The following is a 144,179-nucleotide window of genomic DNA, read 5'->3' as shown; positions in this document are numbered from 1 at the left end:
AGCAAGTGTGTGGATGCTCCATCAGGAGAGCTCTGCGGCACCTCTGCCCTATCCAGGATCTGCATTGTCCAATATCCAACAAGCTCTTAAGTGCAACATGACCAGAAGCCAGGTGTAAGGAACACCATTTTCACTGAAGGGCATTTCTTTCCACCTCTTGCACCTGTTTTGTTTGGTTTGGTTTGTTTTTGCACAGCAGTTTTCATTTGTTGTAAGCAAAACAATTTTTTCCAGGCCATAAGCATCTGCAGAAGATTCAAGTTCAGGATGTACTAAGTTCTTTAGTGCTGGTACAACAAAAAAGAGGAAGAATTGAAGAAGTGGAATAGCAGAGTCAAAAGCTACACAGGAAACTCATCATCCTCCCTTTGGCATTTCTCCTCAGAACTCTGAAAAGTGCTTGGGGGAAGAAAAAAAAAAGCAGCACAGAGAAGCAACAGGTACATTGTTAATCAATCCATATAGACTTCCGGTCCTAAACAACAGAGAAAAAAAAATCCTCAGAGATGAGTGAAATTAAAAGCCCAATAAAATGGAGAAACATTGTAGGGGCAAAAAATGAACTGAAGAAAACAAGAATCTTATGAGCACAGAAATATTTATAAAAGGAAAGGGTTAAAAATGAAGGGGTAAATGACTACCCCACAGAAAAGATGAAGGCTTATTTTAACATGACTGAAAATGCAGTTTAGTTATGGTATCCTTCTCTCATTTTTTACAGGTTATCTCAAAAAAACACTTCTCTAATGCCACTTCTATAACCTTTGGATATATTTGCCTCCTACATCCCTCCAAGGCAGGGTCAAAGCAGTCTTGGGAAAGAATAAACAAAAATATACAGAAGGTGAAAGAGCACAGACTGATTCTGAGCATCTAATTCCTACACATTTAAATGCTTTTCAGAAGAGTTCAGGACATCATTTTCTTCTTCTGTTCTTGATTTTCAAACATCTAAGACACTAAACACTTTGGCAAACATCAATTAATCAGAAGTCTATGAGCACTTTTGGGGAATTTATTACCTCAATAAATAATACCATGTACTTATTTGTACAAAGTATACAACAGAAATGTAAATAATTTTATAATGTCCCAGAATTCTTTGCAATCTAAAAGTAAATGCCTGCTTGCCTCCAGCTGAACTATTAAAGTTCATTTGAACATCTCAATGTTTCTTCTTTCACAATGCTAATGGTTTATAATATGGAAAAATAAATCCACATTCCTCAATAAGTGAATGTGCATTTAGCCTTGTTCCAAACTGAAATGACCATACATAATTTCCATTATTATGTGATACTCTGGTTATGATTATCATAAGTTTCTGCTTTGAAATACATCAAATTCATTTCATGATTCTGTGTTTGGAAAGAAGGAAAAAAAGGGGAACAAGTCTTGTCTGGAACAAGTTCTTGTCTGGAACAAGTTAAGAAACCCAGCTGGGTCTTCCACTTGATGCTCCCCTCACAAGCCAGCATCCCTACCCTATCCCAGAACGGCACCAACCAACCAAATGTCTAAAGCCTCAGACATATACCCAGGTGTGCTGACCACATACGTGAACAAAGGTATGCAAAGGCAGTTTCATTTCAAGGGTGGCAAAGAGACCGTAAGTGGCCACCAAACACATGATCAGATTACTTAAATTTAAAGCATGTAACAGAAATTCAGGTATGAAATCTTAGGGGTGACACTTTGGAAATTGTAGTTCTAGCCAGATTCCTTGCATGATGGCACATGAAAGGGTTCAGTGTTTTTCCTTCAATTCAGCAGGTGAACAGATTATGCCTTAGTTCATTGTACTGAGCTGTAATGGCCCATACCAGTGTTTCATAAAATGGGTGCTGAGCTCATCCCTGAGTGGAAAAGCATTATTTGCAGTCATAAATCTCTAACTACTTATTGATGGAATCAGCACAGTCGTTGTGAACTCCTTACAACTTTATATGGTATGGTGTTAACTTATATTTTATTATACCCTTTCAAGAAAATCTATTTTCTTCTTGGGCTCACTGATGATAAAACTCCTGCTAAAAGTAGAGGGGTAGTAGCTCTGTCTTTGCTTCACCATCAGCTCTGCAAAATTAATTAACATTTTTATTTGCTCTTTTCACTCCATACTGTGGCAATTTTGAGCAAGCAGATCCGTACATGTGGTTTTAATGCATGTGTTATGGAAAGAATAAGGAGGCAACTCAGTCATAACTCAAGGGAATGTTTGTCACCTATAAAATTGATGTCAGAAAATAAATATAGAAAGAGTGATAAAATAAATGAAATATGTAATAATGGGTGTCAGCGTCGCAGACAAAGCAATGAAAGCACTGCTTTGCCATAACTCTGATGTGAAGCAAAATCATGGAGGTTGGCTGTGGATTTTGAACAGCACCCTAAGTAAGAGGCATAAGCAAGTGACTGAATAGGTTAGCATTAAAGTCAACAATATCTTAGTTTTTCCTTGATTGTTCAAGCAAATGAAGCATTAGATAATTATTTGTGATATTTGCACAGCCCCAAAGCCTTTTGTAGTGTCACCATCTGCTTTTTTTTTTTTTAAATCTCAAGTTTATGGATCGTGTCACCTAGCAAGAGTGCAACAATATCTGTAACAATGACTGATTTTTCCCTTTCCATATTCCCTGCATAGCAAATGGAACAATAAATACAGAGAAGCTCAGGTGATGATTGATTTGTCATCAAAATATGCCACTAGCTATTTGGGGGCTCAGGAAGGATTTTTGCTTTACATCCTGAAGTCTGTGATGCTATCTGATTTTAGAAGGCATTTTAGAGACTACTTACTTAGAGGGAACACTGTCTTTACGAGGGAAATGCAGCAGGAATCAGCTTGCAACCTGCTCAAGAGTGAGCTGGCTTGCTGAAATCCCCTGCCAGCTCAGAGTGTGACAGCACAGGTAGATCCCTGCATGCGCCTTCCCCTGTGTAGACGTGTGTGTGCATGAGATGTGCTCATAAATGTGTTCTAACTGTTAGAGAAAACAAAATTATAGCAGCTGGTAGAAGACAGCGCTTTTATAACCGCTTGCTAATGTTTCCATAGCTTATCACCAAGCATTTTAGAACAGTGGTCTTGCCAGTAAGTGTTAGTTCTTCTTGTTCAGTTCAGTTTAATAGCTTAATAATGCATAATTGGAGTTCTTGGGTACTGGTAGTGAAAGGACACTACAGTCCATTAAGTCCAGGATATTTATGTTGAGAAAAATGAATGAGTGCACAATTTTCTGGGAGCACTAATAGACTTAAATGGATTTAAAAAGCCTTTTACCATTACAGAATAAAACTCAGCTATGGGTCACATGCTCAGCTCCCAGGATGCATCCAGAATGCAGCCTGTCACTCTCTTGTTCTGCACTAAAGAAATTCTGTGGATCTTGCTGGGAGTGTCCTTGATTCATTGAACTATGAATGGGATCAGAGTCAACCCTCTTATTTTTAGAACAGGCAGCACTCTTTATATAAAGATATATGGTTTTGAAGCAAGTTAATTCAGCATTATATTTATGATTTGGAAGGTTACCTGCTAGACGTACCCCACTAGAAATTCTGTTATTGACTGATTCATCCACACAGAGGGATGTTGGTCTTAGGATGGTTTTAAAGCTCTTTCATTGACTGGTGGGTTTTGTGTTCAGACTTTCTACACCCTCTCTTCCAGAGCTCATGTGTGACGGACTGTAAAATAATGTAACACCCTCCCTGCTGCTTCCTCTGGCCTCAGCACCACCGATTAGGCAGCTACTGAGCTATAGAGGTACTTCTGTGGAGTGATGGACATTTGGAGCTTGTTCAGCATTTTCATGTCTGTGGAACACCACACCCTTCCCACTTTTGTTCAGACTTCTTAGCTCCTGAGTTTTCAACACAAATATCCATTCAGCAATGTACAGTACAGGAGGTGTCATTTTCTAGTATCTGATGAACATTTCTTTTGTGGCTGTAAGCATCTTAATCCTCTCAGACTAACATTCTACTTTGGTAGAATGTTAGAACAAAATTGCTAAGAATAGAAAGCGGAAAACTGATCAGAGATTTGACACACACAATGCATCCAGTGTGGCAATGCACAAGGCTTGTCTGTGTTTCTTTCATGTCACTGGAGGGAAAAGGAAGTTGGGATATTTTCTGTTGCTCAAGCATGGGAACTTTATTCCCTTCTGATCAGGCTGGTTTATCACTTCTCTCCCCATCCCTCAGTCTGATACTTTGATCATCTCTGGTTCACCTTCCCACTTGCTAAACATAATGTATTCTATTGAGGAGATGAGATCTTTTTTCTCCAGAATGCCTGGTATAAATGCCTAAATGAATTCCTGACTGAGCCTAGCTTCACTTTGAGCTTGTTTCTCCATTGCTATCAGTGTTAGTAAAAGTTACTTGGAAAATCTACCCATTTTGTGCCCATGTCACACATTTCATCTCATGTCTAAATAAGAAACAGATAAAATTCATGAGCCCATATGCTGAGCCAGTGCTTGGCATATAAACAATAAAACATTAAAACATATAAAAAATAGCAAAAAAACCTAAAAGATTCCACATTTCACTTTTTATCACATCTCATTTTCACTTGTCACATGCTTTTGGAAAACTGTCCTGCAGCAATATTTTTGTTTTCAATTTAATTTTCATTGACTGCTTTTCTTTTTTCAATCCCACTCGCATAAATATGACAATATGAGTTATCTATGGATGATTCATTTATCTTGCTGACAGCTAGCCTGTCCAATGAATTAGAAACATTTACAGTTCCATGACATCTATTTATACTTCCCCTCTGGTTTTGCTATATTTAAGAAGAAAATACAATCTTTATCAGCAAGGATGCACACACACACACACACATATATATATATATAAACACACACATACTTTTTTTTTCGAGGGCTTTCATTTGAGTTAAAATATTTTCTCTTTTCATTTTGTAACCATGCTGAAGATATATGATTTTCTGCAAGGGGTTGTAATATTCAATTGAATGTCACAGTTATGACATAGTATAATTATTATATTTCTAATTTCTGGTTATTTATGTTTCTAGACGCAGTTTTTTTCATATGTGATGATGCTTGTATTTGAGCATCACAGACTATTTCACCCAGAAGAACTTTTTTCCCATACAACTACTTTTCCCTTTACAGAGTGTGGTTTACATTGTTCTGCACAGAGGAGTCTTGAGCCCCCTCAGCTCTTGGGACTATTGACCTGGAGTCAACCTCTGTCATACCCATCTCTGATGATTTTAAAGGCAGTGATGCTAAAGACAGTTTCCTAAGCACAGTTCCCAAGGTCAGATGGAGAGCAGAATTTTAATCCCTATTCCGTAACACTTCCAACTGCAGGGAAAGTCTTAAATATCTTCTTTCATCACCAGCCACACTGGGGACAAGGATGTGACTTCATGTTCACAAGAATGCTTCTGTTGTGAGAACCCTTCCATATTCAAAGACTACCTCTGAGAAACAGGATTTACAAGTTTGGATCTGCAGTTTCTATATGAAGATGATCACTAGAAACAAGATACATCGCTGAACTTGAGTGTGAACAGGAGGGTCTGCTCCTCACTATTTCACCAAGAGGTGATCCACACAAAGCAACATTTCTCTCTACTTTGAGAAGTACTTGCTAAATAAGAGGGTTCTGACATGCCCAGGAACTTTGCTGCTTTTACCTCCTACTGCCACTTTGTGCATTGATCACACTGATCACATATTGTCTCTGCTCTAGCTGAGCCCCAGGATGGCAATCATTTTGCTGTGTTTAGTTCCACATTCATACATATGGAGCTAGTCCTACAAAAGCTTACATTTGCAGCTGGCAAAAAGCCACAGAATTTATTGTTTTGCTATGCCTCCTGTCTTTGGTGAATGATACCATTGACACCAAGGTCATTGTGCCCTTGTAGGTACCACTGTCATTTTTGCTAGCAGGACTGATGAGCTGTAGGGGAGCCTTAGAGCCACCCTTTGCAAATAGGTGGTGTGGATCCAAATCAGGATTTTGAAGTGGAAAAAAGCAGTAGGCAGGCAACAATGCTAAGTCCTGCTCACTCTAAGCAAAAGGTATTGAGCTTTGGAAGAGGTGTAAAAATTATTAGTAAGGCACTTATTGGTAAGCTCCTGCTCTTTTTCTTGTGTGGAGTTGTTTTTCTCAATGCCAACTTCATGGAGAATTCTCTGAGGCTCATTCAGGTCACCAGCACAAAAAAATTCACCCACTGCTGGGTAAAGTAATGCAAACCGTACAACGCTACAATTGAAGGAAATCAGGAGGAAAATCAGAAGATTGTCCCAAATCTGCATATGCTTTAAACTTAATAAAGCTCTAAGTGTCAACTAAATGCCTTGTGGTTACAAGGAGCTCAGAAGTTGAAGGCTAGGAGACATGAAATTATCAAGGTACACAGATATGTTTTGCATGGCTTCTAAACCTCAAAATAATTAGTATTGAATATGTCTGCTAATAATCTAAAGCAGATGTTGGAAATGAGAGGCCAAATCATGTAATCCTGGATGCCAAAAGTTTATCCAAAAGTCCTATTTATGGCACACATTGTTTCTTTGTTTTTTATTTCAGTAATAATTGAAACGTGGTTTAGAACCATAACTGACAAAACCTCCCATTTTAATAACTGTTCTGTATTTATGTCAATGTACATATGAGCATGCCTATTTGGAAGATTCCTGGCTCTCATACCCATTTTATAACTGTTGCCAATTTTGGCAAAGAACCATTTAAAAGCAAATATAAAATTTAAAGACAAGTTTCTCATAATTAGTCACGTTGTAATTTGCATTGCAACATGCTCTGGGAGCTTGTTTGTTTGGGGGGTTGTGGGATGCAGTCACAGAATGAGCCCTAAAAGGGATTTGATTAGGGGAGAACAGGCCTAGCTCTGGGAAAACATTTGTTCACTTGCTTGTGATTCTTTAGTCATGATGGTCCTTATATATATTCTTAGAGGATCATTTCCAAAATTTGGGCTGAACGAGTTGAAGAATTTCAATGGTTTTGCTAAGTTTTGAAACTCAACATGGCTTTTAAAAACAGCTGCAGCCCAATTAAAAGAATTATTTCTTTGAGGTCTGAGTACAATGTCATTTAAATGGGACTTGTAAATAGTACCTGCAAAAACACCATCTGGCAACTTTCACAGTGTTAAAGTGTCTAAGCCTTTGAGAAACTTGGAAGAAAAAGTTGGAAACTAATTTCTAGCATAATGCAAATAGTATAGAAATATATAGAAAATTACATTTCTTCATTAAGTTCAATTAAGGAAAAAATAGGCTTCATTGTAACAATTGTATTAATTTAATTAATAACTTAATAGCCTCTTAAAAGTAATGGAAATTTTTTTAATGTTCATTAGCAATAATAAGTAAATCTCAGGCCCATCTATCTGTCTATCTGTCTTACAAATCAGGACCACATTTGAGAGGACAAGGCTTGAAATATTGACCTAAATTATTTGTTTGTGCTGAAATTTCTGGAGCCTGAAATACAGGTCCTGCATTGTTGTCAAAGCTGATCTCCATGATTTGTTCAACTTAAACATAAAGGAAAATACACAGAGGGATAAATCCAGTAGTCTCTTTTCTGTTTGATGTGGGATTCTTTTTAAAAACCCAGTTACCTGGGGTGAGTTTCTTGAAGTCTTAGAGAAAAATGGCACAGAGAAAATGTTGTCCTGTCTTCCCACACATCAGGCTTCCTGCATTCACAAACCTTCGTGTAGACAGGAGCCATGTCCTCCTTTTGCCTCAATTTTTTGGTCTCCTCAGCCTGGGAGACCCAGCCTAACCCCTGTGCCTCCAAGCTGCACCCCAGCTCCATGCCATTGGGGAAAAAATGGCAATGTTTGTGCACAGGGAGCCCAAAACTGCTTCCAGGGGAGGCAGCAGTGCCCAGACCTTGACACTGCTCTCTTTATTCCTGTCCCCATTTCTCTTTGTGGTGGGCTGCTGCCATGCTCCAGCCAGCTCCAGTCCAAAAGTCTTGGGAACTTATACTGTCAGGAAATGTATGTAGCTTTCCTCTTCAGCATTGAAACTGACCCACATATTAACCTCGTTATTTCTACATTTGCATGACAACATGCAGTTTGCTAAAAAAAAAAAATTAAAAAAAAAATTTAAAAAAAAAAGAGTGAGCCAACAATAAATCTGTGTAAAAAGCTGAGAAAGGATAACTGTAAGTCTGATGGCTACAGTATGACTTCTCTCCTGTAAGGCTGCACCACAGAAACAGCTGAGAAACAGAGGAGGTAGGGAGAAATTGCAAGCATTACGAAAATTTTGAAAATTTTGGTTGAATGATCCCAGCACAGATACAATAGAATTTAGAGATTTTTTTTTTCCCCTGTTCAAAAGCAAGAAACTGCTCCATTTTTTCAGCACATTCACCACTTTTTATACTAAACTGCAATTCCAAAACTTTGCAGGCTGTATGCACTGGCTAATTCAGGTCCTGGATAACTGTTTGCTTAAAAATATTTTTCCAAAGTTAATTATTTCATGAGGATTTTTTTTAAAGTTATAAATACATTAATTGAACATGAAACTTTCAGAATTGCACTTTCACATAAATCATTTAACTTTGTAGGCTAAATCAGCAGAGTGTCAGAAGGAGCTGTTATGCAAGTATTAACAGGACAGCTGCAGGTTGTCCTTTCATTGTACTATTCAGATAACCTCATTTGTTGTCCAGAAATCACTCAGAGCCCAAGCACTAATAAAAATCTTCCAAAATCTGTGTCCAAAACAAGTCCAGCAGTATTCTGTGACAGAATCAGCTCCACAACAGAGCAAGTAGTTCCAAATACCTCTTGGAAGATCCCTTTAAGAATAGAGTTTCCCACAACAGTATTGCTGACTGAGTTTACAGAGTTTGATTGAGCTTTTAGTTTAACTGCAAATAATTCCAGCCCCATCTACTGAGTTATTCTAAATTTGCAACAGATCATATATTTAGAGAAAATACAGAGAAAATGTGCAACACTTGTCTTTTTCACCAATTTGAACTTTAAGTTGTTCAGAGAAGAGAAGTTTTCTTCATGACTTTGTAATAAAAAGTGCTCTACTAGCAGTTAGAGTCTTAAAACTATAAGCAGAAATAAGTAATGAGGAAATGTCAAAAAGTTCTGAGGCTCACTGAGCCAAAAGTCTTTTATGTTTAAGAACAGAATTTCAATAAATTTACTTTACTTTAGACTGTTGTAACAGACATCTGCAGCGACAGGAACAAAATCAGTCTGCCTTATCCAGAGCTCACTACAGAAATTTCAGTTAGGGCAAATTCTGGATTTCTATTAAGAAGTTCACACATCTTGTCAGAGTACCTTTGTGATCGCCTGTCTTTGAGGAATGCTTCAGAACACTAAAAGGGACAGGTTAAGGACAGAATATGCTATCCATTCGCTAGGGAAACATTGCATATTACACCTGGACAAGCCAACAGAAAGAGTTAGATTTCATCTGCCAGCAAGGCTTTCCTCTGCTCCCTTCATCAACACAAGGTTGCCATAAAGACTTCACAGGTCACCTTATCTCGGCACTGCAGAGCTCATCTCACAGCTTGGGATGGCAGACAGTTCCTGCTCCACTCCACTGCTGCCTGGAGATGGGGGAATGGTACCAGATACCTATCACCAAAACCTTTCCTGATAGTCAGAATAGCTTTTGTCACATCTGCTGCCAGAAACCGCATCTGTGTTGGTTCAGTGTTGATGACCCAAGGCAGGGGAGCAGCTCCAAGGAGATATTAGATTGGACCAAGTCCTCCTGGCCACTGCTACAGCTAATTAGATTGACTAACTTGATTCTTCTGCCCTGAGAGGTGGGTGAGGTACTAAGAACACTCTTGCTGTATCAGGAGAGCCCAGATACCTCCCACAGCACAGGGCCCAAGTTGGAGTGTTCCTGTATACTTGGGCAGTCCCATGTGTAGCTACACCTGACCACATGCTGTTGAGGTGATGGTGATGAGTATTTAATCATTTCTCTACCAAGTCATGTTTCTGATAGTTGGAGTGTGCTATGAGAGCTAACACTCCTTAGAGTGCAGAAAGTGTGGTGGCAACTTTCTCCTCAAACTGTGGCAGGCGAGTTCCTGGTGTCTCAATAAGAGCCCTTCCTACCTGTGAGCAGAAACTGAGCTTCCCAAAAGTACCACACAGAGCTTTAAGCTGAAATATGACATGGCAGTCACAGGCTGCTCACTAATGAGAACAGCTGGGAGATTCAATATGTGACTTTCCAACAGATCCTAGGGCATCCTTAGGGAAGGGAGCATAGTACACCAGGTTAGAGTAATCCTTCTGTCACACCTGAATAATAAGTACCTTCAAAACATTTTCTAACAGTTTGAAGAAACTTATGCAACCACTCACATCTCAACACATTATCGCACTGCAAGTTAGTCATACAGAGCTCTTCCTGATATTGTGTGAGACAATGTCAGGAAAAGGCTGCCTTTTTTCAGAAAGGAGAAATATTTCCTCAATTTCTCTGATTGCAGATAGCTTTCCAATCACACGCTCGCAGACTGGCTCTGCGACGTTCTTCCAAACTCCTTCTTGTACTCCCTGTGTGCCTTCACACAATTCCCATGCAGACTGCTGGACTAATGAGATAAACTGGAGCTTGTCACAGTTTATGTAACACTGGTGCTACACAGCTACTGAAACTGAACAGTGAGGGGCTCTAACTAAAGAAGGTAACATTCACTAATGATGGGATTAGAATCCATTTATAAAATGTGATTCAGGCACCTAAATTTAGGTGTGAACAGTGTAGTTGTCTATGATGAGGCAGCTGTCTGTGGCACCATTATATATTAAGGAGGTTGAAGGGTCAGCTCAGCTTCCTAAATCATAGGTGTCCTGTGCTATTTGAAGGGGAGCTGTTGCAGAAAGCTGACAGGGAATTTGTGTCTTGCTGCAGCGGAAAGAACCTGCTAGAGAACAGGCAGGATGACCTTGGGCTAGGGGCTCTGTTTACTTGCTCACACATGGGCATCCATTGCCATTGAGATGCTCCAGGAAATCCAAGGTGTGCACAAAGCTAGAAGACAGGGCAGAGGATATCTGTGGGACATGTGCCCAGCTGAATTGACTGATAAATATGCTTTATTAGACAAGAAAGCAAGACAAGTCTTGTACAGGCAAGACACCCTGGCCACCTCAGCTGGCACAAGATATTTGAGGGTGACCAAATGATGATATACATGCCATTGTCCAGGAAAATGGGCCACATCTCTAGTCAATGCAGTTGGGAATGCAGATGCTGACATCCATTCAAGATCCATCTAGATCCATCCACTGCAAGGGCAGCTTCCCCGGGAGACATGGGGAGGATTCACAGAAACTGGTCTAGTATTGGCACTAGATCAGTCATGCCTGGTGTCCTGCTGCTGTTCCACAAGATTAAATATCTCCTGAGGGTTCTGTGTCATACACACAACTGCATGGATGTTCCAGAGACAAGGAGACATCTTGAACAGCACCAGGAGCCCATTTTTAGGCAACTGAATCCTGCAGCAATTCACAATGGTTATAATGGCACCCTCACCACCTAACTCACCTCTTGATACTCACACTGCAGACAAATTCTTGTACAAACCTGAACTGGGATCTTCACCTCCAGCTCTGCCCAGATCCTGATGCTATAACACTTCAGACTACAGGCTGTTCCCTTACTTTGTGTCTACCTCTGTGGCACCCTGATCTCAGCTCCTTTCCCCAGCTATGCTGAAATAGAACCATTGAATCACAGAATCAAATCACTGAACATACAGAGTTAGAAGAGATCCATGGTATCATTGAATCCAACTACTGACTCCACACAGGGCAACCCAGAAGTTAACCATATATCTAAGAGTGTTGTCCAAACATTTCTCAAACACCAAGTTTGGGGCCATGACCTCTTCCCTGGGGCACCTGTTCCAGTGACTGACCCCTCCCCCACGGAAGAACTAGGATCCAATCTGAACTTCCCCTGATATAGCTTTAAGTCATTTCCATGCATCCTATCAGCAGAGACCAGAGAGAAGAGATCAGCACCTCCCTCTCATTGTAAAGGAAGTTGCAAACAAACCTGTGCTGGCTGGGCCTGATGCCCTGGCTGTCCTGCATGTGCTGCATGATGGCACTCAGGATGATGTGCTCCGTGACCTTCCCTGGCATGGAGGTCACACTGACAGGACTGCAGTTCTCTGGATCCTCCTTCCAGCCTTTCTGGTAGATGGGCATCCCGTTTGCTCACCTCCAACAGTCAACTGGGACCTCCCTGGTAAGCCAGGACTGCTGGTAAATGACAGAAAGTGGCTCAGTGAACACTTCCACCAGCTCCCTCAGCACCCTTGGGTGGATCCCATCCAGATCCACAAGTTACAGGTAGTAAGTAAAACATATCTCACTATTGAGAGAATAACAAGCTTCTTTTTTCCTTTTTTTTTTTCTTTTTTCTTTTTTTTTTTTTTTTGTGGCTGAGCAAATCTACCATCAGAGAAACTGCCAATGAGAAAATTCCTATTTCCTGTGTCAGGTTCCCTGCAATACCCAGGATCACAGTGACACAGAGAACAGAGACCTTATTTTTTTTCCCCCACTCACATCTCTTTAATAACTTCCAAATCTCTTCAAGAACCCATTTAACCCTTTATAGCTGCTGAATTCCCAAGTTTTCCCTGACTTACTGATTCAACTAAATCTGCCTGAAAATGGATAAAAGCTGGTGAATACCTGGTCCACCGGGTACAGGTTTCAGAGTGTTCTCTGGTCTGGAGAGAGTATCCTCAGATGGAGCCCTCTGAGTGTCATTAATTCTGCACCTGCTCAGTGTGCCCATGGTATCATCTGATTTTTTATTTTTGTATTATTTCTAACATTTCTTATTATTACCTTGGCACCTGGGGACTCTGATTTGCAGGAAGGGTTCTTTTCCAGGCCACACAGAATTATATTACAGTTCCAAGGCATGTTTGGCAACTGCTAATAGTGGCTGGCTATTTTTAGATTTTTTTTCTCTTCTCACAGTTCAGATCTGTCCTATTTAATTCTCCCTTTCTTTTTTTTTTTTCAAAAAACAGATATTTTAGACCTGTTATAATTTTCACTGAAATTTTGGAATATATTTTTACTACTTTTAAAAAGATTTTCCATTAGATTTCTCCCACTTTGATTTTTCTAAAATGGTGGTATAATTATTTTGGACCTAAATCTGTATCTCTTCCATGATGTAACAGCATCTCTCAGAATAAGGTCTGAATTCCCATCTAAACCATTTTTTACTCAGGGGAATTTTTTTAATATATCCAGTAATACCTGGTTTTGTCATCTGAATATGAGGTTTAAATCTTTTTGAGAGTCCCACCCCTCAGTCTTTGCTATTTATTTGCATGCCTTCAGATTTGCACTGTTCTAATAAACAAAGTCAAATTTAGTGACCCTCCTCAGTGTCTGAAAACGTCTGGGGACACTTGCTGAACTAAGAGTAGCAGAGGAAGCAAAATTTGGCACCTTCAGTACCAGTAGAAATAAGCAGAAAAAACCTGCTTTCTCAGGTTTATTTATTATTATTTCACCTGAACCCACACACACTATTGCCCTATGTGCAGCTAATTTTGTCTGAAACCCATGGTTTTAAAAAATAAGAGGGGAGGGAAAAGATAATTTGGAGGGAAAATGTACAGTAGATTTTCCAAGGCAGCTGCCAAAGTTTTCACACATGCATACACAGAGAGGAAAAAATAGTGCAGTAGTGATGCTAGATCCTCTCTCAAGACATTTTTAGCATCTTGCTAAACGATGATATTCCCAAAGGAAGGGGATGTACTCTTGAGCATACATTAAGTGTACCAACAGAGTACAAATTATATTAATGTGCCATGAAAATTTGACTTGGCAAAGCCAAAAACAAAGATCTTGTTTACTTTCCATTTCACAGGTATTTCTGGTTTTTTATTACTGTCTACAAGTTGATTATAACACTGGAGACATGTAGAAAGGCATCTCACGATGTGATAAATAAAAAAAGATCCACCTGCGACCTGCCGTGTATTACACATATCAGAGTAATGTCTCCACAGAATATTTTCTCCGGAATATTTTTAAATCTACCTGGCTTTTGACTGTCTGAAATATTCATTTTTGGCTGCTAAAATTCTCTGTAGAGTTGCTGTGCAAGGCAGCACAGCAGATGATGAAAAAATCTGACCTGCTTAATGGAAAGGTTACAGGTTGCACATTACAAAATGCAACGTTATTTTCTTTTTCTTGGTAGCTCACTATTGAAAGCTTCCTCAAGGCTATGCAAACATTTATAAGGACTAATATTGCAACTGCTGCACGTAAATTTACAGACAGAGAATGAGAAAGCTAGAATGACTTTAACAAAAAGGCCTCCAGCTGGAAATGTGTGGCTTAGTTCTTGTCTCTGCTATTCTTGTATAAATCAGGATTAACTTACATTTTAAAAGACCTTACCCTGTTTTAAAAATGTGAGATCAGTCTGTGGCTTCTGATCTGGATGGATGAGAAAGATCTAGTCAAAAAGGAACAGCTATTATAAGTCTGCATTTACTTAAAATATTTATAAAGTGCACAAGTACATTAGTTTGAGTACACTTGCCTTGCAATAAAACCAGAAATTCCATACAACAGAAAGGATTGTCTTTGAAATTGTGCTCCATATCCCTGGCAAATCAAGCAGCCCCCTTGTCTGTTCTGCATGGGAGTGTCCATGCAGGGCATAAAAGCCTGTGTAGGTAACATTGAGCATTTGGAGAGGACAAATGCTGTCAATGCATTTGAAGGACAATATGAGAGGAAATCCCCCTCCCAGCTTTGGCTTTATCTGCTAATCTTGCTTTCCAGCCATGTGTCATACTGTTTCTTGTAAGATACCTCTCTGGCAAGACAGGCATTGTATTTCTGCTGAGTTTTCAAGTAAGTGGGAACAAGCCAGGCGGTAGCTTGCAGACAGGTAAACAACTAGCCCTGCTGCTTCATGTTTCAAATATTAGACTGTACTGATGCAGAAACTTTGCAGATGCTGCAACTCCAATATTTGTTGGTTTTCCAGGCTCATTTCCTACTTGGTTGAGAAGAGTTTCTGTGAAATTTTGGCTATCTAGAGGGGCTTGGAAATTTTGCCATGAAATAGGATGTGTTTGTGCCCTGATGGTGTTTTGCTAGTAAAAGAAAATAAAAATGGAAAATTTATTTATGTAGCTGACACACCACAGACAGTTGCAACCATTTCCCAACTCTATGTTTGATTTACTTTCTCCAAAATTAGCACTAATCATAACTCAGTCTAGTGAAAATTGCCTCAAGAGTACTGTAAGAATTGTTATCTAATGGCCTGGAGAGAAAGAGCTCAAATGCTAGAAACTCAAAACAAAGTGCCACTCAGAGCTACAACAGCCAGATTCAAAGGGATTGAAACAGCTAAAAAAGCATATCCATTGACAAAAAGCATCTAAGTTCTTTGCTACCATACCAAGGCTAATGTAAGAAAAATATCATCCTTTTTCCATTTTTCCTTTTCTTTTTTTAGTTAGTCTCTCTTCTTAGAGAGACTATTAATGGATTTATGTTGGAGTATAATGATGCTTCCTGTTTTGCTAGTTCTTCCTTCCATAATAAGTTCTGTCATTAGATTTGCCTTTCGCTTTCCACTAATGTTTTCAAAACATTAAATGCAGAGACTGCAGGATATCTTTCCCGGATGGTAATAGATAATCAAAAACCTATCATTGTATAAGCATAGGTAGGATTCTTTTTCTCCAAAGCATTAGTTTGCTTTCCCTAATTTAATCTAATTTGAACTCATTATGGATCTTCTTTCTCAGCTCATGGCTCCTGCTTCTTATGTGCATATCTGTCTTTCTCTCCTTTTCCAGACACAACTGGGTATAATCATGTTGGCTTTGACACAACTTCCTAGCATGGATATTTAAAATACAGGCTTCTTTCCAGCAAAGCCAAGGCTTCAGCTGCCACAAATTTCATTGCCAGACTTCTGCCCTGTGCTCCTGGCAATAGTTTAAAGGACTGGAGTGAGATCTCTGTGGAGACTGCCGTCATGAGCAGGGTCTTTTTTTGTCCCGGCTTGCACCAGGTGACCAGGCACAGATGTACATACAGCGTAGCTCAGGCAACAACCAGGGGTGAGCAGCTCTGGAGCCATGGAAAGCAATGCCCTTGACAAGGCTTCTCAAAGTTTTCCCACACCGTCCTTTCCACAGCATCCTGGTCCCAGGACACACATTACACTGTATCAGGGCTGGCCTTCAACACACAGGCCACTAAATCCCTGGAGTGGCGAGGGAAGAGGCTGCAGAGCATCTTAAAGCAGTCAGGACCATGAGATTTGTATCTTTTTCCTTTACTTCCAAAGGAGGCCTAAGATCACCTGTGCTCCAAAAGTGGCACTTGAATGTAAAATTGCTAATGGACGATGGGAGTGCTTCGAAGGGTCATCATGTTAGCACTGGAATGAGTGCCACCAGGTGCCTGGGAGAGCATAGTCCTTGAATCCTCTGTGTGTCCTCAGAGCCACTGTACATCATTTATTGGTTCAGACAATTGTAATGGATTTCTCATTCCCTTCTGAAGACAGTATAAAAGGGATTATTGGTGTCTGGCCAATATTTTAGTCATTACCAGAAGTAATGGAAAAACCTGTGTTCCTCTTTGAGTGATCATAAACTGGTCATTTTAGGAGATAATCTAAGGTAGAAATGCATTTTAAGGGTCATAGAAATAAAACTCTATGTTTTTTCATTTGTCAATTACTTAAACACAAAATACAAAAAATAAAGAATTTTCATGCTTTATTAGCAAAGATACATTCATTTAGTATAATTTCCTAAACAGAAGGCACTGAGTTTGCACACAGAAGGAGCAGAGTAACAGCTGTAGGAGCAAACCACTGTTTGAACCAAGCAGTTCACTGGGAATGAGGTGCTTTATATTCATTGAACCAGATGCTTGGATTACATATTTTGTATCAATTTGGTACATTCTCTGTATTTTAGATGCAATTCCTTTTTAATGACACAAACAAGGCTCTCGAAGCAAGTGTGAAAAAGCAAGCTAACCCCATCTCAGAGAGGGAGCTCCTTGGAAGGCTAGATCATTATTTTTATGGTAATGGCTTAATTCTTAATAGCTTAACTCCCAAGCAGAGTTCAGAGAGGGCTTAACTCAGTATGCATAGAAGTAATTTAACTACTTACATGGAAGTTAACCTATTAGAGCTCCCTCAATACCTTTAAAATGGCTAAATTATGCATGGTGCTGGGATGGGCTGTGCTGACTGAAAATCAACAGTGGCATTCCAGTGGAAAATAAAAATTATTCTACTGAGTTTATATGTTGGCCCTGCTCTCACAGTGAGAAAGAATGTATGTGCTCCTTGTGAAAGTGTATGGAAGGAATGCAGATGCAGGCTGTTGCAGTTTTTTCTGCCAAACTTGTGTCGTTTCATTTTAAATTCCAAAATAAGGTCACAGTAAATTTTCTGCATCCAGGTGAGAGCTCCTTTTTTTTCTGGTGCTTCAGTTTGCCAGAAATGCGAGCAGTTGTAAATTTCCACACAAAGTTGAATCCAAAAAGGACAGTGCAGATTTTCCACTGCACCTGTCAGGCGAGCAGTCACATCCACTGACTTCAAGAGACAAAAAGCTGTAACACTGAGTGCTTTGGCTATTGACTCTGGTGAGAGCAGCAATAAGCCAAGTTTGAGAATTTTTGACAGTCTCATCTAGAAAGGATAAAAATACCAATGAAAGAAGAGCTGTTTGGAAAGTACGTAAAAAGACACTGTGGAATAAAAATTTAAACTGTACAGAAGGAAAAATATCCATTCTTATCACTCAAGAATTGCAAATCAACAGTACATTCCGTGAAAGTGTTCTGGGTATGGTGAAATCCCATCACATGAGATGCTTAAGGTGACAATGGACAAGGGAAGAGCTACAGATGTCACCTACCCAGACTGCTGTAAGACCTTTGATATGGTCCTCCCCAAAATTCTTATCCCTAAATTGCAGAGCTCGGGTTTGATGCATGGAGTGTTAGATGGACAAGGATCTGGCTGGATGGTTGAGTCCCAGATCCGATCCAGAAAATGCCTGAATGTTCAAGTGAAAACCACAATAAGTGGTGCTCCTCTGGGTCCACACTGGGACCAGTTCTATTTAATCTCTTCACGAATGACATAGACAGTGACACTGAGTGCACCCTCAGCTAATCTGCAGACAGCACCAGGTTGAGTGGTAACAATGATGCACTTTAGGAAAGGGATGCCATCCAGAGAGATCTTGACAGGCTCGAGGAGTGACCCAACTTTTTACCAAGGCCTGTGTGACAAGACAAAGGGAAATGGTTTTAAAGTGAAAGAGGGTAGATTTAAATTAGTTATAAGGAAAAAATTCTTTACTTTAAGGGTTTGTAAGACACTGGAACATGTTGCCCAGAGAAGCTATGGCTACCCCATCCATGTAAGGGTTCAAGACCAGGCTAGACACGATTTTGAGCAACCTGATCTAGTGAATGGCATCCTTGCCCATGGCAGGTAGGTTGGAAATAGATGACATTTACAGATCCCTTCCTGCCAAAGTCATTCTATAATTCTGTGAAATAAGTAGTTTGTCAGACATCTCATGTCTGGGATTAGCATAATTGACCAAGGGTTTAGCTGGCTATCTATCCTGTGGATTAATAGCTCAAGGGGAAGGAGCTATTACAGCTCCTATCCTGTCTTTAGGATGACATTTCAGCTTTTACCTTGCACATTAGTCTTAATTGTTCCGATAGAAGGAATAATCAGTTCTTATGTTCCCTGCATGCTGGCAGCCTGAAATGTAATCTGCTGCCCAAGGGTAAAGATCTCATCTGAGTCACCTTTGTTCAAGATGAAAATCTAGCGAATTTTGTTTTAAAATCTTCTAGGTGAGTTAAGCTAATACCTGCAGGACAGCATGACTGTTCAAACATTTTTGCTAATTTCTCAGCTCTAACAACTATATCAAATACATGTTCCACATTAAAACCACAGTTGAGGGGGAGGATTAGGATCCCAATTTTCACCCCCAAATAATTACAGCTTCCCTCTTCCTCCTCTGCCATGTCTCTCATTCTCAATTTGGTGTCACGTTGTGATGATGGTTATTCAGGCTGCAAGACCATAATCTCTGCACTGCAGCAGTGTTTACAGCTACATTTGCTAGTCACTCAGGGACCAGTTCTGTCCCTGCTTCAAGCTGTGCAGAAGGCAGGCTTCTCTCTTTCTGGGTCACATATGATAAACAAGGATGGCCACCTCTTCTCCAGGGAACTCAGGATACTTCTGCTTATGTCTGCATATGCTCTCACTCTGTGGAAAGAATAAAACATCTGTGGAGTGATGAGCACCTGAATGCATTTTAAAAAACACCAGTGACTTTCTGGGAAAGAAAAAGACAACAAAAACACCAAACCAACGAGATTTAATTAACAGTTGTTATAATCAACAGTGTTAAGTAGGGGCTTCAAAATGTCAGTGACACTCTAAGCAGTGACTAAAAAGAGGAGATTGATGCTCTGCACACTAGCTACTCTTCAATAAGTTCTACATTTACTCTGATTTACAAAGCAAAATAAGATTACTCTCCCTCCATTTCCCCAAGTGTTAGCTGTTAATCTCAGTATTTCAGAGGTTATTAAAGCAGGCAGGTTTGCAGCCTTTACAAGGTACTGCTTATTTACTAATACCACTCATAGTTATATGAGCTGAACAAACATTAAAAGGGATACTGATCCACCTCTCCAGCCCACCAGCTTTTCCCACTCTGCATTTCCTACATCTTCTAAGCAATTGTGGATTGTGTCAGTTGAATGAAAATTGTCCCAGTGGTTAAAAACCTTACCTGACCAGCCTGTAGTTTCTTAGCAAAAATGCACTCTATGACCTTCCACAAATCCCAGGCCAGGACCTTCAGGTATTCATTGGATGGTAGCACTTTAGGAGGTTGTGGCTGCACCCTTAAGCATCATGTCTGGTTCTGGGAGCAGCCTCCACAGTCTGAATGTGGATGTTTCTCTCTCCCTCCTTCCCCTGTACTTGTGTACATCCCAACCATTATGAAGCTTAGTCTACCTTCCTAGACCAGGCTGAGAAAAATGCAGGAGCACTGTTTCTGAGATGTGACTTGGAAGAAGGAAGGCAGTTGGCTGGACAAACCCTCCACAAGCCAGGATTTGCAAGGAAGATGGAAAATAATTAATAAGACCTAAGATGTGGAATCATTTGTAGTGAGGTGAAATAAGAAGGGGAAGGGGTTGGATTAAAAAATAAGGTCAATAATAGATGTTTGAGATGGAAAGAGTCAACCATTATTCTGCTGCAAGAGAGGAAAGCCAGACAGGCAATAAGCAGGGAGAAGAGTAAGAAAGTCTGAGTTCAGGTGGAAATCAGTCAAAACCAGAGAGCTATCTGCTTTTCACAAAGCAGATAAGGGTAAGAAAAATACCCTATGAAAATATCATTCTAGAGACATGATGTACACACTGCACAACATAGATTAATCCTACTCCAAGCATTGTTCTCTTTTGTTTTCATTTGCCAAAGCTAGTTTGGTCATTAGGTTAACAAATCTGTGGGCTTTCCTCAGTTTTACCCTAAACTAAGCAAAGTGATGTCTGTTTCTGAAACTGAATTCTTTCTCCTCAAAGGAAGCCAGTATCTGCTACTAAACTCAAAAGCCAGATGGTGCATTTGGATGTATTTAGACATGACCCACTACACAGGAGGGAGTGTTGCCAATATATGATGATACCTTTACTTTGTGGATTTGCAAGAGGGACCAAACTTCACTGGGCTGATGAGGCAGAATGCAGAGTGATGCTGAGCCCAGCACTGTTTACTGCAGGAGATGGATTGCATTAGCAGCTCAGCTGCATGCATCAGGAATTTAATGCCTTCCAAGTGGCAGCTTTTTTCCACCTTAGGTACTAATAGCTCTTACAAACGAATAAACTGTAACAGCATCTTCTTGGACTGGCTTAGAGAAGAAGGGCAAACAGAGCTAGAGTGGATGAAAGAAGCCTGTCTTTCTTTTCACCCACATTCCTAGCTTCGACCTTTCAGAGGGATTCTGGTACTCCGTTTGGCTCTCCAGCCATATGAAAACATCTGCTATGAGTCTCTCAAAAGGAACTTGCTAATCTGTAATGTTTCATGCACGCAACAAAACAAAACCTGGAATCCATCCTACGTATCATATGTAGCTGTGTGGAAAGATGTCTGTGGAATGAAGCTGAGCAAGAGGAATGCATTTATTTATTCACAGCAATAAAAAACAAATAATGACTCAAAATGTCTGTAAGTGCCTTCACATTTCTCAAGCAATGCAAATTACTGGAGTCTGCTCACTTATAGGTGTTCACTAAGGTGACAGTGTCTCAGAATCACAGAATGGGTAGAAGGGACCTTCAAAGGTCATCTAGTCCAATTCCCCTGCAATGAGCAGGGACATCTTCAACTAGATTAAACTGCCCAGGACCTTGAACATTTTCAGGCATGAGGCATCTGCCACTTCTCTGGGCAATCTCTTCCAGGATTTTACCACCCCAGTGGTAAAAAAAATTTAAAATCCTTATATCTACTTGTTTCTACCCTCTTTCAGTGTAAAACCATTACCCCTTTCCCTGTCACTACAGACCCTGCAAAAAAGTCTGTCCCCATCTTTCTTACAATCCCCTTTAATTTTGAAAGCCCACAATGATGCCTCACCAGAGCCTTTTCTTCTCTCTTCATTTGTTTTAAACCTGACACCACATGATTTCACTAAGTATTCTGCAGCTTTTATACTGCAAGAAACAGTGAACAGCTATTCTGCAACTCCCTTCTCTGTACCACTCATGGTATTATAAAATTTATCACATCTCTCCCCCTTCCCACCCACAGTGTGTTTTCCAAGTTGATGGTCTTGAGATTGCTTACTCTTTTTCTGTGGGAGTAGCTGCATTTTGCAGATCAATGTTGCTATTCTTATCAGCACACTTCCCAGCTCAAGTAAAACCCCTTCTAGATCAATGGTAAGAATTTAATTACATGTGAAATATATTTGTGAAAACAGAATGTTAACTCCTACATTTGTTTCCTGTTTTTCAACGTGATATTCATCCCTAAAAGATCTTCTGGTTTAGCTCATGATAGCTTTACATGCCTTTGGTACGGAATCTTTTTGAAATACTTTTGAAAATCCCCATGTATGAACAACTGTAATCATCTGCTCATTGACACCTTCAAAAGACTTTAGTTACAATAAACTTGCAACTAAAAAGAAATCTGAGCTGTTTTTTCCCCTATATCTCATATTTACACTTTGCCCACTGTCTGATTTTATTCTTTTTCATAGTTTCTACAAATTTGCTTGATACAAAAGTCAGATTTGCTGCCCTCAGAACAAATTCTCTAGCTTTTTTAAAGATCGATGCAGCATCTGTTTTTATTTTTAATGGAAAAAAGAAAGGCCTTCAGTATTCTGGCTGCAACTCTCTCACCTTTTTTATTCATTTAAATAAATGTTTAGGATTAAGGATATAAATTATTAATTAATCAGTAATATATACTTCATGACTGGAAAATAGTCTCAAGTAGACACTTTACAAGCAATCATTTCAATAATCTGTCAGTCTGAGGAGACCTTATAGTGCCTTCCAGTACGTGAATGGAACCTACAAGAAAGATGGAGAAGGACTTTTTCCAAGGGCACAGAGGGATAGGTTGAGGGAATAAGGCTTTAAAATGAAAGAGGGAAGGTTTAGATATTAGGAAGAAATCCTTTACTGTGAGAGGGATGAGACACTGGAAAGCCCCAACCCTGGAAGTGTTCAAGGGCAGGCTGGAGGGAGCTTTGATCAACCTGGTCTGGTGGAAGGTGTCCCTGTCCATGGTGGGGGGCTTGAAATTAGATAATCTTTAAGGTCCCTTCCAACCCAAACCCTTCTATGACTCTTCTACTTTGCCTTCTCTTTCTTTTAGATCTCAAATCTTGTATGTGGTAGATAAATACTTTCTCAATAAAGTCTGCATATGAAGATTTTTTTTTCCCTTTAGCAATTTTTTTTCCCCTTTAGCAGTCTTGGATGGAGGGTTGCAAACCTTTCTTTCCACCAGAATCTGAAGCCAAATGCCATTTTTGTCTCACAGAAATTGACAGGAATAAAGTGCAGTACAGTCTTAATGTCAACATACTGGGGAGCCCACGTCTTCATTACTGCATTTACAAAGTCCTGGCAACAAAATTCATTATATAAAGTTTAAAACCAAACATACACTAAAATCTGATCTAAAAGTAAAGGATCTGGTGAGTTACTGATTGAGAAATTAAGAGATGTTTCCAGGATGCTTGTAGGGATGCACAAATTATGTATGGCTACTCTGTAGCGCTTATTCAGAGGAGTGTCTAAGCTTGAAAGCACTAAATGGAAAACTGAGAAACCAGGGAGCAATTTTCCTGCTTGCAAGCCCCCATAAAAATCTCTTACAATCTACATCTGTGAGTTCCCTGACAGAGGAAAAGAGGTGAATAGTGTGTCAGTCTGGAAAAAGAAAGGCTATTTATCTTGGCTGAGCCAATATACACCCATGTATGTCACATGTAGCAATGCCACGCTTTGCAGAAATATTTCAGAGGCTGGCAAGAAAGATCCTCAATTTTACAAGATCTTTTAGTTAACATTGTCCTCACTCTCAAGAATAGAGAGAGAATGAAGACACGGAAGATGAAAGGTGCACCTCTGGTTATAGGACTCACGTAAGCATAAATAAAACCCACTTCCATTTTTATAGAATATTCTACCATCTGACTGATTGGAATAAAAATATCATAGTAGTCCCTGAGATCATCATCTGCAGACTTATGTAACAGCAGAAACTGTTTTTCAGGGAAAATATTAATTGCAGCCTATTATTAGCCATGAAAACATTCTTCAGTGCTATGAGTCATGGTTCTTGTTATCAAGCTAAATGCTGTAAAATGTATTTCCTAAGAGCAATACCCTTAACTCTACGCAACGCAGGATTGTGTTGTATGGTTAAATGCTGGCTTTCCAATGTTTTATTATGAAATAAAATGGGTACATGTGGAAGGACTTCAATGGTATCACATATATTTGGACTTCCAAAGTGGAGTGCTGATGCTGCCATAGCAACAAAATCTCAGGACTGTTTAAATTTGAAACCACTGCAGTTAAACTCCCTGTTGTGATAGAAAACAGCTGTATTGGTGGCCTGTGGCGACCCTGATTTTTGCAAGTACATTAGTTTGCAGTATGGTCAATATTTATGTAATTAGGGGCTGCATTTCTCAAGGATTTTACAGGCAGACTGATGCTTCTGTTGTCCTTCCTCCCATCTGAACAAGAATTTTGTCAACACCAGATTTTCAGAAGATAAAGCTCCATGCACATGTCCTTATTTACATAACTAGATACCAAAGCTGTGACTAAAGTTGGATGTTTCAACTGTAACATTGTCTTGATGTTGCTATTATTTGATTGAAAAGTAAAATCCCTGGACTTGTAAATAACTTGTATATATTATATATATATATATATTTGCATCTTATTTTATGTATTTATGTGTATATATGGTATCCTCAATCACAAACTAGAGGCAGTAAAATAAAACTTTAGCCAGACACATTATTCTGATACTTCTGCTCTTTTCTTTCTGAACTTGGCAGAAGTCTGGTTTAGAAGATTGCCTCCCTGCTTAAAAATTGTGATGTTTGAAAGTTTGTTAATGAAATATTTTAAATTTCTCTCTTTTCTGGCATTAAACTATATAATGCTTCAGATTCTCAGGAGTTTTTCACAATTCTTGAAGCAGTAATTATACTTATCAAATACTGATCTTTTTTCATATGCTCAATTGTTACGTCTATTACAGTTATCTACCCCATGGACAAATAGCATTACAGCAATGTGAAGAGTATATATCAATTTTTAATCCTTTTAATGTGTTGAGTTCAGCTCCTGGGTTACATCTTTTCATTTCTCAACTGTTAGTACTTTCCCAAGTAATTCCATATTTTTTCTATACACAGCCGTTGCTACTCTGAACTTGGCTCTCCCTGCTCTCAGGCTGCTTATGTCACTCTGGTGGAGTAAAGGCTCTATCAAAAGGTAGATTATATTTTAATCTCCCAATTTTCAGGTCTTTTTATGTATGGTAATTGCATTGGGTATCTTCAAACTGAAAAAGAATCAGTTGTTCTGGTGTATTATCCAGCCCCGCTGTAATTTGCAATTGTTCACAGTCAGAAATGGTGTATTATGAAAGAGCTGCTACCTATTAAAATATTTTTGGTGGGAATCCATTAGTGAAAATTTATGTTCCATTAGTGAAATTAGCTATGTAGCCAACATGGCTTTCTACTAAGTGCTGGATGAACACTCCTCTCCCTCCCCACTTTGTAACTGACTCACAAGTCATAGCAGAGCTTCTGACCACTGCTACCCCAGGGAAATAAAATGAGAGTATTTTGGGAGATAGAATCACTGCTACAAAGCAGAAACTTGCCTGTAAAGTGAAATTATCCATATAGCTATAGGAATACAGTTACAGTTATGCTGATACTATTGATATGGTGCAACAGCTTCTGTAGGTAGTTTCTCTCATGATTTGGAATATCTCTTTTCAGCTCAATATATGTCTCTTCAAAAGCACTTTAAGGCAAAATGAAAACAAGTGTAAAAGCACATAAAGGTCCACAAGAGGACTAAAACTGATTTATTCTCAGGGATAAAATTAAACTAATAGAGATTACAAACTTCCTCAGTGGAAAAAATCCTTAAATAGATTTATTAATGTGAAAAAAGTGTGTAAAACACAAACTCACTATCACATAAGCTGTTATACCTCTTGGTACCCCAGGGAATGAGCTAGGCAGACAGCGGGTATGGCATCCACCTGTGCTATCATGACAATCCTGAATATAGGCGTCTCAGAGGAACAATTACTCACTGGCTCACCTTACTGGGGATTTTTGTTTCAGGTCTGGCTCTGAGACTCTGCTGGTGTTCAGGGAGCACTGGCCATCCAGACTGCCACATTTTCCCTGTGAAACACCAAAGGTTCCTCGACCTCAGTGCAATAGCGTGGAAAATGGATTATGACGCTCAATCCTCACTTGCGTTTTTAAAAATAAGCACCTTTTTATCTTGTGACCAGAGGCTAGTACAGGCTGTTCTACTGCTCTCAATAAATTTCCATTGCCTCTAAAAATTAACCAATTTGGGAGCTCCTAATATATCATCATCATCATTACATTTGCCTTTGGTAAATTTACCTAAAATGTCTTTCCAGAGGACTAAATTGCAGCATAGCAGGGGAGATGAGAAATTGCTATTCACAAGCTACTGCCTTGCAAAGGTTAGCTTGTAAAAATGTGTGCTGACTTAGGCAGTGTTCTTCATTGCAATTTTGGGGATGAAGATTTGGTTACATTAAGATTTCTTACATATCATGGGGTGTCCTCACACACATATAAATAAGAGGAGTTGCTGAGCTCTGAAAATAAATCACTTAGCTTTGCTTGGAGATTTTTAGGAAACTCTAAGGGTTGTGAAGGTAGAAAAATTGCTTAAAATACTTCCATTTTTCATACCAAAATCAGTTTTCAATACTTCCACCAAGGCATATTCCAAGGATAGTCAGGACACAACACTGAAGAAATTAGTCAAGTGCCAGTTCTTGGTTGACAGGGTAATTTGGAAAAATCAGATACTTGACATCTATGTAGAGATCTTGTCCTGCAACTGGCTATTCTTCCATGGGCTACACAGGCTTACCCATAATGTTAATAATAAAAAAAATGCTTAATAAAGGATTGTGGTAGCAGGGAACCAGAGTTTCATGAGCCTGGCAAGTAAAAGCAGCACTGGAGTTCACGACTTCACTTGTAAAGTTATGTATCCATTTGTTTACCTACAGAACAAAAGGAAGAAAAGCAAGCTGAGAAGATCTAACACTGAGGTCCTTACTTGGCCAGGTTTTCCAGTTTTCTGACAACACTTTATTTTTCAAAATATTAAAATCAAGTAGAAAAGAATCTTTATAAACTTAAAAATTATTAAGTTGTCCAAAGTTGTACGGATGAATTCAGAGGTTATGGAAGTCACTAGCATGTTACAATGATGAAAGAAATGTCTAGGAGTTACTCTGTGATGTGGGACTTACACATGATGGCAATATGTTCCTATTATTTAGTCTGATACAAAATTTTATTATGAGAAGCTGTGTATCCCTAGAATTTTACATGCAAATCACTGCCTCTTAATTCTTCTTCCCATATGAACCAGAGCATTAACTGGGACACATTTTCAATAGGTGGAGCTCCATATGTGTACATCTGTGTTTACATGTGCAAATCCCAAAGCTGTCCTTGCAGCTGAATGTTTTGGTATCTGTTATTTGCATGGAAATTGTTGTTACTAAGGATAAAAATGTAAGCATGCTTTGTATCAAATTATAGGCCTCAGTTTCCTGGAAAGACTTGTGCACATGAATTATTATAATATGAATAACATATTGCCTGATCTGTTATCTTCTTTAGACTCATAAAATTGGGAGAAATTTACTCCATATCTGGGAAACTAAGACACCCAAACATCATATGCTGGCCCAAAACATTGCTGTGTCATTGCAGTCCCTGAGCCACCAAAGGCATGTTGGATTGTTCAGGTGGCTAAAGTGGAATTGTCCCATAAAATCTCAGACTGTCCTTGTGTTGGCTAAGCAGTGTGAAGAATGTTCTTCCCAAAGAACTGCTGTAAATTATCTTCCTGGTCACAAGGCAACAAAAGCAAACGAACTTGCTTTGCAAACAGGCATGTATTTGAGGCACAGCACTTCCTTAAGCAGACAAATTTATGTAAGAGCTTACACTTTGCTCTACACTCTTCTTGAGCATAAAATCTCATGTCAGAGCTTTGCAGGGTCAGAGCAACATGCACACATTTTTCTTTAAAGTTATGAATTTGGTCATAACAGTCTGTGACATTCTTAGCTCTTTCCTAGAGCTCTAATTTCCAAGGGCTTTTTTTGTATTCACTTCCTTTACACAATATTTCAGCTGTTGTGGATTGTATAAAAAGTGATCTCATTCCACTGGATATAGGATAAGCAAAAGGAGGCTAATTTCAATGGCTACATTTAACCTGTGTGAATAGCACTTAATTTTTCTGTAGTTGTTTTGGGATTTTTTTTCACACTTCCATTAAAGGAACCATTTTAAATAATGCAAATTATTCTGACAAAGGGAACCACAGGATCAAGCACAGAGTGTCTGGTATCTGTTCCACTTTATCTTGCATGATGACATCAGAGGATAATTTTATAAACAAAGATTTTCCAGGATGTATTCCAGATTTGCAAAGAACAACATTATCCCCTCAGCCTCCATCCTTCCTCTGTGTCATATGTTCTGTAGCTTGGGAGTACTGTACATTGTCTACTGCAAGCATGTGTTTTGCATGTTAGGACATGATCTAAAATCTATGTAAGTGGATTTTTGCATTGTGACAATTCTCACCTTTTACCAGTCTTTCCTACGTGCAGAGGAATGGACAGAAAGAACGGGAGTCCTACTCCAAACTTCACTTCAAGTGGCAGAGAACAGAGCCATCTGTTGATAGGGGGGAAGAGTAATGTCTCCCTTCTGACATTCACAATGCTTTGGGAGTTTATGTGTCATCTTCTGAACACCAGCATTGTTCACAAGTTTTTATTTTGGTAAGTGCCATGCTTCACTGATACATCCTTGAGAAGGAAAAGACCTAGACCCCAGAGCTCCCAAGTGTGATCTAGAAAGGCTGTTCAGGACTTTTTTCCAAATGTTAGGTAATGACTAAGGCCCTCCTTGGTATTTAATTTAGTAGTACCTCATGAAAATGTAGAGGTATGTAATAAATTGCATAATACACAACAGAACTGTCTGCTTCAACATACTTTATTTATTAAAAATATACAAAGAAAATCTCTTACACATGCCTGGAGACTTTATGCTACCATGGCTAAAGTAGAAATACTTTATTACCAATAGTTTTAAAAGGCTGTATACAAAGCCCTGGTGAACCCAAAACCAGAAATCACTGGAGAAAATCACAGATGCAAAACTGAATCTTTGCACAGTACTAGCTACCAGACACTCTACTAGATATATGTCATGTGAAAATAAGTAATCCTCAGTTGCTTAACTAACAAAAAAAAAAAAAAGAAAAAACGGAAGAAATGCTCTCCCAACGCAGCATGCTTTGATCCTGCAGGTATCTCTATATTCCCAGCTCCATCCCCGGATGAAGCAGCCGGAGCAGCCGCCAGCCCCCACTGGGTGGCACTCACTAACCAGGCGTGGAGCGAGCGCTGTGTCCGTGCCCCGCTCCGTGTCCTCCCGAAGGCTACGGGGTGCTGCCGGCAGAGCTGCCCCACTCCTCGCAATATTCTGAACCACAGCTGGATGTTTCCATCAGCTTGGCCTTCACAATTGGTAAGTGCGGCACTGTAGTTCTTCTGGTGCAATTGAATTGAAGGAGGGAGACAGCAGCCGCGACAGAACAAGGCACTGCCCCGGACAGCAATCAGCACTTTGCTCATGACTGTCCAGCTCTCATATCAAAGCCTGACCTTTACTTCATTCTTTTGTTTCGTGATAACAAGTCAGACTAAACTGACCTGCCAAACCTTTGCAAAGAAGCTCTAATGCAGTTGTTGACCAAACCTAGTTTAAAATAAAGTTCTCGCTGTAAAAAAATGAAGAAAGGCAAACCTTGTATCTGTTAGCATGTAATAATGCAGCCTCACAAATGCCAGCCTTTCAAGCCTATATGCATTCTTCAGGACTCAAACCTAGTCTTTCAACAAACAGTAACCTTAAAAAAAAAACTCTTTCTTTAAAAGTTTCTCGCTTTTTTGTGAACTTGTTTGAAGTGAACAGAGAATCTGCAAAAACCCTCACTGGGACTTAGTGCTTATAATTTTGCCTGCTAAAACAAGGTGTCAGCATAGGCCTTTTTTCCACTTGTATGCTGAAAAACATAGTATGTGAACATGGAATTGGCTGCAGGAGGTCACACTGAAGACCCATCTAGTCCTGCAGTACAACCCATTTTAATGCAGCAACCAAACACTGATGGCAAATTTTTGCAGTTCCTAGCAGCATGGAGCTCAGGCACTCACACAGAGGTGATGTTTGTGCTTAGAAGCCTTTGATGGGTTTTTGTTTATTTGGTGAGGATAAAAATAATGAATTTGTTTTATTTCCATTTTCTCATAATGCAGACAATTTGCCTTTGGACATGCTGCATGGAAATATGTTCCACATTTAAGAGCACATTGCTTGAGAAGGAGTTATTTCTGTTTGTTTTGAGCAAAAGAAGCATTCCTGGATGTAAGTATGACACTGCAGTGTTACACACAAGGGGAGAAGTTTGACAGTTTTAAATCAGATGGGAGAGCTACCTAACCAAGCAGACTTACACATGCTATTTTCATCATGTATGATAAAAGGAGTCACAATTATTTTTATATCTTCTCAGAAGTCAGGTGATTTCAGCATCTATAAAGCTCAGCTACAAAGGCTATGACCTTCAGAACCAAACTAGCATAATGTTTATCCAGGCATAAAGATGCTGTGAGGATAAATCTCATTATTTCAGGCCTTTCCAGACTGAGGGAGAAGTGTTATATTCATAATGACATGTGGGAAGTACAGTGATACAAAGCACTGAGGTGAGAATCTGTGCCATGCTTGAGTCATCTTACAAGATCTTTAAATGCGCAGATAGTTTTGCACCTACCCAGTTCTGAGGGTGTCTGTGCCTGAGGAGCTCTGCCTGTTAACTTAGGCTGTTTAAATCTCTCTGAGGCACTCACAGGGTCACAACACTGCCTTGTATCATCCCCTCCTTCTAAAACTTTTTCTATGATACAAATACATGTTGTATATTTAAAGTCAGCAAAAGGTTCAGTCTCTTTAAACTGACTCTAGACTAAATCCATCAAGAAGCTCTGTGGTTCCTCCTTTTGACAGCTTAGATCTGAGTGTTTTTCTTCCTCTAAAAGTCAGGCCAGGGAAATTATGAGTAAACCTGCTCTCTTAAAAGGATGGGGAAATAACTTTTCTTTGGAAAACAGTTTAAGACTGGTGGTTGAAGGTTTTTTTAATAGAAAATACAATTAAAATCTAATGATAAAGGTCTGGATGTTTCCTACATTTATTCATAAGTGTCATTTTTAACAAGTGAAAAATGGGTCTTGGCACTTTCCCATCCTAAGGTCAGCCAGAAAGCTAGGTGCAGACCTAGACTTTAAAATTAATTTTGAATAAATCTGTAAACAAAACTAACTGGACCAAATTCCTTCCAGCTGAACCTATGTGAATTCTGTCGAATTATGTCAATAAGGAAAAGAATTGACCTATCTTGTTTGTAAAATGTTGCGCAAATACAACAAATACATTAAGTAAACAGTTCCAGAAAGAGTGCAGCATCATCATCCAAAATATGTTCTAGGAAACATAAGGGTAGATAGCGAGCTGGAGATTTGCATCATGGAAAAAAAGCTAAATAAGGATTGAAATATGTTCTAACATATTTAGCCTTGCTGCTCTTATTTTTTTCTCTATTTATGACAGAAGAAAAATCTACTTGCCAATCAAACACAATCAAATTCACCTCTGGTTTAACTTAGCTAGATTTAAGACCAAGACTGACTCAGTATTTTGATTGCCAGAGGATGACAGACAGTGGGCATGGGTAAAGCGCAGAGTACAATTCTATCCACATACACTGAATATCCAAAACCAGCAAGAATACTTGGTGTTCAATGCATGGATTGAAAACCCTCCAGTATCTACTTGCACAGGAGACCTGGTCTACTGGACTTACAGATATCCTGTTCCTGTCCTCAGTTCCTGTGTGGTGTTACATCCCCCAGCAGGAGCTTCTTTTCAAGTCCTGAAAAGCCTGGTAAACTGGTGTGGGCACCAGAATCTGCTTTTTGCCCACTTTGCAGCTAAGCCCCAGGGACCAGTGTAATGGAAGAGTTCTGAGAGAATGAGCCAGTCAATAATTCAAGAAACCATCTATTTATGCTCAGCTTTTAGGCAAACCTCCTGTTAGCAAACAAAAATAAAGCAATGTTTAAACATACAGACCTAAACATGAATCCTTAGATCTACATACTGTGACACTGCTGCTGCTTTGTGGTTTCTGACAGCTGCATCATTTGACAATTCCACCACTGCCTCCAAGGCAGTGGTGGCTGAGTTTGGCAACTCTCCAACTTCTCCATGGGAAGCCAGAACTAATGGGGGCATATTCTCCCTTCCCTAAACTCCTCTGTGTATCACTGGTGTTTACACATAGCTTTCCTGTGGACCAAGACCAGTCTGGTCCAAAGGTTTGCTTCCCCTTTCCCTAGGTCAGAGCCAGTCTGCTCTGTCCGCCAGACAGATTTTACACCCTTCTGTGTGCAGGTCCAGTCCAGCCTCTCCAGGTGGGTGTTTTGCAGACTGCATGTTGACCATCTGATTCAGGTCTTTGCAGTCTGGGTATGATTATCTCAACTCTACTATTTTTGTGTAACTATGCCAAGCAAACAGGTATTACACAATATTTCACTTCCTAAGTCAAACAGTCTTGTGATATGTCTGGGTACAAGGCAAACAGGATGCCTCACATTTCTGCTTTAACTCAAGCAGACTAGTGGTATATTTGGGTACAATGCAACATATATTTCTCAAAAATGTCTTCTCACTGCAAAGCTATCCCTCCTGAGTCTTGCTCCCTGACATTCTGGAGGGTAAACTAGGTGATCCTTCAATGGAGTACAGCATGACTTTCCTTTTTTTGTCAAATCACCTTTTACTCAGCAGGGCACTAGTCACTGACTCATCTGAGAACAGCCTCTACTCCTCCTCTACCTGAGTCACTGTAAGCTGCCTTCTCCTATCAGACAACAGATAAATGTGTATGTAAATGTTGGGTTTTCTAAAAAAAAAAAAAAGGAATAGGTCATTCATGTGCTTAAATGTTAATATGATGATTGTACACTTCTCTGACTTACAACTTGGTAGCAGTAATGATTACTTGTTTAATGAGGGCTAGATATAAATACTAGAGGGAATTTATAATCTCCTGCTCTTCAACTGTGAATCACAGCAGATGGTTTCAGTCTATGCAGATTAAGAGCAAAGTAACACATTTTGTATTTCCATAATAAATAAGAATAACTTAACACCAATTACAGTTAGATTGTGCAAAATAGGAAAGACAGCAGTCCAAGCACTGAACATCTAGTGATTTGAGCAGATTTTGAGATAATAAATATTACATTTGGCAGTTTAGAATCATCCACACCACAAATGGATGAGAAACTGTGAGAGAGAAGAATGAATCTGCCAAAACTGGGATTTGGTTCTCCTTTCCTGTACATCACTCTTCCACTCAAGTCTTTACAGTAATTTACAATATAGCTTTTTTATGTTAGAACTAGTTTGGTCACTGGAACAGTTCCTCTGAGTAAAGCCTGTCTTACATCCTATGTTGTCTCCAGGAGGTTAAATGAAAACATTAAACAGGAGAGCACAGATGGGGAAGTGCAAGAAAACAACACATCAGTACCCATCAGTGTGTCTGGTATCAGTTCCAGTAGTCTTAAGTGTTGTCATCAGAGAAAAGAAGAACTTTAACAAGGAATTTAAAGGTTGTATTAGATATTCATACACATAGAAAATTTCTCCCTAGTGAGGAGCACAGGGGAAACATGAAACAATTGGGCAATGCATGTTGTAAGAGGAGATTTTCCACAGAATCCACGTCCACCAGACCTGCACAAGGGCCTGCCCCGGAGTTCCCATGCATGTGGTTTTTGTTCATGGCTCACCATTCTGCAGCCCAGGTGGCTCAACTGACGCCAAACATGAGCTGGCGATTCCAAGCCACATGATCTCTTGTCACTGTACAAGGACAGTGTCCAAGATGGAGAAAGAGCATTCTCTGTATGACAGCACCTGCAGTGCAGACAGGCATTTCTGTTGATGAGTTAGTGCCAAGGTAGGTCCTTGTTTGCCTTTGGGGAGTGATTGACAGTCAGCAAGTGTAGTGCAGATTGGATCATGGATTTTGTCAGGCAGGGTCCAGGATGCAAAATGATTCCTAGTGTCTTTGCTGGTCCCATAGCTCATGATGTCATCCAGTTTCTGACACAAAATAGCTGTTGTACAATTGGATCAAAATAATTACAGCAGTTAAACAGAAGAAAATGTTACAAATGCAGTTTGCCTTGAAAGCAGAAACAATCTTTTGGAGAATAAAGGAAAGTCAGAACTTTGCTGTATTTTGTAGCCAAATCTGGGGAAACAGTGTTTGCAGCAATATTCAGAGTGGCTGTGAATGGGGAAAGATTGAAATCACTAGGGCGTTTGCTCAGGAGAGAGAAAAGAATGTGACAGTGACAGAAATAAATAATAGACTTAGATGACAGCAAAGTACAAGGCCAGAAGATGAATTAAAGTGGGGGTTTTCTTGATGAAACCCCAGATAGGAATTGTATGCTGAGAGATGTAAAGAGAAAGGATGATAAGGCAATAAACAGGAAAGGCAGGTGAGTTCAAGGCCACTATTTTAAGATGGGAGGGGTTAAATCATGCCTGGATCTGTGAAGAAGACAACCCAAAGAAGAGTGACTAGAAGGCTGACGATGAGTAAAGATCGTTTGATGAGTGGGCAACAGAAACTAAAAGAGAGGATGAAATTAAGTTCTTAGGAACATGGTCAGAAGAGGAGGACAAATGGGAAATTTGAAATCTCACCCTCTACTGTGGCAGGAATAGCAAGCTGCAGATGGGTAAGGGCATATTGGTTTTGGGTCTGGAACATGCCTCCTCTGTCTCCTCTCATGCTCTGCAGTGTGAGCATGAATCCCTGTGTCAGCTTTCATGAGGAAAGAAGGACCCAGGCTCTGGCAGTCACACTGCTGGCACCAGGCCTTGGTGCTGGGTCCCAGAAAGGTGTGAGTGTGCAGGGCACACAGCTGCTGGAGGTTCTCCTGTTGTAAGCAGAACCTGTGCACCAGGATGCTCCTGTCAACTTGGCAGCAATTCGTTTCACCACAGGTATCAGAAGTGGAACTACTGGATTCTAACAATCCACTAAGGTATCAAATTAGCATGACTGTTCCCAACACACTTAATTACTCTCAAGGCTTTGGATAAGACAAACATAATTCCTGTGCTTGTAATTATTATCCATAGAGATGTGAAGGTAGCTCTAAGTAGGAATGCATGTTTTGGTTTACATCAGGAAAAACAGATTCCTTCCTTGAGGATCCACTTTGACGCAAGGGAAAGGCTGATCTGACCTGGTGATAGCAAGAGTTATGCCAACAGAATCATTAAGTCCTGCAAGGACCATCCAAGGTGAACAGATCAAAGATTAAAGAACAAATGAAAAACAGCTTCTGGTCATCTAGGATGGTGTATATGTAATGCTCAGGAGAAAAAGAAAAAGTTACTGAAATGCAGTATAATTATTATAACAGACAGAATAGCAGATAAGGATGGCAGAAACTTACTGTGCCCTAGGATACCTGACAGAACGAGCAGCATTTGTTTTTAGACAAGATACTAATGCATTAGAAAGTCAATGCCTTAAAAGTCTTACTAGGCGAAGTAAAAACAGCCCTTTAAACTGCATAATAATAACTGCATAATAATAATTTGACCAGAAGTCAAATTAATTCCTGATAGAATTTTGCTGCCTCTAGGGACAAAATGAAGATGTTGTCTCCTTTCATGCACACATTCATTGTGTTGCACTTTTTTTGTTACTATTTTTTGTAACCTCAACCCCAAGAGGTGTAATGCATTTTAATTTCTCGTTAAGTAGGTCACTGGTTTTCCTTTTCTGCACTGCCCTCTTTCAAAACCAACTTGTAGTCTAAATCTTTATTTATTCTCTTTAAAATGGATGGAAATAAAGCTCTGCAGAAATTTCAAATCTATTTTGGCAATGCTACTGTATTCCACTTTAACCTCACACACTCAATACCCACCCGGCTGTTCTCAAGTTCTTGCCTTTCCATCTGCTAGTCCTTCACAGAGAAGGATTTGGGGAAGAAGGCATCCCAGAAAGATTAATCTGCACTCTGCAGAAGAGATGAAACTTGTTCTTAAAGACCATGACAAAGCAATGCAACTTGTTACTAAAGCTGTCACCATTCTGGTCATGCAGGATCTTTGTAAAAAGACAGTGTGTTACTGACCATCAGGAGCTTAAAAGAAAACAGCCTAAAACTCCACCCAATTATGGTCTTCCTGTATTTGTCTCCACTGAAAATTTCAGTTACCTCTCCTCCCACCTCCAGAAAGACTTTCAGTACTTGGTGATACAATAACTCACAGAACGTGAAAACAATAATTTACCCAGCATGAGGTGGGGAGAGAACTCAGCGAGGGATTGACAAGAATTACAGTACAGGCAGGCAATAGCTGTGTGCTGGGGGTAGTAATCTCTGATTGCTGCCTGAAAGGTGGAGAGAGAGAGTGCCTCGGTAAATTTTGAGCGTGGGATGCTACAGGCTGTAACATCACTAGTTGCATTAGGTCAGCACCCTAAAGCCCAGATTACAAATCAAGGGCCATGCCACAGGGACTATTGTGTTACTTGGAGCTTGTGAAAGCAACATTCAGACTCCAATCTCTGCCAACACAAGATGTGAGGTTCACAGGCACTGTGGGAGGAAGATATAAATAATAAATGAGCTAAATAATGACGGCTAGCTGTACCTAATTATAGTTCTAGATGCCCTTTTGAATAAAGAAAGTTCAAAGCTGCTGCAAAAAGAGGCTGATTCCTTTTCTGAATGGTGTTTGAAATTCACAAATTGTTAGCATGAGAAAGTGAGGAGACGCCAATGGAAGTCACACCAGCCTGTCACAGTCTAGTTGAAGAGGGGAAGCAGTGTCTCTAACAGCAATTTATTTACACATCAAAACATCCTTCAGCTTAAATTAATATTTAGCCTGAATACAGAAGCAATGTAAGAATTAAAATTAAATTGTGTAAATTATTTGGAAGATGTTCTTCCTTACAGCTTTTGCTACCTGACTTGGGAGACTCATTTAGGAAAGTAGCTCTTCAGGCTCTGTACATAGGGAGTGCAAGGGTCAGTTAGCTTCAGAAGGAGTGCATGATCCTAACCTGGGCATTTAAGTGTCTAATGCCAAGTGTATGAAAGTATTTACCTCCTCATCCCTCTCTATTCACTGAGAATAATTTTCTCCTATGATGCAAATCAGACATTACGAATGCCTGATCACCATGAACTGAATTTCTCTCAGATTAGGAGAAAAACATGGCCCATGGAATAGGAAGCCAGGTTGGTAGATTTGTATTCTTTTCCACCTCTTGGTGATTTCCTGTGGTTAATTGGGGTACACATTTTCCTCACATTTTTCTATCATCTGTAAAATAAACTAAATAATTCCTAATCACATTCTAAAAGAAATCTTAATCTTTGGGTAAAAAAGTCTTAATTATATACTAAATATGATTATTTCATTCCCAGCACAATTACCTATCTGTATGGGCACATTTAAGTTATCATTACATATTTCTAAATAATCTGAGTAGTATCTTAAATTAGGATTCTTTTTAAACTTTAAGTGTATTTACAGTTTCATACATAACATGAAATGTACTTCCACATAAAACAGAAATTTAAATTGCTACAGCATATTGAAACAACTGCATTTGTAGAAAGTCCAAACACAATCAAGTGAACAAAAGTGTACAATACCTTTGGGCAAATAGTAAATAAAAGTGTGGGTTGTTTTTATTCTATGTTCCATGTACCTTCTCATTTTCTTTTCAGTCTCTGTCCTCTTGCAGTTATTTCTCTGAAGACAAATGTTGTGAGGAAGTGGTTCCATGTACAATCTCTACACTACCCATACAGTCATCTTTTGTTGGAAGAGTTCCTTCTGTGATACCAATAAATATCCATTCTAATTTTTACAGTTCTCCAAGTGGGGGTGTTAAACAAGCAGGCACTTCATTGCCTGCTTTGTCTCTGCTTACAGAAAGGGGTTTCATGTTCTATTTTACACTAGTTTTGCTCTTATTACATATCATTTTTTGATAAATTAAATCTAATCTATCAAAAGGATAACAACAGTTTTTCATCTGAAACACTCCTGGGTATAGAGGTCAGTTTTCTGTACAGTGTTGCAACATGAAGATTGCAACTGAGAATATTTTGTTTTCCAATGTTTTAAGGTTTTAATTAATTAATATGATCTCTTGTGTTTGTCCTCTGTGTTTTCACACTTCTTGAAATTGAAGTGTGTTAAATACACTGTACTGTTTAAATACAAACATACTATTGTATAAAATAAAAAAAAATATTAAGACCCACCAGAGAGATCTAATAGCCTTTAATTTTTCTCTTTTACATAGTTGACAGCAGAGCTGATTGAAGGTGTTTTAATGGGATTAAAAACCTGTGATACCATTTTATAGTTTTTAGGTTCTCCCCAGATGACTTGCTTTCAAAAGAATCTCATCAAATGGCTTGCCAACATTCACAGTCCCCACGCTGCAAATTGCTTACTATTTATATTAATGTTAGAGTATGTGTTTGAGGATGCCCCATCCCTGGAGGTGTTCCTGGCCTAGTGAAAGGCGTGCCTGCTCATTGAAGGGGGGTTAGAATAAGATGATCTTTAAGGTCCCTTCTAACCCAGTCTATGCTATGAACCTATGATTCTAAAATAATAAAAATCTAATGTTTTCAAGTATGATTGGTTAATATTATTTGTACTGCCATGGCTGGAAGTACTACTTTTGAATGTCAGGAAATATACAGCAAATATAGGATTAAATATTAATGAAAGCTGATTTGCTTATTTTTGTATTTCAAAATTGAGAGTACTGCAACAATCATTAAATATCCCTAGTATTATTTCCATTTAAATCAAAAGCCTGAAAGCCATTATTTGGTATAATGCATACTAATAAAGAAATCCAATGGCACAGGAAATAATTATTTGATTGCAAGAATAATTGTCTAGCCTACACTTGCAGAAAATAATAGAATTCCCTATAGATCCCTTACTTGCCTGTGGAACTGGAGCTTATGTGGCTCCTGGGGACAGGGTGCAAGGTTTCAGAAATAGGTGGTTTGGCAATTTCTCACCTGTCTTTGCACACCTTCCCCACACAAGTGTATCACCCGCTGCATTTTCAGACACTCGTCAAAAGAGTAAACACGGGGAGCCTTTTTTTTCCTTACTGAAGCTTCCCTGTCTGATGGGTCACACTAGAAAAAGAGCTGTCTGAAATCGCTGGGGTGCATAAAAGACCTCTTAGGTATCACTGGTGGGTTGAGCAGCTGAATGCACACATTTTATGGTGCTACACCAGGCCCTGCGTGGGCAGGGCTTTGGCACTCCTGTGCATGGAGTAGGCAGCAGCCAAAAAATCAATGGGCCACCCTGCAGATCACTGCAGGTACTGGACTTCCATCAAAGGCCACACTGTTTTCTCAGTATTGTCATCACATAAATAGACTGATTTCAAATTACAAAATTATTCCAATTTTTTTTCCTTCTCTAGTAACACATTTATGAAATGCAACTGAAAAACTTATATTGGGCTAACATGTAATTAATAAATTACAGTGATTACACATTTTATGGTCTAAAAATGAATGTTTATTAATTTATCTGCACAGGAGCAGTCCCTGAATCTAATCATACATGGCCCCTGCTATTCTTAGATTGTATGCCTAGGGCAGATTCTCATCAGGATGTAAAAATTTAGCTTAGCAACAGAATTTGTAATCTGTGCTTGAACATTGCTGCACCGTTATACTTGCTCTTCTTTAGGCAGTCTTTTAAGTGCTTTAAGAATTCACCTCAAGGAAGCATACAAGTAGAGAAATGAGGTTTATAAGCAAGTAAACAGTTAGTGAAAACAAATCAATGAAAATATAAAATACTGGCAGCAGCACTTAAATTACAAATGCCGATAGTGTCTCTCAGCATTGAGGAAATTTAGAACAAGGAGCAGGAAGACAACCCCTGACTACAGTGAAGCCCAAAGTTAAGGGCAGTAATCTAATCAGAGCTACTACATCCTGCCTGATCCTCAGTACAAATGCAATGTATTCTGTTAAAAGGACATTAATTACAGTAACACTTGCCAAATATATATGTGCACATATATACGTATCCCTGTATGTACATATGCAATTATCTGAAAGAGTAAGAAGTATCCTAAAATATCCTGAAGTATCCTAATACGTGCATTGCTTGGTTTTTGGGTTTTTTCTAGAGCTATCTGGCACTTGTCTCATCATACACACAGGTTTCTTTGGAGGAGCCCTCCAGGTGCACTTACATAGGCATGGCCACTGTAGTTCTCTCCAACCCAGCCTTTTGTCCCAACAAGTGCCCTCATGGATCATTTAAACAGTAGAAATTCGTAACATAATCATGAAAACTTTTAAATGAAATTCAGTTTGCTGTAGTGTAGTTAATTCCGCCTTTTTGAATGTTTATATGGAATAAAAAAGGGTCTCTCAACATAAGTAAGCAGATGAAAAGAAAGTTGATATTGTGGGTGAAGAAAAACACTGTAAGGAAAGCTGAATTTTTGTTCTACTGTGTATTTACTAAAAGTACTTGTTCCAGTGTCAGCTGGCAAATCATCAGAGTTTTTGTGGAAGTGAAATATACATGGATCGATTTTCACGGTGAAATTAATAAAAGCGTAAGGCTGCCCCACTGAAAGCCAGGGTAGGTGAGAGAGTGGGGAGTGCAGGGAAGATTCCTCCTCAGAGGGAAGGAGGCTATGGTAAGAGATATCAGAACATCAGGTAATGCTTCGCCAGTCTGCAATGCTGAGTACTCACTGGAATATGAGTCTTCCTTCTTAGCTGTTCTGCGAAAAATGTAAATTTGTTTTACAGTGCAAAAGGTACATTTGCACCCCTCAACAAAAACCTGAACGGCCAAGGCTCTGCACAAGGATGGACCTGTGAACCACATTCCTAACAACCTGCTGCACCTAAGGAAGAGCCTGTTACCTCTCAGCCAGAGAAGCTGTGGATGCCCCATCCCTGGGAGCGTTCCAGACCAGGCTGGATGGGGCTCCAAGCAGCCTGGGCTAGTGGAAGGTGGCCCTGCCCATGCCGGGAGTTGGATCCAGATGATGTTTAAGCTCCCTTCCAACACAAACTGTTGGAGTTCCCTTGCCGCACAGGGCCGCTCTGAGGCACAGCCGCGGGAGCTCCTGCTGCCACAGCGGGCAGGCGCGCTGGCAGTGCGGCGCATGCGCGCTGCGGGTCTCCTTGGCGCTACGCTGAGGAGGACGGGCGGCAGGCCTCAAGGAGAGGCGTCGGGAGAGGGAAGAGCCCCGGGAGCGGGATCGGCGCTGCTGCCGCCGCCATGCTCCTGTGCGCTGCCCTGCGCGCCGCGGCAGAACGCTCGGTAAGGGAGGAGCCCCTGCCCCCGCCAGCCGGGAGCGGAGAGGCCGCGGGAGAGCGGGGAGGCCGCGGCGGGGCGTAGGGCAGGGGAGGCTGGGGGAGGTGAGTGCCTGGAATCCAAGCCGGAGTACCGCGGAGCCACAGTCCCGGCTCTTCTGAAAGCCAGCCCGGTCAGCTCCGTCTGTCTAGCAGCGGATCACGCAGTTGTACCTGCAGGGTAGTGTCACAGGATGGCTGCAGCCTCTCGCTGTCATGTGATGTGTCCCTTCCCTGGCAGTGTTCGCGGCCAGGCTGGATGGGACTCTGAGAGCCTGGTTCAGTGGGAGGTGTCTCCGCCCATGGCAGGGCTTGGGACGACATGGTCTTTAGTGTCCTTTCCAACCCAAACTATTCTGTGATTTTACTTTAAGAAATCTCTAATTCGCTCGAGAATCAAGTATAAAAATAAACGTAATTGAATATAAAACTGATTTCTAATGGAATCAATACGGTAAAATTGTCGAATCTTAGTAATACCGGCCAGAATCTAGTAATCTTGATCTGTTCTGGCATGCCAGAGAGTACAGAGAATAGTTGAACAGAACTTGCATATAGATCTGTGTTCTGTTGATACTTCTGCACGTTTGTGTTTACATTTGTGCTCTTATGGGAGTCTCAGGTTGAATAAAAGCTGAAGAAGTATGTAAATGCTTACTGGAGAAGAACTTCAGTAGTAATGGTGGTTTCTGCAAACTTTAAAGCATACCGGATATAAAGTCTCAAATTGGGAAATGCTTAATGAAATGTTGGATGAGAATTTATGTCCAAGGCACTTAAATTAAGCATAGTGGAGTTTAATCCTTTTGATTTCTACATTGTTTGAATTGGTCAAGGTGAGAGTCAAGAGATCTGCTTTCCTAATATTAGAGAGCCCTTAACAGCTTCTTCTTGACTTACTTTAAATTATTAGTGATGGCAGTAGAATTAATAGTTTACAGTTAGAATGGAAATCAGACTGATTGTGAAAAAGGCCTCTAGCAGTATGTGAATTATTAACACTATATTTTGTTCACAGGTAAGACAGATCCGATACTTGCATGGAACAGCAGAACGCAATGCCACTGGAGCCTTATTTGTGGTAGGTAAACTGCTTTACTGGAGGGGGGATGGGTCAGAGGAGTTTGGCATGTGCTTTTTCAAATCTGCCCAAAAGCTCCTGATGGGCAGAACTATTTCTTTTATTTATTTTAGTTGAGTTTGTAATTGAAGCCCATTACACTTTCTGCAGGTGCATTTTCTTGATTTCTGAATTTTGCTGCAGAGTTACCTGTGGGCTCAGGTCCTAGCTGTGTTTACAGGAGTTGAAAAGTACAGTTCTTGTTAATGTTCTATTTTATACAGCATGTTGCACAATGACTAGTAATTGAGGCCATTAGGCATTATCATGGTAGGCATAAATAGTAGTAGTGATTGCAAAAAATAGAAAGCCCTTGAATTTAAGTGTGTAAAGCAGCTGTGTTGTCTGTCTGCCTCAGAAGAGAACCTGAAGCATCTCAAGAGACGTGTATTTTGTCCCGTTCTGCTCCATTCAGAGCTTTAGCTGGTCTGCAGTTTAACAGCTGAATAATTTGGCATTTTCCCAACACTTGCTAAAAATCAGCCCTTTACAAGAGAGTTGACCACTGTTGAAAACAAGTGCTCAGGATTTTTGGACAAGTTGTTGTTGTCCTTGCCTTTCTGCAGCTGTCTCTACAGCTTTAATCATAAAATTAATTTATTGGGATCACAGTGTATGCTTCGTGTACTTTTCCAGAAATCTGAGCAGGAATTGGTGATTTACAGAGTGAGAGTTGGTATTCAAGGAATAGAGGAAATGGTGTAGTCTGGCAATTTAGGAAACTTCAAGGGTAGTTGGAGGTTATTGAAGACAGGCAAAAGATGTCTTTGGCAATGTAATGGCTGTTGATGCCTGACATATGAAGCTAGATAGCTTTGTAAAGTCTACAGGCATTTTTCAAGGTTTATGTAATTGTTTAAATTATTTGCTGCAGGGAGGAGCCTGATAACAGAGAAAGGGAAGTAGAAAGCCAAGTGTTTTGCAGATGTTTATTTAATAGCATCATTGATTATTATTATTATTCTGCATCAGAATTTTTGCTAGAGGAGCATAAGAACTTGATTCTGTGGTCTTGTTAGTTTTGATTTTGGTTTGGTTGTGGTTTTGTTTGTTTTTTTGTTTTTTCCCCTCATTGTTTTTTATTAGGGTAATATTTGTTCTTCTGTGAAGTAAAATGTAATGGGAAGAAGACAGTTGGATGTCACTGTATGTGTGTGTAATTGTTTGCCCTAACGACATTTCAGATGTTACTTAAAATGACAATTTTCAAGGGAAACTTGTCCTGCTGGTTTGAGACAAAGGCATTATTTTAATCAAGACCAAGTGTTTATATGCAGTCAGAAAATGGGACTCCCCTTGGATTTCTCTAGAGGAAAAAGAAATTCAAAAGTTTTTTTGGTTTTTAGTGTTTTGGTTTTTTTTTAATATTACAAGCAGAAGAAGTTTCAAAAGTTTGTTTAAAAACTACTTGTGGAGGAATAATGGACTTACCTGGGAGTAACTCAGGTTACCACCACCTGTTGTGGCAGTCCTCTTTCTATGTTAGTCCACACATAAATGTCTTGTGTTTGTTTTACAAAGCTTATTGCTACTGCTTCTTGCACTTTTCGTGTATAAAGCTGTGAGAAAGGGAAGTGCATGCAGTGTATTTGTTTTGTTACAGCAGGCTAGCAAGTGACCTAGTTGTCATAAAATCTAGTACTAAAAGGCATTTCTGATTTGCATGCCTCTGCTTCCCTTTGCAAAAATGCTACATGTTAGCAGAAACACACAGAAATAAGAGAACTTCTATTGAAATGCCTTTGTATTCTCAAACACCCAGAACGAGCCTTTCTCTCAACCATTAAATTCAACCAGGTGCCATCAGAGGCAGCTACATCACACTTCCAGTGAGAGGATATCAAGTACAAAATTAGGTAGATTGTTTGCCCCTAGCAATGTAAGAGCTGTGCTTCAAATCTGTAATTTCTGGTGACTAGGGAAGGCCTGATTTTAGAGACATTTACTATGATTACCTTTCTTCATTGAAACCTGCATTCTCTCTACTTGACTTTTACATGGTTTTAGCCTTAACAGCTAAATTTTAGCTCTTCCACTTTGTTCTTTCCAATACATGGACTGAGTTTCCTTAACACGTCAACAGCCCTGATGTGGACTTTGTCATAGGGCTGCATAGGGGCTTCAGCACAAATAGTTAAAGAATTGCTGTATTCAAGTTTTAGTTACTTCTGAAGTTGGTCAGTGAAATAATTGGGTTTGAGAGCACTTCCACCATTCTTATAGTAAGGGGATTTATATCTTGAGTTCTGTTGAGGTAGTAAATGTAAGGTACTTTACCTTTAGAGGAGGAGTAATAAGTTTTTTTTTCAGTGCTGATTTTATATGAATTCTGAACAAGGTGTTGCCCTAAATATCTCCCCTGCACACCACACATTTGTCTCGTTTTGGTTTACAGTGCTTTGGACTGGTGTTTACCATAGGGCAAAGGTCAAGTTTCAGGCCAACCTTTTTGCAGTGTACATGGACACTAAGAGATTCTATTTTTTCTGTTGAAATTCCTCAGTTCTCTTTAATAATTTTCTCTGTCAAGACAGATGATTAGATCACTGGGAAAAAAAGAATAATAATAAAATGGCCCAGGTTGGTGTAGCAAGAAGAATGTGAGGAGACCATTCAGCAGCCTTAGTGCCTTCCATGAGAGTGCACTGGCATCTGCAGCTTGGGTAGCCTTTGCAGTAAAGGTGTTCCCACTTAAATAGGCTCTAATCTGCAATAGAGATGTGATACACTCAACATGTGAACGGAATGAAAACTTCATGTAAGACTTTGGGAAATGGGGGAGCATGAGAAGAGACTTGGAAAAATGCGTGGATAGTGTTTGACCTTCCTTTTCAACAAGTAACTGCAGTTGGTAAAGACCTAATTGTTGTACTTAGTTTGTGTATGGAGGAAGCCTTAATATAGTGGTTTCTTTTCATGAGCATAGGAGAAAAGAATGGGACTGTTAGAGAAGAGAAGGCTTGGGGAGGGATCTTATCAATGTCTACAAATACCTGAAGGGATTTGCAAAAGAGAACAGTGCCTGCCTTGTTTCAGTGGTGCCCAGCGACAGGTCCAGAGGCAATGGCCTCAGAGAACATCAGGAAACACTTTTTCACTGTGAGGGTGACAGAGCACTGGCACAGGTTGCCCAAAGAGGTTTTGAAGTTTCCATTATTGGATATATTCAGAAAAAGCCATCTGGACTCAGTCCTGGGCAAGCAGCTCTGGGTGGCCTTGCTTGAGAAGGGGAGTTTGACCTAGATGACTTCCAGAGGTCACTTCCAAATTCAACCAGTCTGATTTAATAGTACTACTCTTTACAATGCTGTGTCCTTATTTCTGATCTTGCTCTCCAGAATCTGTATCCTAAAAAAATGTGGAAATGCACCTGTATCATTTAGGAGCACATCAGTGCATGCAAGTCTCAGATAAATGGCACATTGTCAGACAAATGTAATACTAGGGAACATGTGATAAATTCCTAAGTGCTCAGGAGTCCTAGAACTGTGTAAGCTCTTGATGAAAACTGTTAAATTCTCCATGGCACAGAATTAGATGAAGCCCATTCAGGAAAACAGAAAACATTAAAGGTGCATGATCTTATTTAGTGCTCACCTCTGCTATAAGCCTTTACAATATATTGTGAAACATTGCTGTAGCTGCATTTGCAGCTTCCCATATAGTCTTTATTATTCCTCTTCATGTGTGGAGCATTTAAGAGTATCAGTTTAGAGATGATACACTGAAAAGAACAGCTGCCCTAGACAGAGAGGGAGACTTTAATAAATCAAATGCATTTATTTGCAAAAGAAATTTAGATGAAGTACAGTTGTTAACTATCAAATAGCTACAGAAGGCAAAATAAGCCTGCAGATTTGAGAAGGAAAAGCTAAGTTATGGAAATTGTGGAATTGATCTGTGCAGCTAAGACATGGAAAGGTCTGTAAGGGGAAAAAATAATAAAAGTTGTACAGTGTTTCCAATCAGTTTTTCCTCCATCAGCTTCTTTTTGAGAGCTTCCATTAAAACTGGTAGAAAACCCTCACCAGCACTACATGGGAGTCATCAAATCCTTTTTCTGGGTCAGTCTAAAATAATGGGAATCATGTTCCTAAAAGCTCTTTTGCGTTATTTTGTAAACCACACAATAAGCAATAAATTAATACTTAATAAAACATTAGCGTGTTCAGTCAGTCATCGTTCTGTAATTCCTGTTCTTATAGGAGAGTCATCCTTGGTGGAGCAGTATTTATCCACTGTAGTTTTATACTGGATTTGAAACTGTGGTGAGGGCACATGCTTTCAAATTGATGGTGGCAGTCATATTGTCTGCTTTGGGATATAGACAGGATAAGCAAAGGTGATCCCTGGACAGACCAACAGATGTAATTGAAGTATTTATCCTTGCAATATTTCCATCTTAAAATTTCTAAATCCAAGAATAGCTATGGACCAGACATGTTCGGAGTCCTTCACTGATGATATATACTTCACTTCAGTATGCAAGTGTCTTGCAATGTTAAGGTTTTTCATTAAATCCTTTGCTACTTAATAAGAGTGTAGTGTGGCAACTGCAAAGTCACTCTCAGTTACTGGAGGAAATTATCAAAGTGGAAGTCAGCGGAGGCAGCTTCTTTGTTCTAAATACACTTTTAAAGCTTTTATTATTAGCTAGCTGTGTATTACTTTTAACATCAAACCTCAAGTATAGCATGTATCTTCCCACAAACTTGCCATTTAATTAGAAACATTCTCAGTTTGAAAACTGTATAAAATTTGGAATTAAACTTAACTATAGGTATTTAAAGGAAACCCTAATGAGCTGCTTAGAGACAACTAAAAATCTTGTGCAGGAACATTTTCTGGTGGAAAAGGATTTTCATTAGAAGTGAGATTTTATTATAGGAAAATGTTACTTTTTTCAAAACCTCCAAATTTTTATTTCCTGAAAATAGAAGAACTAATTCAAATTTGATGTTTACCTAGAAGATCACCTTAAAAATACCTTGATAGAATACCTTATTTTGGAAATACTAATTCAAAATTCTCTTTCTTCCATTTTGATTCAGAATTGTATATAAAATGAAAACATGGAAATCCAGTACAAATCAAAATAATGTTAAAATGGATTAATAATGTGTTTTAATGTGCAAATGTTTTAATTCTACAGCAAGCTTCTTGATGAGTTTTGAAGTTTTTAAAATTAATGTTTCATGGTAAAAGGAAAAACAGACTGTTGTTTTAGTCTCTTGTTTATTAAGGTATTAACCAGAGTGTTCTTACTCTACCTATTGTAAATTTGAACATAATTGTCAAACTGTATTAACAGTGTTAAAAATACGGATTTTGATAACAACACCATACATTTTCTCAAGATATAATTTCACGTATTTCTCAGTAAATAATTTTTAATAGGAAATAACAGGAATACATAATGATTTTTAAAAGTGATTAAATTATTATCAATATTTTTGATAACTTTCCCAAATATATTTAATAACTTTAGTACTATGAAATTTTCATCTGGAATATATAGTTTTTATTCAAGCAGCTCAACTGTAACTGTCAAATGAGAAGGTATTTTACAGTGGTAAATATGTCCTGAATAATTTCCTAACAACCCATTTTTACATGTTTTTCTTCTTCTTTTCCTGAAGCATAGAGATAGTCCTGAAAACAATCCAGATACTCCATTTGAGTTCACACCGGAAAACCTAAAGGTATGCAGACAAAGAAAAGGTTCAATACACAGACTTTGTCTTTAGATCAGTACTGATTTGTTTCCTTCTTGCCCTTTAAAAAGCGAATAGAAGCAATCATAAACAACTACCCAGAGGGACACAAGTCTGCAGCTGTCATGGCAGTGCTGGATTTGGCCCAAAGACAGCATGGATGGCTGCCCATCTCAGCCATGAACAAGGTATTTAGTGCTTAATTATTTTTCAAGCATAATTTTACTGTTTTCTTTCAATATCTTACTAGAATATTAACATTAATTAATCAAAGCTTACTAATGTGGGAATTTGCATGCGGCACAGAATTGTGAGATTTCCCTATGAGACTACATTTTTAAAAACAAAAGGGAAAACTAATGCAGAAAACTCAGGGCTTCAGTTTACATATTAGCCCATTGCTAGAAACTACAGACAGAACAAAATAAAAATTAGATAAAACCTATTCAGATAGGCTCTTCCAGAATGATCCTAGAATTAGGAACAGAAACTTGATTTTGTTAACTGTTGAATTTGGGGAAAGATAAAAAAGGTCATGTCAGTTGAGTTTTCTTCCTTCCAGATTAATGGCATTTCACACATTGCCTGGATTACACTTAATCTCCAGGCCTCTAAAGATTCTTCAGAGCAGTGTTACTGTAGTAGATGTCAGGAGTGTTGGGTAACACAGCAAATGCCCAGAAGACTTGTCAGGTTAATTATTAAAATTGTTTCAAAATAAGCAGGCAAACAACTACACTGCTCCAGAGTGAGAGGCTGCATGATACTAACCAAATACCAAGAAATAAAAAACTCTGGTTTATATTCACAGGAATAAATCTACTGTACTTTGGGTTACAATCTGGCATATCATCAGTTTTAAATACAATTTAAGGTGAGGATTGTGAGCATTAGAGAAATTACTGAAGGAGTTAAATGAGTATTTAAAGAAAGGCAGCTTACGTCTGCTGCAGTTTCTACAGCAAAACATAAAGCCTCAAAGCTCCATTAATGCTGTCAGTATATTTTTGTTTACTTAAGTTTCAGGTTGATATTATGTTTAAAATGATCTTAAGGCTTTTAAGTGAACAAATATTTTCCATGATTTGTTATTTGCCTGCTATAGAAACTGGAACATAGAACAGTTACACTATTGAAACCAGAGCCAGTTATCAACTTGAGCAGTTTGCCAGGGTTCCAGGTTAATGAGGTCAGGGATACTTGCACCAGAACTGGCTCCAGGGATATCATGCTTCACTCCCTACTTATTAGCTGTGACAGGAATCTGCAGATGTAGCCCTGGTGTGTCACAGAACCTGAGGGAGACCTGCTCTATATAAATTAGGTGAGCATAGTACCAGTTTACAAGTATTCCTTACCAAAAGGCTTAGATGGATTAGTGTGGCATGCTTGTACAGGTTTGTTCATTCACACAGCACAAGTGCCCTGTGAGCTGGAGTTGACAGTGAAAGCCCAAACCCAGCTGACTCCTCGCATCCACTTTCTGACAATAGATGCTGGAGGGGAGCTGACTTGAGCTCCTCACTGTGCTCGTCCATGGCTCAGTGGAGTTAGTGCTCAAGCAGGGTGATGCCAGTCAGTCAGAGTAACTCAGTTATCTGGTCTTGGCAGGCAGAATACTTTTGTGCTCTTATACCCACACCCACCCCCTTACCTGTTACTGCAAACAGGACAGGTGACTTTACTGAAATGGTTTGCTAAATGCTTTTACTGCTGCCCTCTGAGAATTCAATATAGTATGTTTCCCCCGCCACAGGTTGCTGAAGTTTTAGACATGCCTCCCATGAGAGTCTATGAAGTAGCAACCTTCTACACCATGTACAATCGCAAACCTGTTGGGAAATACCACATTCAGGTCTGCACCACCACGCCATGCATGCTGCGAGACTCTGACAGCATTCTAGAAGCCATTAAGAAGAAACTCGGTATGACGCAAATTTGTAATATGCTTTTTGTATTTTCTTTTACTTCAGTATATTAAAGGTAAATTCTTCATATAGTGGAAGAAAAAACTGGCTTTGTTTGACTTCATAAGGTTCACATGGGCCCACCTCTTTAGCCTGTCAAGGTCCCTCTTGATGATAACATGATGTTAACATAATTTATAAATTCTCCATTGAAAAAGGCAGTTGAGAAGGATGCATCATACGGGATGTAAGGAGTACTTGTGTGTGGGTTGGGGTTTTTTTCCTTCTTTTTGGGTGGTTATGAGGAGAAGAGAGGGTAAGATCAGCAACTAACAACTCTTCCCCTGCTGTGAAAAGCTGTGTTAACTTTTTCTAAAAACCAGTGATAAGAGCTGCAGAACAGCTGCCTATTACCTGTCATTTCATATCCTCTGTTGTATGAAAAAGGTGTATTTAGATGAAATGTCTTGTTACTGCAAATTCAGCTTAATTTCAACTGAAACTCTCTGCTTGAGAAATGAAAGCAGTAATGATGATTCTGTAGTTTTTACCGAGAAAGGCCTTACAACTTTTATTATTTCCCACCCTTTCCTACTAATAAATGGAGGAAAACTGCTTTTCAGCATTCTTCCCTCCATGGAGTATTTTGTAGAGATCACTCTTGAGATAGGACTTGGACTAACTTGCCTCTGGGGAAGGTCTGTATCTGTAGCAGAACAATAACATGCCATGGATGCTAAGTATGTATACAGTTCAGTAAATCATCTTTTGTGTATAAACTTGGAATTTGTTTATGAATTTGTAGCTTACAATGCTTGGATCTTGGTTAGTTTGGGAATATTCAACGCTATATTAATGCATTTCGTATCAGCACATAAAAGCTATGTTTCCCTATTTTTCCATTTTATTACATTATTAAAAATGTTGAGTAGATCTGCTGTGTTTCTTAGAATTGTCATTTCCTGGTTATTTTTCAGTAAATCATACCTGTAAACAAGGTGTCACAAATGTATCTGAAAACTAACTTCATGGTTTATTACAAACTTCTGTCTAATGGAAACATTTTGGACTCATTTAAGGGGGTTTAACTTTGCAAATGCTTTTAAGGCCAGAATACAAGAAATGCAGTGTCCATGGAATAATTAGATTCATGTTTTATTACTCTTGTTTATAGCCATTGCTGAAGCTAATTAATTTATTGGTTTAGGTATTAAAGTTGGGGAAACAACACCTGATAAGCTCTTCACACTGATCGAAGTGGAATGCTTAGGTGCTTGTGTAAACGCACCAATGGTACAAATAAATGACAATTACTACGTAAGTACTACATTCCTTTTTAAAAGATTAAGCCTCTTTGCTGGCTTACCTGTATTTTCCAGTTATTCCAGATTCTGCATTTTTCTAATTCCCGTTGGCAGGGATAATTCATTACCTACAGAATATTTTAGTTTCTTCGCCTCTTCCTAGAACACTTAATCTTTATCAGGTGTATCAGTGTATTTTTCATTTCAGTTATTGTCTTGATTATACAAGAGGAGTGATGCATTTTTTTTGATTGTGGTCTGCCCATATATTTGGAATTTTTAAATAGGTATTTGTTATGCTTTTGAAAGCACTTTAAAGAAGTCTGTTGGAAAATATGGACTAGTTGAGGAAGTGTTGTCTTGGAATTTTTTTATTGCAGCTGACACCATTCTGCAGTATGTGTCATGTCATGTGTGTAGTGGGTAGGCAGAGATCCAACTCCCTAATACCAGGAAGCTGAAAACACAAACCCTTGTGCATGGCCTGCATCTACATTGTTTAACGTAATTTCTGCAACTACACATGAAACAAAAATCTCAACGTTAAAATGACAGTAGACTTTTCAATTTACTTAATTCTTTAAGCCAGGATGTGTGTTAATGGATAGGATCAAAATTACCTGCGCTAGGGTCACACAGAATAGTCACTGATCTGATAAATTTGAAGTGCTGCAGTTAGCATAACTGATGACTGTCAGCTTTTTCAATGATTTAACTTTTTTTTTACAGGAAGATTTGACACCCAAAGATATTGAAGACATAATTGATGAGCTAAAGGCTGGCAAAGTTCCCAAACCAGGCCCAAGGTATGCTGTATTTATAGTAAACTATAACATATAATATCCTGTATTTATGTATTTGTTACATTGGTCACCCACATGAAGGATGATCCTTCTGAGAAACTAAGTTACTCTTCTAGTGATTTGAGATCACAGCTTCCATCTAAAAAATATTAATTTACTGAACAGAAGTGCATGCATTCAAAGCCAAAACAAACCAGAATGAACTGAGAATTTGCATCTTCATGCTCCTCTGGTCAGTCATCAAGAAATGTGAAAACATGAATTCTGATTTGTCTTAGTACTTAAAAGGTGAATGGTGTCACCTGTTGGAAATTTATGTCTAGATCATTTAAACCAACAAATGCCTGTTGGTTGGTTGTGTTGTTTTTTTCTGATTTCTCACAAAAGCCAAAGATTGTAAATTTTTGAGAAGGTTATTATTGCTGAACTTTTCTTACCTGTTATTTCCAGCTGTTCTTTGTTAGCACACCCACGTTTGTGTCAATGGGGAAATTAATTTGACTTGTTACCTATTCCCCTTGTTTCAATAAAAATGTTTTGAATACAAGAACAATTATCTTAAAACTGTTGTAGTTTAAAAAAACCACAGGGAAGCATCTGTAACAAAACCATTGATTGATATTTGTTGCTGCCTAGCCAACCTATAAATGAATATAAAAGAAAACAAGTGGTTCTAGCTTGCATGTCAGTTATGAAATTATTTGTGAAATCCTTTGACTTTAACCAGCTACATCACACTTTTTTTTAAGGTTTAAATGGGAAGAATAAAAAAAATAGTCGCTTCAGCCTTAAGTCACATTTGTGACTGTGGTTCTATCCAACAGTTAAACAGAATCTCAGTTTTTATCAATACCAGTAATGAATAAAACTGCTTTTATTTTTCAGGAGTGGACGTTTTTCTTGTGAGCCAGCTGGTGGCCTTACTTCTCTTACTGAACCACCCAAAGGACCAGGTTTTGGAGTTCGAGATGACCTCTAAGGATTTTTGTAATATAAGATGAACTGTCTGAAAAGAATAAAGTATCTTCAATCTCAGTAAAATTACATACATTCTAATATTTTTGTTTAACAAAAAAAAACCCACTAGCAATTACACTAACTTAATATGGTTTTAACTACAGCACAATTTAATCATAATTTTCAAACTGTAAGTGGTTCTGTAGACTGTGTAAAGTGACTCACTGAAAGAGTCTACTTAACAATCAACGAGAGGTGAAAAGTTGCATCTTTTGATCCATCATTGAAAATTCTTTCAGCTTTTTCTGAACCTCTTTGTAGAAGCAACAAAACTCACTAAGTTACAAATCTGGCAGATGCACAAGGAATCAAACTGAAAGGAGATTACGTGACAAAACTTCATCACGTTACTTTTATTTGCAGTTTATAAACACTCACGAACAGGAAAGGTTATCTGAGCTGTGTTGTGTACAAAAATCTTGTAGGTTCAGTAAGAAGTGGTCCTTAAGCTTAATTCTTCTCATCATTCAGTAATCAGGAAAAATGTCAATCTCCAAACAGTAGTAGTGCTCTACTAAAAGAATGAATAGCAACAAAACCCAACATCTTGTGCAAGTTTATTTAGTACAAATACGGTATGGATTTGGGGGAAGACAAAATATACTAGAACAGTTCAACATGTGTCTAAGGGTAATAATATCCGATACTGGATCTTTGATTCACACATCCTTCTTTGACCTTACCTACTGTGTACCAGCTACCTTCAAGAACTAATCTGTGTGAAATGGAGGAATTTCTTTCAATACAAAAAAAGATTTTTTTTTTTAATTGATGGCATATTGACACTTAATAGCTATGCTTATAAAATTGGGCAAATGCTTTAGCTGTACAGACATACATTTTCACCTAAATTAGGAAATGTGGACACATCAGTTACCTGAGACCATATTGTGTCTGTCTCTTCTAAAATCTGCTATGGAACTTCTGTTCTTATTACAATTGATGAGATCTATGGATCTTAATTGTATTATTTGTAATTTTATTCTGTATTATATTTAGTTTGGTTTGATAGTCCGATTAATAGTATTTTGCCAAACTATTCTCCTGAGTTAAATTTTGTTTTTACAGATTACCTGCATAATCTCATGTAGTCTGTTCATGCACCACCTTTATTTCAATAGGCTCTGTGAAGTTCATTCACACAGTTAAAAAAGCATTATTACTGTCGATAGTTCTGGGAACGAAATATATCTGTGAATCATTTATACAGAAAACTAGGTATCTCTTGCATATTCCTGTGTTAATAATATGAAATAATTGAATTGCATACAAATGGAAAAGTAAATTCAATAAATACATACAACTCGTTAAGTGAAGCAGCTTCCAAACAAGCATGAAAAAAGTCTTGTGTAAAAGGAGTACAGAACATAGTGCATAGCAGAAAATAGTACATGGATTGAAATCTTATCTGTCATTTAAAGTTCCTGAATGCTCTTCTGAAAGGTCATTCCATGTTTGTAATAGCCACAGGCCTTGTAGCAGGCCAGGCATCTGGCACTATGTGGCACTGTCTCTGGAGACATGAAGTAAGGCAGACGGCATATTAAATCTTGATGCAGAGACACACTCATTTTAGTATCCTGGTCTGACTCAGCCGTTTGTTCAATTTTAACAACAAAGCTGTATTCTGGTTTGTACAGCCTTACCTTATTCTAAGCTAGTGTGAAAGAAGGCAACTGTTTTTGAAGTGTATGTTGAATACAAGTGATGATGTTGCATGCATTGTGGAACTATCCTGTGCTACAGTTATTCATGGTTTTGTATGTAACAGTGCAATCCCATGGGATTCCATAATCCTATCAAAGGGAAACAGTTTCAGAAGCTTGAAACTTCCAAGTATACAAAAACAAAGCTCTAGAATGCCAGACTCTGCCCATTTGTAAAGCCAGACAATTTGTGGCCTTATCCCACTTTTCTCCCCAGTTCATTCCATCTGCACGTGACAGTTTTGATGTCTGTCTCATGAGCAGAACATGGACCTCAACAGTTCCCCATTTATTGGAGATTGTTCATGATGTTCCATAGACAAGTTGTCACTCATTTTGATGCAACATGTAAGAGTTTGCCAATTACTTGACTAGAATAGGATAATTTATATTATCCCTACTGCATGGCACAAATCTGATACATCACTCTTCAAACTGAGTATTGTAAGGCAGCTGCAGGACTGTGAAATAATTGAAAAGAAATAAGAAGATAACCATTAACTCTTCTTTCTCATCTCTACCCACTTCCTTCATCAGTTATAAGAGGCTTTATGGTCCTGGTTTCTCCTCAAAAAAAGTTTGGCAATTTTGTATTAGGATAAATGGTTAAAATCACATCTTGTGTTATTTTAGATTTTATTGAAATTTGAACATTTCAAACATCTCAACTAGAAATACATATTCTGCATTATTTGTTACATACAGATGTTCACTACATACAATAAATTTTTTTCACAATGGTAATTTATACAGGATTGTAATGAGAATTAACAAGGTGATCTTTATGGAGGAGTTCCAGAATAGTGCAAAAATTGATATATCCAAGTTCTTTTTTTTTGTTTTTGGATAGCTGCAGATAATACCTTGTGCTTGCTTCCACTAGTAGGGGAAAAAAAAAGTGTACTTTACTAGTAGTAGAACATTGTAGGTAACAAGTATTAATTAACAGGACATAATTTTCATTCTCCTCAGTACTGGAGGGTTACTAATATTGATTCTAGGCAGTAGCACTAACCTGTCAAATACTTACACACTTGTAATTCTGCAGTTTCAGTCTACCAGTTAATATCCTTGGTCATAAGAGTACTGGGTGGTGAGTTAAGCAAAAAATGAATCAACTAGAGCAACAGTCAACACATTCCTGAAACTGGTACTGCAGTACCAACAGAACTGATTCTGTATTTGCCTCTCCTTGAATGACAGAAAAATTAAAAGAACTCACATACTATATTCTCTAAAGGTGGATGAAAAAGAAGTGAAAGAAATGGGAGGAAAACAAAGACTACCTTGAGAAGATTTTAAATAGGTACTCTTGAGAAAGGAAATGTGATTTAGGACACAGAAGCAGAAGGCACCTGAAGAATCCCCTGGAGTGCAAGAGTGGGAGGTGATGGTTCTTTCCTTTGGTGAAGACAGAAGAAGTGTGGAGTAATAGGAAATTCTAGATACGCAATGATGCATTTGATGTTGGATAACAGAAAGGATTTCCACAACCACCACACACTACTAGAAAAATGTTATCTGGAACAGTGTTCTGTCATTAAGTAGGAAGAAGCGGTGAAATCCCATTTCACCTTTGTAGGATGTTTGCTGGCCCTACAGGCTGACCTGCCAGTTACCTCCTAGAGCCTGGTGCACACACCTTCACCAGCGTGACATCCTGCAAGTTCTTATGTTAGATTATTGTACTGCAGTCTGAAATTCTCAGTCCTTCAGTCACTAGACTGAATTCAGTGTTGACACAGTTCAACCCCACGCTGGACCTGTTTGTCTTAAGACCAGCAGTTCACAGGGCTGGTAACAGGATGTTCCCCTGGGGAGAGTAGACCAAGGGAAGTACTGTGCACACCAACACTGTGCAGCTACAAAAGCATCTTGCAGTTGTGCTAGATGTAAATGGGTGGGGCTGCTGGAAACAAGGAGCAGAAACAAATGTAGGGGTAGCAGTCAACTGACTGATGCTTTTCATTAATTCAAACAGTAGTTCCTATAAAAGGCTTAAGGAAATGTATTTTTTTAGTATCTGATAGATGTTATCAGATCTTAACATCTGCTGCTGCAGATGTCGCTCATGAAACTCCTTCCCTGTTTGCTGGTTGTGAACGCTTCCTAACACACACCAAACTCCTGGAACTGTACACCACTCATGCACCAGGCTCAAAATGCAGTATCACAATGCAGGCCACACCTGTAGCATGTCATATCTTACAGTGTGAATCCCAGCATAATATCATGAGAATAAAGATTATCCTGCCTTTGGAAACTCCTCTTACTCCACCTATGCTGACATTTCAGATGCTGGCTGCTCTTCAACAAGCTTGCCACTTCTAGTGACAGCCTCTGCCATCAACCTAACACAAAAGAATATGAAGGCAACTCCCTTTGTTACATGGTCACTGATGCTGGCAGAGCTGTTCCTGGCCACTGGACAGTACTCACTGTACACTAACAGACTCAAATGAAAGGGGAGGCAGTTGCTTTACAACACAAATGACCTGTACCAATATTTGTACGGAAGATTGTGAAAGCAAGTGAGAGAAGTTTGTCTAAACAGTAAGCTGTGGAGCATGGGAATATGAGAGATTTGTGATGCCATCCTCTATCCATGCCGGTACGTCATGGGTAGGGATCAGAATATACGGCAAGTCCACACAATAGGTGGCCTCAATCAAAGTAATCTTTTAATTCTGGGGGGCAAAAAAAATCACTCTTCTGATTAATAGAAAATATTAAGGAATTTCTACCTAGTAACAGGTGAAAGTAATCCAGTAGCAGTGACCACGGCAATTAAGATTGTGCCAAAGGGCTTTGTGTAGGTGCCTTGTCAAAATACTACCCCTGGCAGCCTTTCAGCACCTCTCAGAAGCACTGTGGAGAGCACTACTCGAGAACCCACGAGTACAGCACCAGACACGTTCCTTAAGTCCTGCCACATACTACTATTCTTACAAGCAGATGCACAACTTTTCACGAGTACAAACGAATTCCAAGGCTGCAACTAGGGCTAAATAGTCTTCAGCTTCCGTAGCCCCTTTATATGACGTCGGGCTCATTTGTGCAAGCAGGGAACCCCAAAAACACTAGTTTGGAAACCCAGAAGTTGTCTTGTCCTGCAGCTCCTTGCCTGTCCCGCCCGGAGGGAACGGCGGGCGGGGGGAAATTGTGCCTGATGGGGGAGAGAGACGGGAGACGATGCAGCACCGACCAGCAGCACTGACCAGACCCCCAGGCGCGGCGGGATCGGCATCCCACAGCCTTTCCCGAAGGCGAACGGCCACCCCGGGCTTTCCGGCACCGCGCCACACGCACCTGCGTCCGGGGGCTTCTCCCAAAAGCTGCGTGGCCTTTAGCCGCAGCCCCTCCGCGCCCGGCAATGCGATGGAATGGGGTAGCACGGAATGGGCTGAGCTGCACCCGCCGCGCACGCGCACTGCGCCGGACAGTTAAAACTCACTGCGCCATCACCGCCGGAAAAACCCCTCCCCGCGGAGGGAGCGGCAGCGGCAGGACGGGGCGAGGCGGGGCGCGCTGGTGGCTCTAGGTCGGCTCCCGTCCCGCGGCGGGGACCGGAAAAGCTCTCGTCCGCCACCTCGCCCCATGACCAGCCGGGGCCGCTGCCGCCATTTCCAGAAGGTTCCAGCAGCCGCGGCCCAAGAGGATGCGCGGCTGCCCCCGGCAACCCCCCCCCCTTGCGCATGCGCGGTGCTCGCGCCCTATACCCCGTCCCAGCCCCGCGCGTCGGTGGCACCCCGCGAGCCCGTTATTTCCCGTCGCCCCGCGGGCGGCCGTGCCCGTCTCCTTCGGGACGGGGCCGGCACCGAGAATGGAGAGAAGAGCTCCGCTGTTCCCCCGCCCCGAGCGCGCTGTCGTTGGCAGCAGCGCCGCTCGCCCGCGTCCCGAGCCCTGCGCGAGGCCCACGTGGGCGGCGCGCGGCCAATGGGAGCGCCGCTGGGAGGGGGGCGGGGGGAGCCGAGCGGCGGCGCGGGGTGTGAGGGAAGGAGGGAGGGAGAGAGGGAAGGAGGGAGAGAGAGGGAGGGAAGGAAGAAGGGAGGGAGGGAAGGAAGGAAGGAAGAAGGGCGGGCGGGGTGTTTGCAATCCCCGGCAGCCCCAGCACCCGGAGCCGCGGCTGAGCCCCAGCCCCTGGGCACTGCGGGTGGCACCCGCTGCCCTGCCCGATTCTCCGCGGCCGCGCCGTCCACAGAGCCAGGAGGAGGAGGAGGACGCGTCCCGCCGCCGCGCTCCCGGCTGAAGGTAAGGACCGGAGCGCACCTTCCCGGCGCGCGGCGGGGATCCCCGGCCCCACCCGGTGCCCGCGGGGTGCCGCCCCCTCGTCCCTGAGCCCGGGTAGTGCCCGCCTCGGCGGTGTCACCGCTGCCGCCGCGTCCCCCCGGGCAGCGGGCACCGCGCCTCCCGCCCGGCTCCGTCCGGCCGCCGCTGTCAGCCCGTCAGCGCCGCGGCGGGAGCCATGGCCGCCGCTGTCACCGCCTGGCCCGCCGAGCCTGGCCCCTGCCCCGGCGTGGGGGGCCCGCCGCCTACGGGAGGTTCCCGCGGCAGGCAGGGCCGGGAATGTGTGGGGAAGGCAGGGAGGCGGCATGAGGGAGCGGTGCGCGGGTGCCGAGCGCGGCATGGCAGTGTACACACACACGGCACACATAGCACACAGACACACACACGCACAGAGCACACACGCCCCGCCTCCGTGTCGGCAATTTCGGCTGCTCCCTGCAGCCTCGGGAGTTCTCTGCCGGTGCCGGCCCCGCCGAGGCTGCTCGGCAGGATAACGCATTCGCTCCTTCCCTGGCAGCGCCAGGCAGCCGCCGGTGTGCATAGAGCGCGGCAAGTCGCGCTGCACAGGTGACAGCAGGCAACAAAGGAAGGGCAAGGAATGCGAGAATGCCAGGCTCAGTTGCTCAGTTCTTCATTCTAGTTCTTGTCAGACTCTCGAGGTACCATTGATAATATTCAGTCTTGTTTGGTTGGGTTTTTTTGTTTTGGTGGGGCTTTTTGTGGGGCGGATGTTGGGTCTTTTTTTCCCCTAAAGGCTGTGTATCCGGTAAGAAATGAAAGGATTTTTATTTTATATACTTTAAACTCCCAAATAAAATTAATATTTGGCAGAATCACAGAATCAATTAGATTGTAAAAGACCTCTGAGGTCGTTGAGTCCAACTTGTGACCAAACACCGTCGTGTCAAGTAGACCGTGGTACTAAGTGCCATGTCCTGTGTTTCCTTAAACACCTCCAGGGACATTGATTCCACCACCTCCCTGGGCAGCACATTCCAATGTCACTATTATTTTTAATATCGGTGTTATTAACTAGAGCTCCTGTGCAGATTGCCTGGACACTGTCGCTGTGTTCCATGCCTTTCTTCTGCAGGCCATGTGTTATGGAAGAAAGGGAATCTTATGCCACTGAATTACAAGGTAATCATGGGATAAAACAAATCCTTAATGGAGAAAAGTGAGTGAGTGGTGATGCTTATAGGAACAAAAAGCTATTGGACAGATGTGGAGCAGTCCAAATGTACTTATGTTCCAGGAAAAAAATTGTCCAGTCTTGGAATGCTAGGTAGGAAAGGGTGAGATCATTATGTCTATAAGAAATCATTCACTATTATTAAAATAATTCGTGTTTATTGACAAGTCATGATTTGGAGGTTGGGGACACTTCTTTGTCTCTAATTTCAAAACAGCAAGGGTTTGGGTGTTTTCCAATGTACAAGTTGATGGCAGTTTGGTTGTCCTCAAGTCTTGGTTACTGTAGGTAGGGACATCGTGAGCTACTCACAGGTGCTGTGCAGCTGTAAGGAACCAAGCATCCTGTGCTTTCTTTCCTTCTTCTTCTCAATCCTTTGCTATAGTTTGGTAGGTGAAAGTCCTCACAGCAACAGATCTTCAAAATTATCTGAGATGCCAAGGTATTTAAACTGTTATTATTTGAGGTTTGTGCAGGTGTTAGGTGTCTCTTGCTTTTCTTCATTCTTTAAGATGGAAATTCAGACTCCCAGGTGACCTTGTGACTTGATCGGATGGAGACCTTAATTTCACCCTCTGTGAATTTAGTAGGTTTCTGTGCAAGCTTGAAAATAAAATTGCAGGGTTTGAGGTACAGCAGAATACTTCTTCAGGAAGGTAGTGATGAACCCATTGACTGTCTGTGTCTTCTTACACCCCACCTCCCCCTCAATAGTTCTGCTTTTCTCTGTGTGTCTTGTATGCTAAAATGTCAAGGAGTACCAATGTATTTCTTGGCGCCCAGAGTGCCATGGTGGCCTTCATGTGGCAATGTCAGGTTTTTTAGTGTGTGGTATGTCAGTCCCTTTTCCTATTTCCTGGCTTTTCTGTAGTAATCACTGAGTGCGGGCAGTTGATCAGAGAGCCTTTGGTTCTTTCACAAAGATGACAGCTCAATCTTTCAAATATAAATATTTCTGGCTTTCTATTGCCATCTCTTTGTGTGTTCTTCTCCCACCCAGAGGATTATTCAAAATCATTTGTTAGCTCAAAATACTACAGGCATTAAAGCTTAGGACAGATGTTGTGTAAGAAAGCAAGCCACATACCACAAACTGAAGTCTGTGTGCAGTTTCTTCCAACGGGCTTGCACAATAGGTGACTTCTTAAGAGGAAAGGGCCTTTTAATAAGCAGGCTAAATGAGTGCTTGTATGAAGCTTCCGTGTTTGCTTGGCATTAGTTGCTGGAGGTACTGCTATGTTACCACTTTACTTTAGGATTAAAAGCATACACTGAAAGCTGAATACCTGTGTTTATAAATTAGTGGTCAGCAATCATAGTCTCAAACAATAATTTCTTTGCACCCTTAGGTGTCTGTTTAAATTGCTACAAACTCCTTAAGCTGTTGAAGTTTTAACTAGGTGGAAGGTCCTGGATATCCTTTTTAGTGGAAATATGGGCACCAAGAAATGACTGAGCTAGAACTTCTACCTCAGGATTGGACATGCAGACAGGAAAACAGTTTTTATTTGTTGAACTGATCTACCATGTTTAGACAATCTTAGGCTGATGAAATTGCCTGGGAGACTAGTGCAGTTGGTCCTCTTGAAAATTGGAAAAAACTATTGATCACAAAATATGTAATGATTAACCTGCTACCACACTGTTAATATACACACTCAGAACAACCCACTTTTGACATTTTTTGGATCTTATCTTATGAAGTGATGGACCGGGCATGAATGTTTGGTGTTTCTTCTGTTCCATGTTCTATTGCAGATGGAATATTATAAGTGTTGATTGGTCATTTAGTCTCCAAATCAAACTATTTTTTTAACTACATCATTAGACTCTACTTAGACTCTAGTGACAGATGGTATGAAATAAATATTAGCACAAACTCAGTCTTGCATTTTGTGCTATTACATTGAATGGTTTTATTAACAGAATAACAGAAGTCAGAGCTCTGCTAACATCTTCAGGTTTTTTCTTGTCAGTTCGTTATTATTTCAGAATTTAGAAAAGTCTTAGAAGTTCTTGTGTAAGCTTATGGAGGCAGCTGAGGACCTTCATTGCCACCTTGCTTAAAGACTAAATATTCATGTAGAGACATGAAGCCCTTTAGAGTATGACTTTGCCTTGGTTTATTTTAGGTTATTTCCCTGGATCTGATGAAGCATCCTTAATTCTGCTGCAACTGCTTTTACCTTTAACGAGTAACAAATGAATAAATGTTCCTCAGTTTCATGGCTTCTAATCAGAGTGCTCTCGGTAGTGATAGTGTCACAAGAGGATTAATTTTCACACTAGTTTATGTTAAGAAAAGCCATTAGCAATGTTAGAGACAGAATTATGGGCTATATTAGAGGCAAAAACTAAAAATGCACACTGAGGAGGAAACTTTTATATATTCTTTTTCTCTAGTCCTGTCATCTGCTTTCTACCTGTGAGTAGCTTGGTGGAAATGGAGAGTATTGGAGCAACTCTTTCCTTGCCTTATGTCTTGCATTTGTGAGGCAGGAAAGCATCAGAGGTAGAAAGCACCTTTTTCCTCCATCTCTGGGCTTCAGAATGTATTCAGTACAACAAACCCCACATAACTTACACATTTCCAAGCATGCTGTGGTAGATCTTAAAAAGTTCCATTGTTGGATGGCAGCAGAAATGAGCTTGTGTGTGAAGACATTTCATATGGTTTCTCTTTTCTTTCAAAGCCTTTTGTATTAGTCCTACTTATGAGGCGCCTGTCTCAAAGCTTTCAAGCTCTGTTGGCTAGGTAACTTTCTTAGCTGGTTTGTGGAAATGTCTTCCTGTTTGTTTCCTTCAATACTGTGTGCAACAAACAACTGAGAGAAACCAACTTTCTGTGGTACTCTGTAGTCTGCAGCAGCCTACTAATCTGGGCTCTTTCTGCAAGTTTGATGATAAGGGGAAAATGGGCCTTTCATTTGGTGTTACTCTCTTTTTTGTGTGGGTAATGCTAATCTATTCATCTTTTGACTCAAAGAAGATGAAACAGGTGTCTTGACACCTGTTTTACCTTTTTAAAGCAAATAAAAAAGTCCTGTCTTTTGTCTTGAAAATAACTGGTTCTTTGCTTTCCAGTCCCTTTGATTCTCCAGATGACACAGTAAAACTTTAACGGAAGTTAATTGCAGTACTCACTGTAGTTTTACAGCCCTAAATAGGTGTACTTGTCTGCAGACAGTATTCTGCTTGTTCTGTTTCCACTCCATCTGTTCCCTCACTATCTCTTTTCCCTCGAAGAAAGATTATTTCTGTAAAGGGGCTGACAGATGATTTTGTTGTTATTTTTGTGAGATTTGGTGATGGCCAAGAGGTGGCAATAAAGACTGTTAAATATTTTGCATGTTTCCACAATTTAGCCGGGATAAAAATCTGTTACCCGGGTGGGAACCTGTGAGTGAAGCAGGATTGCTTTTCGTCCTGCATCTACTTTAGATTCTTCTTATGAGTGATAACACTCCAGCTACCTGCTTTACCTGTCCTGAGCCCTGCTAAAGTTGGAGGACTGTGAGTAGGTGTTGGCAGTTCATCTGCTTTTAGCCTGTGAAGGGCCTTTGACTGTGTTTTAAGTAATGTTCTTTCTGGCAGTGCTGCAGACAAGTCATGGATTTTCTTGGCTTTAGACTGACAAATTATCATTAGTTTATGAAGATTTAAATATAAATTACTGAGGTTCTAGTAATAATATATGGTGTAGTTATGAAATCTCTTGTCTTGGAGATCTGTAGGTTTCCAGAGGGAGATTGCTGTAGAAGGAGTTGAAAATTGTTTGGCAGTAGGTTTGCTTATCTTATGTTTGTCAAAGTACTGATAGAAAGGCTTGGTAGATTCTGCATATGCAATAGTTTTTCTTAATTGAAAAATATTTACTTAGCTACATCTTTAAAGAATAACCAGTAGATCAAACTTGATGTTTACAAGTCCACTTCTCCATGTAGTTTAAAGAGAGTATCATATTAAGCTAAACTGTGCAGGTGTTTCCTTTGAACTCATAGCTCATCCTAAAAAAGACCCAAGAGGAAGCACCTGTGAACATACAAGTTTTTAGACTTGTAGATTAAAGGGGAGGACTAATGGATTTTGCAGTAAGTGTCTTTGGCTCCTAAGAGCCAGAGTTCTTGGCTGGCATATTCTTTTATTTCCCTGGAATAGAATTCCTCTTTGTAGAATCAAGGATCTCCTTTATTTTGAGAGACTATGGAGAATAAAGGGCAGTCCCTTTAGGTGCTCCAGAAGTTTACCTGTGTCTAAGAGATGAGCTTGTTTTTCCATGTAAATGTTTATTGACACCTAGGTATTTCCGTCAGTAGGAATGTGATGGTTGCATTCTACACAGTTGTCCTGATACAATTTGAGTATGACACCCATTCTCACAAGCTACACAGGTTCTTCTGGCCATCTGTGTAAGTATTTGCTGGAATAAATGCTGTCCTGATGATGTAGTGTAAGTTTCTGGAGAATGTAGACAACACAAACCTTGTCCTATGCTGAACATATCAGCAGGAGGAGAGACCTGCCTGTAGACATCCTGCTGCTGAGGTACAGAACATGTGCATTTCTGATTACTGAAAGAGAATCATGGACTAGCTGTCATCAGAAGGTCCCTCTGGAGGTCATCTGGCCCACCCCAGGCTCTCTGCAATCTTAGCTAGAGCAGTGTGCTTATGGTCTTGACCAGTTGAACATGGAATTTGGCCCAAGAGTGCAAGTAAAATACTACGTTCCAATTTTAGTTAGTCTGTTGGGATTCCTTGCTGAACTTCTTGTTGATTGCTTGATAAATTATAAAACTCAAACTTTTTTCTTGCTCAAATATATAATAGAACTTTTTTTTCAGCTGTTGTAGGTAATGTGTTTTTCCTAACTAATTTAATTTTTAATAGTCAAAGGATGCATTCTTCTCACACTGCCTGTGTGTGGTAGTCTTGTAAAGCTGTGGTACATTCTCCCAAGTTCTGCTATACAGATTCTTAAGTAATTTTTATCATTTATTTAAATGACTAATTAGCTGGTTGCATAAGTAAGACTTCTTTGCACTTCATTTTGCCTGTTAAAAAGGCAGGTTTTGAAATTTCTTTTTAAAGAAACATAAATCCATATGTCTTCTGCACGTTATTTGTTCTATAACTTACTGGAGAAAACTCTCTTCTGGTGCTTGACTCTGAGTAAGCTTGTGAGTGAGAAAATGAAAGTGAAACGATCTTATTTTCTGTTGCCGAAGGAGAAATATGAAAAGTAGAATAAATTAGTAATAAGAGAATTTACTCAGAAATTATTATTTGAATATAGAGAACATCTGCAAAGGAACTTAATGGTTTTGATCCTTTGGAATTCTTTAAAGAAGAAAAACAACTATTTATTCAAGACATTCTGTTTGTACTGGTTCCTTCTGTTTGTTTCTTTCCAGTGCTTCCTTGCAGAGCAGCCAGCCTATATCAGAACAATAATGCTAGTATTCTCCATGAAAAGACAAAGGGTTAATCTGAGGATAGAGAAATGCACTTGAGAATAATACAATACTGACAAGTGTCCTTCAGATTCATCTTGAATTCTGGCACTGGTTCAGTTCCTTACTGGCCCACATGAAGGAATGCTGCAGAAATAGTGTAAGTGCTTCAGAAGGAATGATGCCCCTTGTCACTATGTGGGAGCCACTCCTGCCACACTGAAATGGGGGTGGACGTCTGACTTCTGGAAGGAAGATTTGTCATCATTCTTGGGAGAGGCAATGCTTTCTTTTTTTTTTTTTTTTTTGTTTGTTTGTTTGTGTTTGTTGATAATGCCAGGAGATAACCAGAGATACCCTATTCCTAAATATTCATTTCTTACAGGTTATCCCTCCCATTTTGTGGTAGGGAATGTGTACCTATATGCATAAAGAGAAGCTTCAACACAAGTCTCAGAATCAGGGAGGAGTTTATGCTTTTAAATAGTTCCTAACCATTCTTGAATGAAAGTATAATCTGGTTTGTTATGCAAGTTCTGCAAACTTTCAGCTTTTGAAATTTAAGCTGTTCAATTTAAAATCACTTTTTTCATAAAATATTAATGCTTTCAATGCAGCACTTCTCTTGGTTATTGAGAGGAAATTACATGATTAAATAGGTGGTGGTCTGCCTTTTTTTGCAAGTTAATACTGGCTTATTGGTAAAGATTCTGCCGTTCTTGTACAATCTGGGATGCCACTGTGATATTAAAGGTCCTATTGTTTTATGCTTTTCTAGAAAAAGTAGCCTTTTTCCAAGCCTATTGTGAAAGTAATTACCTATGACTATGGTTTTGCAAGTTCATGTGTAATACATGTATCCAGTCCACATGCTTCACTATTAAGCAAGCCCACAGCCCTTCATAATAATGGAAATAATGGATAATTCCATAACCTTAAACTGGTAGGGCTTCTGTTCTGAAAGTTTATCCTGAATACAGACATCCCTACTATTCCTGTATAAATCAGAGAGTACTTAGGGTAAAGAGAATTCCTTGGCTCTGCATGTTCCTTTTACTCAACAACTAATATTTGGCATCTCAGACTTGTGAAACTATTTCAAAAATTAAAAAAAAAATCATAGTATTTGATCTTACTTTCTTGTTCCTTCAGATACCTTCTCATTCAGTGCTTTCCTGTTTCAACTCTGTGTTTATATCAAATCTTCTTTAGGGATCCCTGTTGCAAAGCACTGTCTTCCCACTTACCTTTTTTCAGGGTTGTGGCATGCTGTCTGTTTAGGCTGTGTTTGTCAACATTTGTTTTTTCACCCTAAATAACATTATGTAAACAGATTAATTCCTAAGGCCTTTTTTTTTTTTTTTCAGTCAGGAAGGAGTTCAGCATCCTAGAAGGGAGTTGTACAAGAGTCAGCTGGGAAAAGAATTCATCTCCTCCCTCCTTTCTTTGCTTTCTTTCTCTTCTCAGCACCTTACACTGCTTTGGTGGCAGTCTGTTGTTGTCTTCTTTTGGATGGGTCTTGATGCAGATGGGTTTACCCAGGTTTAGGGTCCATGAATTTAAGTAATTATTTGAGAGGGTCCCGTCCTCTGAAAATGACCTTTTTGGATACTTAGTCTTCAATACTCAGTGTACTGAGATGTTAAAGTATTAGAGCCTACCACACTCATTTTCTTTAGCTCTTCCCTGTTCAGTCATCCATGTGGAAGAACATTAAAGGTCATTTGTAGAAACCTGGGATCCTTCTTCTTTTCCTCTGTCATGCTCTGCTAGTAGTTTTCAGGTCTTACATGCCAAGCAATATTTGATTGGTTGACATAGCACCTGCAAGGATATTTTGACAAAATGTTAGTTTTTATGGGTTTTTTGCACTGCTTTGGAAAGACATAAACAGTAATTAATTCCATATGAGCTTGGAAGTGTGATACCAACAAACTGCTTTGATTTTTTTTTTTTTCTTTTTTTTCATAATCTTGATGTGTGGAGTGACATTTGCAGTGGGAGGGTCTCAGAATCTGTTTGAGACTGGAAACTTTAGAGAAAGTCAAGGAAGGAAATGGGAGGAGTGTGTTGCAAAAGAAGTGAAACGAGTGCTTCTTGTCTGTATTTGCATGACTTCTTGCTGTGTTCCACAGTGTGGCTAACCTTTACCTTCTGCTGTGCCAGAAATGCTGTCTGCCCTGTATTAGAGCAGCACTGCTCATTTGCCCTGCTGCACACAGCAGAATTGCATCATGAGTTGATGGGGTTTTGGTTGATATTTTTTATCAATATTTATTTTAAAATGATGAACTGTATGAATCTCTGTGGTTAAATGCATTTGTGCAGTCTAGGTTACTGCTCCAAAAAGAGTGCTGTGGCAGAAGCTGCAGTAAGTTCTGTAACTTAGGAGAAGGTTGCAGGAAAAAAGGATCCCATGTTGAAGGAAGTTGAACACTGACACTGAAAATTACCTATTTTCAGTCTGTTTTGGAATTTGTGTGAGATACAGGCTATTTATGAGCACATGCCAAGTGTTTTCCTCACATGGGGATATTTGAGACTGTTTTAGCTTTTTCCTTCAGCAGTGGTAGGAAAGGTTTCTTACAGAAGTTGAAAGTGAAGTCAATAGTAGCTATGGTCTAACCAAGTATAAACTACGATCTAATGCAAAATAATCTGAAAAATAAAGTGTTCGATGTTACAGGTATGGCAAATTGGTCAAACTCCTCACTTCACTATTTCTATCAACTTTTGTTGCCCTCTGTAAAATGAAGAAAATAATGCATTTTCAACTTTCAGCAATATTGTGAAAATTAATTAATATTTGTGAAGGGAGATGGAGCATTCCCATTTTTTATTTATGAATAGTAATTTCTTTGGAATTGTCCAGGATAGCTCCTGCTTTTTATTTAGGATGTTGGGGTTTGTTTTGTTTTTGTTTTTTTTTTAAAGGTGTCATAGACATTTTCTTCCCTTTAAGAAGGTAGAAATCAAGACAAGCTGAAATAGCAGGGATCATGTTAAGAGTGAGAAATAGATTCTCTAGAAGCAGGTGGAGACACCTGCTGCAGCTGTTTGTGGTCATTCACCAGGTTATCAGCTCATTGGTTTCATTCTGACAGGTAGATTTTGGAGTTTTAGTTAAGAATTTGTGAGGCAGGATGTCCAACTTAGTCCAGTAAGACTTTCAGTCCTTACTTGGTTGACATTTAATTTAATGTAGTTGCAAGCAAACCTTTGGGAAGATGCACAGGTGTATTTCTAGTGACAAGCTGTGACATGAAAGAGGAGCCATCTCTTGCTCAGATACAGCTGTTACTGAAGCAAGATCTCTCTAATTTCTGAACCCACGGTACCTTTAAACTTCAAGTCAGTCCATGTGACACATTTCAAAGACATATTGGGGTGTGGTGTTTTCAGTCAGTGAATAGGATTTTGTAAACTGAATTTTGGGCTGGAGTTTTTTCTTCTTCCACAGTGTGCTGCTTGTAAAGTGCCACTGCATGATTTATAGGTGCCTACAGTTGGGAATTTTTGTATTTTCCATTATTTCTTTTACTGTGTTTTCCTGCTCAAGTAACAAACTCAACCTGGTCTGGGTAAAATATGACTAAAGCTGGAAATGTCTGACTGACTAGATAACTGAGAGACTTAAATGGACCTCTAAATGTCTCTTTACCTCAACTGTTCTTTCATTCTATGTACAATGAAGTTCTTGTAGTCTCTGATAAGCATGTTTAGTTAAAAAAAAAAAGAGAAAAACCTTACTAAAGCTTAATTAGAAAACTATAGATTCAGTAACGCTCTTTAATAGAGCATATTTGTTATAAAGAAGTTGACATGTCTAGGTACTACAATTACCACATAAATCAGTTGAAGAGTGTTGTGAAATCTGTGGAACTTGACACTTGAAACCAAGCACAGGTAAACTCGGGCTCTTAAAATAGGGATTATGGGTAGGAGCCGAAGGTCCTATATAGACAAGTGCAGCAAAACCCCTGCAAAGGTTTTGTTTGTTTTCTGCATAGTACAGAGTTGTATATCCTCTCTTTTTTTTTTTTTTTTTTTCCTCTTCCTAGTAGAAATTCCTAGACTATGAGATACATTCCTTATTTTGGTAGGAAGTAGTGGTGAGTTCCAGCTGAAGTATTGGAAAATCTTTCTTGCTGCCTGAGCATTGGCTGTTTTTTAGGGACTTCATCCTATCCGTGTGTAGTGTAGTCTGGCATGCAATGAGTAGGTACTTCAGAGTATATTAAAAACTGTTCTGGAGACTGTGAGTAGTCACTGCCTATGCTTGTTTTACTGCTCTACTTTATAAAAGGACACATTTATAAAATGGAGTTCAAATAAATAGTTTATTTTGCTTATTGCAGAAAGATTTGTGCAATTCTTATATGTTTGTTAGGCTAATGTTTTGTTTTCTTTGATTTTTTTTTTTTTTTTTTTAATATGTCCTTTAAAATCTGGTGGGGAAAACTGCTGCAGGGGAGAGGTAAGGCGCTGTTTCTGAGATTGCACAATAGGTATAGCAGAGAAGTAGAACAAATCCCAGCATTGCATGTTCTAGCCACAAAGTTGTCTCAAGTATTGTGCAAATCGTAAAGGAAAACTGCAATAAAAAAGAATTTCTCACTTCTGAACCAAGAGTGTTTTGTCATATTTTTATCGTCAAATGCTGTAAAATCTGCCAAATTTATGACTCATGTCCATGCTGGGTACTGCATTTGCACTTAATACAGCAACAGACTGTTGCCTTAGGCACATTAGTTTGAGACTGTTGGAGCTTAGTTCTTTCATCATAACCCTGACACTGGAATGTGCATGCACTGAACCGTCGCAATTGTGTGAAAAGACCTTGTGAATATTTTCCAAATAAAAATGTTCTTGTCACCTTTCATCTGCAAAAGCCACTGCATGTATCATTCAGGCAGTGTTCTCTCTAACATACTAAATTGCTGTGCTACCTAAAGCCAGTAGTGGTTAGTAATTTATTTGCTGGTTATTGCCAGAGAACTGAATTATGAGTACAATGAGACACCATGGAGTGCAGGGCAAAAATGGCCTAGTAAATTGTTCTGTTCATTATATTTGAAGGTATTACAGTGTATACCACATACAGGAAGTGGTGATGGTAAAAATACAGTCTCAAATAGTACAGTGTACACAAATAGCCTTTTATTTCATCTTTTCTTATGCAAAATATGTTTTCCTTTGAGCTTGTAAAGCATACTATGGTTCTAGCCTGCAGCAGGAGGTAGGCTTGCCAGTAGGGATGTACTGCAGTGTATATTTAGTCCATTATAGCTGCATACATCTAATGTATTATCAGCTTTTTGGAAAAAATGTTTTACTCTCTAAATCTTGTGCCTATTCAGATTTGACTTTAACACCCAGGGAGTTAAAATGTTCCATAATCTTACCTAGCAGTAACATGTGTGCTGGACTACAGCAGTACCCTCAGTTACTAAAAGCCTGAGAGGGGGGATCTTTTTTGGGGGGATCCATGTAACACTGTTTTCATAGGATTTGGCACAAGAAACCTAAAGCTATTTTTGCTGAAATAAAGCCTTTAATAACCTTTTCAGTGTCTTCATTGTAAAGATCAAATAAACTGCTGTAATGATTATGGAATAGCTGTAGTGATACAGCTCTCTGCAATGAAGGCCATGGTACAAATATTTTTGTTGCTGCAGTCACTCTGAAATTTTGACCTTTCAGAACAGTATTTTGTATAATGTTCTGATGAGATTTTTAAGTGCTTGCTCTCAGCAGTGTCCCATCCTTTACCATCATTTTGACATTTTCATGAGACATCAGCAGAGTTTGAGACTTCATTTCTTAAGTATGTCTGTCCAAGGAAGGTAGTGGAAAGCGGACCACAGGGATAAGCTTGTTGTTCTCCATTTAAATGAAACAGTATGGAACATTTGTGCTTTTTTACAAGGCCATAGGAATGGCAGCACTAAAGACTTCTGGTTTATGTTCTGTAACACAGAAGAAAAGTATTCTGGGGGAAAAATACTTGTGTGTTGGTCATGCAGTCTCCTGTGCTTTCCTTCCACAATCAATCCCTTCTTAGCCTTATCCTCTCAAGTATCTCTCTCTGCTGCCTCCTCGTCACAGTCACATTCTGTCATTTGGCTAATCTGAAGCTTTAGACATATTTCTGTGTGGGAAATATCAGGTTAAAATACAGACTGATGCCCTTTTTGTAGACATGGTGTTTAAATTGCCAAGCCAGAAAACCCTGGCCCCGTTCTACTGGACTTCACTGCCCTCCTACTGTGTGTTGTAAGCTGAATGATGTCTTTCCCCACAGTCCCAAATTGCTGGTATTGTGTCTCTTAGCACATCCCCAGCCTCTAACCAAAATATGCTGAATAATCTCGTGTTCTGTCTCAAGCCTTTTTTTCTTACTGGATACTGTAGGTGAAAAGGTAAATGCTGATCAGATAACTTGTTCATTTACCAGGAGCCATTTCATTGTGTAGCAGTTGGCTCTGGTTGAGTAACTGTGTGTAGAAGCAGAGTTCCATAAGAAGAAAATAATTGGCAATGCTGTTACATCTCCCATCACACATGTCAATTAGCATTAATAGTGCTGGAGTTGGTTAACCTTTCTTTTGGAAAGAAATAGCTTTTCTGAGCTGTTTGTTGAAGGATGCTTTTGTTGTGAAATAAAATACTGAAGTCATTTGCACTTTCCTGATGAGAAGAAAAAAGAACACAAGAGTGTTGAACTTAGTTAAATGAACATCTTTTTGCTAAAACTCTGCTCCTTACAGGATTTTAAAATACCAGTTTTCTGTAGATTTTTTGGTCCTTTGTACTATACCCGTTGCCTTTCTCCCAGTGTGTTAACCTCATCTGTCTTTGACACACTCCCACTAGAATGCAGATAACATTTGGTAAGGCTAGGCGTGAGCTACCTACATACTTCTTAATTAGCCAGTGTGTACATACGGGTTGGCCAGCTGGCTTTCTCTGAACAGAATATGTAATGTTGGCTTTTGCCTGCCTTTCCCTCAGTTCAGCTGTTCTTAGGCATCTCTCTTATAAGCATCCACCAGCTTTTTTTTTTTCTCCTTTCTGTGTACTCTTAATAGCCTTGAGATCTAGATGACACCAGCCAGTCATTTCAAAATAAACTTGGAAGAGACAAATTTCTAGGGGTGGGAAGGAGAAGATTGCTGAGAGAAAATCAGGTCAGTCTTAGTTTAAATCGCTGACTATCCTCTCTCCTCACTGTAGTTTAGTTTGCTCTGTGTAGTGGTTTCAGAGCTTGATTCCTCCTGTTTTAAACTGAGAGATGTGTTTAGGAATTTGCTGAATGTGCTCCAACCTTTAATGTGTATTTAGTACATGGAACTGCACTAGAAGTAGTCCAGAGCAAGTCTGCTGAATGTGACTGGTGTGAATTTGGGATTTTTGTTACCAGCTGTTCCACTCTACAGATCCACTCTTGATAATTCTTTACTTCTTGTTAATGTAGATGTAGCCATAGTTGTCATTTTCAGTTTAATTTTGCTAAAACATTCTGAAGCACTCCTGTCAACTATTTGTGGCAGAAATTTGGTGTAGTTGATTCACTGCTTCTCAGACTGGAGTAAATCCTTATTGGAAGAGGGAATTTTTTTTTTATTATTTTCTTCTTCTAAGATATGGGAAATACAGGAAAGCAGAGGTAGCTGTGCTATCTACTACAAATATTCTCACAGAAGTTCAGAAGTCCTTGTGCCCCCTTGATTTGATGTAGTACTAGCAGTCAGCTACTGTCAAGATCAACTATACAAGGGCTACCAAAGAAAACCTTCCTAAAGCATCCTATAATGTTTTGCTGTAGGTATTATGGGAGAGACATGCAGTAGTAAGGAGGTAAGCATGTACTATAAAATAGAAAGGAAGCAAGTAGTTCCGTGAGCACCAGAACTAATGATGCTTAATTCTTAGCAGTTTATGTCTTGTGGTTGATTGACTCTGGTGATGGGCAGGTCTGAACTGAAACTTCACCTATAACTAAGAGAAAGTGGAAAGTGGTCTATAAATGCTGTCTTGTAGAGTTTTCTTACAGGCAGTATGTATTGAAACCTTCTCTTGAAAAAACAGTGGTGGATTATTATTGTTATTCTTACTATCCACTGGCCACATTTTCTGATAAAATTTGTGAGTGCTTCATATATTTGAAAATCTCTGCTGCTGTTACATTTAAAGAAAATCCACCTACAGGCTTGGAAGTCATTAGTGAATCGTACACAGACATCCAACACAAACTCATGGGCCTTAGTTTCTCAGAAGACCAGACTGAAAGATGTATAGGGATTGAATGGCAGTGGCAGCAGTACTGTTGTAGTACTGCATGAATTCTGTTTATTTATGTAGGTAAAGACAAGGTTTTTCATCAGTGCTGCATGTAAGCTTATACAAATTAATACAGTAACTTGTTGGTGTTAGAGATTTATTGTATGACTAATTCTGTGTAGCTAATTATATTTGAAATTCTGGTGGTTGGTGGGATTTTTTGTTAGGCAGGCGCTTTTTGTCCAGGGCTTTTTATATGAAATAACCCTCACTTTTTTATCACTGCCCATTGATCTGTCTAAAGACTTACGTTTGCTACTTCATGGAAAAAATGGAATTTTTAGTTCCTTAGTTGAAAAATGATGGAGAGAAGAGTTTAACAGTATTTCCAATAGTATGACGGATGATTTCCAGTAGTAGGAAAGATGTCCAAACATAAAATAAGAATATCTGATTTTGTTACATACAGAGAAGTTTCTTCAGTAGGAAGCAGATTCTGTTTTATTGAAAAGCTTGAAATGGATTTGTTAAAGAGAAAGCACAGCTGTGCCTGTGTCAGATGAAAAGTGATGGCACTGCTTGTTGTGACAGAGGAGAATAATTTGAATGTAAAGAATTTAACTTTTAATTTAGGGTTATGGTGATTTAAAATGTGCCATCAAGATTGCCTAATAAACCAGTAATTGCATTAAGAAATGGCCCTGAGGGAAACTCAAAACAGACAGATATAGGTTTCCCTGGAAGGCCCTGTTAATGTTTTACATTTTCGTTATGAATGCAAATGTTTGTATTTAGAACTTGAGTTGAAATGGCACTGAACTCCAGACAAATGGAAATAAAAGTTAACACGTCAGTAAAATCACTTCTTCAGGAGAAAATTTTATTGTTATAAATTTCATAAAAATTTATAACAATAAGAATTATAATTCATAAAAATTTTATAAAAATTTTATTGTTTTACTGTGTAGTCACAGGTTGAATAGTTTGCCTAATTTCTGGGTCAGTGGTATCATAATAATTTTAAAACATCTACCCTTTATGAAAAGTATTTTTTCTCAAATATGTGAAGCATTTATGTCTGTTTTAAATTTTGCAGAGTAGTTGTGCAAAAGCAATCTGGTACTTAAAAAACTTTATGAAAATGCTGCTGTTTGTTAGTCTTTCAGTGTGGTGCTTCTGCTTTAATAATCCAGGATGTGGCACTCAGTTTTAGTGAACTTCCAAAGCAATATCTTTTTTCCAAAATATATTTGCCTTGAGTCAAGAATTTTATGAATTCACATTTAATTTTGATGACAAAATCACAGAATGGGTCAGGTTGGAAAGGAGTCTTGAGAGTCATCTGGTCCAGCCTCCCTTCTCAGGCAGGGCAATCCCAGAGCATACAGCACAGGATTGTGTCCAGATGGTTCTTGAATATATCCAGTGAGGGAGACTCCACATCTTGCTGGGTGATCTGTCCCAGTGCTCAGTCACCTGCACAGTAAAGTTCTTTGTCTTATCCAGATGGAGTTTCCTATGCATCTGCTTCTGCCTGTTGATCATCTGGTAAAGAAAAGGGAAATATCTAAGATTTCTGTTTTCATTTACTTCTGTTTGTGTTTTGAGCTAACTTTATTATTAAAAATACCTTTAATTGAAATCTGTTTTGAAAGTGTGCTCATAATCCTCTTACCCCTATACAATACCTGCACCTTGAGGTTAAGTTTTTTTGTTCTAACACTTCAAAAAATAAACTGTTGCTGGCCAGGTAAGACATGCCAGGAGGCCAGGCCTCTTGTGAAGGTGAACTCTTGCTCAGTTCATGTGGTTTAGCCCCTGCTGGTGTGGCAAATGAGATCAAGAGAGCCAAGCCTAAGCTAATAAATTTTACTAAGCTCATGAAGTTTGGCTTCTTGCTGTCATATATCAGGGAATGGCATACAAAACCAGGAAGGGAAGAGAAGCAAAGCAGGAGGTAGTTTCAGGGAACCAAGTAGCAGAAAAAAAGGAATGAAAAGAAACAGCAGCATATGCAATGAGAAATATTTTTATTAAAATAATAAACTTTCACACATTGATCTTTTTTTAAGTAGTTGTAATCATGATACTTACAATGGGAATTGTTACAAATGAAACTTAGAGGATTTGAGAGGCTAAATGAGCAAAAGCAGATTTATGACTTGTCACTCTTTAAACCCATGGAAACAGGTATTTGCTGCTGTGGTGATACACTATATTTGGTCTAATCAGTGCAGTAGTATTCTGTGAGGATAGCAACTTGTTGCTTCTTTCAGGATTAAGGAAAGTTTTTGTAAATTACAGGAAACTTAGTCTAGTGTTTTCTTTCTCTCCTTTGAGCCAATAACCAGTTTTTGTTTCTGCAGCTGTTACAAAAAGCAAATAAAAAGAAAATGCTGATAACCATGTGCTTTGATGTTCATTAAAATCAAACAGTTACTCTCTGTGTCAGGAGGGTTGCATAAATCCTGTTAACGCTCCGTAAATGAAGGGACTACACTAATGTTGCTTTTGCTTTAGGTAAGAGTAGAACAGTAGGAATTTCACAAAATTGCATCTTATATCATAGTGGAGACAAGATTCTGGTTGTTGAATGTGAGATTGTTTCTAATTAGGCTCTTCCTGTTTTTCATAAGCTTGTGGTTAGTGTTAAAAAAGCCCCAAGAAAACAAAAAAAGCCCCTCCTTAGGTGTAGGGGAAAGGGAGGAAAAGAGCAGACCTTAGTGCAACATTTCCTACTTCTCTAGCTGAGCATTTTGAACTTTTCTTACCCTCCCATTCTGGAAGATTAAGAAAATGGCATGTTACATTGTTGTATACAGCAGTATTAATCTTAGATAAATATTCAAATTTTCTGTAGTTTAAGTCTTGTGGGGGATGGATGGGTGGGTGGGATGTGGAGATTTATTTGAATATCACTGTCTTGTGTGTCAGGCGTAGTGTGCAAAACAGTTTTCTCGAAGTCATCTGCACCATATTTGTTATCAGTTAACTGTGTCAAAGCAAAATAGTGCCCATGGTCCTAAAACAGCAACGAATTCTCTGTGTTATGATCCCAAAATATTAATGGTAAAGCAACAGTAGGAGTGTTGCACCTGAAATGATGACTTGCTGAGGCATAAAATTGCTACAACAGAGTATGATTGTGATCACGTAAATGCTTGTAACAAAATACATCAACTGAAAAAGACCTGTAAAAAGTCCCTAGCTTTAAAGTGCTGTCAGATGCAGTTTTACTGTTTGTGTGACCTTTCCTCTTGGGCATTCTTACAAAAAGGGTGGCTCTTCCTTTTGAGGAAGAGGCATGTGGAAACTCTTCCATTATGTGAATCTGTAGTGACACTTGTTTGGTGTACCATGGAGATGAAACACTACACAGCCCTTGGAACTTGATGTAGATAGATATATATATATATATAGATATAGATATATAGATATATAGATATATAGATATATAGATATATATATATATATATATATATGTGGCGGCTTATGTAATTAATTTGATAGAGAGTGGAAATTAGGGTGTCTAGTTCCAGGTGTAAGCTTTAGAAGATTTTTCTTCTAACAGGCATCTCTTGATCCAACAGAAAGAATGGTAAATCACAAGACTTGACTTTCTCTTCATGCCACTTTGAATACACCAAATTTCAGTTTTCCAGGCTAGAAAGCTTAATTTCTCTTTCCAGTGTTGCTGGAAATCTTGTGCATCTTTCTAAGCCTTATACATTTAACATGAAGTGAGATACTGAACCTATTAAAATAGCCAAAAAAGTTAAGTCTTCCAAAAAGGTAAGCTAGAGGGATGAGGCAGTTCAGTGGCTGACTTGGTGGGGTTTTTTTATGACACTGTCCCCAGCAACAGCCATGTTAGACCTTTTGGGGTTTTGCCCCAAGGTTTTAGCTGCAAATGAGGATGCTTGAAGCCAGGTGTCATTTTTAGTCATCTTTTTTGGGGTACTATTCAGGTCTGCTACCATCTGCAGTAACATTTGTCCTGAAATGACTCTGCCGTGTGTATATTTATGTAATGTTGTTTGTTTGTTTTTCAGACACAGGATGAACCCACTGATACAAGATACAGCTAGCTAAACAGCAATAAAATGCCCAAATTTGGGTCTACAAAAACAGTTCAAGTTGAAAATTCTGACAGCAATAGCATCATGGTGGAAAAAACAACTGCTAGAAAGGTAACAAAATTATATTAATACACATTTAATTTCAGTAAAATGAAGTGTATTTCTTTTTTTGTTGTTGCTGTAACAGGAAAAAATAAAAAATAGGAATCTGTGTTCTGATATCTTGAGTGTTGAAAAAGATTATACATTTTTACATTGTTTCAACTGTAAATTAAATTGTTGGACAGAATTTGACTTTTATTGTAACTTGCAAGTTAATTTACAAGGAAGCTGGATGCTTTGGTTCTATTTGGTGTAAGTTAGTGTATAGTCTCCATATCTTAGCTAATACGAAGTCTTTATATACTCACAGGAGCAATGATCCATATTGTATTCTATTTTACAGTGTATCACTCTCTGTAACAAACACACAGAACATTTGTGAAAGCCTGTGACAGAGTGCAGACCAAAGCAAAACACCAGCTTCTTATCTTCCTTTTTATCACAGGGACTTGTTCCCTCTGTTAAGAGGACTTAAAAGCCGAATCCTGCACAAAGCTTAAGGGTAGCTCCTGTACAAGGGAGTCCCATTTAAAAATTGTACATTCCATTTTTGAGTGTTTGAGAATGAAGTAATATGGGAAGTCCAGTCATACTAAAGGGTGGTTTGTTGTTTGTAAATGTGAAGTATCTCACAATTTTCAGAGTTCTGGAGCCAAGTTGTAAATCACCCAGTTCTCCAATTTATCTTCCTGGTACACTTGTACAATAGACCATGAGTTTATCTGTACTACTGATTAATAACAGAAGCTGGGATAATACTCTGCATTGAGAATGATGTGTTACATGTATACTGCCCTAAGGAGAGAGAATCTGTTTGTCTCCCAACAATCTTTAGAACTGTCTTCTCTAGAAAGGATTTTGTGTGTGTGTGGTCATACTTTTTTGTTGAAATCTGTATTCTCTGCAAGACCATTTGATGAATGGATATAAGACAGGAAGAAGTAAAAACATTAGAAAATACTAGAAGATTCAGCATCTACTTGTAACTTTTTGTCTTCCAAAAATGTTCATAAAAACCTTTAGACCTTTTAGTTTTTTTCCAGTTTGTTTCATTGGTCTCAGTAAAGTGAGGCAAAGGTAATTGTGCTCACTCTGATGAACTAGTTAGATAAGAAGAGGAAGATAACAGAGTAAAATGGGGATAGGAAGTTGGCTTACTAGTAAAGGGATGAAATAATGTTGGACTTTCTTTATTTTTCTTTTTATTCTGGTCCTTGTTTGTGATATGGTCTAGTTAATTGAAGTGTCATTCAGTAATTTAAGGAAAGGGGAGGGAATGAAGTTTGACAAAGGCTATGAATATGGAATCCCAGTGATGGACTGATTAAGTTGATACCAGAAAGTAAACTGATAAACTGCTTGCATTGTTTTATCCAGTGTTTCTCACTGTTCACCCTGGCACAGTGTACAGTTTGATGTATGGAATTGTATGATATAAAATGATGTGTAATACTGAAAATATGAGATCCTAAATAAAAATGGAGAATTATTATTATTATTATTAATGGAGAGTATAAGTGTTTCAGTTAATATTCCTATATTCAGATTTTTAGCATAATAAATGCAGTTGTCATATTTTGAGAAGAACTGAATACATGGTTATGTTAAATAGCCACTTAAACTGTCACATACCTGTCCTTTAACGCATGGACAATTGTCAGAAGTATTCAGCTGGCCTTTCACTAATCTGCACTCTTTAGAGTGTATTAGAATTAAAACTTAGCAGGCAATAGGCTAAGCATAAAGTGTGAGTTTGAACAATACAAAGTCATGAAGGCAAATCTGTGCTACATACACAAACACAGAACCCTGAAGTAAAGATTGACTAGGCCAAATCAACAGTGATAATTTTAATGAAATATCTTTAGGAAGTAGTGGAAATTCCTGCAAAGCAAATAAGGATTTTTCTCAGTATATAAACATTTGCAACCATGAATTTAAAAGGAGTGATTCTTAAGGCATTAGAACTTACTATAAGAAATGTTATGGATTTGTTAGCTAATGTAATTAATGTAAGGAAGTACTAAGGCCTGGTATGAAATAATGTTCATAAAAAGCAGTGCCTCTTACAAGTGAACAGTAATGCTAAAGGATACCACTCCATTAAAAAAAATCCTCATTCGTCTCCAAATAAAAACCTGTAATGGCCTAAATGGCATAAGGCTATTCCAATGGTTAATATAAGATAAAAGACAACACACTTGCAGGAGTTGATCTCCCCTTCGTAGTTGGTACACTGTTTAGCTAGTTCTGGTTGTGCACTCTTAGCTGTTGACAGAGAAATGAAGTTACTGTTATTATTAGACATGATCTTTCATATTTGTCCAGAAATTAGTGCTAATTATGCAGCCCTAACAGCCAGTGAATAGCTGTGCGAATCAGCTATGAGTTTAGGTTTCTGAGAACTTAAAGAAACATTAGAAATAACCTTCCTGTTAATTAGCTAAGTTTATATCATGTGTGCTTTAGGGTACATGTATTTTTATTTCAGTTGCTCATCTGGCAAGCATAGAAAAACCACTATGAATGTGTACAGCAGCTAGACCATCTAATGCTTGCATGAGGTATTTTATAAACATATGAACATAATGAAATTTTAATTTATCCGAATTTATACTTTATATGGCCAAACTCAGGAAGTAAACGATGGAGATGTCATCCAAAGGAGAAACACATTTGGAGTTTGTAAGAATTAATTCTGTCCTTGGAAGACTGCAACAATAGTGCCCAAAACCATTTAAAACCATACAGAACACACTTCAGTATGTAATTATCTTTGATAGGCAGAAAAAGAATGCTTGTTCTCCCAGGGCTTAGTACATCTGCTAGATTATATGGCTCTCTGTTGTCTCCTTTTGTGTCTTGTCATTGATTGTAGCAGTACCAGACAATAGAGCTGGAATGGGATATCAAGAAATTGTCCAGACTGCAGTTTGTTAGCCTTCTGAGACAGTTCCTGTTGAACAGATTAAAAATGTGTTCCTCATCATAGCACACTAGTATGGTTTTGTTGACAGAGAAAATTCTTCCTTGTTACTACATCCTCCAGTGAGGCATGCATTAAATGTTGAGACGTGCGGATCCAGTTCATCCATTTGCCCCAGAGTAGAATAAGCTGTACTCAGTTCTTGACAGATGTTTGCCAGACCTTTTCTTTAAAGGCTTGCCTGATGGAACTTCCTGTCTCCTTGGGCAGTTTATTCTGATACTTAATTGTGCTGACTGGCATAGAGTTAGTTACTTAGTAGAAGGATAAATAACCTTCACTTGTCTCCTGTTGCAGTGTAAAGCCATTAAATATTCTCTAACTGCAATGGACATGGAAAGTATATAATGCTTTTCCCTTTGCAGCAGTAGGTTAGTTTTCTGAACATCAACATGTCTTCAGTGTTTTATCTGATTAGCAGTTTTCACTTTAGATTAATAAATGTATTTAGAAAGGCCACAGGATTTACAGGTTATTTTATAAAAAAATGTCAACTTCATTTTAGGTTGCTTCTATGGGTCACATTAAAGTAATGCACAGACCTATTGATGCTGAGTTTTGAACCTTACTTTAGACCCTGAAAAAGAGATGTCCATGCTGTTGCAGTGACCAGGAGCAACTGCAACAGTGAATGCCCACTCTTTAAAATTGAATGCCTGGTCTAACCTACAGGGTTTCTACTTCCTCTTGCCTTCCTTTACTTGAAGTTGAACCCAGGATGCCATTAAGAGTTTTCTAACTTTTAACACAGCATTTTGTTATTGTAAATTAATTATTTTTATCAGGTTGTAGAACCTTGGTTTTGTCCTGGCTTTTCCTGTTTTGTTTTATATTGAGACTGCTTTTCAAGTTAGTCATTTTACATTCCCCTTACCAGGGCTCTTTGCTTTTCCCTCTCTTTCAGTTGTGATGATGTCTGCATAGCTGATTGTATATTTCAGAATTGTCACCGGAAGTACTAAACAGCATCAACTTTGTACAGACTTCTCAAATACCCTGTTAATTGCATCTTTTGGATTGGAAAGTCCACCACTTGTGGCAGCTGAATGTTTGTTTCCCCAATAGCTGAGGAACAAAATGCTCTCATTTTTTCAGTCTCTGTGTATTCTATGTGTAGCTTTCTTTTTTTTCCAAATGTTTTCATTTATCTGAAAGTATGCATGTTGAACTGTCTCTCCTCCTAATTAGATCATCAGAAAATTAAATATTAGTCATTATTCAAAAACTGGTGTACCAGTCATAATATTTAACATAATACATATTAGCAATTTAAGAACAAATGTAAAGCTATCAAATTACTTAAGCAGCTTGTGTCTCTATGAGCAGCTACCAATGTATTTTACTGATAAGTACCCTTAAAAACGGGATTCTTTTTAAGAGTTACTGACTGTGAAAAGTTGTGGGGTTTTGGTTTTTTGTTCTATTTTCTACAGGGTGAAACCAATGTTTCTTGCTTAGGAATTTTGAATTATTTTTATTTCATTCTTTCTACTGCATAGTACCTAACATAATATTCTAGAGAAAGCTATAAAATTTTAATGCCACTTTATCATATTTTGGGAAATTCACGTGCATACATATGAGAAATAATTGGATTGTTTGAAACAAGGGAGAAGGCTCTTTGTAAGGTTGGGGTCAAGTGAGAAATGTGTGTGTAGTGGAAGAGATCAGAAAAGGCTTAATGGAGTTTGGATCTGCTCCTGTCAATTTACAGATGCATTTGCAAATGATGACTTGTTTTAGATGGATTAACTTCTTTCATAAGTAATACCACAGACACTCTATCTCCCAATGGCTTAGGGGAGTCTTGAGGGTGTTAGGTTTTTAGATTTTCTTCTTCTAGCATGTGAAAAAAAAGGTGGGGGGGGTGTTGTTTTTCCTTTGGGGTTTTGAAGGAGGGTTGGCTTTGGTTTTGGTGTGTGGGTTTTATTTTGTTCTTTTTATGGGGTTTTCATTTTTTGGTTTCTAAACTTGGAGTGAAAAAGTTATATATTTTCTGGAGGCAGCAACCTTTGTACCTCAGGAATTCTGTTGCCACAGACTAATGCCTTATTTGTCATTTCCCTTGTGTAGATACTTGTCTTCTGAAGGTTGTAGAGTTTATGGGCAGGTTCTTTTTCTATTAACTTCTGCCTAACTTTTTGGCACCATTTTAAACTCAGAATGTCCAGTGATATCTTCTGACCTGAGTTTGGCTTTTTTTTTTAAAAAGGAAAGGTGTCTTTGAGAACAGTACCTTTACTAGAAGTTATTGTTTAGTTTTCCTCCAGTCAGAATAAGTCTTCAGAAGTACCAAAGACCAGGCTTTTGGTTTTCAGTGAATGGCAAATTCTTCCTATACCTTTAGGAAATTAATCTATCAGTGATTTCATCTGATCATCTGTTAAGAATGATATAAAGCTGTGGAGTTGTGATAGCTGACACAGCTGGATAATGTGTTTTTGCAGCATGTATTGAACAGAAAACACAATGTCTCTGCATTGCATTTCAATTGGTAGGCTAAAATGTTGGGGGTTGCAGAGGGTTCTCTGAAGCAGTCTTTACACTAACTTGGTATCTTTTACATTCTTTACTCCTGTGTTAGTAAAGTAATCATGGATAAGTCAATATTGGGCCTGTTTATTTGAAATACGGTTTCTGAGCCAAAATCCCCGGATTTATACAACTCAAAAATCCAAATAGCTTGTACTTGTTTCTTCTAAATTTGATACGAATTTTAAAAGTTTCTTCATAGGTTTTCTCAAGTGAAACGCAATATTATTGCTTTTAGAATAGAAAGGGAGTTCTGTATGGACGAATTACAGGGTGGGAGTGGAGGAGGGGAGAGTTGGTAGGGGATTCTTTGGGGTTTACAATTTACAGTCTGAATCACACTGTGGGCTTTTAATGTGTTTTTAGTGAGATTGTTACATTATGGTCAGGGAAAGAAGTTGGGGTGGTCAAGACTTGTCAAACTCTTGTTCAGTTTGTGTTGTTCCTTCACTTATTAATTAAGGCTCTAATAGTGAACAGCATTCCTACAGTGATGTATCTGAAAGTAGAAATAATGAGGAAGTTAGTAATGTAAATAAGAAATTACTCTGATTATTTTGTTTATTAAAAAAACTTTGTAATACACGTACTTGTACGCAAACACACACATTCCCGTATATCAGTCTTTTCAGTCTGTATACATTATAAGACTATCCTGCTTTATGCAAAAATTACTTAGTATACTTTTTATTTATATTAGAGCAAGGACAAGATTGCATCCTACAGCAAAACTCCAAAAGTGGATAGGAGTGATGTGGGGAAGGAGATGAAAGAAAAGTCTTCCATGAAACGTAAACTTCCTTTTACTATTAGTCCATCCAGAAATGAAGATCGCAATTCAGACACAGGTAGAACCTTTTTATTTCCTTACCTAATTATTTGTTGGTAAAATACATCCTAACTTAATTAATTGTATATTATGCTTTTATATTGATTTTCTTTTCTCTTCAAAAAGAATACTAAGTATAAAAGTTGCTTGCTTGCTTCTGATTGTTGCATCTCAGCCTGATAGGCTTTCATCCTGTCATTAGCAATGGCCAGCATGCCACCATAATTGATCTGCATTCTCCTGTTGTTTCCTAACCTCATTCTTTCCTTCTGTTTTAGTCACAAATCTTTCTTTGTATTATCATCTCTAGAAGTCCGTTTGTTTAAATGAGTAAATGGATGAAAAACCATGTAAATGCCTTGATTTGAGACGCAGCAGTCAGCCTTTCATAACCTTTTTTGGGAGGAAGTATCAGATAGATGGGTAGATGTACTTGTCTTTCATATAAAGAAGAGGTTACTAAGATGACAGAGCTAACTAAATTCGTCATGGAGAGCACACTATCCCTTAAGTTCCTATGATCTGTACCTTTTCTGCACAGGCTAAGTAGTTCTTCCCAGCTTAAGCATATTCTATTAGAACTGATTTCAAGGTCTCAGACTACTATTCATAACATGGTTCTTTTCAAATCAAGATGGAGGGATCTGGATACATTCCAAGAGGTACAGTTATCTCTGGGTTTAGGTAATTAATTACCTATGTCATTGTGCAATAATAGTTCAGTAATAGTTTGGTTGATAACAGTATCCATGCCCTCTGGAAGGCCAGTAGTGCGTCTGAAAGGCCAACACATGTGCCCCAAATTTCTCAAAGGCTCAGTGCTACAGTTTTCTATGTGTTGCTTATTGTACATTTGAATATTTTTGTGACCAGGTAATTCCCTTAATATGCCTAGATTTAAATTCACGATAGAAGTATCTCAATACATGTTCAGTTTTTGTTCAGGGTAGATTTCATGTAGAAGCTTTGGCTCCTTGGTAATACATACGTGTTTTTATTACTGTAAAGAGACTGTTGTATGGATTCCATATTTGAAATAGTCACAATTTAAAATAGTGCTCTTGGCTTTAGTTCTGTTTTCAGTGGTTTTACAGCATTCTTGAGAATTACACTATTCACAATACCACTTAATTCTGAAAAGACCGTGTCTAAATTAGAAGTATGCTCTCAGCATCTGCTTTATTAAATTCTTTGCTTGGTATTAGACCATAAATATTTCTTCATAATGGAAATAAATGTATGTAGATGTAATATTTAGCATTTATAGAAAGTTTTCTGTGTTGAAAATCTTTTGTCATGTCTCCCCACCCCCATCAACTTAAAATAAGTCATTGTCACAAGCATCTTGTAGCATAAGTTTTTGTATGTCTTTTGCTATAGCATCTATTGTCACAGTTGCCACAAACAAGATTGATTACTTCAGGCACTTAGACATGCACAATAAGACAGTGCTCACACTACAAAATCTTTTTGTCACAAGTTGTAGCAGGGAGATGAAGTGAACAGTTCAAGTAGGGGCAAGAAATATTTAACATAAAAGTAGAGGGCACATGGCTTTTAACTACAGTAGCAAACATTACAGCTTGGTGAACATTTCATTTCTGCTGAGGTAAGGAGGCAAGAGCAACTGCCCTTTTGCAGGTGGGAAACTTGGTTCATAAGCCTTCCAGAAACTTTAGAGCAGGAGCATTACTAGGAAGAAAAAACTGTTCCTATAGTGCTGATTCTGTGCCTAACCAATTAGATTAGACCGCTGGGAATTAGACACTTACATTGGTGCCAAGTTTGTCACTGACATGGATTAGGACTGACATCAGTGATCATGAAATGCAGTGCTGCTTCTGACACAGACTTGGCATTATAGATGGAAAAGGTTTGCTCTCACTCAGCTAAACTGTTACCTCTGACAGAAGTGTCCCCCTGATAACTGCGTACAGAGAATGGCAAATGCTGAGAAGGAAGAAAAGATTTTAGAAGTGAGATTGTAATCAGAGAGAAGGGGGGAAAAGAAGAGGTGATTAAAAGCTTCTTATCAGCTTTAAGGTCTTTAAAAATGTGTCTGAATAAAATAAAATGCCATAAAAGTAGCTAGAGGATGAAAAATTTAATAGTTTAATAAATTGTTTATCCCCAGGATACATGATAGGGTCACTACTGGATTGTAGAAACCTCATGATAATTGGTTTTCATCCTGTTTACACACCCAAATAAGTCAAAGAATGGGGATAAATAAGTTTTAGAGCCTTACATAATTAGAGCTTTCTTGGTTCTATCTCCAGGGTCTTCCATAAACTAAAATTTTGTCCTTTTTTTGCTGATTTTTGTAAAAATTGCTCCTTTTTCCAGTGGGCTTTTTTTTTTTAATTTCAGGTATTATCTAAATATTGCAAGTGATAATCAGTGTGGACAGCCAAAATGAGCGTTAACATAACATGGAAATGTTTTGGGTTTTTTTTTTTTTTTATTTGATTTCTGCAAAACTATACATGAAGTATATTTTACACCCAGTCAGTTTAGGTAAGATTGAAACTAGACAGCATTTATAGAATACTGTAAGAATTTAAAACAATTATAGCCCACTTCTTTATCCAGTTTTTCTTTTCTTAAGGAAATGCTGCAGTAAATCAGTATTCAGTGTTTTAAGATTGAGCCTTTCAGTTACTTTCTTAATAATTTCATACCCATTGAGACTGCATCCAGTTTCCTAAAGGTAGTCCTGCAGTGCCAGTTGACATTGCTGCAGGATCTGCAAAGTCAGCCCAGGTCTAAAAGTTAATGTGAGTCCCAGGAGACCTGTGGCCTTCTGAAGAGGCCCCTGGGAAAAGGACACACCAGAAAGAACATTCTGTACCTCTCTTTATCAGCAGCATCCTGTTGTGTTTCTTCTGTTGTGCAGGGCTGTGACACTCCCCTGGTTGTGGTGGCTACCCGAAGCTGAGGGCTCTGTTGTGACATCCCCATTCTTGGTCAGAGCTATCACAAAAAGCTAATACAATGTATACATACGGCAGACAAATTTATTTATACTGCAGTATAACTTTAACCTATTTATAAGTAAATATTGGGGAGGAGTCTACACACAAGCTTTGATTGAGACTGCTGGATTGGATGGTCAAAGTAGAATTATTTTTGATGCCTTTTAAAATAAATTCTCTGATTTGAAGTCTCCCCAGTCACAAACCATAATTTGATTGAAAAGCCATCAGTTATTTAGACTACTTAAATAGAGTTATTTAATTTTTCTTAATTTATTTAAGGAATCTGGTTAGTTTTAAATAACCTCTGTTGTGGTTATTGGAATAAGAACAACAGGCAAGTGTTGATTTTGCAGAGGTCAAATTTGTTTGCTTTCTCCACCTTACTAGTTTGAAGAGACAAGTTTGAGTTTTTCATAACAATTAAACATAACAGCAAATCATAAAAATCTTTTCATTGTAAAGATAGTCTTGTTACATAGTTGATTATTCAGGAAGAGCAATGAGTTACAATTACCCTGAATGTGGTAATTTGTTGATCTTTCTTTGAAATTATCCTCCCCAGATTTTCTCTTAATAGTAGCATCTTGGTCTTGTTTTCTGTCCCTTTCAATTTCAGTCTTTAAAGTAGTCAAAACATGGCACAGTCATACTTGTTTCAGCACTTAGCTGACATTCAGAAGAGCAGAACAGCTGACCTCTTCATGTTGCATGGGTTCATCACAGTAACACAATTTCTGTGCTCACGCTTGCCATAGTTACAGAGGTTAATGGGGCTGCTGAAGGGGCTGTTCACACACTACTTGCTGGATTTGGGCTTATTGTTCAACTATAACAAGTTTTTTTAACTGTTGTTTGGGCTAGAGGCAAGAACGGGGAGATGGTTTTGTGTTTGTGTGTTGATTCCATTAAATAACTATGTGATAAACTTGACTAATTAGGTATCAAAATAGTACCTTGAAATTTCTGCATTGTTAAGTGCATTGTGAGGTCTCTTCATCACATTCTAAACTTTCCCTGAGGATAGAAAACACAGCCAGTCACTATGTGTTTCTCTTGGAAATAATTTCAGTCAGGTTGCTACGATCACACAGAGCTCACTAGCTCTGTCTTTGAACTTATGCAGAACTGATCTTGACCTGTCTTCTAGTCATTAGCAATGACATATTAGTCTTTGGCTGTGTATCATTCAATGTTACAACTTCCTTCATAGCATTTATTTCAAGCATGGTCCTGTTTTTTGATCCTGTTATTCTTTACAATTTGGACTGTAATGGGAATCTTTTACATAAAACTCAAATATCGTGAGCCCTGAAGTTTGAATTTAGGGGGTTTTTTTGCCTAAATTCCTTTATCCACTAAGGTGATTATTTTACCAAATTAAATACTCTGTTAGCGCGGCATGATTTGTTTTGAGAAATCCATGTGTTACAATACTTAACAATTTAATTTTCTAAAACATTTAGAAATTACTTGAGTGGGTATTTGTAATTTATCCAATCTAAAAAAACAATCAGACAAAAAAACAGATGCATTATTGGTTGCCTTGGGACATAATCTGTCATGCATAAGTTATCCTAAAATAATAATCAGTGATTCTGATGTTCCTCGTGCCAGTACACTTTAAGTGCTGTGAGTGGATTTCATGAAGCTCTTTTACAAATAAGTGCTCAAATGCTCCTAAATTGCTGTTTCACAAAGCTTGCCTTTTTTGAAATAATTCTTTCAAGTATTATGTGAAAAGCCTGTGTTGCAAAGGGAAAAATCTTAAAAATACATTGTCCAGATGGATTTGGCTGTGCTTTAAGAAGTTTATTTCATAAAGGTGGTTGAACATGAAGCCACTTGAAGAGCTCTTGTTTTTATTTTTGTAATAAAAAGTTTTAAAATTCCCTTCTGTTCTATTTCTAACCCTTTGGTTCTATTTCTAACAGCTGAAGAACAGCAGAAAGTGAATGTAAAAGAGAATGTGAATGTGAAAGAAGGCATTTTTATTCCATGGAATCTGAAAACAAAATGCTCAAAATCTTAAAAAAGGAAAAAAACCCACAACAGCAAAATTTTAAAAAAAAGATAAACCTACCACCCCCCGCAAAAAAAAATCAAACCAACTAATTGAGTTTAGCAGTCAATTATATACATGAAATTCTACCTAAATTTAATACCTTAAACTGATTCTGTGCCTCTATTAGGGAAGTTATTACTGTTTAAACTGCAGAAACTTCAAATTCACAGCAGTGAAAAATTTTCTGTTACCACAAGACAAAGAACAGCTAAAAAGTTGAAGTTCCTAAATGTTAAGTTGCTCTCCTCCTGTTAAAGTGTAGTGTACTATGTGATGGTATTCCTGGAACGTTGATTTATTTTCTGATGTATAAAACTTTCTATTTTATATGCCCTACTCCCTTTTTTTCCCCCCTTGTTTCCATCCCTCTTGCCCTATTTTGTTTTACCCTGTGCTCTCAGAACCAGGTCACATCCATGAGATCTTTGGGGGGAAAAGCAATAGTCTTTTATAGAACATACTCCACTAAATGGATTATCAGGTGCACCTGCTATAGTCTTGAGACTTTTTTAGGTTTTTTGTTGATCATACTGATTTTTGTTTGTTGAACTGTTCAGAGTTACTGAAAACACATGAAGTGTCATGTCCATTTTAATAAAACTGTGTCTCTTTTTGAGTGGTAGGTGCATAATTACAGTATAACATGGTGAGAACAGTTGTGTTCTTATTTGCTACTTTAAATTGGTAAGATCTAGAAATGCTTTGCAAGCACTGTCTTAGTAAAGTGTAATAGAAGAATAATTATACCACCACTGAAATGCAACACTGAATATGACAAAGGAATAAATTGTGCTGATTTAAAAAAAAAAAAAACAAAAAAACCGACAAAGCCCAAAAAACCCAGACCCATTTAACCCTAATGGATAAAAGAATAAAAGCTAGATAATTAAAAGTTTTATTTCATTTATTTTGCTATATTATTTTCTTAAGTTGAAAATGGCTATAAAATTGTAAGGAATAATTCAGAATGAAGATAAATGTTATTTTCAAGGGAAGAATCATGAGCAGTAAATAGCATATGCTAAGAAATAGCTTGTTATGCTGGCCAAACTGTGTTATTTTGATGGAAGTACTAAATTAGTCAATGAAGAGTATATTGTACATTAACCTTGCAGGGAGAACAGCATACTTTCAGTGAAAGGTGGAAAGTACAGTTTTATTGCAAAGGTATTTTTAATTTTCCTATGCAGATGTTTTTACCCATAGGGCATGACATAAATAGTGTTGATTTGGATATGGAATTAATTTTGTAGATGTCCAAGACTGTGATTTGCCTGCAGTTTAGGAAAAAAACCCCATCATTTGATGGTGTAAAAGGGATCTTGTTTCCTTTTTAAACATGATGGATATGTTTACAGAGGTTTTTAAAACATGTACAGAGGTCTGCATCTTTCCATTCTTAAAATACTCTTGCTTGCAATTGTTTAGCCTGTAAAGTCGTGGATTTCTTATCAGTCGGTATGGAACTCAAGATAAGAACTGTTGATGTGCCTTCCTGTGCCTCAAGAGCATTGCTTTATTAGAGCTTGTGTCTGTAATCAGACCTAGAAAATGAGATTTAGACAAGGCTAGGAAGGCAGAAAACGAGTTGAGAGGAAACGAGTGAAACAAGAAGGAAGGCAGAATTATAGAAAGTGAAAAGATAACTAGGAACCTCAGAGTTCAGAGAGAACCTACTTTAAGCTTCTCATTTTTACCTCTCTTGAGAAGGTCAGTGAAGTTTTCCTCAGTGGAGTCCTCTGTTATAAGGTTTTCTGCTTTTGCAGATGGCAGGGTTTCTTGGGTTTGGTGGGAGGGGGTTTTTTTGTTTTGTTTTTGATGTGTTTATTCAGATGTGTAATTTTAGCTCCTGGTTTAAAACTTTGGAGATGAAATATTAAACAGCTTCTGTAAATATTGATAAAAGGAAAGAAGTTATGTATATAAAATAGCTGTATGTTTTTGAAGGATATGAAATTTGGAGAAAAAATTGCTTTAAGTTAAAATAACAGGATGAGTTTGAGAGAAACAGTCTTTTAACCAATTACTTAGCAGATACCAGTATTAAGTAGTCTTTTCCTAATTTTTAGCATGGTGTCTTGAGAGAAGTGGAAGAGAGCATAGTCTCAGATCTGTGTTCAGTGCTGAAAGCTGACCAGCTGATCTTACAGAATTTTTTAAGTGCCTGACTTTAATCTCTGAAAATTAAAGTTGTGACATGCACAGCATTCCTGCTGTGAAACAGGTTTTTCATCTTTTAGAATTTTTTAGTAATCCTGCTTACAGCTTTAAGTGCTTTATCTCAGTAGCTTGTTAGCCTAATATGATTAGAACAGGTAACCAACACTAATGCAAATGCAGCAAGTTAGAGGTATAATTTGTGTTTTCATCTCTTGCCACCAATCATGAGTTAACAAACCTTAAGAGGATGGTTTTATTTCTAGAAAAATACTCTGGTGGAACAGCAGATTGAGTTTTTAAATGTTCTTATTTCTAGAGAAGGAAGCTCCAGAGAAAAAGAAAATGAAGAAGGATGCTGGAAATAAGAAATCAGCACCGGTTAGCATTCTTTTTGGTTACCCTCTGTCAGAGCGCAAACAGATGGCACTTCTCATGCAGATGACAGCAAGAGACAACAGTCCAGGTGATCTCACAAAGTCAACAGTTTTCTTCCTCTTGCCTTTTTAATTCTGTTCTTGTCAGAATATTCTGAACTCTGATGTTTTTCAACAGTCTTTGAATTTTTTCACATATTTTAAATCATTGATACTTCTGTTAAAATTTACTTCACATGGATGAGTAATTTGATGAAAGATTCTTGATCTTCTGTATTTATGTGCAAAGCTTTGCACTGTGCCAGCTGTAAAAATTGAAATTTTCTTTTTCCTTCCTTTCATTATTTTTGCCTCTCAGACACTGTTCTGTATGGATTATTTAAAACTTGAAATGTTTTCTATTTTTTTTTTAATTGAAGCTTGCTATTATCTCATTGTTTCACTGTGGAGCAGGATTTTAATTTATGAGGAAATAGGACCATTTCCTTTGGATTTAATGGGTGAGGGGAGACATTTTGTTTTTAATTCAACGTTTCAAACTGTCCTTGGTCCAGCTGTATTTAAAAAAAACTTTATGTATGTATATGTTCTACAGGTGTAAAGTTTTTACAAAAATGCTATTGAAAAGCAAATGGCTAGGTTTCCTTAAGGAACTATCCAGTCCACCCAGCTGTGTTGGCACAGCTGAGGATTTGTATGCAGTACAATACTGAGATTCTAATTCCTTAAACTGGCATCCCACTACATAAAAATATAGTGGAATTTTGCTAGAGGAAGGGGAAGCAATGTAGTTACTAATCTGTGCATGATCGCACCTTGTGTTGATTCAGCAGGATTTATATCAGAGTATGTGAGCCTTGTAGTTTTGGATAGACTTCATCTGTCCTAGAAACTGGCTCAAAATAGTAAGATTCTGCAAAATACCCTTTTTCACATTGAAAATCAGCATTGTGTTGATACATGGGAAGAGTGAAATATATCTTTTATTTAAATATAATTATTCACTGGTTATTGGCATTTTTGAAGGCGAGTGTTGACTCACATTTTACTTCACCTTATTTTAATTAACGTTGACCACTTAAAAACTTTTTTTATAGATTCCACCTTAAATCATTCCTTACAAACAACACCAACACAAAAGAAAACTCCAACCTCTTCTTCAAGACAAAAAGACAAAGTTAACAAGAGAAATGAACGAGGGGAGACTCCTCTACATATGGCAGCAATTCGAGGGGATGTTAAACAGGTCAAGGAGCTAATCAGATTAGGTGCAAATGTAAATGTAAAAGATTTTGCAGGTAAGTTGATAAGAGTTCTCGTAACTGTATAAATTAAAAGTAAGACTGAACTTGTTAACAGAGGTTTCCTTTTTTTCATGTTATATGCAAATGAAAAGACGTAACATAGAAATTCTCAATTCATGTTTTTCATTTCCAATGGCAGTGGTAGTACTGGGACACTGTAGTACACAGTCTATTATTAAAACAGTATATTAATGCCCAGAGGTTCCAGTTGTGTCCAGGACCTTTGCACAGTAGATATTTACAGAAATACGTGCACACTTGCTGAACTTTGTAGGATTATGCTGGGCAGAGTCAAATGGTGAGAGTGTGGGCTATGTGAGGAGATGCAGAGTTTAGTAATGGTGAAGATGGTGGCACTATGATGTACAATGTCTTCTCGCTGGGACAGCTGATACGCACCAAGGCAGATGAGAGTGGTATAGTTTGCGCTTGTCATCTAGTCCTGCTGGATTAATGATGTGTCAGTATTTGCTGTGATTTCAGCAATGATTGGTGAGCTTTGTTAAGTTGTAACATATATGATATTTATAGGTTTAGGGGTTTTGGTTTATGGATCTGAATTATGATCTCAGTGGGAATGGTTGAGAGGAGTTAAGGTATCAGGCCCCTATGGGAGAAACTAAGAGCTATATAGCACAGTTAGTTGTCAGCTCAAACTTGCCATCAAGAGAAGATATTAATGAGATGGACTGACATCTTAGGTAAGAAATTTTAGGCAAGAAATAGATTGTAATTTCTTGGTTTGCAGAGGGTAGCTGAATTTGTATTTGAACATGATGCTTTCCCAGACTGGCATGTAGAGGAAGAGAAGAAAACAAGCAGAAGTAGAACACTGTGAGATCTTCAAAGAAGTTGAGAGGGGAGATGAGAAGAACTTGTTGACAAGAGCAGTTTTAGAAAAGGAGGGGGAGGTTCAGGGGAAGACAGGCCCATAGAAATCACAGGGAGAATAATAGAAACACTTTAAGAAGAAATGTAGTGGGTTAACCTTGGCTGGCTGCCAGACACCCACGCAGCTCCTCTCTTACTTCCCTTCCTCAACAAGGTGTGGGGAGAAAATAAGATAGAAAAAAGCCCTTGTGGGTCTAGTTAAAGACCATTTACTAAGAAAAGCAAAAGCTGCATGTAAAGGAAGAAGAGGAATTCATTCACTACTTCCCATCATCTGGCAAATGTTTAGCCACTTCCCAGGAAGCAGGGCCTCAGCAGGTGTAACAGATGCTTGAAAAGACAAATGCCATTATGTACAAACAGCCCTCCTTCCTTCTCCTTTCACTGAGCTTTTATGGCATGACATCCTGTGGTATGGAATATACATTTGGGTCAACTGTCCTGGCTATGTCCCCTCCCAACCTCTTGTGCTGCAGGAGAGAGAGAGAAAACCCTGACACTTCACAAGCCCTGTTCAGCAGTAGCCAAAACATCACTGTGCTGTGAGTAGCCCCAAACATGATGCACAGCGCTCTGTGGGCTGCTGTAAAGGAGGTGAACTTTGGAGCTTCATCTCAGTCTGACCTAGTGCAGATACTTAATTTTAAAGGCTGATGAAAGGAAGAGGGCAATGGCTGAGAGCGGGTTCTGAGAATCAGTTGGAAGCAAGTTGTTGGAGACTTCATTCAAAATTTGGGAGGAGGAATTTGGGGTCAAGTGAGATATTTTTCTATTGGTAATCCAAAGTGAGAAGCAGAGATGGCTGAACTTCAAAATACTGTGCCGAGGGAGAAGTCAAGAAGAGGGGGAGGATTGAAGCAGTGAGTCATGAGTGGAGAAAAATAGGAATTTAGGATGCAGTGTAGTTTAGAGAATTAGAGTTTTTTAGCTAAGGATTTGGCAGAACTAAAGGAGCAGAAAATGAATTAGTAATGGAGGAAGTAACCCTGCTCATGGGATATCTGCCAAAATGATACTGCCATGTGAGAACAAGAGTAAAGGAAACAGATACTGAGAGCAGCCAGGACTAGAGTTGGCAGGCTGGACACTGATAGGATGGAAAAGGAAAGCAGTAAAACATGGAGAAAAATAAATTACAGAGAGAATTAATACAGAGAAAGAAAGACGGGGATCAGAGGGCTAAGAGCAGAAGAGTGTTATGTTGGATGAGTGTGAAAAGGGCAAATGACAAGAAAATGGGAAGGAGGAGGTAGTAGCCAGACAGTGTTGGAAATGAGTGACCCATGTGATGATTGGAGAGGAAATTTAGTGTATGAATAACAGAAAGAAGTGTTTTGCTGTAGAATAACTTAGAAGCTTTTTTCTTTTTTTCTTTTTTTCTTTTTTTTTTCTTTTTTTTTTAGCTTTTGTTAAAATATAAATGAGTGGCAGCTTGGAAGTTGAGTGAGAGATGAAGGTGAGAAATCTAATTACTGAGGGATTAGATAAGTTAGAGGTTTCTTGTACCTTCACTTCATGGATGTACAAGACTGCTACTGATGAGACACAGAGTTCACATGAATAAACTCTTCCAGGCTTGTGCTGGTTATGTTGAAAACAAAAGTTGAATGTCTCCCCAGAACTGGGTGTTGAGAAGGCATCAACAGCAGTTCAGATCAGCTATGAAGTGGAAGTCATCAAGCCGGGGAGAGGAAATGGAGATAAGGAATATAGCATATGTGGGTTGTCATCTTCAGTTGACGCTGTGCCACAGAAAATGAACACAGAATTTCTGGAAATCAAAATTGCAGAAAATTACTGGTGTTCTGGGAAATATCAGGAATAAGTTCTCTGCCACTATTTATTAATAGCTTATTATCTAGCTGCTAAATGTTGTTAATGATGCCTAGTACAGGTTCAGTAGCACTAAAGGAGCACTGGTTGTGGTAATTTGCCATACTTACTTTTTCCGATAGCGTGGCTTTCAAACTGTTTCCATATAGAAAAATATTTTTAATATATATACACTTAACACAGTTCAAATGTTTACTGGTCAAAGAATCTCTAACGTGTTTAGGCTGGGGATTCTGTTCCGGATTTTGTCTTTTACTATTTGATTAGCATTTGCAGTGTTCAGTTTAATCTCAGAAGAGTTTGGAATTTGGCATGAGGTTCAAAGTTGATAAAGCATGTGTTGTTCATCAGATGGACAGCATTGCTGTCCTGTTAAGTGCTCTGTATGTGTGTTTTGAAATGTTTGGAGGCAATAGAGATCTATAGCACAGGAGGAAAAAAACAACTCTTTGATCTTTCAGTCTTAAACCTACCATTCTTCACTCTAGGTTGGACACCACTGCATGAAGCTTGTAATGTTGGTTACTACGATGTTGCTAAAGTCCTGATAGCAGCAGGAGCCGACGTGAACACGCAGGGCTTGGATGATGATACCCCACTTCATGATTCTGCTAGTAGTGGGCATAGAAACGTGAGTGCTCTAGGAGAGTGGGAGGCAATAAATGAGTGGTTTGAAATGCTGAACCTTCAGAACAAATCCTAACTGTCCTCATTGCAGTAGTATGGTCTTACAGTTATGCTTTTGCTGTTTTGGGAGTATCTTGAAGTTGTTCTGATTGTCTTTGTTTCATCTCACTTCTGTTGCCAGGTATCTTCTACCAGTATCTGTTTGCTTAAATATTTAAAAGTTTCACCTTTACTTTCTCAGTAAATAAGCATTTTAATTACTTTTTTGGAGAAAATTTTACTGTATAGAATTCTCAAAAGAAAAATGTCTCCTAACAGTATACAGTGGATTTGTGTTTATTATACATGTTTATAAATATTTAAAGGTATATATCCTATATCTCTTTTTATGTATTATTTATAGCACAAATATAGAGAATTGATGTTATTATTAGTTGTTTTTTTTTTAATTTAGCAATCAGTACTTAGTGGAGGAGATAAATGGAGCTCTATAGGTATTTTACATTAACTTTTAAATTTGTTCTTGATTTCTGCAAATAAGGTACAGAAATGACTCTGCTTTCCCTTTATATCTCTTTTATTTCATTACTGTGTGTGCAATCTGTTTTATAAAGCAAAAAATAGAATACATCCTTAAATCAAGTACACCTTTGAAACAAGATGTTCAGTTTGAAATGTTTTTCTGGAAAAGCTAGAGAAATTATTTATGATAATCTGTTGTGAATTTTTTTTATTAGCTGTTTAGTAACTGCTTCTTACAGGTATCTAAACAAAGGTCTTGCATCTTTAGATCAAGCTTTCATAAAGCTGTAGTAGAATCTTGGAAAATGGGACCTCTTGCTTATCTGGTCTCAGGACAGGTACCTGAATACCTGAATGACCATCTCACTGACATTATATACCAGAATAATTTTAAGCTTCCTGTTAAGGTATCACTGTCTGCTGAATTTCCCCATTCTTAACACATGGGGAGGGGGAAGTAATTAATACTGGACACTGTGCTGAAAATGGCCTTGGTATCACCGTAACATTAACAAATTGTTGCCCTTGATGATGGAGAAATTGATGATTTTGATATATTACATGCAGTTGCAGGTGGGGGTAGTTTGTTCCTCCAGTAAGATACTTGGGTCTCTCTCAGGGCTTTCTGGGAATGCTGTGGAAACTAGTAGTACTACTTCTTGCAAAACTTTTCTTGTTTCTTATTGAAGAGTAATAAAATTTGGAACACGAGGGTGAATCAAGTGCAGAGGAGTAGAGAACCTGGTAGGTGGGGAGCCAGGTGAATTGTGAGAAGAAATGCAAGAACAAAAGGCCCCTGTTGCATTCCTTTGTAATGATATTGTGTCCATTTAACAGAGGACAACTGTCTCTTGTTCCCCTTCACTTCCTTGAAAGAGCAGACTTTGTATATACTACCTGGATTTTGCATTCTAGTTGCTGAAGTCTTGCTTTCCAGCCTCCATTTCATAGACAGGAGTTAGGATTGTATATCACATTCTGTGTGCAACAGAAGGTTTTTATGTTGCTCAAATAACACGTGGAAAACCTAACAGTTAATCTATTTAATGCTGCAGATTGTGAAGCTGTTGCTTCGGCATGGTGGAAATCCATTTCAAGCCAACAAGCACGGGGAGAGACCTGTTGATGTTGCTGAAACTGAAGAGCTGGAAATGCTGTTGAAAAGGGAGGTGCCCATCTCTGATGATGAAGACAGTTGCTCAGGTAAAAGTAGCTATTTAATTGCATACTTAAATGCATAATTTCACCTGATGTTAGGTGGCTTTAATCTTTTCCATAGTGTTTGCTGTTAAGACTAGCTGCAGGTAGCAATTGATAGTGCTGAGGTTGTTCCCCACTTTTATTTTTAGAGGTAGTTTGTTAAATTTTTCCATTGAATTATCTGAAATGTGTTTCTGACTTTTTTTTACCTATCTCTCAGTCTTAATTAAGCCCTTCCTACTCTGCAAATCAATTCTTTATTAGAATGGTGGTTTTACCATAGAAAGATACAGAAGAAAATGTCACATTTGTTATGATACATGATACATTTGTTATGTTTTCTGAGACAACTTCTTGGGGGAAAACATCCCCAAAGTCAGTTATTTCCCGCCTTTAGTAGATGAATCAGGAGTCAATGCCTCACATGGGTGTAACTTAGTTACTCACTGAAGAGAAGTCCTGCCAGTGAGGGAACCACTAGTTTCTGAAGGTGACCAGATAGGTAACTTGCTGAAGTGGAGGCAGTAATTTTTGGCTCCTCCTGTATTTCTTCAGGTTGAGGAGTATGTAGCACCCCTTGGAGCACAGAAACAACTGTTGTCTCCTCAAAAGCAAAAGATTCTTGGCTGTGAATAACTTACTTGAGTGCCAGACAGGAGCTTTCATTTGGCTTTCACAGAATCTTCAACAATTCAGAATCTTTTAGGTTAAAGAAATGAGGTGGATTGAAAACTGGCTGGATGTCTAGGCCAGAAGGGTGGTGATTAATGGCACAAAGTTTATTTAGAGGCCAGTAACTGGCGCTGTACTTTGGATCAATACTGGGTCCACTCCTGTGTAACACCTTCAGTAATGGCTGGGATAGAGTGTACCATCAGGAAGTTTCCTAGTAACACAGAACTAAGGAGGAGTGAGTGGAGCACCAGAGGGTTGTGCTGCCATCCAGAGGAACCTCATCGTGTTGGAGAAATGGCCTCATGGAAATCTCATGTAGTTCAACAAGGGGGAATGTAAAGTCCTGCAGCTGGGAAGGAACAACCATCCAAGCAGCAGTACAGACTGGAATCTGAGCAGCTGGGAAAGCAGCTTTGCAGAAAAGGCCGTGGGTTATGGTGGACAGCACCAGCTTGACCATGAGCCAGCAACGTGCCCTTGCTGCAAAGAAGGCCAAGTGGTATCCTGAGCTGCATTGGGAGGAATGTTGCCAGCAGGTCCAGGGAGGTGATCCTTCCTCTCTGTGGTGAGACCACAGCTAGGTGGTGAGGAGCCCAGTTCTGGGCTCCCCTGTACAGGAGAGACATTGACATACTGGAGAGAGTCCAGAGGAGGGCAGGGAAGATGACAAAGAAGCTGGAAAAGCGAAGGTTCAGGAGGATCTTGTTGATGAGTACAAATACCTTAGGGGAGAGTGCAAAGAGGACAGAGCTGGGCTCTTTTCAGCTGCGCCCTGTGACAGGACCAGAGGCAATAGGCACACAGTGAAACACAGGAAGTTCCCTCTGAACAGCAGGAAACATTTTTTTCACTGTGAGAGTGACCAAGCAGTGGCACAGGTTGTCTGGGGAGGCTGTGGAGTCTCTGACCTAGGAGATATTCAAAAGCCTTCCAGGCATGATGCTGGGCAAGTGGCTCTGGGTCTCTGCTTGAACAGGGTGGGTTGAACGAGATGATCTCCAGAGGTGCCTTCCAACCTCAGCCATTCTGAGATCTGTGAAAAGCACATGAAGAAGAGCATCACATCACGTGATTGTAAAAGTTGGTTTCTCTTTCCCAGACAAATAAATAAAAGCCAACCCCTAGGAATGCTTTCGCTTCACATTTTCACTATACTTCAAGGCAAAAAAAAGTATTGCCCTATATTCTGATGTAGTGTTAACTTTTTTGGCGTTAGCATAACCTGAAATAGAATGCATGGTCCTTTTGTTCTAAGGGGCTGTCGTGGCACCACTTCACAGAATCAGCTTCAGCTTAGTGAAATCATTCATCTTAAGACAAATATTTTTACATATGTGTAATAGAAACTGGCTACTATTTAGCAATCGATTCCTCAACAGTCTGCCTGTGCAAGGTATTGCTTAGTTCCCACAGGCTGCTTGCTAAGAGGAGCAGAATGTTCTCTGCAGTTTTTCAAGGAGTCTGTACTGGAGAATAGGTGATCCATCTCCTCTACTTCCATTGCTTTACCTTTAGTCATTAAGGAGTAAGCTCTCTGATGTGTTTGAAATGGGGTGAGATTTTCAATACTGAAGCAAGTAGGGGCATGGAAGAGAGAACCACAACTACTTTGCAAGCGAAGGGTGAAGAATAAGCTGCAAGGAGTGGTTAGAGTTACAGCAGGAAGATGATGGCATGTAGGTGTGGGTGAGAGGGGGAATGTATAAAAAGCTGTTAGCACAGAATTAGTATTATGTTGTGGGTGCTACAGATAGTATAGAAGATAACAGGGACTTCTGGGGTCAATTTTGCTGATACTGAGTGGTGAAATACAAACTACCTGAGAAGCGTGCTGGCAAGGTATGAGTCTTAAACATTGTGTTCTGGCAGCTGGTTCACAGAGGGTACTACTGAAAATGAGGGGGAATCTTGCAGCAGAACTACTTTTTTTTTCTCATTCAGATTTCTGATGTATCGAAGCTGCTCCATCACTTTCCTTACACCATGATTGCAAACTCTTCTGTTACTTTTTATTCAGTATGTCAAATCTCTAGTCCACAGTACTGGATACTACAATACTTAGTTCTTTTTAAAAAGCAAGCTGATAGATTCAGCTGAAGAGGCTTGGTTTGGAACCTTACTGGGAGGGCACAATCTATCCAGAAATACTTCCTAAGCGTTTTTTGAGTTCTAGATTTTCATATGAACAGGTTGTAATAACACTCCATATGTTTCTTGAAGCCTCATTTTAGGAACATCTAATGTTTTGGACTTGCAAGTCCAAGACATGCAGTACAACATGCTTGTTCCATGCAATAGCAGAGACCAGTTGCAGTGAATTATACCATTTATAATACAACATAATTTTTTAATATATACATACGTATAGTCTGATTTCGCCTGTCTGTATCAGTTGCATAAAGATTCACGTGGGAATTTCTTTACATGAGCAGTTCTTTGTCTTGTAAAAGCTTATCTGCTGTTAAAACATGACTGAATAGTTCATGTGGAGGAATATGGTTTGGTTGTTATAGAGGATAAAAGGTGATGAATTCCTAGAGGAATAAATTATCATAGTAAGATGTCCTTGAGAAAGAGTCAGGTTACACAGGAATTATGCACAATAGGTGAAGTTTCCAGAATTTAAAGTGCATTGCTTTTATTAGCAAAAAATTTTAATTAGTATTTTTGCATGCCTAAGTGAGAGCTGTAAAGGGAGGAGAGAACTTCGATTTCATGACTGTTTGTTTTCTCTTAAAAAGCTTAATTCTAGTGAGAAGGTTTGTTGTGTGTTTAAGGTATGTTTTTTTCTTTTTTCATTTGTAAAGAAGCAACTTCTGAACGGAACTATTTTGTCCTGAAGTGTGACAAGTGTCCCATCAGTATTCAATTAATTTTTGGTTTCCTTACTCTAGATTCTGAAGAAGCTCCATCTGTAAACCCTTCCAGTGTAGATGGGAATGTTGATTCAGAAGCAGAAAAGGACTCTGCAGCCAACAACAGCAAACAAACGGTCCCTAGTAAGGCACCACTTCCATCTGCTCTTGATGAGTATGAGTTTAAAGATGATGATGAAGATGAAATGAAAAAAATGATTGATGACAAACATATTCTTAGAAAAGACCCAAAGAAGGAGGATGAGACTGAAGTTGAAAAGACCAGCTTATTTGTGAAACAAGAAAAAGTTGTCTTTTCAAAATCATTCAAAAGCAAAAAGCAGAAACCGTCTAGAGTTCTGTATTCAAGTTCTGAAAGTTCAGATGAAGAAATACTTCAGGACAAGAAGATAGTCTCTCCTTGCTCTGTTTCAGAGTCATCAAATTCTGATGTCAGAGTGAAAAAAGAATATATGGTTACAAATGAACACAAGCAAAAGGGCAAAGTTAAAAGGAAAGTAAAAAATCAAAGCAAAAATAAAGAGAACCAAGAAGTAAAGCAAGAAAAAGAAAATGCTAGAGTAACAAATATAGCTACTTCTGGGTTAGATTCCGTAGATAAAGCTAGAGAGGAAGAAACTTTTAAGAAGTCTTTCACCTCAAAAGAAGATTCTTCTTTACATCTATTTCATATCACTGCTGGAAAATCTCCCAAGCATCCCTGTGGGTTAAGTGAAAAGCAGTCAACACCATTAAAACAAGAAAACACCAAAACTTGCTTATCACCAGGAGGTTCTGAAATAACGTTGCAGTCCGAATTAGTTCGGTATGATCACAACACTGATTCTGATTATCTAGTAGAAAGTTCTAGTGGCAAATCTTGCAAGCACAAAGAAAAAAGCAAGCATCATCAAAAGGATTTTCACTTGGAATTTGGTGAAAAATCTAATCCTAAAATTAAAGAGGAAGATAATAGCTCAACGTTTGAGAATTCAGAGTATACTTTGAGAAAAATTGACAAGGAAGGTAAAACGCTTAAAAAGCATAAATTAAAGCACAAAGAAAGAGAAAAAGAAAAGCACAAAAAGGATCAGGATGGGGAGAGGGAGAAACACAAACATAAAGATAAAGAGGTTCAAAGAAGTATTGAGTTTGACAGAGAATTTTGGAAAGAGAACTTTTTCAAAAGTGATGAAAATGATGATACATTGTTAAATACAGAACATGAATCTCTTTGTTCAGACAGAAAATCAAAGCTAGAAAAAGCCATGGCAAAAGAAGATAAGTTAGTTAAGGAGAGACAGTTCCAGAAAGAGAGAAGTACTAAAGATGACAGAGAAAAAGAGAAGAACAAAAAGGAAAATGAGAAGTTTCTCAAGGATGAAAAAATAAAAGATTCAAAAGAAGAAAAAGAAATTACGCTTGCAGATAAAGAAATCGAATTGTTCTGTTTTGGCGTTAAAGATGAGGGAGCCAGTGTGCATGTAATAGAAAGAGAAGCAGATACTGAAAAGCAGGAGAAAAATTTAAAGGAAAGTAAAGAAAAGACAGAAAAGCGATCCTCAGCCAAAGAAAAAGATGTTGAAAAGACAGAAAGAAAACATGGAGAAAAAGAGAAAAAGTTAAAGCATGAATACAAGATGGAGAAAGAAAAAACAGAAGTAAATGAAAATACAGAGAAAGTAAAGGAGAAGTCCAGTTTTCAGCAAGCAGAAAGATGCCATAAGGAAAATGATAAAGTAAAAAGCATGGGTACTCTTAAAAAAGTTGATGACAAGGAAAGAAATAAAGAAAAAACTGATAAGAAGCATGATAAAGAAAGGGCTGATAAAGACAGACATTGGGCTGAAAGCAAAGAAAGACACTGTACTGAAAGAAAAGTCAAACAGTCTGAAAAAGAATCTGAATATACTAAATCAGAAAAAAATAGAACTAAAGAAAAGGAATTTGAAAAAATCAAATCAAAAGACAAGGAGACCTCATCACTGGCAAACTCAAAACACATGCAAGAAGAAAGGAGATGTAGTAATACAGAAAGCAATAAAACAGTTCATGACAAACTGTCATCTTTGAAAGAAAAATCGAAAGATGATTTGTTGAAAACTCCAGATGGTAGAGAGAAAGATAAAAAAGATAAAGATATAGACCGATACAAAGAGAGGGACAAGCATAAAGATAAACTGCATCAAAGTAGTTTGCTTAAACTAAAACTGGAACATGAGAAACTTAAGCCTAAACCAGCTCCTGCACCAAAAGATGCTCGGCCTAAAGAAAAACGATTAGTTAATGATGATTTAATGCAAACTAGTTTTGAAAGAATGCTTAGCCTTAAAGATCTGGAAATAGAGCAGTGGCATAGAAAGCATAAAGAAAAAATAAAACAGAAAGAGAAGGAACGTTTAAGAAACCGCACTTGTTTAGAGCACAACAAAATGAAGGAGAAACCCAAACACTCGTTAGCTGAAGTAAAAGGCAAAGAACTGATTCGCTCAAAAAGTTCAGAGTTGCCAGATGTTTGTATGAAGGAAAAACAGCAGAAAGATGCTACAAGTAGTAGATCTCAGTCAGTAGATACGAGAAGTGTCACTGTTGCAAAGCCTTCACTGGCTTTAGATAATTTAAGTAGATCCCCCAAATCAGAAAGTGAAAAGATGGGGCTGAGCTCCAGGTCAATGTCCATGGTTTCTGTTGCAAGCTCTGAGGATTCTTGCCATACCACAGTCACTACTCCAAGGCCTGTAATCGAATATGATTCAGACTTTATGCCAGAAGGTTCTGATTCCCAAATGTCTTTTTCGCAGTCACCATTTTTGGCAAGTGCCAAATCACCAGCACTTGTGGAAAAAGAGGCTGATGGTCTTGCTGAGTTGCCAGATCGCATTAAGCCACCTTTCACAAACAGGCTCCCCCAAATGTATGTTAGATCAGCATCTGTTGAAGATGCTAAGTTGGTTTTAAATGACTGTAGGCCTGTTATAGAGGTTCGAAGATGCAGCATGCCTGCTGCAGTTTCTGAACACAGCAAACAGGCTCGAATATCAGAAGAAAATGACCAGAACGTTCTGCCATCAGTTCAGACTTATGGTAGCACTTCTCCTAAACCAGAATTGCTGTGTAGCACACTCGAAAGAGATTTTCAAAGCAGTGTGACTGTTCTGCAGTCAAACTTCACATCATCTCCAAATGGAGCTATTAGCAGCAAGCAGGCAGCCATGGGGACGAGTACCATTAAAGATACTGCTCAGATGAGCCCTTCAGAAGACTCCAACATGCATTTAGAGCCATGTAGTCAAAGTGGTGTGACTCAGCAACCCAAACTATGGGATGTGCCTTTTGACAGACTTAATTCATTAAACAATGAGTGTAACAGCTCAGGTTATGGTGTATCAGAGCAAGATGCTAAAAGTGTTACAGCAATGCACAATTCTGAAAGCAGGACGTTAAAAGAGCAACAAGTATCTGAATTTTTGCCTCAGCACGCTGAAATGAAGGGAGATTCCAGTTCTCAAGAATCTGCATCATTTTTACCTTCACAGTCGCCTTGTTCTTTACCAATCCAACCACTTCCAGTTGTGTCAAAACACGTTTCTTTACCAGGTATTGGCAGTCAAGAGTCATCATTTGTACAGCAGCAAAATCTCATTCAAACTACAACTTCTACTTTGGATACAGATGCTACTAGTACCAGTGAGCTGGAAAATGCTTTCTTCCCTTCAAACATTAAGAAGACTGACACACCCATTGCTGTATATTCTGAGAGCTCTGCAAAGGACATTTCACAGGGCTATGAAAGGGTGAATGATTTACCAGTGGTACCATTAGAGAAAGATACTCCTGAAACTAATAGCAGTTCACAGTTAAATGTGAATTCATACACGTTCAGTAAAGTTGTTTGTAAGAATGCCTTGAGTGAAGCAGATGGTAACACAGCAGATACTTTAGATATTAGAAATGAAAAAGACCAGCCAGAAAAGCTGGTCTCTGTGCATGTTGATAGTAAAGCCAATGCTGATCTCAGTGAACTAAGTTCAGGAATTTCAAAGGGAATTACAAATGAATCAGTTAATAAAAGCCCCTGCACTGCAGACAGGGAAAATGTGTTGGCAGATGATCCACCACAGTACTCCTCTCTGTCCAACTTGGAAAATAGTTCACAACAGATTTCACAGGAAGAGGTTCATAAATACAGCCAAATAGTTAAAGTAGAAGAAGAAGTTGCTGAGGATCAGAAGATGGAACAGCAAGAAGTACCTCAAAGAATCACGAGGAACAGAGCAAATTTGCTTGCTAACCAGGGCAAGCAGAATCCTCTTGGCTGCACACAGACATCAGAAAAAGAGTCTGAATCATCAGCATCTATGAAAGCAAGAATTAGATTAACTGAAGAGGATGATGCTCAGGTACATCATCCACGTAAAAGGAAGGTGTCACGAGTGCCTCAGCCTGTGCAAGCAAACCCTTCTTTGCTGCAGGCCAAGGAGAAGACCCAGCAGTCACTGGCAGCTATTGTTGATTCTTTGAAACTTGAAGAGATTCAGCCATACAGTTCTGAGAGAGCAAACCCCTATTTTGAATACTTGCACATAAGGAAGAAAATTGAAGAGAAGCGTAAACTGCTGTGCAGTGTTATTCCTCAGGCACCTCAATATTACGATGAATATGTGACCTTCAATGGCTCCTACCTGTTGGATGGCAATCCCTTGAGCAAGATATGCATCCCAACTGTAAGTAACATGGCCTTTAAATATACAGTACACTGAAAGGCATGTTTTGGGTTTATTTTTGTAACTTCCATATTCTTCCTAACTCGCTTCTGAGTATTCTGCTAATAACAGTAAGTTGGCATGTGTCAAATTAATATTGACTAATAGCATAATATTTAAAAGCCCCATTTAGTGGAAATACAAACAGTGGTTTCACAGTCATTACAAGACAAACCATGTATGACACCTGTCAAAGGCACACAGACAAATACTGTATTTCAAACTATATAAGGCCTACTCTTTGAGAAGTGAAGCCAGTTATCGAGAGCTTCTCTGACCTTTGCTATCAGTAATTTGGTTAGTTCTAATTAGTCAAAGCTGTTTCATCTGGAGGGGGTGGATGTGCTCTGCTTCAAAATACTAAGTCCATCACCAAATGTTTTAAGTATGAGAGTGCCTGCCAGCTATCTCAAAAGCAGCAGATGTAATTTGCTGTCTTGGCTCTTATAATCCATCAATCTAAAGTGTTCATAATTTTATTTAATAATGGGAAGTTTTTTTCCATTTTACTGAAGAGCATCTGTCATTTAGAGACACTTGTTTAGTTCTAAGCTCTGAATTTCTGAATGGACTAGTTACTATGTCAGCTCATCTAAGATAACTCACCCTTACTTGAGAGTAAAAGCTTTAGCTTTTTCCAATAGAGTTGAAGATTTTTTTGGTGAAGCAATGAATAGTGTAAATATAAAAACCACTTGCTTCCTTACGGAGGTAGTCATCATTCCCTGTACAAGCTGTTTGTTCTCGTTTTTTGAAATTAGTAGGCCAGTTATAGTACGAGGAAAGATGTGGGTAAGATGACTCTTTTGCTTGGTCTGTAAGTGAACCAGGGTGTATGGTAAGCTTTGCCACAATGTACTAGGCTGTCAGCCTTCCCAAGTCTACAAATCTTTCTCAGTAGCTGTTGCAGCTTCTGTAACATCTTTATCACTGGAGGCATAGATTTTTTTTTTTTTCTATAACTGCTGCTAGTCAAGTACATAACTGTCCAAGCTGCAGCTTACTGCTTTGGCATCACACTTCAGTGCTTACTTTGGGATGAGTGGAAAGTAGAGAAGCATGGCATATATTTTTTCCTGCCCCATCTACCTGAGCAATAGAATTCAATTCCCTGTCATAAATGGCAATGTGTGTAGACACCATAAGGAGAGCAGTTATTGGCTTGATATCAAAGTACTGCCTTATAATTCCTTCCTGTCTCTGTTGTTGTGTATAACAGGGACTCTGCAGATAATGAAAGTAAATTTAGGTATTGCCAAACAAAATCACAGGTAAGGAGTTCAGAAAATATCAGAGATGGATGTGTCCTCCCTATTCTCAGTGGCTTTTCTGCTGAAAAGAAAACCCTCTTTGAAATAAGTTGATTAAAATGTAAATATGTAATTGAAGGATTATAGTTGCTGATTTTGGTCTCATTTAGATTTCTGGTTTGCTTCCCTACACAGACATGTTCTGATGATAATGATGTTTTAAACAAGTAATTGTTTGTATGTACTTTGGTCCTGTTAATCTTCTATAGGTGTAGAGAGAACAGGTGGAACTTTTTATTCCAAGCTGCTGGAAGCAAAAAGGAAGAAGATAAATTCTTAGAAGCCAAAATAATTTATTAGAAAATTGGTGTTTATTTTCATTAGTACTAATGTGTAAGACAAAGCATGAGTTTTATTCTAGGTAAGATGATACACAAAGCAATTCAGTTTTGTTTGTCTGAAAAATCTCCAGTGCAACTAAGTGCTTTATTTAATTACTGTCACTTATGCAAATGTACAATTTTGATAAATTTTTTCATGTTTCCTTTCAGAAAAAAAATATACTGTTTAAGAAATTAGTAGTAGTTCAGACAAATTATTGGCAGAGCTTGCTTGTGCACACAATTGAATAATTTAATTATTTTATTTTGTCACCATTGAAAATAATAGTTCCTGTTACAAATACCATAGAAAGGAGTATTGCTAAACCAAGGATCATTTGATTCTCAGAAATGAGCATTTGTTTATTTTACATATTGTCCAAAAAAGTAAAAATAAAGACTATGCCTAGTCTCTCAGAAATGCTGAAATGTTAGTAACATGTGTTGTTACGCCTATGATGTGCAATTTAATAAGCAGCTGTAAAATTACCTTCTGTTGAGTTTGTTTTTCAGTTTTTTCCTTTGATTCTTAATGATTCTCTGTTAACCAAATTTTTGCCTCATCAATTTACATAGAAAGAAAGTAGATACTCTTTCTTAAATTATTCCTGTGTTACAGATACCTCTTTGTGTAGGTCTATGTGAAGACCATATATTTAGCTCTGACACTTGGAATAGTGGGTGTAACATACTGTTCTCTGCATTGGAATTTTAATGATGCACTGTAGATTATCTGATGATCTTCAAACACGCTGTAGGTGGGAACCAGGAGATGGTCTGCTAAAACTTTATTTCCAAAGCCATGTTTATATATTGTGATATATGGCCTGGATCACCTAAGGCTGTTGGGGTATTCATATATGAATGTGGCTTCCCTCTGACCAGTGCAAATACAAAACATGAGGTAGGAGACATTAGGTCAGTTCAAAATAGAATGAAACAAATATGAATCTTCTAACAGTAAATTTCAGTTGTACTTGACTCTGTTGCTTTTCAGATTGTTCCATCCATACGTTCTACAGGGTTCAGTCATCTTTATCTATATTGTCTCCTGAGAAGGAGGCACCAGGGTGATTCACTGCCATCCTCCAATGGCTCTCTGGCAGATGTATTTCTAGTGAAAGGGATTCTGTCCAGTCTCCCTGGCATTGCTGTAGAAACTTAAAAGGTAAAATCTAATTTTAGGGCTTCTACCAGAAATTTATTTTCAAAATGCATGAAATAGAACATTACAGCAGGTCAGTTTGGATGGCCTAGAAGAGTGGAGGTTTGTAGCAGGCACAAACAAGGATTGAAGGTTTGTAGAGTGAAGAGCTGATGTTCTTATTTTGTTGTTTTGAGGGATGCAGGGCATGCAGGAAAGTTGCTGATGGATTTTCATGTGTTGGAGATGGGGAGGGCATGCCTTGAACCTGAGCTCTTGCCAGTCTGACCTGCTCTAATGGCTGGCTCCAAGTGAGGTGGAGCAGAGGCACAAGGCTGAGTTCCGTCTGGCTTTTCTGGGTCATTTCTCAGACTGGGAACAGAGAATTCTCTGAAGCAGGCAGGGCCCCTTTGTTTCCCTCTCTTCTGTACAGAGCCTGGGCCCTTAAGAAATTAGTTTGATATTTTGCTTATACAAAGAACAGAGGCCTCCTTTTTTTCTGGTGTTCAGTTTCATGCTGTGTTCTGGCAGGTCCAACCTATGTGTTTGTGTTTTCCCTATACAGTTTTTGTGTTCTCTTTACTAAAAGCCTCTTTGACTAGAAGGTGCAAGAGGTTCCTCTGGCTGTTCCTGCCTCAAAACCTTTAAGTTAGGCTTTCTGGTCTCAAAAGAAACCCATTTCTTTTGTCTGAATCCAGTGCTGGTTCACAAGCCGAGATTTCCAGCAGGTGGTGTGTGACTACCCAAATCCTGTTTTCAGACTCTGAGGCTCACTCTTCCCAAGCCTCCAAGAAGAGAGGAAAAAACTGATCATTCCACAAACGACTGTAACCAAACCTAGGTCTGTATTTAGGTGTACATTTTGGCAGGCAGTGCTGGGCTGGGTGGGAGTGACGAGTTTATGGATGTATCCAGTGGCAGTAGGGATGGCTGGGGTCACAGAGGCCTGTCAGTGTCACACAAGTCTGAATGTTACCTGCTGTGTTCAGGGCTGTACATAATCTGCTGAAACAGTCCTACACATAAAAGTCCACTCAAGTCTGCTGTTCAGATGATAAACTCCTTGTTGGACTTTTTCTACAGTGTTGATTCTTGTTTCTGTTGAAAAATTAAACTATCTGTAAATTTAGGGGAATAACTATATTCAAATAATATTTGAAATGTAGTGACAGGACAAGGGTGAATGGCTTCAAACTGAGAGAGGGCAGGTTTGGATTAGGTATTAGGAAAAAATTCTTCACTGTGAGGGTGGTGAGGCACTGCAGCAGGTTGCCAAGAGAAGCTGTGGATGCCCCATCCCTGCAAGTGTTCAAGGCCAGGTCGGATGGGGCATTGAGTAACCTGGTCTAGTGGGTGGCATCCCTGCCCACAGCAGGGGGCTTGGAACAAGATGACCCCTAAGGTCCCTTCCTACCCAGGTCGTTCTGTGATTCTGTGAAATTTAGGTGATATGGATGCTTGCCAACTCTGAAATTTTTATTTCTGGAAAACTTAGATGCATAAACCCAAAGATTATTTTTAGACAGATTGTGTATCTTGCTTCTTACTCCGTGTTCTTCTCTGTAAACAAAAGAACTGAGATTTTGGGAGATGTTTTGGGGTTTATTAAAATTAAAACTTGATATTACTTACAAGCACCTTGTCTTATTTTATTGAAAGACTGACGGCAGTGTTGTACTGTATCATGAATGCAAAGTTTTCAGGGAAAACTAGAATACAGTATATCTCAGGCTAAGCTAAAACACATTGATACCCAGTATGATTGAGACATATTGTTCTAGTGCAATGTTTGTGGTTTGTTGGTGTGGGTTTTGGGGGGAGTGGGTTGTATAAATTTGTTTTTAATACTGATGACTTATTCAAAATGGCATATGCCATGAACTTCACTGGTTTGAGAGTCACACTGTTCTCGCTAAGAAAAACGAAGTGTATCCTGCTTAGTAGTTTGAAATGTGAAGGAGTTGAATGACCTTTTATACCAAATAATAATTTAAGGGATGAACTGCAATTAATTATTCATTATATTCTTTAATTCCAAAGACACTGACTAACTTCAGTTGATGAAAAAATTGTCCTGAAATAATTTTCCAGTATAATAATTACTCAGTCATTTCTGGTAGATAAATCACTTTGTTACTGGAATGTATAGGTGCAAGATTGTGGATTAAACTAGATTATTAGCATCAGTGTGTCTTTATTTCCATAATGAATTTATTACTTCTTGACAGTTGAAGGATCTATTTTATTGAAGGGAATTATTTATGTTTGTGTTAGGTACAAGGTAGGGTGTAGTAACTGTAGGTATGTATTTGAGCTGTGGTTTTTGAATGTCATTGGTAGTAGGTAGTGTTTCATGTAGTCTGAATGGGTCTTTCCCAAGCAGTTCCAATGCTCTTAGATCTGTCACTTGTTAAAACCCATGCTGAACTGTCAGAAGTGGCATAAAGAAAAGTAAACTTTGGATGGGAGCTTTAAAAGTCCCAAGATGCTTATTAGTTACTTCTCCAAAAGCATCTGATTTCTGCAGTTGCCAGGAGGGCTCCAGGTGCCCTGTCAGTGTTTGTCATACAGCTCAGACTAGACAGCAATGCTGGTTGTTTACGGTAATTGACTAAAGATACAAAATGTTTATAGTATAGCAAATCAGTAATGCCACTGACTGGCACTCAAGTCTTTCTGATCTTTTTAAATTATTTTCTTTTTAAGGAATAAGTTGTTTCAAAAACTTTTTTGAATAAGTGACAAGAAGAATTTTTCAAGCTGCTGTCTGGGGCTCTAGTCTGCTTTTTGTGCTTGCCTGTGTTCTGCATGATTGCAATATTAAGAGTATGGTTGGTTATCTTTTGTGCAGCATAAAATGCTGTTGCCACTGTATGAATGTATGAAGTGTTTTTCTTTTTTTATATTTTGCAATACTTCTCTTTTTTTGCTTTGCTCTTGCATTTTGCTAGGCAGTTTTTATCTTCTCAAAATGAACAGCTGTGCTTTAAAGAGTTTAAAACTGAAAGAAAGTTGTATTTTTGCTGTATTCTACAGTATAGCCCTTTAAAAAACAGCTATGGAGTGCTGATAATGACTAGTTAAAAGCACTAAACAGCTTGAAATGCCATTTTCACTTGGGTTTATTAATTTTATGGTACATAATCCTTAAAACCTTTTATTGCAAACACATTGAATTCACATAATGATGGGAAAGTAAGAAACTCCTGTTTTTCCTAAAAAATGCCTTGCATATGGTTTCTTGGGTCTTTTTTAATAGATCATATGAGCAATGCTAAACATCTTAAATACATATTCACTATACTATTTGTAAAACTTTTTCCACAGATTACACCACCTCCGTCACTGTCGGACCCACTTAAGGAACTATTTAAACAACAGGAGGTTGTAAGGATGAAACTACGTTTACAGCACAGTATTGAAAGGGTAAGACTAATTTATTTTCTTATTTCCCAGATTTAAGCTTTAGGATTTTTTTCTTTTTCAATGAACAGACTACATATTTCTCAATTTAACAGTGTTTTTAGAAGTAATCTTCTTTTCATCCAAATTTATGAATTGGAGAAACTTGTAAGAGGGGAAAAAAATTGTTTGGACAGCTGTTAGCAGAATGCTAAAGTTGGTAAGATAGCAGCTTTTTCCTGTTAATTGCTATAAGTTTTCCTAGAGGCAGTGGGAAGAAAGCTTCAGACTGTAGTTTTGAAAGTTAATGATGGTTGTAGACTTCAGAACCAAATTGACTGAGTTAAAAGAATTGAAGAAACAGTAAACTCTGTATTGAGAATATGCACCATCCCTGGCAGTGTTCAAGGCCAGGCTGGATGAGGCCCTGAGCAGCCTAGTTGCTCAGGTCTAGTTGGAGGTGTTCTTGCCTGCAGCAGGGGGGTTGGAACAGGGTGGTCTTTAAGGTCTCTTCCAACCCAGACTTTATGATTGTAACCAAAGGAAAGATGTTCCTTTTCCTGGTTTCTGAAGAACACAAAATACGGTATAATATTACAATCCACATTTTTCTATTTTGATAAAAGTTAGAGCCATTTTACTGCAGAGCAGTAAACACACACATACATTCTTCTATGCCTTAAAAAATTGTGCATATTTATAGTTATTTTGCTCATATAAGCTGTTCTTCAAATGAAATGCACTTTATGCAACTGCTAGTCAAGCTTTGTCAAGTGAGTTACATTTTTCTTGCCTAGTTTAGGAGAGAATATTTATCCAGTTGTGAATTTAGGGAGTTTTCTGCACGTTGTTTAAAAAGAAAGAAATATCCTGCAAATTATATTTCTGCTTCAGTTTGCTTGGCCATTGTGGCTGAAGCGACAAAAGTCTTCATACAGTCAACACTCACAAACCTATATCCCAATCCTGTGCTCCTCCTACCTTTCATCTTTCACCACCTTCATTAACTGGAACTTGCCTGAGTAAGTGGGAACACTCAGCCATCAGTGGAGACTGGGCTAAGGAGGTGTTTTCAGTTCTGACATCTACTCTTTGCATCACTGAATTAAAATTGTGGATGTGATTCGAAGAACAGCCTCTCCTACCTTCAGCAGCCCATTTCTCATGCTGTTCAAAAGTGTAAACTGTAGAAAGAAATGTTAAAATTAGTGGGCATTTTTATGAATGCTTAACTTACTATATGTTTGTTTATATGTTGATACCTCGATTAGGAAAAGCTTATTGTCTCTAATGAGCAAGAGGTTCTACGTGTTCACTACCGAGCAGCAAGGACCTTGGCTAATCAAACTCTGCCCTTCAGTGCCTGCACTGTGCTGCTGGATGCTGAGGTGTACAACGTGCCTCTGGATGCTCAGGTAAAGAGGTGTCCTTCACAGTTTCAGACAAAAAGGTCTTTCCAGCCTGACTCAAATGAAGCTTCAGTGAGTGAGAGAGAGAGTTCAGAGAGAACTCTGTACTGTACCAAAATTATCATTGATTTGCTTGAATTGAAGATTTTGCTCACTATGGATTGTTACTTATTGGGCCTCAATTGGATGTACAGTAATCAGAGGATATGGGTGTATGTACATGGTTTTCTGTTTTGTACCATGTCTGGTTTTTTTTCACCTCCAAAAACAATGAGACCGATAAAATAAGAACATGCCTCTGCTGATTTTGTTATACAAACAGATTTTGGTCATGACCAGAATGTGGTTTTGAAGCTTACAAACATATCTTAAACAAGAACAAAGAAATTATCAGCATAGAAGATCATTTCTATCAGTAATCCAGACAACTGGAATGCAGTAGGGTGTGAAGTCATGAAATTGGTCTATGAAATTTGGGAAATGTTATGTGGAGGTACCCACATTATACTTTCCTCCTTTGTATAAGGCAGTCACTAGACCTGTTCCATAAAGAACAGATGACCAGCAGTGAAATGTTAAATGCTACCAGATGAAATAACCTGTCTCAAAATGACTTCAGGCTCCATATGACTTATTTATGCTTTGTTATTTACACGTTCAATGTGGGGATTTAGTCCTGATTAAAACATAAAATAAGCAATGTGCTTCATAATCTGTGTATGTTGTATGACTATCACTCAAAAGTTGGCTGCAGCTGTATCTCTAAGAAAAAATAATCTCATGGTATTTTGTTTAATGGGAAGAATATAGATGCATAAGAAAACATTGTCTTGTAATGCATTCTGCCATTTTCCTGTTACCTGGTTAGCAAATCTTGATTTTGTTCTCCAGAAAGGTCAGTCTTTGCAGATTTTGTTGGGCTGCTTTTTTTTCCTGCTGCTACAGTGTACAAATTCCTCCAATGTCTTCTTTTCTCCCTAAAAGAGTAACAGCAGCTTGTTGTATTTGGTGGTTGTTATTTAAATATTATATTGGCATAGCCTGGCTTTAGGACTATGTAGAGAGTATATCTAGTTTCTCACACTGAGCAGATGTGGCATTTCAGATTCTTACGAAATAGTTGAGTTATAAAAAAAATATTTCATTAAGCAGGACATAAGACAGATCTGCTCACTTTTTTTAATCTCCTTTTGGGGATTGTGATGGTAAAAATATTTTTTATTAGGGCATTCAGTACTTGTGTAGCTGAATGCCCTAATAAATGGTTAAATCGGGCTGCTTAAGTTTTCCTTCTTTAATGTTTTTGCTTTTCCCTGAGGGAATATTGATTTGATTTGTTCCTGAATTTTAAAAAGAGATACTGTAAATCTGTGGAAGGATCTGCCTAGTATTAGTTAAGACTTTAAGGAGTAAATCTTTAAACCTCCCACTCTAAATTTCAAAAACAGAGTGCAGTAAATAGCCTGAGGGAATCCAAAAATACCCATTTTTAGTGAGCAGCTGGCTTGCAGTGGAAGTGTTGGTCAACATTTATGCTTAGATATACATTTGTACCTTGAATCTCTTTTTCTATCAGAAGCAGTGTTTGTGGGATTGTTTATTGTTTGTGTCCCACAGAGAAGGTTTTGTGTTTTAAGGTATGTTTAAGGTTGAATCATCAAATAACTTAGATTTTGAATAAATGTTTGTTCTTTTGCAGACTGATGACAGCAAAACATCGGTGAGGGATCGATTTAATGCAAGACAGTTCATGTCATGGCTACAGGATGTTGATGATAAGTTTGACAAATTAAAGGTATATTCTTTGTCTTTCCACTTTAAAAAAAAAACTAATGTCACTATGAAGATGAGATGAATAAACAGTAGATCCATGTGCAGAACCATAGGCTTTTGTGGAGGTAACACAAAGGAGGGTCTGTCAGTATAAAAGAGCCCTAACTTCTGTTGCCATGTAGTGTAATAGAATAATTTCAAATTTCTAAATATATACTGGAATTATTTACTATCACCAGAGAGGCTCTTAGACATACTTCCTGAGTTCAAACATGTTGCAATAATATTTTTTCAAATACTTCAATAACTTCTTTCTTGATTTTAAACCAGACGTGCCTTCTGATGAGGCAGCAGCACGAAGCAGCGGCGCTAAACGCGGTGCAGAGACTGGAGTGGCAGCTTAAACTGCAAGAGCTTGATCCTGCTACATACAAATCCATCAGCATTTATGAAATTCAGGAGTTTTATGTTCCTCTTGTTGATGTTAATGATGACTTTGAATTGACGCCCATATGACAGCCAGCCCCATCTGGCTCGCCCCTCCCCATGGACAGCTGGAGACTGAGGTGCAGTGATACACAAAGGTGTTTTTCTTTTGAGACAGAGCACTTCATTCTGTGGAATACTGCCTTTCTCAATAATTCAGGTGTTCCTGCAGAGAAGTGTGACACAGACTCTTGTTCAAACATGGAAGATGGATGCGAATTTTAAATTCGGATTCCCAATAACTGCTGTTAACGTATATTCTAAAATTGCCTGTTGCTTTATTGCTCATTGCTGAAAAAGATGACAAAACCTGGTGAGTTTGCAGCGCTGGAAGCTGTTAATAACTAAAACATCCACCAAAAAGCAAATGATACTTAAAATCTGCTATAAAGCTTAGTATTATGAAATTTCAGTAACAGTTGAACTCCCACAGAAAAATGAGAAAACCTGTGGAAGAAAATGTAAGACTTGGAGGAAAATAGTCAATTAATCTTATTATGTTTTGTAAATTACTGTACAGATTTCTTTTTGGAAAAAAGATGTAATATTGTCTTCATTTTTAAATAATTTATTTTATACATATTGTGCAAATGTAAATAGTCCTGTAATTAATTTTCAAACCTGTATAAAATAGATATTTTAACTGTAAAACTGTTTTTGTCTAATGTTTTACTGGACCAAAGTTGTCGTTTTTATTAAGTGTAGTGTGTTCCTGGTTGGCAGTTCCTTTTTGTATGGCATGCATTTGATTTAGCTGCTTGTTTCATCACCCATCATAACTGTAAAAGGATTGAACTGTATTGCATGCTCCACAGGATTCTGAACTCCTTCCCTTTAATAACTGATACCTAAACTATTGTAATATTTACAAAATCATACTTCATATTAGTCTGCTGTTGTAATGCCATACCTATGACTTCCTATACTGAAAATATTTTTGTGTAAAACAAAAAAAAAAAAAAAAAAAACCCTTTTGCTCTTATATGGTGGTCTCGTAATAGAGCCTATTTTTTCCAACAAAATGCCTTTGAATTAAAATTCCTAAATTGTATATTGTCTATTTTAATATTATCTATGGAAGGGATATGTAAATAGTTGTAAATATAATATTTAATAAATTTTATTGGTCATGTTATTAGTTGGAATTTTTTACTACTGGAACACTCGATACATTAAACCTTAGCATTCCTGGAACATATAAGGAGGCTCAATGGAAAAGTTTAAAAAGTTCCCTGTGTTGTGAAATTTAATGCTTTTTTATTCTTAGTACTGTTAATGAGCAGACAGTTAATTATTTATTAGTAGGAGGTTACAGATATTCATGAAAAAGATTTGTTACCCTCCAGGTGATAAATTATTGAAGAATGCATGGGATCTGATGTCTGTGAAATTATTTCTGAAAGAAACAAGGCTTGGGCAGGAGACCTGGTTACTCAGAATGAGATTTAAAATCGTTGGTTTGAACTGATTTTGTGTTATGAGGTGAGCCACTACAGAGAACTTATTCCTCGTGCTGGTGTGAATATCCAGGGGGCATTTCCTGGGGCAGATGGACAGTGAACAAGAGACTGTGTACAGCAGGCTCCTTCTGTCTGCACATCACTGCTAGTGCCAGTTAAGAATGAATAGTAACTCAAGCACAGTGAGGCCAATTAATATGTAGTTCCTGCCCTGAAACTTCTTTTCACCACTTTCCTTAGCTACCAGTGGAAGAAGTTGTTCCTGCTTTTATTACAGGATTATCTTCCTGACCTCATTCAGAATTGCAAAGGTGTTGAGGAAAAAGCAAATTTCTTCTAAAAGTTACATACTCTTCTGAAGATAGCTGTAAAATTCTAAAATACTGCAGAAATCTGTATTACCTGCTTGAAATGATCAAGCTGCAAGGTGTTAACAACTAGGAAGTGGGTACAAGTTACTTCCATCAGATACTTACTACAGTAATAAAAAGTAACAGCCGTGGCTAGAAGTGGCAGAAGTATGAGGTAGGAGTAATTAAGAGTCCAGCAGAAAGAACAGAAAAGATAAACTGGGTTGCAGAAGTCGTGGCTGTGTTAGAAAAGAAATGTGTGACAAAAATACTTAGGATGCAGGAGACAAGAAAAATATTTTGGCAGTATCTTATAAGGAGATCTGAAGACAGATGTTTCTTAGAATTAGCTTGTGTCATCTTTACAAGGAGAGATGATTTCCCAGTATCAGGGTCTGTGAACATAGAGTTTTTTCAGTTACAACTTCTTACTAAAAGTTTTGTTGCTCCAAATGTTTCAGTCCCGTAGATAATGATCACTTGGCTTCTCTGATTTGAATCCAGGATTTGTTCCACTCTTTTTTTTTTTTTCTTTTTTTTTTTGCGTCGAGTTCACTCTGTCGGGTGATACCTCATGTGTTGTTTAAGGACACGGTGCTGTGGATTTCCTTCAACAGAGTGGCGGGAGCTGGGAAAAAGGGATGAGACGAAAATACAGTAGTAACTCGCTGGGGTGATGGCCCTACTTCCCTCGCCAGGGTCTAGCTGTCTCCTAGGAAGCCCGAGGGCTACTCTGAGTTTCTGGGTACCAAGCCAGGATCCTCCAGTTTCACTTGTTACCTTGGTCCCTTGGAGCTTGGCACGTGCGGGGATAAAGCCGCCGCCCAGCCGTGCTTTAGAGGTCCTGGGCGAGGCTGTCCGGAAGCCCAGGGTCCCTTCCCATCGCAGGCGGCCCCTGCGCTCTCCCGGGCACCTGCGCCTTCCTTCTCAGCCTTCGGGGAAGTTCATCGCGTTCCCCTCTGGCTCTTCCCCGGCTCCCTCCCTCTCGCCTCCCGCCCTGCCCGCAGCCATCCGGCACGGATGCTGCCTCGGGCACCCTCCGCTCCCCGCAGCGGCCACTGGCCGCGACCCCGCGTCCTCCTCCTTGCCCGGGCTGCCTTTCCTGCCCACAGGACTGCCGAGTTTCTCCCTGCTCGCACTCGGGTTGCGGGGGGATGTTCCCCATCCTCCCCGGAACAAGCCCTCCGGAGGCGCTCGCCAGGGCGGCCGTGCCCGCAATGCCGTCCCGCTAGGCAGGTCCGGCCGCAGCTCCCATCCACCGGCCCCTGCCTCCGCCTCCTTGTCTGCCGCCCGGCTCCGCGCAGCCGCCGCCCGCCGGGGCGGAGGGTCCCGGGGGGAGGGTCCCGGCGCCTGACGGTGCCCCGAGGCGGGGCGATGATGCGAGGCCGCCGCCTCCGCGCTGCCTGCGGCCGAGGGGGGAGCAGTGGGACGAGGCGCGGGGTTGCTGCCGCCGCCGTCGCCGCCTCCGGAGCAGCGAGAGCCGCCTGCGGAGCGCGGGGTGCCCGGCCCGGGGCCGCCCGGTGAGCGCAGCCGGGGGAGTGGGCGCGGGGCGCGCAGGGATGGAGCCGGCGGCCGGGGAGGAGGAGGCGGAGAAGGCGGCGGAGCCGCGGCTGCTTCTTTGTGGCAGGAAAGTTTCGGTGCGGCTCGGCGCAGCCGCCCCGCTGCCTGCGTGCCTGCCGGAGAAGGAGGAGGAGGAGGAGACCCGCTCCCCGTGCGGGGCCCCGCCTGCCCCGGGCCACTTGGGCAGGGGGGTTGTTCTCCCACATCTCCCTCCCTGTCACCGGCCTCCCGGCCCCTGGCAGTGCCATCTTTGGGGCCCGGGCCTCTCGGGAGCCGCGGCGGGGCGATCGGCCGGAGGGCTTTTTGGGGGTCTTTCGCGGCCCGGGTGCGATCCCGGCGGAGCGGGGAAGCGATGCTGAGCCGGTGCCGAGCCGGTGCCGCCGGGGTGGGCTGCGGGAGAGGAGGGGCGGCGGGCGGGGGTCCTGCTCCGGGGGGACGCCACGCCGGATAAAAGTCCGTCGGGAAAGCAGCGGTCGGTGAATAAGAGCTGGAGCGGCGGGGGGAGGCTGGAGAAGGGGCACCCGGACCCCGGAGTGCATCCTCGGGGTAGAAGCGGCATGGCTCCGGCCGCGCTCCGCGGGACCCTTTATGTAACGCAGCCCCGCGCTGTGCCGTGCCGTGCGGAGCACGCCTGCATCGCTCCCCTCCCTCGCCCGGCAGCGTGCTCGCCTCGGCTCCCGCGCCCGGGATGCGACACCCGCCGGGTCCGGGCAGGCAGCTGTGGCTGCTGGAAGGAAGCGTTCTTGGCTCCGGATAGCAGGGAGGGAAAGCGCTGCCCCCCAGCTGAGGGAAAAGATCCCGTGTTCTCCGTGCGTGCCCCCGGGACTTGCAGGGGGGTCTCCCCAGCCCCGCTTGGTACTCATGGCGCTGTGCCCAGCACAGCCAGATTCAGAGGCATTTAATAACCATTGTCAGAAGGACTAATCGGACGCAGACTTTCAATGTCCAGATCGTGCCTTCTTTATGTATTTCCCACTTTTTTGCTCATTGAGGGTGTTGGGTTTCGTAGTTCATAAAACAGAAAAACATTTCTAGATACCAAAAGAAAGCGATCCAATGCTCCATTAGCATTCTTTCTCTCTTAGGAGAACAATACAGGCTCACTGTAAGCTTGCCCAAACATGGGCTGCCTTTTATTATATATTGGTACTGTGCCTGGTGCAATAGGTCCTCTTTTTGGCCGGATTCATATGCAAAGCATAAGTAAAAACTCAGTGGCACTCTGCTAATCGTGATATATTTGTCACAAATACCACCTGCCAACAGGCTGGGTTTTCACAAAGGGAAAAAGGTGGAATGCTTTGAACAAACCCAGTTGCTCTGTTTGAAGTAGCAGATGCTCGTCATCTCTGGTTGACCTCAGACACTTGCTTGGCTCTTGGAAGTTTCGTTGGTCAAAGTGTCTGGTACTTTTTTTTGCTACTGGTGGTGTCCATTTTCTTTTTTAAAAAGTTTACAACTTTGTGATTGAGTTGGAAGCCAGTGTAACATCTAAGTGTTGGTGTGAAAACAACTACATTAAAGATGACAGGGGCAACTTACCTTGTAAAAGGTTGCTGTATGGCCTTGGTCCCGCAGACCTGTGTGTACCTTAGCCTGAGGAGATACTGCACAAAACTCATCTCTCTACTTTGGCATCTGCAAAATTGGGTTTTCTTTGGCGGGTGTTCTCATCTGAGGCATTTTTTTGTCATTGCTGCCTATAGAGTATCATATCTGATACTGCAATCTTGAGATTGCTCACCTCAAGTTTATTGCAGTTTTATCCAAAGGTGCAGTAGCAGGAAGCTTTGTATAAACAAGTTAGCTAGGGGAAGAGGGGTTGGGTTTATTGTTAAGTACCCCTATTCATATTTATTGAAGGAAATGCAAAAGAGGACTGGAATAGACTTTGTGTTCCAATAGCCTTTTCAGTGGCTGGTTTTTATTTCAGTGCTGGTTGAAGTACTTGTGAAAATTGCTTGCCTGTGGGAAACATGAGGTCACAGTACATCACGGCACCCTCAGTCATTGTCCTTCTGTTCCTGCTGTGGATCCCATCATCAACAGGCTGCAACAAAGCTCTCTGTGCCAGCGACGTCAGTAAATGCCTGATACAGGTACGAGTTGTGTGTCCTTCCTCTGCTTTTGAGTGCTCGTGAAACAGTCCTGAAGCTGCATCTTGAAAAGGTCCGGGGATACAAATAAATGGTATTTTATGTTAAGTAGTGTCTCTTTAAAGAGGTGGGTTTGGTCTCCTACCCATATAAATGCAGATTAACAACCGTTTTATAGATAGAGGATACCAAGTGAGTGTTTCTATGGACATGTTCCTTTTTTTTTAATTGAAACTTTTTCAAGCCAAGGATTATGTCTGTCTGAAATGTTTCCCTTAACTTGCAATTTGTCCAGTTCCTTAAATCTCAAGCGCAGGGGCAGGAGTTGATGCCTGATGCTCTCCATAACATCAGGTTTGTACAGTGAATTAAAAGATGCCTAAAAACCAAGCCGAACGAAATACTTATGAGCTGAACTGGTAGGAAATGGATCTTAAATTCAGATGCTGTTTTTGACTCACTGCATGTCTGTGCAGTCAAAGAAACAGAGTAAGACCAGGTAGCTCTTCTTAGAGCAGGAGTTAAGAGGTGTGGTGTGCATCAGAACAAAAAGGTCTTTTCTAGCAAAATGGTGAGCAGTTCTGGTAGCTACCAAGTATTTTTTACTAATGGTGCATAGAGCATGCTTCTTGACTCCAGACACAAAATAGGGGGTTTCATGTGGTCAGCTGCAGCTTCTTTAAAAGCAACTGTTTTCTACTGCCTCTTTGTAGATTGGAAATGCAATATCAGAGTACAAATGTCATATGGCAGTAACGTGCGAGTGTGCTTATTGTAAATGCATGGTCACAGCCTGAAGAGAGACGCAGAAGTGGCCTCAAGCATTTCCATGTTTACTTCATTTCATTGACTTCCGTTTAAAATTTGCCTGGGTTACAAATAAAAATACTTGCCAGTTTCACAAATCCGTCCTGTGGAACGAAGACTGACTGTAGGCTGAACCATCTTCTTTCTGGCTTCTGCGCTGCCATTGCTTTAAAAGTAAAAAAAAAAAACGAAATTGCTGCTTCTTCCATCCTCACCACAGTCTGTGGAGTTGTTAAATACAGGAGCAAGAATGAGGCTTCTGATTTTTACCTTTTCAAACAGAACTCCAGTGGTTTTGCTGGCATGTTGGACATTGTGCACTGTGACAAAATGAGGCACTTATAAGACCCTTCTCTTGCAATTTTTAAAATCAGCTCTAAGATAGGAACCTGTAAGAAGTAACGTGCTAATCATGACATTGGATTTACATAGCACTTAAATAGTAAATCCAGTGGTACAGATTTGTTGATTCAGGAGAAAGCTGTTGGTCCAGGTGCTGGATTTCAGTCCTGGAAGCTGTTGATCTGCTGCTTGTTTTTCTGTAAGCAAAGGGGAGGACAGGGAAGATGTGTCTCCCTTTCTGGGGCCACTGATTGAATCCACCCTCCATAAAAGAACAGACATCTTCTCCATGAGTAATGATCTTTTATCGAGTCAAGCTTGAGACAGCAAGCATTTAAACTTTATTTTTATGAGCTAGTCTGAATAGTGCATAACCCAGAAGAGGTGGAGTTAATGCTGCTGGAGTCCTTACTCAGCTGGCATTAAATGGCTGAGGTTCAGCAGTGCAGGGAAATGGTGCACACAACTGTGCTTTCTTTGGATTATGTTGGCATTCTGTAGCAACACAGCCCTGTGCATGCGGAGAGACCACTGAACTGCTTTACTTGTGGTAGGTGTGCTCTCTCTTACTTTGTGCAGGTGATGTGGAGTCCCTTTTTAAAGCATTTCCTTAGCATCAAAATCATGTGCAATTCTCTGAGACCCTAAAGTAGCCCAGGCTGTGTGAGTTGTGTGCAGTTGCCAGGGAATTACGCTGTTCATTTCCACTGACTGGCTGCTGTCTTCCTGCACACAGGCCTGACTTACCAGTCAGTATTCATTCTTTATAGAAGAACAGATCAGGTCAGACTAGTCTGTTTGTGGATATGAAGTATCCTAAAGCTTTGACTTAAAGCAATTGTCATCTTTCCTCTTGGCTTTTTTTGTTTGTTTTAAAACTTCAATGCTTCAGTTGTGGCAGAAGCACTGCACTGGTATGTAAAGTGCATGTTATTTCCTGGATAGATATGCAAGTAGAGTATATCCATGTACTTTTTTTACTCTCTAAACTTGTCTATAGAAATCTGAACTTAAAAATAAAATACTGTCTTTAGGGAGGTTGCTTGATTATCGCATGATATTTTTCCCTCACCGACTTTTATTGCTGTTCAAGTTCAGCAAAATCCACATCTTGAAACCAAGATAATGTCACTCAGAGACAACTGAGGGAGGAAGCAGATTGTGAATGTTTGTCATCTGCATCTGTGTGCAGAAAGCGAGGCTGGCCTGTCCTGGAGACAGAGAGGCAAGAAACCTGCTCTCTCAAAAAGCATATTGTTAACATAAATATTTTTGCCAGCATGGCTGGAAGTCAGTACAGTCATTACTGCCACTCCTTAGGAGCTGCTCTGCTTAAGGGTGGTCCCTACACAAATATTTATTTTGTTAGATCCAGAACAGTGCATGAAATCAACAACTTGCATGGATTCAGCTTTTGCTTTGCATCCCAGGCTCTAGCTCCATTGGTGTTTCTCTTTCTTTCATAAGCAAAGGCCTGTAAGAAAACAGCTTGAGGCATCTCTCTGCATAAGCTCAGCCTTCACGAAGAAACTTTGTGGCTTCCTGTAGTTTTTGAGGGAGTTGTGGGTAAGGCTTGGGAGCATAGGGAGTGAGTCCACATAATTAGTTCCCTTGAAGGCTCTGGCCTTAGCTCCTTCCTTCCTTTCCACTGCCTGGGTCTGGGGCATTGGAGTCCAGGACTGTCTGCTGCCATGCTCTCCAGGTGGGCTGGGGGAGCCCTGGGCGTGCATGCCACGTGTGTTGCAGTGTTTATTGCAGCACATCTGTTGTTGACTTGGAGGCGTGGGTTGTTCTGATGTTTCCATGTGTGGAGGAGATGAAAAGGCCAGTTGTGCTCGCTGGGTGGAGGGGAGGGGTATATTGTGTCCTTGCAACATGGAGGAAATCCTTGAAGGCAGAAACCTCTAGGATGAGACGTTCCCACAATTGTTCATAGCAAGTGGGTTTCAGGCGAGTCCCAGGTTGCTCTTGTGGTGCAGAGCTCCTGGCAGGGGTTGGGCTGGGGTGGAATGTCCATGTTGGGCTGGAAGCTGAGCTTTGCTGTCTCATCTGCAACAGTGCTTTAAACTGCTGCTGTGCAGGAAACAAATGGTGTTATAATTCAGGCATGGATTTATGGCTGTTTTGTGGAGAAAAAAGGATTTTCTCTCCTGAACTCTTCAAACCTGCAGCCATCTCAGCTGGTGTGGTTCTATTCCAATTAAAATCTCTTTTCATCTGTCTTCTTTGCCTTCTGTTAATCTTGTGTACAAACTTGTCAGCTTGAAAAGATTTCCAAGACTTTTTAGCCCTGTGGTATGAAATAAATGCCACTCCTTAACTTCAGGGCTTCAGCATCTAAAAATTACTTTCAGTGTGCATGTTGTATCTGCAGTACGTAACCCAGTTGGGTTAACAAAACAGTTCTGTTTGGTTTGCTTCCAGGAGATTTTCTGTTATTATACTGTTCTAGGAAAAAAGCTCTCTTTCTTTCACTCCTCCTTCTAGTTTGCAGAGATATTTCCAATGCCTTCAGGTCCTGCTTCTCCCTGAACCAAGAAAATGCTTTCTGGGATTTCAAGAAGGCTTTGGAAAAAATGCAGGTGTTAAACATCTCCTAAAAATTTTCATTTGCTCTCTGGAGCAGGAGGATCTTTATTGTACAAACATGCCTACTTCCTACTTAATACTGTATTTTTAAACTGTGAGGCTTATTTCTTGCCTAGCAAAATACATTCTCCAATGCACCTTCAGTAGTTCAGCTTGGGAAGTTGCCAAGTCGACTTATGAGTAATATTTTCTTCCACTGACTCCTCACCACCCCCAGCTATCAACAAGGAACATTCCTCATTCTGCCTTGCTTCACCCACATCTCATGAAAGCATTCTTTTAAAAAGCTGTATCCTGTACCAGTATCCAGTGTGGATGAGTCAGGCAGGAGGGCTCAAAACTGGTTAAGGAAACCATGGATGTGCAAACAGATATATGGAAAAACATACAGTTATTGCCCTGAAGTGGCGGAAGACTAACTAATTAGGTTGTTCTTTCTTCCTTCCTCTCACTCCAAGTTTAAAATAAAGAAATAATAAAAATAAATTTTTTTAAAAACCAATCCAAAACAACAACAACAAAAACAAAACAAAACAAAAGAAACAACCCACCCCACACACCACCCTTAAAAATTATATTGCTCATAAGCCCTTCTGATAAAAACAAACTTGTTACAACACTGATGTGTAATGATGCTGCCCCCAAGTCAGTGCTTACGTACATAGAAGCTAAACTGAATTTTTTGTTAACATGTTGCAAGTGCAAAATATAAGGTTACATTTAATTCTCTGAGAATACTCTTCCATAAAACTGAAACAATTTGAGTTTAGTGAATTTTCTGGCTTCTATTCATGCATAACATTTAATAGTTTAGTGAGAATTGCCTCCTCCCATATGCTGGCTTGTTGCTGTCTTTAAAAAGTAAAAGTTTTTTGCCTGGTTTTACTGTTGAAGAATAAATTGGATATTTTTAATGCTAACATGTATTAATATTATTTTCTGGCCAAAATAACAGTAATTTTGGTTATTTTAAAAGTTGTTTTATTCAGGCATTTTATTCTAAAGGCTGACAAAATCTGTTTATCAAATGGTAAGATAAATATTTTGGAAAAGCATCATTCATTCACATAAATCATCTTTCTAAATTTGTGGTGTCTCCTCTTGTGGAAAAATGTATATATTTTGTTAATCAGCCTGTTTTCCATCTTTTACTTGGAAACATCTTTTATGTGGAAACAGTGATAGGTGCCACTCATAAATTTTGAGGATGAAAAAGCAATAAATCTTGGTAGTTTTCCACTCTGTAAGTAAAAATTCAGTACTTACCAGGGCTGCATATTGCAGAAATGCGTGTGGAGCAGGATTCACTCTCGATCAGTGAGTGGGGCAAACAAGTCACAATGAACTGTGACCTCACTTTGCTGATGACATTGGTGCCTCTAAGGAGAGGTGTCCCTGACACAGCTGAGGTGGAGCCATGGGTGGTGACTCCAGGATAGGAGAATTTCAAACCAAACCACCCTCCTGCTCCTCTTTCCTCTCCATGCAGTGTGTTCCTCCTGTGTTTCTGGAGAACAGGATCAAAGAGTGGGGTTGGGCATAACCTTCTCCCTGGCCTGCTGTGTAGCAGAGATTTGCCAATAGCCCTTCCAGTAAAGCCAGGGATGGAAGGATCCCATGGTCAGTGTTTCCAGTAACGGGATTTAGTTTTCTCCCCAGTTGAGTGTAATGTGATAGTTAGACAGACGTCATCAAAACCAAATTCTTAGACAGGACAACCAAAGGGACTTCTTGGCTTGTCTGTGTTTTGCGCTATGATGTAATTCAAGGCTGTGAATTATTGTCATGTAGCCACAGTCTCTTGGCCAAACCGGAATTACTAGTATGGATTTGAGCTAGAGGGAAGGAGACCGCCTGGTTTTTAGATTTTCTTCATCCCTGGAGTCTTTTTCCATGCTTTGAGGTCTTCAAGTGTGTGTTTCCAGCAGGACTGTTAAACCAGTGCCTTTGGTTTTAGGTAGTACAAAGAGAAATATTTATGCTTCCACACCTTTTCCACCTTTTTAGGTTATTCATGGTTAAAGAAAAATGTGTGTCTATGTAATTTCACTTTCTAGAGGCTCTAGAAGTCTTGGAGGTATCCCAAGGTGTCAATTTGGAGAAACAAAGTATAGGGTTGTTTTTGTAATAGCAAATTGAATCATCAAGACCTGGGAGGGAGGGGCAGGGGGAGGGAAATCTGGGCACTAATATTGCAAACAGAGAACAATCTGTAACAAGCATTTGGAGATGAAGAAAATCCTGTGGTCAGACAACTTAACTGGGTAAGTTCCTCTTAGAATCCAGGGATAGGTGTGATGGTGGACATCATGCGTGTCTTGAGTAGGCACATGTGGCTTATGGTAGCTTTCTTTTTTAGCTAAATTATAATGTTCACTCACTATTTATATATAAAGAAACATCCTTTGAATTTCCTGTTGTGATCGGAAAAACATTCAAAGAAGTTGTAGATTTAGCCATGCACAGAAGTGCACACACCTTTCCCATGAATAGGACTTTTTGTCTTTGAAATGCTGACTTCAGATTTGTCTTCAGAATGTCACCTTTAAGAAAAAAAAAAAGGCAAACTTGCAAAAGATCCTTTTGTAAACTTGTATCGGTTCTTTGGCTGGAGCCTCACCGTTTACTCACTGTGTTAGTGTACTAAGCTTTTTTAATGCTCTAATTTGAGTTGTAGCTTGAGGAAAAATCATTCTGCTGTGTAGTTATTTTACATCTGGGATTGCTGCAGTGTAATGAGTGTCTGTTGATTTCAGGAGCTGTGTCAGTGCCGCCCTGGGGAAGGGAACTGTTCCTGCTGTAAGGAGTGTATGCTCTGCCTGGGCACACTTTGGGATGAGTGCTGTGACTGTGTTGGTAAGTTTGCATTTTCAGGAGATCCTGCCACATGCTGAGCTCGCAGTCTTAAAATAGAAGTAAAACACAGGGACAGAATCAGTATCTTAAGCATCTTACAGCTCATTGTGTGGGTACAGAATGCATTACTGTGGAGACCCAAACATCTGAAGGCTGTTTGCTCTGTGGAGCTGGGGATGGCAGTAGTCCAGGTATTGCTTGTTAAATGTCATCATAGCTATGAATTTTGTCTCTTGAACACAAATCTACTTTTTGAATTGTCATCTTGAAGATACTCCACAGCACCTTCTTCATGGGGACAGATGCTGTGTGAAGGTTTCTACCAGTAAAGGGTGCATTGACAGGTACAGCACTGGGACACCTCCAGGACTGAGTTGGGATTGCTAGTAAATATGCATGGCCCAGTGTTTTCACTTTTATTTGCAAAAAGAGCTCTTTGTGAAGGGTAAAAAAGAAGCAGACAAGGTCTTACCTAGGACTAGATGAGTCTTAACAAGAACACGTTGCTGCTAACAGGTAGTGTTCAGAGTGCCCAGATCTTTGCAAGTGAATGCTGTCCCTGCTTAAGGAGGTTGCATTCTAGTTCTGTCTCTTGTTTTAAATAAGCTTCATCCTCCTGTAGTTATTGTAAGTTTGCCTGTGCTGCCATCCAAAAATTCCATTAAAGGAATGCATCTTGAGTGTTGTACCTGCTCTTAGCTTTTCTAGGTCAGTTTTCTCTGAATTCATGAAGATGATTAGTGTCAAAATTCCCATTTTCAGTGCAGGTTATTTCCCTAGTTTAGAACCATCATCTGCTGTAGAAGGCAAGGCATAGTGTACTGATGTCTAGGGAGAGGTAGAAACTACCTCTTGGGATTGTGAAATCCACACACAAGCTTCTTTTTATAAATCTGCAGGTGACTCACTGTTCTGTTGCTCTTTCCCATAGTGTCTTCCAGGAGAGGAGTTAACAAAGTTTCAGGTTCAGTTTCCTAGTACTGAGTAAACTAAAACATTTCCTGATGGTCCTTTGGCTGCCTCAGACCTTTTTGGATTCTATGGCATTGTCCTATTCTTCTTCTCTTCAGTAGAGGATCATCCTTGCTGTAGCCTTATTCAAATGAGGAAACAGGAATGCATGCCATACCTGACTTCCTAGAGGCAGTTCTTTGCTGACTCCTGTGCTGATATTTAAGTTTCTTTATAAGCTGATCATGTCTAATGTAAAAGCAGATAAATTTTTGTGTCTTTCAGATCATGTCTGCCCTGAGGTCAGGAATTATCTCCTGCCCTCCACCACTAACTGTCTTGGTGCTCACTTATATCCCCATGTTTTGTGTGGATGTTCTCTCCCTTCTCTGACAGGGAGAAACTTGCTGAAGGAGGGAGAACAGCAACACGTCCCTCTTTCCCTCTGAGTTAAGCTCTTCTAGTCCCTTGTATGAAGGTTTGTCTGCTTCCATCAATTTGATTACCCATTTCTGCATCTTCTCATCCATTTCAAAACAGTAAACACATTTGATCCTTACAGGTTGCTCATAAGTTAAAACTTCTTTATTTTAGTTTTAACCAAATCTGCTATTTTATAATATTTACTATATAAAAATATTATTATAATTCAAGTGCTTTTAAAAACAGTAGGAGTGAAGAATCTTTGTTAATGAGCATTTACCCATTAAACTGTGAGCAATGGTTTTTTGGTACCATCTTACTGTAATATTTTCATACTGTATTGATATGCACACAAACTTGTACACATTCTGTAGGATTTTGATAAACAATCTTTAAGTTATTTTTTTCCCCTGTGTCTGTTTCTTATCAGTGAAATTTATTTTCTGAATCCAACTTGGAAGAGGTCTGGTCTGCCAGGCCTAGAAAGGCCCACTGGTATCTGTTTCACAAGATTATTACAATGACATCAACTAAAGCATACATCCCTCAATGTATCTGTACAAAACTCTTACCTGGTTTGATAACTTCCTAACTGTATTTGTTGTGGGCATCCTTTATTACAATTGTATGGTTAATATAGTGCTTGTTAAAGTGTGGTTAATATTAGTGCTTATTAAAAGGTTGTAGGGCAGGGATAGAAATTTTTTATTAAAGCAGTAACTCCAGGAAGGTCCGTGAAGAACAAACCCAGTTGATAGGAGTAGAAAAACAATAATTTACAGTAGGAAGTTTCAGTAAGTGAAATTATTTTTTAGTGTGACCTGATGTTGTTTGGAAAAGACTTTTTTTTTTCCTACTTTGTACTTGGCTCACCCTTTTACAGGAGCAGACTGTCTTGGGGTGTTCCTATTTCCAAATGCTAGTAATGCTAACCACTTGCTTAAGATTTGCTAGGTCCCATGCTAATCATCATGGACAAACTTCCCTCTGCTTTGTTCATTATGGAAATCCATCTACTTAGGTTGAGAAGATTATGGGTTTGTATAAGGCTCTAGTTAAACACAATTATTTCTAAAGCTGGAGTCTTAGTGGATCTACAGGGCAGGAGATACTTCTCTGGTTGTGTGAGGCAGGTAGACTTTGAACATTCATGTCCCATATCACTTTTATTCTTGAAGAGTTGGTGTGCTTTGCAGCTGTAGCTGTCTAAAACTGTGTCTGTGAAACAGCCCAAAATCATATCCAGATGTACATGAGGAAAACGGATTTGCCTGTCTTTTGACAGGTAATTTCTAACTGTGTTTTACGACTCCTGAGTTTTAAATACCTGTGCAGATACAAAGTTTCTTTTTAATCTTGGTGGTTTCCATGCTTGGATTAAGTTTAGATACCCTTCAGTTTTGCTGCTAGTAATAAATGTTAGTGTTTAAATGGTTAATGAAAAACTGGCATGGGCATTGCATATCATAAAAACATTTTGTAGGAATTGGCAAAGTGAAAAAAGATTACAAGGTTTCAAAAAAGATACTGCAGCAGACGTTGAAAAATAAGGAAGAGGTAACCTAGAAATGAGTATTTTGCCTGCAGTGACCCCTCCAGCTAAGCAGCAAAATGAAGTTCATCTTGGCTGTCTCTACACAAGTAAAGTAATTCAGACTCATGCTCCCTCCTGATAGCAATCTTTGCATCTCTGGCAGATGACTAAAAAGATCTAGTGCTCTGCTGCAGCAGATGAGCTGGAATACTTGAATTGTGATCAAAAGTTTCATGTACCTCAGACTTGTCAAGATATTCCCTTCTTTCAGTCCTAACCTTGCATTCCACGTTTTTGCTACTATTGATTATACTGGGCTTTGTCTATTCTCCCAGGGACAACAAAGCTTCTACTGAACCCTCCATTTTCTAAGCTGTAATGCTAACACTAAAAGGGAAGCAAAGTGCTGTTTAGATGAGGTTTTTCTTTTCACGAGTCACAGGTGTGTTTTGTGGAGGTCTGAGTGATCTGAAACCTGCAGTTATGGAAAGGTCATCCTGCTGTATTTGATAGCACTTCTCCTGTTGGCCTAAGAGTGGGATAGATATGAAGGACTTCTGTTCTGTTCTGTTCTGCAAAAAAAGAGGCAATTTTAATTCTCTAAATATTCCAGCCTGTCTCAAGAAGAGCTTAGGGAGTTCTGTGTGATTTATTGTTTCATTTCTCTGCAGGTATGTGTAATCCTCGCAATTACAGTGACACACCTCCAACATCCAAGAGCACTGTCGAGGAGTTGCATGAACCAATTCCTTCCCTTTTCCGGGCACTGACAGAAGGGGATACTCAGCTGAACTGGAATATTGTTTCCTTCCCTGTGGCAGAAGAACTGTCACACCACGAGAACCTCGTCTCCTTTTTAGAAACAGTGAACCAGCCACAGCATCAGAACGTGTCTGTTCCAAACAACAATGTCCACACACCTTACTCTAGTGATAAAGGTAATGACTGTAGTGTCTAAATCCCTAGGATTTCCTCTTGTCTCTTCCAGGAGCCTTCTTGGTGCATATCCTATGCTTCTCTGTGCTCACTTCTTCTTTTCCCGTAAGAATGTGTGAAAGGTTCAGCCTAATTTTGAGCCTGACATAACAGAAGGAGTGAGGCAAAAGTGTTGAGGAACATAGAAGATGGTGTTAAAATGACTGATGATCTTAGGAGACACTGAACCACGTGAGTTTCTCTCTATAATTACTCCTGTGGCATGAAGCAGTTTGTTCATGTTATTTCATGTGTGCTGGCACGGTATGTTCTCTGACCTAGAAACTGTTACCTGTAGCTTAGGAGACAGGACAGACCAGAAACTGAATCCAAAGCATGTATCAGTGCAGAGGTAAGCAACTGAAACATGGCTTCAGAGGTCTGACAAAGCCACATGCCATAAGCACTTATATGTGGAACAATTGTTTATTTCTTTCGTCTGAGCTGGCATAATTCATAATCTTTAGAAGGATGTTTTGTATGAAATCCAGGATTAATAGTAAACCTAAGCAAGATTAGAAAGATTGATGAAGGAAGGGTATGTGACAGACTGTCTTCAAAATAAGCAGCTTGGTGGTACGGGTTCAACTTACAGATTCATTCCTATTATTTCATATGAAGTTTTTTATATTCTTACCTTCAGTTTATAGGACAGACTTCAGAATATTATTTGCTGTGGCTGGGTCAGGGGAAGATGAGAAGCCTGAGGTAGTGTTGACAGTGGCGTAAGAAAAATACTCTCTGTTTCTTGGTTTCCATACTAAACCTGAAACACTTTTCCCTGCAAATCATTACGTCAGACTTTAAAGAATCTCATAAAGAGTTCATAGTGAAATTGCTGCTTAATAGGGAAAAAAGAGCATCTGATTTGTTTTATTAGTGCAATTAATGCTTTGCTTCCTTCCCAACACACACTTTAAATATTTGTAACCCCATATGTTGCTGTTGTGATGGCCCTTTTATCTTATCAATAAAAGATACCCTAATTGATGGACATGCTGCTTTTCCATACCAGGGTGAACCATTGACCTATTTGTGTTTCTGAGTAGGACTGCTGTTGATTAAATGGAACCGTAATGGCAACTTTTCTAATTTCCTTTGGCTAAGGCATGTTAGAAAAATAAATTAATTCCAGAACTAGGAAACCAGATGGTCAGAAAGCATCTCATTCATATGTCTTTGATGTTATAAAAATGCTTGCTTGCCGTTGCGAGAATAATGTACAAAGCCATGTAAAATAGAAAGCCACAAAAAGCCCTGTGTGCAAAGACTAGAGTACTTACAGTTATAAATTAAACTCAGGGGAAAAGAATTATGTTTAGTACAGCCTTGAATATATCCCACTGTACTTAGGTACTGCAACCCAGATGACTGTTCCTTGACAGTCCTTTACTACCGTACCAACAGGATGGACTAATGATAGTTTTGGATGAAACTTGGAATTTGAATTGCATCTCAAGGGTGTGGAGCAGTTTTGAGTTCAACAACACAGACAAATACATAACATTGCAATATTTTCTTAGTCAAAAGTCTCCTTCATTTGCTAGGAACGTATTAGAGATTAGGTTGAGAGAGCTCTTACTGGAATGATGACAGTCCAAAAACAACAGTTATATTTGGAAATAGTTACCAAATGCCACTGGCTTTCAGGCCTCAGCAGACACTTAAAACAGAAATATATGTCAATTTATGAGCTCTTCTTGTAATCGTTGGCTATGTCTTCTCCATCTTAGTGACCAGTGAAGCACTGGAAAAGATAGAAAATGACTTTCCACATCCTATACTTTTAAGTATCTAAATATGTAAGCCTGCTGAAGAGTCTCTTTTCGTGGTCACAACGTAGATAACTTTGTAGTGCTCTGCTTCCACAAAAGCCATATTAAATTTTTGCTTATAAAAACATCGATGATTTAAGCATTGAGAACAGAGGAAGTGGAAAGAAGAATTAGCAGCTGGCCTCGGCCAGTTGATGTTTATTTTGGTGGAAGCAGGACTACTGGGGAATTGTGCTGAATGTTGTGTGAGCCACGAGGTAGCATTGTTTTTAATACTGTGTTGCTGAGTTCGTTGGGGAAGCCATAATCAAAACATAGAGGAGTAGTAGATCAGCAGCTGAAGAGCCTTGTGAGCATGGGCACAGTGAGGGAGCCGAGGAGGTTCCTGGAACCTGATGGCTTCTGCACGTGCAAAGTTCAGTCACACAATCAGGTCACTGGTTTCACACACTGGCAAGTGTTAGAACAACCACTAAAAGACAGGAAGGGTCTGTGAATGTGTCCGTGTGTGCTCAGTGGCAGTAAGCACAAGCATAGCCTGCAGTGGCAGAAACAGACCATCTCTTTACCCTTTCCTTCTCCCCAAAAATGCTGCTAGGCTTGGGGGTAGGTCTTGCAAATGGAGATGTCCTTAAGATGACTTGCTAAGCAGGTGTCTTCAGGGCTGTGATGATCAGGGATTTGAAAGAATATTCCTGTGAGCAGGAACACAGATGCCTTATGTTTTCTTTAGGGTGCTGTGCCTCCTCCATTTTGTGTTTCTTCTGTGGCTCCTTGCATGCTTCCCTCCAACATGATGTGCTGGCATGGCCTGTAAAGGGAGAGGGGCTAATGAGAGGTAGATTTTGTAGGGAGACAGGAGTCCCTGTGCTGTCTTCTGGAATACATTCCAAAATTTGGAAAGGCTCTGCTTACAAATACCCCTTGTCACATAGTGTAACACAGCTGATTTTAGTTTTACTGTGCATTCTTGCAGGGATGGCCATTAAGCTGGCCCAGGGTGCCAGACTTGCTTGATGCAGTTCTGGGTGAGTGCCAGGAAAAGCAGCACCAGCCACGGGAACCACGAGCTTTGTGCCTGAGTGGCGTGGAGCCACCGGCCCCGGGAGGGCAGCTGTGGATCTGGGAGGAGGTGGGGTGTGGTGGGATATAAAGCATTCCTTTCTCGCCCCAGCCTACTCTGAACCCAGCCGCCAGACCTTGAACTTCCCCGTTATATTCCTAATGGGTGTTTTCCCTTTTTCCTCCAGTGAACTGACTTGTAATGTTTTAGCTGCCAAAGTTATACATGCACTGCTGGAGCTGCTGTAGTTCTTTGTATCAGTTGTTCTGGCACTTGAGCCTCTACTTCAGAGAGGATTGTGATGGTTATTAATTTAGAGCTACATTTGTACTTCATTCTCTTTGCTTTGCTTTTAGCTGATACCCTCAGAGCTCTGAACTGTTGAGTTCAGATGTTTAAATAAGCTTAGTTGTTTCAGATGATGACAGGATGTTGGCGAGAGGGAGAGCATAACTAGATAAATTTTGGCAATTGATAAAACAAAATCTGTGTTGTAGTTAAGGGTGTCTGACTTACACTGCTTGGTGACACAGGGGATGGTGCCTGCTCTGCGATTCTGCTCCCCTCCAGTGCAACAGGGAGAGGAGAGCTAGAAATCCAGTGAAGAGGCATCTACCTCTGTAGGTAGTCTAGGAAGATTTCTTCTCAAATGTTTCTTTTTATAAATTCTGATTGACATAAAATTGACTTGTCCAAAAGTAGTAGATTATCTCAATTGATTGCTCATACTCAGTTGCAGGTTAATCTCTGTGTTATGGCTTTCCCCTCTTCCTGCTACTGCACTAGATGTCTTTTTTTTTTAGTGCAAGGTGTCCCTGCCAACAGAAGAGTGACTGGAACTAGATGATATGTAAGGTTCCTTCCAACCCAGGCCATTCTGTGATAAGATGGTATGACTGCTGGATTTAAGTTTTAAGAACTTTTAGAGCTACCAATAAACTGGCCAGCAGAGAGCTGATGTTACATAGCACATTTAACTTCAAAGGTTACATAGAGCAAATTAACTAGAAAGGTTCTCTGAGTTGCTAAATTCCTCTGTATTACACCAATACAGACAGTTTTATAGCAGAGCCTGGTAGTTTCTTTTGTTTATTTTTAATTTAGACTTGGTTGTTGTTTCTCCTACACAACCTTCACTGAGTATGAATTTTGATGGGGTAAAAGGTGAGAAACTAATATTCCGGAAAAAAATGTTTGCTGCTGCATCCTTCTCCCTCCCTGCAGTCTGTGGTCCTTAGTGTGTGAAAATTGGCAAAATGCAAATGAGAAAGCTGTTAACTGCACTAAGTCATATTGTTTTTATCTACACTGAGGGAGCCAAGTGATGACTCTGTAATTAGGTTTGTGAATCAGTTTAAATACTCTCCTGCATCCCAGCTGAGCCTGTAGGTATGTATTTTTTCCCCTGTGTAACTCTCTGCAGCCTATAGAGCAGCATTTAGTGCTTGAGGGGAAGAACTCTGCTGCTTTCAGTAATTTAGTCTCTACATGAGCACAGGGGCACTGCTGAGGAGGGGACTAGGAGTGCCCTGTGATAAACAAAGTGCACCCTGGCCAATCTGACTTGTTCAGACCTGGTGAGTCTCTCAGTGAGCAAGACTTCAGAAACAATTTTGTAGCATATACGTGGAGCATGTCCTCCAGCTGCTTACAAGAGCTGCTAGGAACCAGAAGGATCTATTGCTGGCTCTGGCCTGCCACACAGAGTTTTCTCTCTCCCCTTCACAGCATTTTTGTACTGGTTCTTGAGAACCTAATCCTCTTGACTTGTGTGCAGGTGGAAATAAACTTCACAGGTGAGCACAGCTGTCTCCTTACACAGAAACGACTGGATATTCTCTGGTATGAAGACAGCCTGCAAGTGCTGGGAGCAGTTAGCACACCTCAAGAGTGTGCACAGCTTTCCTGCCAAGCTTCCCTGACCTACCTAGGCTTTCCTTTGTGTGTTGCAAGTTGGACTGCAGTGATCAACAGAGAGCAATGAGTGCTTCTGACAATGCTTTGGATGGTTACTTCCTTTAAAGAGCTCTTTCATTCCAATCTGGAGACAGCCATGAATCATTTTGCCTTCTCAGGCGTATCAAGAGACTAGGTCAGTCAGGTGGAGATGGCATCCCACAAGGTGATTTTGCAGGAAGAAATCTTTCTAGATTAGCCAGGATTGCCTGTTCTGGAGGAGAGGCTTTGTGCCTCCAGCTGACACCGTCTCAGATTACGTATGGAATTTAAGGTCAAACTTAATGTAGTCACACTCCAGTAGAAAACTACTAAAAAAGTATCAAAGGAGTGAATAGAGATTAAGCAAAAGGACATAAAGAATATGAGTAACGTGCAACAGAGGCTTCTGTAAGGTTCTTGTGCTTGAACCCCAGCACTGATTCAGATGACTGATGGGACATGAGGAATACTGCCTGGAGGCTTGCTTCTACTTTCTCATGCTTACCCTTCCACTGAAAATTTCCTGAGAGGAGAGAACAGATGCCTGGGAATATCTGGGCCTTCTAGGAATGGATGGTGTGTGGTCCTCCTTGGGACCATGGCAATCTGAGCTTTTTGTCACTGGTGATGAAATGTTGCCAAGTCCTTGTGCATTCCCCATAAAAGTTGGAGCTGCTGTCTGGTCTCTGGATGTCTTCTTGCCTTTGAGGCTGTGGTGGCTGCATCTCCCTACTAGTTTTCAGCTTTGTCTAAGCTGAAAAGGTGTGCCCCTATCACTCTTTGCACATAGTACCATAGCATACACTTCTGTTAAGCTCTTTCCTCTTCTCTGTGAATCGAATGTCCTTACTGAAGCTGTAGTTGAGTTGTCTTTGTTGAAGTTGTAGTGAGCTGTTTTCAGGGAGGGGTTTTGTTCTCTGAGAACTCTATTTCTCTGGTTGCTGTGCCTCAGGATATATTATAAGGGCTTATAGAAATAGAAGTGCCAAGAATGGGACAGGACTTACACAGCTGCAGTAGACTTTGTTGACGTTCCCAGAAGTACTTCAGTTACTGCAAGATTTTCTGGACAACTTGCAGCTTTACTTGCAGCACAGCTTTTCTGGGAGCAGAAACTACTTCAGCTCTGGGTCTGCCTTTCATCCCCAAGATTGCCTCTTGCACTCTATATGGTGTCTGCAAGACATGCACATCAGTTTGGAGCCTGACCAAGGCAGTGAATACTCTGTTGCTTTCAGTGGGCTGGCAGCACATCCTCTGACCTTCTTGAAGCTCTTTTGATAGCAGCAAAATAATTTGACAGTGGTCAAAATTGGTCATTAAAAAAATCCAAACCAAACCCACTGTCTTTATTTACTATTTAAATTTGGATTACTTCTTTCTAATCCACATTAGAATGTAGATCAGTGGGTTTCTCCTAGGTGCATCATGAGTAGTAATAGGCTAGTAAGCCCTTTGACATCTCCTGCTCACAAGTCAGTCTGATGTGCGTGAGTGAGACATTCATGTTTGCAGACAGCTACTAGTTGTGCTTTCCCCAAAGTGTGCCAAGTTGTGATCCAGGTAAATGTTATGTCATCACAGTCCTTTAGAGGATGAACAAAGTTTTATGGTATAATCACCTGGTCAGTATAGAAGAAGGATGGTGGAATCTGTCATCTTGGAGAATTGGAAGTGGACTGAAGGGGGGATGGTTTTATTTTATAGTTGTGGTGAATGTCTTAGCTCCATTTTGATATTGCAACACCAAACTTCATGGCATTTCAAGTAATTTGATGGGTGTTGGAAGCATGAAGTCAACACTGAGGCAGAAGGCACTTCTTAAGATTAGTAGTAAAACTGGTGGTGTTGTTAAAAAAAAGAAGAAAACCGTGTGCAATTTCGTGCTAATAAAAACAGAATTCTCTAGGTCTGTGATTTAATCTGGTTGAAGATTACTGTGGAGTTTGGTGGGGGAGAAAGAAACATTTACATCCAAATAAGTAGGGTTTGATGTTTTTTTAAAACGACTTCTCTAAACCTGAAGTTTTTTGTGGTAGCATATTACCTTCAGAGGACACATTCCTGCTTGTAATTTTGGTATAACTCATCCTTACACTTTGGAGGGTATCTCTCATAACTGGGGGACAAAACTCAAAAATATTGTTGCCTGTGACTATAGAAGTAAATTAATCCAGAAGATCAGATAGCAGGTTGAGTTGTAGATGCTGAAATTTTGAAGTTGATACATGTTACCTTGTCTCTCTGCCTTGCCTCTCTGCTTTCACTGTCACCTTTTTTCCTTATGCCTCATAGTCCTGTTGGTTTGCAATCATACTTCTAAAGCCACGCATTTAATTAATTTTAACTAACTTTTAAAAACATTTTAAGACTGTTTAAACCAGATTTTTCCCCCTCTTGGTTTAGAACACATGTGTACTGTGGTGTATTTTGATGACTGCATGTCAATACATCAGTGCAAGATCTCTTGCGAGTCCATGGGAGCTTCCAAATACCGATGGTTTCACAACGCCTGCTGTGAGTGCATTGGGCCAGAATGCATCGACTACGGCAGTAAAACTGTCAAATGTATGAACTGCATGTTCTGAAGCAGGAAAACTGTAATGTAGCAATACTGAGGCCAAAGTAATCTCTCTCAGTTAAAGAGACTGGGATTGCAAATACTGAGTTTTGGTGGAGTGCCTGCTGGTTGCAATTAAATGTACCCGGTTGAAAAAAGGATGTATAAAATCTGAAAACTTTTTTTTTTTTTTAATTCATGTAGGCAAGGCTAACTAGTAGATGTTTAAACACTATGTTTTAAACTTATTTTTGTTTATTTCTGCTCAAATGGTACAGTCATGCTCATCACTGCTGTTCTGATTGTTTTCCTTTGATTTCAAAGTATTGACTATACTGGTTTTCAGAACATAGTACTCTATCTTGTAGTTTAGAGTAGGGAAACTTTTAGAATGTGGTAATGAGATTTCCATTAGCTAAATTCAACAAATGAATGAATGGCTGCTAGGTTGGAGGGAGGGTGGATGTTGTTTAGTGGCTGGGTTTTTGGGATTTGGTTTCTGGTTTTGTTTTTTAACTTTATTACCTTCCAGTTTTTGAGCTTAGCTTTTTATTGTGAAAATAGTATTTGGCGAAAAATAAAAATTCATGCTTTCTCTTTGAGTTCAAAGCATGGGCTGTCATGGATAAAATCCTAACTTCTTAGAAGGGCTGCCCAACAAAACACTATGTATGGAACACTTTTCTTCCAAGCTTCATTTGCCCTGCTCTCGGTAAGTTTGTTGGGGCCTGTGATGCATAATTTATGTGTTAAACAAAATAATCTTTTCAGTCTTCTCTTAGATCCCAAAATAAAGCTGCTAAGTGCAGTTGCATCTCCCACTTTTTGCACTGTTCTCTAGGGTTGTTACTCCCTGAACATTCAGTCCAGTAAAGGAAACATGAAAGGATTTAATGACTAAAAGAATAAAGAATTAAATGAACAAGCAAGTGCTACAGGTCTACCAGCTGGGCAGCTGGCAGCAAGCATGCTCCCATTTAGTAATTTCCTGTGGATATTTATTCCAAAACATTATTATTATTATTATTGATTTATCTTTTTCCCCCATGAATTTTTGTCAATGGAGAAAGGAATATGTGTCTGCAAAGGCAAAGTTAAAATGTTCTGAGTTTAGAACATTATCCATTTTTTTAATTCAGAATTTTTATATGTTGATAGTTACATAGCAGTTACTATACCCATTTAAGGGCTCCACTGATAATGGTACTAAGTACAAGAATAAAGTGTATGAGTAGTTAATGATCAGCTTTTGGTATTTATAATAATGTAGGTTTTAACTCCTTGAATTTTTTTAATGCATATATGAATATGCAAACACAAAAAGGAATTTGACGGTTCATTTTTCTCTCATTAACCTCAGTCTAGGGCAATTACACTGTTTTCTAGTTAAATCTGTCTATCTGTACCATGTACAAATGAAAGCAGTCATTTTACATTTATTTTGTTGAAAAATTTGCCTGAATGTTTTCATAAGTTTTTTTTCTCATGATACAGTTCTTCCAATAAGATGGAATAATAATAATTATGATAATAATAAAAAATCTACTCGTATTAAATAATGTTACACTTTTCAATGTCTTTTCCAGCTATAAAGATATACTTGAAAGATGAATGTTTATTGTTTTGAACTAGTGGATAATGGAATGTCTTCATACTTTAAACTTGCAATTATGTGATAAGAGATCATAGACAAGAATAGAAAAACTTAGCTTATCATGGAGGAGTTGTTCTTCTTGTATTTTACAACTCATGTTATATTTTCTTCTGCTAGAATTTCTTAAAATGAATGGAGAGGAAGAATATGTTAGGGTAGCTGTGACTGTAGCTGGAGGTTGATGTATCAATGTTCCTGACTGAGACAGGAGATGTGTAGCAATCAGCAAGCAGGAGGTCATTAGCATGCTTCAGATTTTTGCAGTCTTAACTTATTGGAAATATGAGGGTAGCTCAGAATCTTCCTGGGGGAGAAACAGGGCTGATGTTTCTGGCCAGGCACCTGCTGCCCCATGGATCTGTGATATGGTCTCTATTTACATCCTCAGAATTTCACTGTGAGGTCAAATCAAGGGGAGCAGGAGGGATGGGGGGAGCAGCCTAACAGGTGTCCAGGAAATGCTGTGGGGAATGGCATAAAAATGTAAACACAGGTGTGTGGAGTGGCCTGAGAGAAGGTAGTGCACACCTTCTGGGGCTTGCCTTACTTTTTGTAATTCCTGATGCTGTCTAGAGTTTGCTGAAAATGTTGTGTGTTCACAAATGTCATGCAGCAACACCCAATGTATTTTATGACAATGAGTGTTTTAAGAGGTATTTTAATAAAAAGACATTACTGGATCTTGTGTTTTCTTTCTCAAGAGTTTCTCAGCGAAACACTACCAGGAAGCATATTACAAAAGTTACTGATTTAGATAGATGGTATAATACAGAGAATTAACTCTCCAATTTTTTTTCCATACCTTAAAGTGTAGCTTCTAAGTTTTTTTCTGTACATAAATGATTCATACTCAGAATGCTCTTTCTGAAAAATCTAACAATTTTAGAAAGTTGTTTAGTCTTATTCATTTTGCAGGAAAAATCATAATTTATTTTGGGGTCTCTTATTTCACCCTACATCTGGATACTAGTAAATGGTCACCTACACAGTAACATGTTTTTAAAACTTCTTTTAGTTAGGGATGTTCTCCAGGTAAAGCATCGGCCACTTTTATCACTGTCCTTTGGGATAAAATTGTAAATCACTGAACATGAAGGGAAGTAAAGAGGGAATTCAGAGTAAGAAATTATACAACCCCTAGCATGTTGGGGTTCTGGCTGAAAAGGGGTTAAGTGCCTTTTGTTATTCTTTCTCTAAAAGTAAAGGAGGTTTTTGTTTAGTTGCTTTGGGGTTTGGATTTGGTTTGTTGGGGTTTTTTTGGTTTTTTTTTTTTCTTACAGACACTTGAGTACAAAGGTCATAACATGACATTGCTTTCCTGTCACTTCTTAAGGTTCCTGGTTTGCTTTTAGTACGCTTAATGGATTTCACATTTAGTCCTAAAAAATAAATATAAGAACACCTGCTTGCATCTTTAATAATGTAACTATGGTCACTCCAGTGTTCCTCCCAAAACTGTGGCTATTCTGATACCTGATTCCCAAGCCACTCATCCTGCTGGCTGGCAGGACTTGAAGTTTGCTGTTGAAGGCACAGTGACACACAGACCCACACAACACTGATACACTCCGGTCTCTCCAGCCCTGTGATGTGTGGTGCTCTCTCCTGTGGCTGGCATTACACCTTCAGGGGCACAGCATGGAGACCCATCACCTGGGAGGAGATAAATGAGAAGAGAGGACAGATTGTGGTGATGAGGTACCTGCAGAGCACAGCCAAATAAGAACCTAACATTTTCCTGTTAGATCCTAATGTCTGTTGGGCTTGGCAAACACCTGTACCAAGATCTGACACATTCCCTTAGCATGACATCTTTCACCAAATCACCAGTACATCATTAAAATTTGTGCTACTCACATGGGAAAGCATACTTAGATACAAAATACTGCAAGGAACAGAGCAAATGATTCAGACAAATCCACCTAGGATTTGTAAGGGTGGCCAAGGCTCGAGTTTTCTCATACCCTTTTCATTGCTTAAGTATTTATAAATTTTCTTCCTACTGCAGAGAACTTGGAATTATTTGGCTTTGAGCAACCTGATCCAGGGGAAGGTGTTCCTGCCCAGGGCAGGGGGTGGGAAATAGATGATCTTTAAGGGCTCTTCCAACCCAAACCGTTCTGTGATTCTATGATTCCATAATGGTGCTCATGGGACTTGCTTAGGCAGAGTTCAACATCACATACCTTTTTTGGCTCTCTTCTCTTCTCTTCTCTTCTCTTCTCTTCTCTTCTCTTCTCTTCTC

The 144,179-nt window shown here is 39.3% G+C and overlaps 3 protein-coding genes across 5 annotated transcripts; all 3 read left to right on the top strand.

Moving 5' to 3' along the window:
• The first annotated feature begins 41,409 nt into the window (after positions 1 to 41,409).
• Positions 41,410 to 53,489, top strand: NDUFV2 (NADH:ubiquinone oxidoreductase core subunit V2). Its single transcript, XM_085052557.1, has 8 exons — positions 41,410 to 41,568; positions 42,619 to 42,681; positions 48,360 to 48,422; positions 48,506 to 48,622; positions 50,191 to 50,359; positions 51,549 to 51,658; positions 52,375 to 52,451; positions 53,334 to 53,489. The coding sequence occupies exons 1-8, from the start codon at positions 41,527 to 41,529 to the stop codon at positions 53,425 to 53,427; spliced, it is 735 nt and encodes a 244-aa protein (XP_084908683.1). The 5' UTR covers positions 41,410 to 41,526; the 3' UTR covers positions 53,428 to 53,489.
• A 5,718-nt stretch (positions 53,490 to 59,207) lies between these two features.
• On the top strand, positions 59,208 to 118,136 carry ANKRD12 (ankyrin repeat domain 12). Of its 3 annotated transcripts, XM_085052554.1 has the most exons (13): positions 59,208 to 59,422; positions 60,552 to 60,598; positions 78,438 to 78,575; positions 84,785 to 84,932; positions 92,430 to 92,576; positions 93,585 to 93,785; positions 97,004 to 97,146; positions 98,720 to 98,867; positions 102,434 to 107,118; positions 113,259 to 113,357; positions 114,605 to 114,748; positions 116,442 to 116,537; positions 116,846 to 118,136. In XM_085052554.1, exons 3-13 carry the CDS (start codon positions 78,489 to 78,491, stop codon positions 117,029 to 117,031), a joined length of 6,084 nt encoding a protein of 2,027 aa, XP_084908680.1. In that variant the 5' UTR covers positions 59,208 to 59,422; positions 60,552 to 60,598; positions 78,438 to 78,488; the 3' UTR covers positions 117,032 to 118,136. The 3 variants fall into 3 exon arrangements, with proteins under 3 accessions (XP_084908680.1, XP_084908679.1, XP_084908681.1); XM_085052553.1 differs by lacking the exon at positions 60,552 to 60,598; XM_085052555.1 differs by lacking the exon at positions 84,785 to 84,932.
• A 2,058-nt stretch (positions 118,137 to 120,194) lies between these two features.
• On the top strand, positions 120,195 to 142,614 carry TWSG1 (twisted gastrulation BMP signaling modulator 1). Its single transcript, XM_085052556.1, has 5 exons — positions 120,195 to 120,331; positions 122,305 to 122,470; positions 128,962 to 129,061; positions 132,641 to 132,907; positions 140,127 to 142,614. The coding sequence occupies exons 2-5, from the start codon at positions 122,348 to 122,350 to the stop codon at positions 140,306 to 140,308; spliced, it is 672 nt and encodes a 223-aa protein (XP_084908682.1). The 5' UTR covers positions 120,195 to 120,331; positions 122,305 to 122,347; the 3' UTR covers positions 140,309 to 142,614.
• The last annotated feature ends 1,565 nt before the right edge of the window (positions 142,615 to 144,179 follow it).

The sequence above is a fragment of the Lichenostomus cassidix genome, chromosome 2 (assembly GCF_008360975.1).
Source record: "Lichenostomus cassidix isolate B80296 chromosome 2, HeHo_3.0, whole genome shotgun sequence".
Lineage (NCBI taxonomy): Eukaryota > Metazoa > Chordata > Aves > Passeriformes > Meliphagidae > Lichenostomus > Lichenostomus cassidix.
Note: the sequence above shows the minus strand (reverse complement) of the source record. Positions and strands in the feature narration are given on the sequence as shown.

What these genes read in the sequence shown, in the direction of transcription:
- NDUFV2 (XM_085052557.1), top strand. Translation starts at nt 41,527, where the DNA reads ATGCTCCTGTGCGCTGCCCTGCGCGCCGCGGCAGAACGCTCG. An exon ending in CCACTGGAGCCTTATTTGTG is followed by an intron (nt 42,682 to 48,359) that starts GTAGGTAAACTG and finishes CTTTTCCTGAAG; the next exon opens with CATAGAGATAGTCCTGAAAA. An exon ending in GTTCCCAAACCAGGCCCAAG is followed by an intron (nt 52,452 to 53,333) that starts GTATGCTGTATT and finishes TTTATTTTTCAG; the next exon opens with GAGTGGACGTTTTTCTTGTG.
- ANKRD12 (XM_085052553.1), top strand. Translation starts at nt 78,489, where the DNA reads ATGCCCAAATTTGGGTCTACAAAAACAGTTCAAGTTGAAAATTCTGAC. An exon ending in AGCAAGAGACAACAGTCCAG is followed by an intron (nt 92,577 to 93,584) that starts GTGATCTCACAA and finishes CTTTTTTTATAG; the next exon opens with ATTCCACCTTAAATCATTCC. An exon ending in TGATGAAGACAGTTGCTCAG is followed by an intron (nt 98,868 to 102,433) that starts GTAAAAGTAGCT and finishes TCCTTACTCTAG; the next exon opens with ATTCTGAAGAAGCTCCATCT.
- TWSG1 (XM_085052556.1), top strand. Translation starts at nt 122,348, where the DNA reads ATGAGGTCACAGTACATCACGGCACCCTCAGTCATTGTCCTTCTGTTC. An exon ending in TGAGTGCTGTGACTGTGTTG is followed by an intron (nt 129,062 to 132,640) that starts GTAAGTTTGCAT and finishes ATTTCTCTGCAG; the next exon opens with GTATGTGTAATCCTCGCAAT. An exon ending in ACCTTACTCTAGTGATAAAG is followed by an intron (nt 132,908 to 140,126) that starts GTAATGACTGTA and finishes CTCTTGGTTTAG; the next exon opens with AACACATGTGTACTGTGGTG.